The sequence below is a fragment of the Schistocerca piceifrons genome, chromosome 1 (assembly GCF_021461385.2).
Source record: "Schistocerca piceifrons isolate TAMUIC-IGC-003096 chromosome 1, iqSchPice1.1, whole genome shotgun sequence".
Classification (NCBI taxonomy): domain Eukaryota; kingdom Metazoa; phylum Arthropoda; class Insecta; order Orthoptera; family Acrididae; genus Schistocerca; species Schistocerca piceifrons.
The window spans coordinates 808,065,339-808,209,517 of NC_060138.1; positions in this window are offsets into that span (position 1 = coordinate 808,065,339).

The following is a 144,179-nucleotide window of genomic DNA, read 5'->3' on the forward strand; positions in this document are numbered from 1 at the left end:
ATGTGAATTGATATCTGGTATTAGTGCAAACGTCTATACCTCACGTCTCTTTATGCCTAGTGATCGAGTCTCAATAAGGCACGAACAAAGCATAGCTTAGTTAGCAATGGCTACAGTTGCTGTGTTTGAATCCAGGTCCAGAACGACGACGTTGGTCATGTCATTTAAAGTTCAAACTTGTGTAGACGTAGCTATTGACGTGTTACGAGAACAATGATATTACTCGTGATTCGCTATTAATGTTGAGATTTCCGTAGAATGCTTGTTGCGATTAATCGCGTTTTTTTACTGGTTTGTCCAATATCCAGTTTCCATAGCCACTCGCCGTTGAGCGACGTTTAGCACGTGGTTCAAATGGTTCAAATGGCTCTGAGCACTATGGGACTTAACATCTGAGGTCATCAGTCCCCTAGAACTTAGAACTACATAAACCTAACGAACCTAAGGACATCACACACATCCATGCTCGAGGCAGGATTCGAACCTGCGACCGTAGCGGCCGCGCGGTTCCAGACTGAAGCGCCTAAACCTCTCGGCCACTCCGGCGGCTTTTAGGACGTGGATAGATAACCTTTTCGAGAGCGAAAAACTTTTTCCCAATTGCCGTACAGCTTTGTAGCTCCATATATTGTCTCAAGTATTTAATTTTGACTAAGGATTAGTGTACGATATGTGAAAAATTAACCTTTTTCTCAGAACATTTGGAACGTCACTTGCTGTAATTAAGGTTAGTTTATGAGTGTTATGAGGTGTCTCATCGCTAAGAACGTGTTTTCTCACATGTTTTGTATGACGATATCAATTGACGCTTACACTGACTGCGATAAAGACTTTTGCTCTCTAGTATTCTCTTGCGGTACCCATTGTGTGTAGTCAAACGACTGTAGCCCACGAGGTTTTGGTGCTTGGAGGACCTGCAACACAGCTACGTTAAGTTGGTTGTATTCGGCAGTGACCGACTTTTTTGCTGTCAAGTGTACATGCCTTGGAACACTTTACCGGCCGCATGTCCATACGACATTTATTGTTACTTATTCTCACAGGGATTACATCCTGCAGTTTTTAAGGATTCAGTAAAATCACCCTACGCGTTACAAAGCGCCTGTACTGGTGTATCGGTATCCTCATTGGAATACAGTTACAGCGATAGCCTGCGCAAGACACAAAGTTAATTACTTAACAACAAGCTAATACTTACCCATCATCCCATAAGTAAACAGCTAACAACTCAATCAGCCTCTGAAAGACTGTTGGCTGTGATCTGAATCACCCTGCGAAGTAGGTCGTAGAGAATGTTTCATTTGGCTAATTTCCAATTAAGCATTAAGGCGTGTAAAACCACGACCCGTGAATCGTACAGGAGATCTGTGGTGGCCTCTCTGTGCTCATCAGAGGAAAGCGTTTCCTGCTGATCCCTCTGCTCTCTCATAAACCCACAAGAGACACACAGCCGATGCCAAAGTCCACCAGCCGCTGCACCACTCACATTAATTGGAAACGGGATCAGACAACCCGCAGCACCGATGAACCGTTATGAGGTGCTGGAGCATACAAAAAATGTCATATACTTTAACAAAGTGCATCTTCTCAACAATTTCACGTGTAAAGTTGCAAGTGTTGTTTATAGATCGCACAAAGTATCCACTAGGTCTATTGCAGTTGGACCTACGAAGTTAAAAACAAAATTTAGGGGCACGAAATGTAAACTAACGCCAAAATTTCTACCTGTATTCATTAGGGAAGCCAAAGGATCACCATTAGTAAAAATAAAGGTAGCTGAGGTAGATAATCTACTTTCACAGTACATGTTTTATACTAAAGGAAATCAACCAGTGTATTTTCAAACATCTATCCCGGCACTAAGCAATGATTTATGGAAAGCATGGAAACCTTAAAAGTCGATTACTGGACAAGAAGTTTTTAAGTTAACACCGCCACAATATGATTCGGTATTTTTTCCATTCGCTGTGAAATATAAAGGACGATAACTATTCCCAATGTCTCTATAATGCGACTGATATTTCAAACATCTCAGAAAATTGAAAACTGTGTGTCGAACCAGGACTCTAAGCTACAACCTCGCCCTATGCGGCCAATACTCTTAAGCACAGCGCCATCACTAGACACTTATCTGCACACTGTCTAATAGGCTACACAAATGATCGTGATGGCGTGAGCTTAGTTGTGCCAGAAAATTGAGCCAACCGCCTCCAAAGTATTAACTGATTAACTGAGAAAGTGTACAAAAACTTGCTTTCACAAGTAACTTATTCCACTTTCTTCCAATGTCTTTGGTCGTTATAAAGTAGTGCAAAGCATACACAGTAAGGGCAACGAAAAGTAGCTCGAAAATTTTGGTAACCCATAGCAGAATAGTGAAATACACTCCTGGAAATTGAAATAAGAACACCGTGAATTCATTGTCCCAGGAAGGGGAAACTTTATTGACACATTCCTGGGGTCAGATACATCACATGATCACACTGACAGAACCACAGGCACATAGACACAGGCAACAGAGCATGCACAATGTCGACACTAGTACAGCGTATATCCACCTTTCGCAGCAATGCAGGCTGCTATTCTCCCATGGAGACGATCGTAGAGATGCTGGATGTAGTCCTGTGGAACGGCTTGCCATGCCATTTCCACCTGGCACCTCAGTTGGACCAGCGTTCGTGCTGGACGTGTAGACCGCGTGAGACGACGCTTCATCCAGTCCCAAACATGCTCAATGGGGGACAGATCCGGAGATCTTGCTGGCCAGGGTAGTTGACTTACACCTTCTAGAGCACGTTGGGTGGCACGGGATACATGCGGACGTGCATTGTCCTGTTGGAACAGCAAGTTCCCTTGCCGGTCTAGGAATGGTAGAACGATGGGTTCGATGACGGTTTGGATGTACCGTGCACTATTCAGTGTCCCCTCGACGATCACCAGTGGTGTACGGCCAGTGTAGGAGATCGCTCCCCACACCATGATGCCGGGTGTTGGCCCTGTGTGCCTCGGTCGTATGCAGTCCTGATTGTGGCGCTCACCTGCACGGCGCCAAACACGCATACGACCATCATTGGCACCAAGGCAGAAGCGACTCTCATCGCTGAAGACGACACGTCTCCATTCGTCCCTCCATTCACGCCTGTCGCGACACCACTGGAGGCGGGCTGCACGATGTTGGGGCGTGAGCGGAAGACGGCCTAACGGTGTGCGGCACCGTAGCCCAGCTTCATGGAGACGGTTGCGAATGGTCCTCGCTGATACCCCAGGAGCAACAGTGTCCCTAATTTTCTGGGAAGTGGCGGTGCGGTCCCCTACGACACTGCGTAGGATCCTACGGTCTTGGCGTGCATCCGTGCGTCGCTGCGGTCCTGTCCCAGGTCGACGGGCATGTGCACCTTCCGCCGACCACTGGCGACAACATCGATGTACTGTGGAGACCTCACGCCCCACGTGTTGAGCAATTCGGCGGTACGTCCACCCGGCCTCCCGCATGCCCACTATACGCCCTCGCTCAAAGTCCGTCAACTGCACATACGGTTCACGTCCACGCTGTCGCGGCGTGCTACCAGTGTTAAAGACTGCGATGGAGCTCCGTATGCCACGGCAAACTGGCTGACACTGACGGCGGCGGTGCACAAATGCTGCGCAGCTAGCGCCATTCGACGGCCAACACCGCGGTTCCTGGTGTGTCCGCTGTGCCGTGCGTGTGATCATTGCTTGTACAGCCCTCTCGCAGTGTCCGGAGCAAGTATGGTGGGTCTGACACACCGGTGTCAATGTGTTCTTTTTTCCATTTCCAGGAGTGTAATTCTTAATTCGGTCGCTGTCCAAACGGCCAAATTATGTTCATTAATCATTTGGTCTTCAGAACAGTGACTTGAAAATCAGATGCCTAATGTAAAAAAGACGTATACCTGGTTGTAATGAGGTGTTTCAGTACCTTCCGAAAATAAACGTGAGATATAAAAAATTTTCCCACGTGGGACTCATCACACAAATAGCGTGAATAGGAACACACTTAACAAACTTGTAAGATTTGAATTGCTTTTGCACCACCAACTGCTCCTATAAAACATGTGCGCGCTTGGCACTCATCGCCTTATATTTTTAAAAATGCTGCTCGGCCACTACACGAAGATAAAGGAATCTAGTCACAATGAACAGTAAAACAAACGTCCTAGAAATGCCGCTGGCTGTATTTATAATTTAAGAAAGCAGTAGCACATTAGTGATTTCTAAAAGTAAGTAAGAGCTTTTATTTAATCTAATCAAACGAAGAATTGAGAACGAACAATACAGATCAAACTTCTGAAAACTGTAGTAAACTAAAATCGAATCACTGTATTCTCCGTGGGACTCGTGTTTAATTAGAAGACTACAGGAAGCAAAAATTAATAACACTTCCACATCTCGCAAAACAAAATATATAGAGGAATATTTGACACAGATTATTTAGCATTCAAGATGCACAACCAGGTGAGTTAAATGCGAGCTCTCAGAAGATGGATTACGTAACTGCCTGAGCGGAGCTTTTATTTTTAAAGTATAACAAGAGGACGTCAATCAGCAGCAGACGAGAGTCGGGAAGTAAATTCTCTCCAGTCCAGGTACTCTCCTCAACTATCTCAATTTCTAAGCTGCACTTGGATGACAGATTGAATTCGCCTGTCAACCTGACGAACGAATATGTTCCCTTTTCTACTTAAAAACAGGGAAAGCAGCACAAATTTTCACATCAATCCTTACAGAAACCGTCATTATGATGGTTCCGAACAGTCTCTCTCCATTGGTCAGCACCATCTGTATCACGTCTGATGGCAAAAGCATTACTTTGGATTTGGTACTTTGGATTTGGGGAGTGGAGGGGGGGCGGGGAGGAGGGGGAGTGCCTGTAGGCGGTGTAGGCGGCGCCTCTTCGATGTGGACAGAAAGGCAAATTACAACCTCAAGCACCCTCTGCGGAAAGCGCTGGCGGCCAGCGATATTGAACCTGTGTCAAGCGGATTAGCGTCACGCCCTGTCCACAACAAGCAAGCATTCTACCGTTTACAAAGGAAAATGTCATGGAACAGGAATGGATATACTCAATAAATAATAAAGCGATAGAAAGCCTACATAAAAGTGCAAAAATAAGAATAAAGGCAGACCATGCTGTATCAGAAGATACACTGTTAAACCAAGGGGTTCGACAAGGGTGTAGCATATGGCCCACACTTTCTAATATATACATTCACGAAATGATTGAAATACGGTAACAACAAATTGATCCGGGCTTGAGATTATCACACAACGTCTTTTATAACACGATGCTTTTCGCAGCCGTCATTGAAGTTGTACGGGATAGAGTAACATCGTTACAAAGATCCATCTGTAGACCGAGCCATATTTCTAAAGAATATAACGTGAAAATTTCCATTCCAAAAACAAAAGTGATGGCTTCGGAGGGAGAAAACCGCTGAGAACTAGAAACAAATCCTTTGAATAAATTAGTCACTTCATTTCAGTTACCTTCGAAATATTATAAGCTACCAGAGTGAACTCGACATTGACAACAAACTGCAGAAATATGAAATTGTATGCGGGGCTCTCAATAGACAATTGAGAAATGAAGTGAGAAAAGACACAAATATCATCTTCTATAACGTAATTGCAACATCCAAATTGCTATTTAGAAGCGAAAGCTGGACGACAATTAAAAAGCAGGAAACTAGAATCCAAGAGGCTGAAATGAAATTTATAAGAGGTGTTAAGGGCTGTGCAAGCTTATACAAGATAAGAAACGAAGGTATGAGAGCAAAGCTTCGAATACATGCTATAAATGAGAAGGCGAAACCTAATCGACAAAACTGGCTAGACCATCAACAAAGAATACCGGATACAAGATTACCAAAGCAAGCTGTAAATTTTAAAACTTTAGATCCATAGAAAAAGATAGCTCGATACTTGGAAGACGGAACAGGCCTATGGATTAGACCACGATTGAAAGAAGAAAAGGGAAGACCAGTTTCCGAATTAACTGGCTGTCAACCAAGGGGCTGTCGTTCGCTGCTATTGAGACACGGTGAAAAGTTTTTTTGCCGATCTTGCAGCACGCCGAGCTTTCCAGACGCACCGCTTTTGGCGAGAAATCGAAGGCTTTCCACTTGCAGTGAGTGCACCAAGCGCACACAGGCATTTGCCACGTAATAGTAACAGCACTCAAGCAAAGTCGCTAAGCGATTTGTCAGAATCGCCTAACAAAATCAATTGAACAAACGTGTACTAACTCAATAGCTCGTCATTAAGAGAACATAACTAAATAGGAGAGGTATAATAACATTGATTTAAATTGTTAAAGGAAATCAAACGTTGTAATTTTGAAAAAGAATCAAATAATCGTTCTGGAAATACCGAAATGGTGCGCTCCCTCTGTTATGAAGCTATACTGCAAACTAATAATCTTCACAAATAAGGTTCATTGGATTGTACTATACTAAATAATTTTGTAAAATAATTTGTAACTATATGCATCCCATAAAAAAAGTAATCGTTACTCGAAGCACTTGCAAAGCCAAAGTACGAAACACCAAGCAAACAACAAAAAGTTTCACAAAACCAATCACAAAACAAAAAGCTTGAAAAAATATACCTTTAGACACGCCTGACATCGTCAGGGAGGAGACGACGAGCCTGGGTCATGATGAAGTTTTTAATTCCGTACTGCCAAAGTCTTGCTGGTCCGCAATACAAACACATTTCATTACACGACTACAGTTATTGTCGACGATTTTCAGTGCATGTTCACCGCTTTTTTACGATTGGAACTATCTGAAGATAGTAGTGGGAAACAACCGAAATCAGTCATCGTGCTACAATTGTATACTGAGAATTGCGGTCTATGCACAAAAAGATTTGTACAAACTTTTTTTATTTAATAAATATAGCTTTAGTGTGCCGTCATTGCCACATTTAAATTACTGTAACAGCACTTTTGTTCGAATTATAATGATTTAAACTGTTTTCGATTGTCGTATTGAACCAAAGGACTCTGCTGGTTGAAGATCTAAATGTCTGTGGAGAAGTGGCAGCCCATTCTTCCTCAAGACACCGAAACCCGTGAAGATAGTTATGTACACGGCGGTCTGGAGCGAAGTCGACGTTCTAACTCATCTCAAGAATATTCTATTGGGTTCAGATCGGGTCTACGGGCATGCCAATCCATTTCGCGGGTGTTATTGTCCATAAATATTGCCTCAAAGACAGTGGTTTATGACAGCTTTAGTGTGCCGTCATTGCCACATTTAAATTACTGTAACAGCACTTTTGTTGGAATTATAATGATTTAAACTGTTTTCGATTGTCGTATTGAACCAAAGGACTGAATGACTGACTGACTGAAATATTATTACGGAATAATTTAGACAGTTTTCCATCAAAACAAAACCAGCATATGATTTAAAATATTTCATTAACTGACAGACTAAGTATTCTATTGCAATAGGGGAGGTGTGCGATCCTACTCTACGTAACAGTAGCTAACCTCGAGGAATCAGAATCTTGCATGATTAGCTTTATAAGTCAGTTCTCAATTAAATTCCCTGCGTACACCTTACAGAACTTTTAAGCTAATATGAAGTGAACAGACTTAGACATTGAGGTGCTTTTTCAGATGACTCTCGCACCCACTCGATATCAAAGCTAGTACTAAAGTGCCGAGAGCGCTCATTCTGACCTAACAAAACAACCAAAGGTGCTGTCACAGACATCTCTCTGACAAATACAAAATCACCTAATATTCTGTAACATTTCCATACTACGGTCTACATTTAAGTATAAGCGCTGTTACGAATCGGGTTACGAAATAAAAAAAATATCAAAGACGAGAAACTTATTTTGTTTTATTAACAGGTGAAATTTCGAATCATATCCACTTTATAGTGTTGCAACACGAGTCATGTCTCATCCTTACAGAGCACTGCTCTTGAACATGTGGGTTCAGCTCACCTTATGGCAGTTTAACACTGGTCTTCTGTAATATCCGCAAATTACTGCAGGCTTACCCTACCTGGTCAAAACTATCTGAACACCTACACGTGACCATTAACATGGGGAGTGTCCACTCTTCGTTTTTACGACATTTAGAACTCTGCTGGTTGAAGATCTAAATGTCTGTGGAGAAGTGGCAGCCCATTCTTCCTCAAGACACCGAAACCCGTGAAGATAGTTATGTACACGGCGGTCTAGAGCGAAGTCGACGTTCTAACTCATCTCAAGAATATTCTATTGGGTTCAGATCGGGTCTACGGGCATGCCAATCCATTTCGCGGGTGTTATTGTCCATAAATATTGCCTCACAGACAGTGGTTTATGACAGCATGCGCTGTCACGATGATACAGTCATCATCTCCAAGCCTTTCCTATTGGCATCACACAAATCTGTAAAATTTAAATGTGTTCATATCTTTCCACATTTAGCGTTTCATGAAACACAATGACCACGGAAAACACAGACACACACACACACACACACGCACACACACACACACACACACACACACACACACACACCTTGGCACTACACGCGATGGCTAGTAACATTCTCCAGGCATTTGCCAAACCCAGAACTTTCCATCTGATTGCCACAGCGCAGTTAAACTGTCGTTAGTCTGGTAAGTTTTACTTTGAGGGCGGTCGCTGTTAGGAGAAATAACGGAAGAATGATTAGAGTTAATATCCTATCAACGACCAGACCGTTAAGTACGGTGATTAAATTTGGGTTAAGAAAAGCGGATAGAGCCACGATTAAATTACAGGAACGACCCCCTTGCGTAAACGAATGCATTGTGCGAAGTACTTAGGTACATTTCTCTGAATATTTTTAGGTAAAATAAATAATAAAAAATAACAATCTGTGTTTGATCCACAGCATAATGGTGATTCTATTGAGCGGCGCAATCCCTGTCCGTCACTAAACGAACACATTTGTTCAGTTTCATTCCCTCAACAATAAGCTAATTGCTGTTTAGAAAGACCGTGTTTCCTAAGCGTGTAAGTCTTGACTTAATACTATACTTCACCAACTTCTGGATGGATTAAATGGCAACCCTATGTTCCACAACCTCCCACTGGTTAGACGGCTGCATGAAGAGTCACGAATTCACTATATTAGAAATAAGATTTATCACGTCACAGTAAGCTACTCTTAAAAAATATTTATTACGGTACCCGCCAGAAACCCAGAAACCATCATCTGGCACTTGCAGATTATAATACATTCAGGGAACTACAGTGAATACAGTGTTATGCTTAAAACCAAAGTGTGCGAGCTGTGCCACGTCAGAAAGGATGCGACAACAAGCCCAACACAGTTTATGAAACCACCTGAAATATCTTAGAATAACAAAATGAAATTAACGGCAATCACGTATCCAGTAAAAAAAAGGTATTGTTGATGTTGCAACACAGCGTGACTTTATGAGAAAAACGCTTTGGAGACATGGGCTTAAGAACGAATTGCGATGGATCCCGCGATCCGAAATAGTAAGGGTGCTGTACCTGAGATAGAGAAAGTATCAAATCAAGAAGTCAGAATAGTTGGTTGGTTAGAGTACACTACTGGTCATTACAAATGCTACACCACGAAGATGATGTACTACGGACGCGAAATTTAACCGACAGGAAGAAGATGCTGTGAAATGCAAATAGTTAGCTTTCCAGAGCATTCACACAAAGTTGGCGCCGGTGGCGACACCTACAACGTGCTGACATGAGGGAAGTTTCCAACCGAATTCTCATACACAAACAGCAGTTGACCGGCGTTGCCTGGTGAAACGTTGTTGTGATGCCTCGTGTAAGGAGGAGAAATGCGTACCGTCACGTTTCCCACTTTGATAAAGGGCGGATGGTAGCCTATCGCGATTGTGGTTTATCGCACCGCGACATTGCTGCTCCCGTTGGTCGAGATCCAATGACTGTTAGCAGAATACTGAAACGGTGGGTTCAGGAGGGTAATACGGAACGCCGTGCTGGATCCCAACGGCCTCGTATCACTAGCAGTCGAGATGACAGGCATCTTATCCGCATGGCTGTAACGGGTCGTGCAGCCACGTCTCGATCCGTGAGTCAGCAGATGGGGACGTTTGCAAGACAACAACCATCTGCACGAACAGTTGGATGACGTTTTCAGCAGCATGGACTATCAGGTAGGAGATCATGGCTGCGGTTACCCTTGACGCTCCATCACAGACAAGAGCGCCTGCGATGGTGTACTCAATGACGAACCTGGGTGCACAAATGAATCCAGGTTCTGTTTGCAGCATCATGATCGTCGCATCCGTGTTTGGCGACATCGCGGTGAACTCACATTGGAAGCGTGTATTCGTCATCGCCATACTGGCGTATCACCCGGCGTGATGGTATGAGGTGCCATTGGTTACACGTCTCGGTCACCTCTTGTTCGCACTGACGGCACTTTGAACAGTGGACGCTACATTTCAGATGTGTTACGACCCGTGGCTCTACCCTTGATTCGATCCCTGCGAAACCGTACATTTCAGCAGTATAATGCACGACCGCATGTTGTAGGTCCTGTACGGGCCTTTCTGGATACAGAAAATGTTCGACTGCTGCCCTGGCCAGCACATTCTCCAGATCTCTCACCAATTGAAAACATCTGGTCAATGGTGGCCGAGCAACTAGCTCGTCACAATACGCCACTCATTACTCTTGATGAAATATATTATTGTGTTGAAGCTGCATGGGCAGCTGTACCTGTACATGCCATCCAAGCTCTGTTTGACTCAATTCCCAGGCGCATCAAGGCCATTATTACAGCCAGAGATCGTTGTTCTGGGTACAGATTTCTCAGAATACATGCACCGAAATTGCGTGAAAATTTAATCACATGTCAGTTCTAGTATGATATATGTGTCCAATCAATACCCGTTTACCATCTGCATTTCTTCTTGGTGTAGCAGTTTTAATGGTCAGTAGTGTACTTAGCGTCTTGGCTACAGTGAACGAAGTCAATGAAAAATCCGAAGTAAAACGAGTGTCATGAAGTCTTTCACTGCGCCAAGGGACTGTCGGATTACATGAGGCACAAAAAAGTGGCGGCAAAGGGGACGCCTGCAGAGGAAATACAACTACAACGACGTATGTGGCGTAGACATGTTGGTTAATTAACCGTGGCCTAAGAAGATTTTCAGTCAATTAACCGAGGTCTAAGGAGATTTTGATGCGCTATCTATCTTCTGTAGGGAATCCATCTACTGTATGTCAGATAACATACATGGGAGGAAATGGAAAAATGAGTATTAGAAAGAAGAAAGGAAGGAAGTAAGATTCGAGTTTAACGTCCCATCGACACCGAAATTATAAGAGACGGAATGATTAGAGTAAAGATGGGAATGCAGGTGTCTATAAATGTAGGCAGACAGGTTAATAAACTGACAGGAAAGTATGTGTTAGTCTCGCAAAGTAACAAAGAAGATAAAACTGACTTCCTGCCACTGCGCTAAGAACAATTAGGGCGAAAACGGGTAAAAAATGTCCTTCGGAAACCAGAAGTGTCCAGTGTAATCCAGGAGTCGCCTTTGTTGGCTACTTTAGGCCACTTGTATTTAATGCAGAAGGCGAGATAACTCTGTGAGGACGGTGTGGTGTGAGCTCTGGAATGTAAAGCCGGCTGCGCCGTGGCTTTGTCCGTGAAATGCGAGCCCCGCTATCTACGGGGTGGCTTTATCGCAAGTAGCTCAGTCCGTATAATTAACAGCGCTTTACAAGTCTTGTGCCCGAAACACTGCCAAGTGCAGTGGTTACTGCGTCTGAAACCGAGAGTGTCGTACTAACTCTAACACTGGTACTGAATTTATCAGATGCTCCACGAGACAGAGAAGCACTGGATGGCTCATAGGTACAAATGTGAACATATTTGGATGCGTTCATCCAAATTAAAATAACGAAAGAATTTTTGTTTTGCTTTGGATCTCCTTATAACGGTTTATCTATACTGTCGCATCCATTGAATATTCAAACCAGCCTCGTTTTCTCCAGATAATCAACTTGAATGCTGAGATAGTTTCTTTAACAGGGCACCGTTGTCTGATCATCTCATGCTCACATGATCAATCTGATTCACAGGTCAATTTGAACACTCCCTTAGTGATAAGAAGTATGCGTTAAATATTATTAGCAAGTTTGGAAAACTCGGTAACGAATCACACGGTACTCAACAATGACTGCTTTAACAGCTATGTTTCCTGCTCCACCCCAATGTTACCAACTATACGGTTTGGACCGTACTTTAGCGGTGTAAGGTTCTCGACTAGAATCTTCCAGATCACTATTTTGTCGTAATGCATAAACTATTTTTTTTCTGATTGTCCTTTTTTTAACATATGTAACATTACCTAATGAGACTCAACAGTTTTACATGGCTTAGAAACTGGCCTAAGGCTGACAACACAGATATGCTTTGGGCACAACAGATATTGAACTGCAGTACTTGCGTATGCAATATTGGAAGCAGATCGCAATGCATGCAGTCACAGTTAGCTTGTGTTTTCCGTTACTATATCATGTGTTTATATGAAGTATTAATGTAACTTAACAATTATGATACTGAAGCATGACCTTCATCTAAGAAAACAGTAGAAAGATGATGCAGAAATTACCTGGAGGAAAAAACAATATGCATAGACGTACACAAGTATTGTAGACTGAAGGACTCGCTGCACCCAAATACAGAAAATATGATAGTTGAATATTTTATGGCACAAAAGGTGTAACTTTTTTTTACATAACACGTTTCATTTTAGAAGAAAACCTATATCATTTCCATATTGAGAAACAATCGCGATCTCTATTTTTATTTTAATACTAGTACATTAAAAACTTTGGTGCGATAAATTAATGAATTTGGCTTTAGTTTCAGTTTCTATAACTAAAAAATCATAATCAAGTAACATTAAAGTATGTTTCGCATATTTTCAATAATTCTGTGATAACACATGAAGTAAATTATATATCATATAAAACACGCAAAAAAGTCTTTGCCGTAAGACAAGAAGATTATGTGTGAGGGTTGAATATAAAAAGAATAATATTATACAGTGTCAAAGATCATCTCAACACCGGGCAAAACCTTTACGTGAGTGAAATAGTGAATTTCAACATTTTTTGTTCAAAACCAGCTAGTCTCACATCACTGAAATAAAAGTGTTTTGAAGGAGTTGCACGAGAATATTTGAAAAAAAGATACCCACCCCATTGACAACATGCCTATCAGCTCAACTTTGTCGCTTATGGCATATGTCAGATATCTGTCCTCATTGAGCCACGCTGAACCCTAGACCGTACACTTGGCCTTGTTTTCTAAAATGAAATCAGTGATGAAATTATGGAATTTTGTGATTGATACCGATACTAATTTGTCATGGTCACTGAAGAACATTCAAAAATTTTCCAGGATGACATGACAAACTCCAAGCATCCCTGGCTGATAAGTGAGAGTAGATGATGTTAGTAATTTTCTAAAAATACTAGTTGAGTAAACGTAGAGAAACAAAATAAACTGTTGTTTTACTCGTTCACTAAGAAAGCCGAACACATTGTTGAACTATGTTCTCGCTCCACTGCAATGGTCATACTTTCGCCGTGACAGTTAAGCTATAACGATCCAATAATTCCATTAATATTTGAAAAGATGTAAACAGACATAAAAAGCAGGAAAAATACACACCAAGTGTGGAAATGGGTGAAACACCCCAGCTATTTGAAATGAATACTGTATTACACAGCTGAGATTTCACCTTACCTATTTAATTGTGTTTTAGAAAAAAAGAACATAAGTATCTGGTATTTGGAACCAGAAAATTACGAAATTGAGACAATAATCGTAAAGAAGTAATTACTTACATGTTTACAAACAATAGTAAACAGAACTTATCTCAAAATTTCAGTGGGAAATAACCTAATTTTAAGCAAGCACATAAATATACCAAAATGTGAAGAGACATCAATAGATAAAGTAGAATGGGTCAGCTAATTTAAGTCACTTGGTAAAACCTTGCAAAAAATAGATTAGAAAATTTTGCAATATACCTAAAAATCAATCAAATGGAAAGAGCATGCTGTTTAGACATAAACATTTGTAACACGAAGTGAATCTCGAGACATTCAAAATTAATAAATCTGTACCACAGTGGTCAAACAAGCAGTTTTATATGCATGTGTGTGCCTAACACAGACAAGCAGGTCAGCTCTAGAGTAATTCGGAACACGGGTAGAAGAAAGGAGATGGCAACGAAGGTACAATAAGTAGGAGGAATAAGAGAATGAAGAAAAACTGAAGTCCCTATTTGACCCCAGTTGGTGAATAAGAAGCTAAACAATGTCGCTAGTATAAGTTTTGTTTCCTGAAAATGGTTCTTTAGCTGAGAGCTGAAATTCACATTAATCGTTGACTCTCTACTTATGGAATATTTTGTTGTACCGGAGATACACTTTGCACCAATATTGATTTATCTATGGAGAGCGTGTTTGGGATGACTTCTACAATCTCTTACAAGGTTTGTGTGGTAGACGAACATATATAAATTGGTCCAGTAAGTAGAAGTATCTCGGGAGTGAGAACGTGCTTATCAACATAAAGCTGGAATTGTTAAGTAATTTCGGGAGGAAGCTGGCTGTTTAAGGTCAATTCACATGGGCTGTCACGTCATGTGTCACATCATGTCAAGGTTTTTCTGGATGAAAGTTTTGACGGTATCGTCGTCAAGTAACATCGTAACTTTATCTGTTTTTCACCGTACTCACCGATGTATAGAGGATTTCGTGCCTTTGTTTCTTCTTAATTTTTACTATATTATTATTCTTCGTTATCGTGTCAAATTGCAAGTGTCCCATGACGACTTGGATATTTTCCCATTGATTGTTCGAAGACAAACGAGGTCAAATATCTGAAGGCGAAAAATTATTTAGGTTTTACAAGAACACAACAGAGCTGACATCCACAATGTATATAAATAATAATATAAGCTGACGAAGCAATATTCATTAAATAACATATTAAGTGCAAAGGAATTAAGGAAGAAAATAAAATTGGTTATGAAGTTATAAGTTACGTAAAAAAATAATGGATAAATAAAAAAGTATTCATTTATTCCTTTATAGCTATTGTTTGATGTGTTTTTGTAAGTATGAATTTTCCCTCGAAAATGGTTGTCGTTGCTTTGAAATGTTGTTTCACTTCTCAGCACCTTGTCAACCATACGTTATCAAGAACATACGTTATGAAGTTTGCTTTGTCCATTAATAAATTTCGTCGTGGTTTGTTCCTGTACTCTGACTGCTTGTATCATTCGAGGTGTCTCATAACCCAACTTTCACTGTGAGACATTGGGATAGGCTTAACTCACAGGACATGACGTGATGGTACCGTGACGTTATGGACCAGGAGTGGCCAAGATTTCGACTTGCGAACAATGCCGGGCCCGAGTGCCAAAGCTCTCAAAATCGCTTCACATTTTCCCCACCGCCACGCCGCACTGTCCTAGCATGAGGAGGGGGAGGCGGGAACACTGCGAACATGACGCTGTTAAACTGCAGTACTGTCGTTTGCATACGGCTTGGTTTTATACTTCACATTTCTGAGCAACATAGATCACAAACATAACAAGTTTTCAGGATTAATTAATTATTTTTGCCACGCTGAATACATAATACAATGTTTATCTGGTACAAACTGATCTACGGACCGACGCAGACAGTTTTACAAAGCTTTGCATTCAAGTTGCCAATCGCTACTTATTTAGTTTGATAACCAAAATAAATTTTTCACAAAAATACATCGATTAAAATACTGTAGTACCTCAGCAATCACATTATGGAGACTTGGATAATCTACCTGAGAAAAGCAATGTAAACATTCTGGATAGTTTTAACACAAAAATATTTGCAATTAAAGCTGGAATTACGTTTCGGGTCAATCAGTTACATTCACAGAAGCACTTTCAACTGGAACGGCCTTCGGTGTCGAAAACAAATGTGAGATTGACAATGTCATCAAAACGTTTATACAACTATCGTTGTAATTCTTGCAAGGCCACACTGGAATCTTCAGATCAAAAACTGGTTCAAATGGCTCTGAGCACTATGGGACTTAACTTCTAAGGTCATCTGTCCCCTAGAGCTTAGAACTAATTAAACCTAATTAACCTAAGGACATCACACACATCCATGCCCGAAGCAGGATTCGAACCTGCGATCGTAGCTGTCGCGCGGTTGTAGACTGTAGCGCCTAGAACTGCTCAGCCAACCCGGCCGGCAATCTTCAGATCACCCGCTGCCTTCAGAACACCAGTTAGCTTAGGGAACTGGATTGTCTTTGCCGGGATGTATCCCTTTGACAACGCCATTTTCTTTTTAAATGTATCTCCATCAAATCAAAAAGAAGTTACCCCACAATATTTTATCGTGGGAAGTGCACAGTCAAGTCCACGTTAAATGTGAAGTCTACAGGACATTCCGGATGTTCTAATTTTCGTTTCTCCGCTCCATTATCCTTCATAAATTCAACAATAGCGAGATTTAAATCGAAAAATCGTCCCAGGCACGCCCCTTGACTTAACCAACGTGCTTAGCAGTAATATATGAAGTCTCCGTATTCTTCGTTCACTTCCACTGAAAATTGTTCCAACTGAAATTGGTATAAAGGGATGGACTTCAGAAATTGTACTATTCCTACCAACAACTTCTTCAAGTGCTCTATACCTGCAAATTTAGCACAAAGTGCTTCTTGATGTACAAAACAATTAAACCCGCTTGTCGATCGTTGTAATTTTTTGTTATTTCACTGTCAACTAAAACTTCAAATTCTTTCTGCATAGTATTGTAATGTAGTTAAGTATCAAATAAACAGTACTTGTCGCTTATGCGAACGGAGAATACTCATCCCTCTCTTCCGTCATTCCCAATCGTTTTAAAGGACTAGATGATAGATCGCTAGTCTGCTTGGTTTTATGTAAACAGCCACTGGATCAGTGAACATCCTTCATAACACGTACGAATAGCGAAGGGTAAACGACAATGTCACCGCGATTCTGCCGAAGTCAGAGAGTTTCGCCGACCGCAAAATGCCGCACCGCAATGCTAAGTTAAATGTAACACTGTTCCGAGTACTTCCGAGAAGGACCGAGCAAAGCCGAATGACAGGCCGGAGCTAGGCCATCACACGGGCCGCACACGCTGCACGCGTGAAAAGTCTGGTACACCGTGGCCGGTCCTATGATTGACGATGTGAATACATGCTGACGTGACAGTGACGTGATATGATGGAAAATGTGAATTGGCCTTCATGATTTCTGTAGAGCTTGAAAGCTTCTAACTGCAGTAGTGAATTGCTATAGGCGCAAAGAGATATACACTAGAGGAGAAGAACAATGCGCTGTATGAATACTTTGAAGTACTGTGCTGTTTTCGTTGCTTTTTGGATAAATGTTTTAAATCTCTCGTTATGAGTACAAAATGTGCCATCTACTGCAGTCATTTCTTATATCGAATTCCAACTTAAGTGTTCATACACGTGAGAGGCAGTTGAAATCCAGAACGTGAATAATGTTCTGCGTCGGAGATACATTTCTGATAGTTCACACCTGCATGATGTGTAGCAAGTCTGTTTGTTTGAAAGCGGAATACTTCACACCGGATGGGGTTCTGTAGCACAAAGAAACAGTTTTGTGTTTTATGCAAAAGCGAATGTTTCACTGCTGTCTGAAAGGACGTTTTGCACAACGTGAAAGGATATTAGTATATCTCCTTAAGCCGGCCGCGGTGGTCTAGTGGTTCTAGGCGCGCAGTCCGGAACCGCGGGGCTGCTACGGTCGCAGGTTCGAATCCTGCCTCGGGCATGGATATGTGTGATGTCCTTAGGTTAGTTAGGTTTAAGTAGTTCTAAGTTCTAGGGGACTGATGACCACAGAAGTTAAGTCCCATAGTGCTCAGAGCCATTTGAACCATTTTATATCTCCATAAGCGTTTTATTTACGGTACAGAGAAGTGCATAAAGGTACATACGTTCGAATTGCTTTGTCAAATGAGATCTGGGAAGTAAATGAAAGCTACGAATATGAACTGATACCATAATGTACCCTTAAATACGGGTACTGATCACTTCATTTCTTTGCTTTCATTATAACATTGGTATCCACAGTCCTAAGTCGCACATTCTTTTTGACAGGTAAGTCAGTAGGAAGTCAATAGATCAAATGTGTGTCATAATAATAGGAAACAGAAAGGAGACAAACAACACACAAACACGCAGTATCGACGTCTTAGTTCGCATTCCGCTGTTTTGTTGGGTTTTGCCTTCTGCTTATTGTGCACAGGATGGTTGATTAACAAGCATAAAATAATAGCATATAACATGACATCCACGTTCTTCAGCTTTATCATATTGTCAGTTTATCTTCATGCTGTTACAATGGTGTACTCAAACAATGGTGCTGAAAGGCTAGGATAAATTTTACAAGGATCAGCTGAATCACAGGTTCATGTAAACTACTTTCTCTCTCTCTCTCTCTCTCTCTCTCTGTGTGTGTGTGTGTGTGTGTGTGTGTGTGTGTGTGTGTGTGTGTGGGCGGGTGGGCGGGTGGGTGGGTGGGTGCGTCTGTGTGTGTAAGCGCGCATCTGTGTAAGTCCGCTGGAGATTGAAATATGTCATATATATTTTTAATATTCAAAGTACATACATCCGGCTGTTTGATTTTCATATTTGTCACTCATTCTATCAATTAGGGGGAGCTTGTACATAGACTGCGCTAAATATTTACGTCAAGCAGTAGGAAAAATTATGTGCCAGCATGTGTAAGAGACAAAAATACACAAAAAATTTAGGAGCAGCAGGAATGAAAAAGCAGGATATATTGTCTCCAATGTGCGGCAAATTCGGTGTTTTTCGAGACACTTTCAAAGATACTGACTTCCTTTTAAGCTTTTTTGCAATGCCATCACAGAAAAAGTATTCGTACAGACTCGTGAATACGATAAAGTGCCGTGTAAAACCCAAAACTAGCTTTACCTGCGCCAGAAATAAAAAGTTACGGACATCTGAGGTGTAACACGTCGATAAAAATCCAAATGCCTGTCCCTTTATTCTTAAAGCTAAGAGTTTGTTCCAGGTATCAAATGCAAATTTTTACGGAATCTACAGAACACCTACACTAAAAGACGAGAATCTGTCTGTACTGGCAATATAATAACATTCAAAATTTACAGGACGCATTATGGACAAACATATGTCCTCTCGAGATTACCTGACAACGGTAGGAATGTTTGTGATAACACAAAATTCTGTGCAGAGATATTTCTAATATATGGTCTGCCCATGTGCTTCTCTTTGTTGATATATTGCTGTTGTATAAATCTGGAACTTCCTAGCAATCTATTTTTTTGATGCGTTAACGTATAACACTGATGCAGATGCAAGTAATTATAACTGGGTGCATATGGTGTAAGCAGAAATTAATTCTTCTACTTCACAAGATGGGAGTCCATTCTTCAAAGTACAAGTTATTAACTAAACTCATATCCAAGCACGTAGAATGACATTCGATTTTGACGAGGCAAAACAATAAGCTTGTATTATGGAAGCAGGTACAACGAAATGAGCCAATCTTAAGTCATGGGCGATATTAAAGAACGACACGGTGAGTATGAACTACAACGTAGATCGGGATTCATAGATATCGAGTAAGCATTCGATTCAATACGGTAAATATCCCCTCTACTGACAGCCCTTCAGAATCTAGCAACTGATTTTGTTATAGTGAAGAAAATATACTTCGGCGCTATAGCTTTTATTAGAGTTCATGTGATTCACGGGTAAATTTAGAATGGAAAGAGGAGTCAGGCAAGAATATTCCATGAGCCAAAGTTATCCTAACAGAAGTCGAGGATCTTTTTAAATCATTAATATTGTTCACAGAGCACATCTAAAGCCGTTCGTTTTTGCTTGAGATATTGTTAGTCAAAGCTGAAAAGCGGCCTCTACTGTCAGAACCATTTATTTACGCGGGCATCTTTCGACTGGTCTCACGCAGTCCTCCTTTTTTATCTCGTGCTGGTCTCTTCTTTTCGTAACTAACACGAACAATTATGAAATAAACACACAGCTGACATGCTCAACATCTATTTTGTATATTGCAGTATTTGCTTGCTCCCACAGTTTCCATCCTGTTGCTCCTTCTAGAGCGGCGTTAATCATTCACGGATGCCCCAGTAAGTGAAAGTCAAACCTTCCAGTCTTCTGATACTGGACGACTATAGGTTTGCTTTTCCTCACCTGTTCTTAGTTATTTGTCGTTTCATACTTAATTTACCAACTTAACATTTAATACAGCTCGATGGCACCATATTTCAGATCCTTCCAATTTTTCTCCCCTCGGTCTAAATTTCACCTCCAAACATTGCTGTGCTCCGCACGTCTGCGTTTAGAAACTTCTTCCTTATTCTAATTTCAGTATCTCATACTACTAGAGCTCTTATCATGAGGAAAGCTCTTGTCGCTACTGCCAATCTGATTCTAATGTCGTCCAAGCATGTTATTGAAGTCATTATTCTTTTCTACTACTCTTCATCGCCTCTGCCTGAGCTGCGCTTCCCGTAAGCCGTGTTCTGTCCTAAAAATGCAGTTCATTCCTTCGAACAGGTCTTGAGTCTCTTCGCCACAGCAAGCTAAAAGGGCGAGCGGCCTGCGATTGTTATTTTCCCCTGCATTATTCTTACTGCTCCGGAGTTTTCTTTCACTTCCTTCGTTGCTTCTTCGACGCACAAGCTTAAGCAACAGTTGTGAGACCTTCTGGAGAAGGAAGAAAATAGAAACAAAGAGTTCTAATCAAGACAATTGCAAAGAAAAAAGATAAAATAAGTTTTTCTATCGAATTTAGTAATTGGAATATTTTTAAAAAATGATAATTTATGGACGTTATGAATCTATAGTAAGAAGAGCCAGAAATAAGAGCAACCCATAAAATATACGATTAATAAGTTCAACAAGACGTATTATGGCAACTAGATGAGATACCCTGACGGTGAGATGACTGATGATTTCCCTAAAACTCTTCGTGGGGAATTTTAATGTTTTATAGGCCAAGAATTTCTCTGTCTCCTTCATTCCCTTTTCATTGTTTGTGCAGGGTCGCATTGTGATATGTGTTTTGGCGGTGTTAGTGACACTTGCTGAGGATACCCATCATTGCCAACACTTCCTCCCCCCTCCCCATCCTCATGCCAGCCACCTCCACTTGCAATGGAATCTGTGTACCCCAATTGTCCGTATTAGGGTAAATCCCATGTCCAAGAGTTAAAACATTTTTTGAATGTTTGTTGAAAAGTGTATTTGAGGGAGGGACTGCGTGCCAGTCCGGTATTCACCTACGGGGCTGTGAAAAACCGCATAAAACCGACACCAGGCTGGCTGGCTCACCAGCCCTGATCGTTAATCGGCGAGGCAGATTCGATCGGGGCCGGGCTCGTCTCCCATAACCCCGGAAGCGGCGCGTCAACACCTTTCTGGGTGCTTATAGGCTAAGAATTTCAGTGTTACGGAACTTCTAAATATTCTGTAAAGCGAAGTAATAAAACAAACTTGATATGAGAAGCCGGGCTCGTCGAGCACCAATAGCAGGTGCGATAAAATCAACGTGGAACAAAAAGTACATAAGCAGTTGACATATGAAAGAGTACATACTGCACTATCTCCAGAACATAGTTTTTAGGAATTTTATGGAGCACGAAAGATTATCCCTATCAGAAAGATTGTAAATATCATTAACACTGTGTTTATAACTGGAGGACGGAGAAGAGCTAAAGTACTGAAAATATTAGGTCAAGTACAATATTAAAAGAAGCCCTGATGTTTTACTGTGTTCACATTGTCACGATTTCCAAACATACTAATGGGAGTCTATTTTTCCAACACGGATGTATCCATTCTGTCCCTTCTGAAATACTTGACAATATCAATTAAATATTTTTCCTAGCCATTAGTGTTCCGTTCCTCTCCGACGCGAGAGCTCTCGCCGTGATGTATTTCCCTCGTCGTGCCAGTGGGACACATGTCGCCGCTGACGACGGCTGAGCGACTGTCACCTATACAAGGGCCTCGTTAACTTGCTGACAAGTAACAAACGGCAAACAAGTTTGCATTGGCGTCATCCACGACGCGGAATGACGCCGGCCCACTGTCGATGTGTGGCGCGCACCGGAGTTAAATCCCGGCCAGACGGGCCGGGCGCTGCTCGTTCATCAGAGTTGGTGCAGCGCCATTAGTCACCTGAAAGGGCCAGTCGTCCCCCGTAATTGGACCCGCACACTCGCCAATACTCGGAACTACTGCACAGGCCGCCAACTTCAAAAACGCGACTTCGACGAACACGAGCACCAACTTCTGCTATGCTGTGAGGCATTCAGAATGCTCCCTTTCTTAGATGGAATGTAAGTTTTTTCACACAACGTTGCTATCACGTTCGCCCACGCCCTTGTCGCAGAGTACATCTACATCCACATCTACATGATTACTCTGCAACTTATATTTAAGTGCTTGGCAGAGGGTTCATCGAACCACAATCATACTAGCTCTCTACCATTCCACTACCGAACAGAGCGCGGGAATAACGAACACCTAAACCTTTCTGTTCGAGCTCTGATTTCTCTTATTTTATTTTGATGATCATTCCTACCTATGTATGTTGGGCTCAACAAAATATTTCCGCATTCGGAAGAGAAAGTTGGTGACTGAAATTTCGTAAATAAATCTCGCCGCGACGAAAAACGTCTTTGCTTTAATGACCTACATCCCATCTCGCGTATCGTATCTCCCACACTCTCTCCCCTATTACATGATAATACAAAACGAGCTGCCCTTTTTTGCACCCTTTCGATGTCCTCCGTCAATCCCACTTGGTAAGGATAACAACCGCGTAGCAATATTCTAACAGAGGACGATCGAGTGTAGTGTAAGCTGTCTCTTTAGTGGACTTGTTGCATCTTCTAAGTGTCCTGCCAATGAAACGCAACCTTTCGCTCGCCTTCCCCACAATATTATCTATGTGGTCTTTCCAACTGAAGTTGTGCGTAATTTTTACACCCAGGTACTTAGTTGAATTGACAGCCTTGAGAATTTTACAATTTATCGAGTAATCGAATTCCAACGGATTTCGTTTGGAACTGATGTGGATCACCTCACACTTTTCGCTATTTAGCGTCAACTGCCACCTGCCACACAATACAGCAATCTTTTCTAAATCGCTTTGCAACTGATACTGGTCTTCGGATGACCTTACTAGACGGTAAATTACAGCATCATCTGCGAACAACCTAAGAGAACTGCTAAGATTGTCAGCCAGGTCATTTATATAGATCAGGAACAGCAGAGGTCCCAGGACGCTTCCATAGGGAACACCTGATATCACTTCAGATTTACTCGATGATTTGCCGTCTAGTATTACGAACCTTCCTGGCAGGAGTATCAGCACCAAGAAACAGTAAATGTAGAGTAATGAGATTTCGGGAATACATTTGTCTAGGGACTCCTAAGATACGACTCGGCAAACGAATGGTAACGAGATGGGGAGCTATTAATATCAATGGGGGCTATTCTGGGAAGAAGGTAGAGGTGGCAACGGCTGCAGGTAAGATGGGGTTGGACTTTTTAGCTATTAGTGACATTCGGGTGAGGGGTGAGAAAGAAGAGGAAGTGGTAGAATGCAAGGTATACCTGTCAGGAGTCAAAGCAGGAATAGCACAATGGGGTGTAGGGCTTCACATCATGAAAGAAATGGAACCCAGCGTAGTTGCAATAAGGTATCTAAACGAACGACTGATGTGGAGAGATTTGACAGCGTCTAGCAAGAAAATTAGAATTGTGTCAATATATTCGCGTTGTGAAGGGGCAGATCAAATTAAGATGGATAGTTTTTATGACGCACTCAATGATGTAATTGTTAGAGTAAAGGACAAGGACAGTGTTCTGTTCATGGGTGATTTTAATGCCAGATTGGAAATCGAACAGAGGAGTATGAAAAGGTTACGGGTAAATTTGGAGAGGATATGGAGGCCTACAGAAACGGGAAACCACTCTTGGATTTCTGTGCCAGTATGGCCTTCGTAATCACAAATTCCTTTCTTAAACATAAAAACATTCACCAGTATACACTACTGCCCATTAAAATTGCTACAGCACGAAGATGACGTGCTACAGACGCGAAATTTAACCGACAGGAAGAAGATGCTCTAATATGCAAATGATTAGCTTTTCAGAGCATTCACACAAGCTTGGCGCCGGTGGCGACACTTACAACGTGCTGACATGAAGAAAGTCTCCAACCGATTTCTCATACATAAACAGCAGTTGACCGACGTTGCCTGGTGAAACGCTGTTGTGATGCCTCGTTTAAGGAGGAGAAAAGCGCACCATCACGTTTCCGCCTTTGATAAAGGTCGCATTGTAGCCTATAACGATGGCGGTTTATCGTATTGCGACAGTGCTGCTCGCGTTGATCGAGATCCAATGACTGTTAGCAGAATATGGAATCGGTGGGTTCAGGAGGGTAACACGGACCGCCGTGCTGGATCCCAACGGACTCGTATCACTAGCAGTCGAGATGACAGGCATCTTATCCGCATGGCTGTAACGGATCGTGCAGCCACGTCTCGATCCCTGAGTCAACAGATGGGGACGTTTTCAAGACAACAACCTTCTGCACGAACAGTTCGACGACGTTTGCAGTAGCATGGACTATCAGCTCGGAGACCATGGCTGCGGTTACCCTTGACGCTGCATCACAGACAGGGGCGCCTGCGATGGTGTACTCAACGGCGAACCTGGGTGCACGAATGGCAAAACGTCATTTTTTCGGATGAATCCAGGTTCTTTTTACAACATCGTAATGGTCGCATCCGTGTTTGGCGACATCGCGCTGAACGCACAATGGAAGCGTGTATTCTTCATCGCCATATTGGCTTATCACCCGGCGTGATGGTATGGGGGGGTGGGGGCATTGGTTACATGTTTCGGTCACCTCTTGTTCACATTGACCCCACTATGGATAATGGACGTTACATTTGAGATGTGTTACGACCCGTGGTTCTACGCGTCATTCGATCCCTGCGAATCCCTACATTTCAGCAGAATAATGCACGACTGCATGTTGCAGATCCTCTACGGGCCTTTTTGGATACGGAAAATGTTCGGCTGCTGCCCTGGCCAGCACATTCTGCAGATCTCTCACCAATTGAAAACGTCCGGTCAATGGTGGCCAAGCAACTGGCTCGTCACAATACGCCAGTCACTACTCTTGATGAACTGTGGTATCGTGTTGAAGTTGCATCGGCAGCTGTACCTGTACACGCCATCCAAGCTCTGTTTGACTCAATGCGAATGCGTATCAAGGCCGTTATTACGGCCAGAAGTGGTTGTCCTGGGTACTGATTTCTCAGGATCTATGTACCCAAATTGCGTAAAAATGTTATCACTTGTCATTTCTAGTATAATATATTTGTCCAATGAATACCCGTTTATTATCTGCATTTCTTCTTGGTGTAGCAATTGTAATGGCCAGTAGTGTACTTGGGAAGGCAGGGGAACCAGATCTGTCATTGACTATATAATAACAGATCAGGAATTCAGGAAGGCTGTTAGGGACACACGTGTATTCAGGGGATTCTTTGATGACACTGATCACTATTTAATCTGCAGTGAAACCGGTATTGTGAGGTTGAAAGTGCAGGAGGTCAGGTCCATATTTAGAAGGATATGAGTGAGAAACTTCAGGATAAGGAAATCAGGCACAAGTACATAACAGTGATCTCACAAAGGTACCAGTTAGTTGAATGTAGTCAATTACAGTCATTGGAACAGGAATGGACAAGGTACAGGGACACAGTACTAGAAGTGTCTAAAGCATGTCTTGGAACAGTAGTGTGTAAAGGTAGGGTGAAGCAAACAGCTTGGTGGAATGACACAGTCAAGGCAGGCTGTAAAAGGAAAATGAAGGCGTATCAAAAATGGCTACTACTAGAACTCAGGTAGACAGAGAAATTTATGTTGAAGAAAGAAACAAAGCTAAACAGATAACTGCAGGATCCAAGATGAAATCTTGGGAAGACTTTGGAAGCAGGTTGGAGACTTTGGGTCAAGCTGCTGGAAAACCATTCTGGAGTGTAATTAGCAGTCTTCTAAAGGGAGGTAAGAAGGAAATGACAAGTATTTTGGACAGGTCAGGAAAACTGCTGGTGAATCCTGTTGATGCCTTGGGCAGATGGAGGGCATATTTTTAAGAGTTGCTCAATGTAGGTGAAAATACGATCAGTAATGATTCAGATTTCGATGTACAATGGGATAGGAATGATGATGGAAATAGGATCTCATTTGAGGAAGAGGAGAAAATGGTCAATAGATTGCAGTGCAATAAAGCGGCTGGGGTGGATGAATTTAAGTCGGAATTCATCAAATACAATGGAATGTCAGGTCTTAAATGGCTACACAGGATAATGGAAATGGCATGGGAGTCGGGACAGGTTCCATCAGACTGGGCGAAAGCAGTAGTCACACCAATCTTTAAACATGGAAACAGAAAAGAACAGCGTTGTGGGTAAAATCTTCTCAGGTATTGTTGAAAGGAAAGTGCGAGTATTAGTTGAGGACAAACTGGATGAAAGTCAGTGTGGGTTTAGGTCTCTTAGAGGTTGTCAGGACCAGATCTTTAGCTTATGGCAAATAATGGAGAAGTGTTACGAGTGGAACGGGGAATTGTCTCTCTGCTTTATAGATCTAGAAAAGGCATATGACCGGGTTCCTAGGAGGAAATTGTTGTCTGTTCTACGAGATTATGAAAGAGGAGGCAAACTTTTGCAAGCAATTAAAGGTCTTTACATAGGTAGTCAGGCAGCAGTTAGAGTTGACGGTAAATTGAGTTCATGGTTCAGAGTAGTTTCAGGGGTAAGACAAGGCTGCAACCTGTCTCCACTGTTGTTCATATTATTTATGGATCATATGTTCAAAACAATAGACTAGTTGGGTGAGATTAAGATATGTGAACACAAAATAAGCAGTATCGCATATGCGGATGACTTAGTTGTGATGACAGATTCGATTGAAAGTTTGCAAAGTAATATTTCAGAGCCAGATCAGAAATGTAAGGACTATGGTACGAAGAATAGCATCTCCAAACCGAAAGTATTGTCAGTGGGTAAGAGATATAAACGGATTGAGTGTCAAATAGGAGGAACAAAGTTAGAACAGGTGGACGGTTTCAAGTACTTAGGATGCATATTCTCACAGGATGGCAACATAGTGAAAGAACTGGAAGCGAGGTGTAGCAAAGTTAATGCAGTGGGCACTCAGATACGATCTATACTCTTCTGCATGAAGGAAGTCAGTGCCAAGACAAAGTTATCTGTGCACTGTTCAATCTTTCGACCAACTTTGTTGGATGGGAGCGAAAGCTGGGTCGATTCAGGTTATCAGTAAGGTTGAGGTTACGGATATGAAAGTAGCTAGGATGATTGCAGGTACTAGTAGATGGGAACAATGACAGGAGTGTGCCCACAATGAGGAAATCAAAGAAAAACTGTGAATGAACTCTATAGATGTAGCAGTCATGGCGAACAGGCTTAGATGGTGGGGTCATGTTACACGCATGGGAGAGCAAGGTTACCCAAGAGACTCATGGGCTCAGCAGTAGAGGGTAGGAGGAGTCGGGGTAGACCAAGGAGATGATACCTGGATTCGGTTAAGAATGATTTTGAACTAATAGGCTTAACATCAGAAGAGGCACCATTGTTAGCACTGAATAGGGGATCATGGAGGAATTTTATAAGGGGGGCTACGCTCCAGACTGAACGCTGAAAGTCATGATCAGTTTTAAATGATGATATTAATGGTGATGATTTGTCTAGGTATTTAAGTGATTAATATTGCTAGAGCACAGGTTAATGTAAGTGTGAGATAAGGCATCGCAAATGTGAAATGCTTGTAAATTAATAAGCGGTGTAGGCGTCAGAACGGCAGCACAACGGGTCGGACACCAGATTGACGTAGAAACTGGCAGTCATGGTGCCTGGGACGAGAGTACTCCTGCTCTCATATGAAACCGCAACCCAGATCAAAACTGCAGGTATAGGTATAATGTGTCTAACACTGCAGAGAGGTTGGTCACAGGTCCTCAACAGGTCTCTTTGTAACCAACACATGGCCATCACTGGCACCGAGGCAGAACCCGCTTTCATCAGAAAACACAACAGATTTCCAACCTGCCCTATTACGGACCTCGTTCAAACGTACTGATGTGTTGATAATAGCGTCGCCTTGAAGACATTTTTGCATAACATCGACTCATCACATCCAATCTCAAAAGTAACTAATGCTCTCGACCGTTGCAACATGTATTTAAAGCGAAACAGATTTGCATCTTCGTAGTGACATTTTAACGGACATCAATTTTGAAATGTAGAAACACACCTGTTGCCTTACGTTAATGTCGTATAAATTCTTGGTATTCTGATTATTTTTCCGCCCTCCTGTCAGGAAGGTCGCAGTTCGTAGTAATAGGCGGCAAATCATCGAGTAAAACTGAAATGATATCAGGTGTTCCCCAGGGAAGCGTCCTGGGACCTGTTGTTCCTGATCTATATAAATGTCCTGGGTGACAATCTGAGCAGTTCTCTTAGGTTGTTCGCAGATGATGCTGTAATTCACCGTCTAGTAAGGTCATCCGAAGACCAGTATCAGTTGCAAAGCGATTTAGAAAAGATTGCTGTATGGTGTAGCAGGTGGCAGAATACGCTAAATAACGAAAAGTATGAGGTGATCCACATGAGTTCCAAAAGAAATCCGTTGGAATTCGATTACTCGATAAATTGTAAAATTCTCAAGGCTGTCAATTCAACTAAGTACCAGGGTGTTAAAATTACGAACAACTTCAGTTGGAAAGACCACATAGATAATATTGTGGGGAAGGCGAGCGAAAGGTTGCGTTTCATTGGCAGGACACTTAGAAGATGCAACAAGTCCACTAAAGAGACAGCTTACACTACACTCGATCGTCCTCTGTTAGAATATTGCTACGCGGTTGTTATCCTTACCAAGTGGGATTGACGGAGGACATCGAAAGGGTTCAAAAAAGGGCAGCTCGTTTTATATTATCACGTAATAGGGGAGAGAGTGTGGCAGATATGATACACGAGTTGGGATGGAAGTCATTAAAGCAAAGACGTATTTCGTCGGGGTGAGATCTATTTACGAAATTTCAGTCACCAACATTCTCTTCCGAATGCGAAAATATTTTGTTGAGCCCAACCTACATAGGTAGGAATGGTCATCAAAATAAATTAAGAGACATCAGAGCTCGAACAGAAAAGTTTGGGTGTTCGTTTTTCCCGCGCGCTGTTCGGGAGTGGAATGGTAGAGAGCTAGTATGATTGTGATTCGATGAACCCTCTGCCAAGCACTTAAATGTGAATTGCAGAGTAGTGATGTAGATGTAGATATATATTGAGCTTACGAGGGCATACTAAAGAGTAATGCATCCGAATTTTTTATGCTGTTCTCAGTATCAACAGACCCACTACATGTCATGTATATTACTCAGTCGACTTTGTCGTTTCGCTGACGCAAGCTGCAGCCCTCTGCTGTTAGAGGGCTCCGAACTGTAGTGTGTAACGTGGCGTTGTGTAACGCAACTACGTCGGTGCGTCAGGAAGCTGTAAGCACGAATTCGAAGAGTTCATCACCACATGGAGGACCTTCTCCTTCGTTATGACAGTGCTGTGCCGTGCGCCAGCTGTATCGATGTCTTTGGAGGTTAGTTACCGATATAGCGTCAGGGTGGCATATCTGTGGCGGATGACCTGCCGCAAGAGGTCAAGACAGTTTGGCGAAAAAAGGAGATTTTAAGTTTGGCTGTTCGGACCGAGTGAGGGCAGATTTCTCTATTTTTTTCATTTATTATTTCAGTCTGCACACTTTCGCTTCGTGAGCATGCAGCCATCTCGAAAAAGGGCAGACGATACGACACCGTATTTGAGGCGTCTTTCGAGACAGTAATGACGACTCGAATGTAATGACAACACGACAACGAGTCCCCCAGCGGAAAAAAATCGGCGACCCGGCCGGGAATAGCGAGTGAGGGCAGCTGATGTTCGATGGGAGGTAGACTGTGAGTGTACTCAGCTGAGACGGCGCGTGACAGCGGGTGCAAGACCTTGCCAGCTGATATTTGTGTGCGGCTGAGCATTGCTGTTACGGCAGCTGAGACCGGTAACAGTGCGATCTGTTGTGGATCGCAGGTTTGAATTAGGGACCGTTGCTCCACAAACTCACATGACCTAAAATTATACAAGTCTGTTGTTGTTCTGAGGTTTTAATTAAGGACCATTGCTTCATAAATTCAAATGCACTAAAATTACTACAAGTACAGCACTGTGTTGTGCTTAAATCAATACAATATAGTACTGTATTTGTATCAGGAAAAATAATTTTAGTTCATCTGAGATTACGGAGTAGTTGTATGAACGTGCGATTGGAGCTGATTTTAAGATATGTATTTGTAATTCATCATTGTACAGCCTTTCCTCCTGTGGAGATTGTTATTTAACGAAACTGGTTGCGTATAAAGAGGTATTTGTACACTTGATGGCTCAGAGATGCGTTTCTACAGTCATATAATAACTGCTTTCAAGATTTCGATATTGATACAGGCACTTGTTTTAAATTTTCCATCTCAGTTAACCCTGCATATTTTTGCGTCAAGTGTACTTTATATAATGTGTTAATAAATGGTGTTTAGTTAGGTTTTTTTTTTTGGATTGTATGTCTTCAGCACCTTACTTCTCACTTCACCCGCTCCCTACCAGACCACACACGAGCGCTGCGACATCTGCAATGACCCGACGCCTTGCTTTCGCTGTCATTGACCATCCTCCGTACAATCCATACTTGACCCCATCCAATTTTCATATGTTTCCAGAACTTAGAGAACAGCTTCGAGGATAGTGATGAAGCTCAGACGAGATAGTGCCTCCATTAAGAAACTCAAACGATATCACCAGGCCGGTCTGTCATTGGGAGAAATGTTTTCGTTCGAGGGAGACTATGATGAGAAATAAATATGTAGAAATGTAGGACAAAAATGTGGAACGTTAATAACATTTGGTTCATATTTAAAGCTTTACGAGTACTTACATAAAAAAATCGGAAGTATTACTTTTCAGCACAATCTCGTATTTATTCGATTAGTTACCCTGAGCAATTTCTGGCCTTCTTGCTGCCTCTGACATCGATTCCCAGAAATTACAGTTCTGTATGTCGTATCGCATACTTTTGCATAATATTTAATGGCGAAACGTATAGCAGAGTACTTAGTCATTTGCGGAAATTCTGAACCAGTTTTTGTTTTCGAAAGATCATTAGAAGTGGAATCCATTCACTCTTCACAAACTTTCATTCGTGGTTATAACAGTTGAAAATTATCATTTAGTTCTATTTTCGGTAGCGATTAAATTTCCATCAGTTGTTTCAAAGCTGGCACGACATCGTAATACGAGGGGCACACATTAGTCTCAAATAAGCACAAGGAGGACCAGACAACTCACGTTATCGTACAATACCAACTGCTATTTTGATAGTGTTATTTACTTTTTGCTGTATTTCCCTTTACACTCCATGTTGCTGTGGCTAACGTGGATAATTAACAGTGAAAGCTGACATGGCGAAAATATATTATAGCAGAATCAAAGACGTTGTAGTACAAATGGGTTAGCAAAAAGCCGTTTGCGAGGTAACTAAAGAAGTATGTTTACAAGAGGCCACTTCATTCAGTTTGAAATTATGTCCTACTTAGCACAATTGTACTTTAAATGTAAGCATTTCAATTAAGATCCCATCTAATTGGGCTAAAATTTGATGTGAACTCTCATGTCATTCAAGATCGGCGCATCAGCAGCCTTTCCTATTGAAAGTGTGTTGAGCGCTACTAGGTCTCACTAGATTACATCGTCCTCCACGGAAACTTGTTGGGAGAGGATAACTTCAGTTTCTTCAGCGTAATCTCCCAGGAATGCTTTAAGATGTTCCACGGGAGGGTGAGATGGGCAGACCAAGAAGGACCTGTATCCTAGCCTTAATGATAACCTCACTTCATTCGTCTGGGCTTTTCTTCTTCGGAACATCTTAAAAGTGAAGCCTACTCCCACTGATGCGTTTGAAGAACTGCAACAGCTAACTGTATGGTCTTGTCAAGCTTTATGAGGTCATCTTGAGGTGTCTGAAACAATTCGCAAATGACTTCAGGGACGAGAGCAGCATTGTGTGCAAATGTGATACCAACAAGTGCACATGTCTTTTAACAGTTACGAGTGAACAGTAAAGTGTAATATGTAACACGCCGAAGCAGTATTGTAAATATTGTCAGGGTAAGCCACAGTTGAAATTTAAGCTCAATTAGACGCAGGCTATATTTCAATCACTTTAGTAGTGACTATGACAATACTTCGTACTGAAATTGGTGGGAGCACGTAATCAATGAGTTCCAATTAACCGTCAGTCATCTCGTTAGAGGATCCACGTTACCGGAGCAAGTTTGCTTCAATTATCCTGTGCGTTCATCCATGTCAGTGTTCGCTGCTGTTTATGATACATCTTACGTAATATAAAACTGAGAAAACTGAGATTGTAAGCTATTAATTCCTTATGTAACAAGTACAAAAGTTTTCCCTCTATATATACATTAGAGCTACTATATATTTAAGAAGAAATCTTGTGCCTTATTGTAGAGTATCAGGATGAATCTCAGTAAGTGTTAAGATGCTGAGAAGAAAATAAGGTAGGACAGGTAGCAGAAAAAGTATAATTCATTCCCTGCCCCAGCCGCCGGTAGGTGTCAATATCGGAAAAGAGATCGAGTTTTGCCCCTGTTTAAACCAAGAGTTAATCACAGCTCATAATATACTGGAATCGAGATTATCGTAGTATGCCTGTGTCTGAAGATCATCCATTCTAGTACTAATTTTGGTAGATACGCTCATTTTATTTTGATGTAGATTAATGCACAGCAAGCTGGTTTGCTAAACTAGTACATACGTGAGACCTGGACCGAATATACCAGGCAGATTAATGACCAATATCTGATACTCTAGCCAATCTACGTGTGGCGTTCACATGGTTCTTGCAAGTTTTTTAGACAATTATTGCACTGATTCCCAGTCTCAGACTCTGAAAACACGATAATTCCGTCCGAACAGGTCTTGAAAGGCCCAACGGTACCGACCGGTAGTCGTGTCATTCTCAGCCCACAGGCGTCACTGGATGTATGAGGGCAGTTCAATAAGTAATGCAACACATTTTTTTCTGAAACAGGGGTTGTTTTATTCAGCATTGAAATACACCAGGTTATTCCCCAATCTTTTAGCTACACAACACTATTTTTCAACGTAGTCTCCATTCAATGCTACGGCCTTACGCCACCCTGAAATGAGGGCCCGTATGCCTGCACGGTACCATTCCACTGGTCGATGTCGGAGCCAACATCGTACTGCATCAATAACTTCTTCATCATCCGCGTAGTGCCACCCACGGATTGCGTCCTTCATTGGGCCAAACATATGGAAATCCGACGGTGCGAGATCGGGGCTGTAGGGTGCATGAGGAAGAACAGTCCACTGAAGTTTTGTGAGCTCCTCTCGGGTGCGAAGACTTGTGTGAGGTCTTGCGTTGTCATGAAGAAGGAGAAGTTCGTTCAGATTTTTGTGCCTACGAACACGCTGAAGTCGTTTCTTCAATTTCTGAAGAGTAGCACAATACACTTCAGAGTTGATCGTTTGACCACGGGGAAAGACATCGAACAGAATAACCCCTTCAGCGTCCCAGAAGACTGTAACCATGACTTTACCAGCTGAGGGTATGGCTTTAAACTTTTTCTTGGTAGGGGAGTGGGTATGGCGCCACTCCATTGATTGCCGTTTTGTTTCAGGTTCGAAATGATGAACCCATGTTTCATCGCCTGTAACAATCTTTGACAAGAAATTGTCACCCTCAGCCACATGACGAGCAAGCAATTCCGCACAGATGGTTCTCCTTTGCTCTTTATGGTGTTCGGTTAGACAACGAGGGACCCAGCGGGAACAAACCTTTGAATATCCCAACTGGTGAACAATTGTGACAGCACTACCAACAGAGATGTCAAGTTGAGCACTGAGTTGTTTGATGGTGATCCGTCGATCATCTCGAACGAGTGTGTTCGCACGCTCCGCCAGCTGTGCAAGGCCGGCCCGCACGCGGGAGATCAGACAGTCTTGCTTGACCTTGCGGCGATGATGACACACGCTTTGCCCAACGACTCACCGTGCTTTTGTCCACTGCCAGATCACCGTAGACATTCTGCAAGCGCCTATGAATATCTGAGATGCCCTGGTTTTCCGCCAAAAGAAACTCGATCACTGCCCGTTGTTTGCAACGCACATCCGTTACAGACGCCATTTTAACAGCTCCGTACAGCGCTGCCACCTGTCGGAAGTCAATGAAACTATACGAGACGAAGCGGGAATGTTTGAAAATATTCCACAAGAAATTCCCCTTTTTTCAACCAAAACTGGCCGAGAAAAAAAATGTGTTGCATTACTTATTGAACTGCCCTCGTACATATGGAGGAGTATGTGGTCAGCTCACAGCTCTCTCGGCGCATGTGATTTTACAAGACCGGAGCCGCTACTTCACAGTGAAGTAGCTCCTCAGTTTGCCTCACAAGGGCTGAGTGCACCCAGCTTGCCAACAGCGGTCGGCAGACCGGATCGTCACGCATCCAAGTGCTTGCACAGCCCGACAGCTTGTAACTTCGGTGATCTGACAGGAACCCGTGTTACCACTGCGGCAAGGCCGTTGGCTAAAACACGATACCTAAACAGTTAAAATATCATAACACTCATAAGCAAGTTCACATATTCGCAGACAGATGCCACACTCCACTCTCTTGAGTTATCTGACGATTGTGGTGACAGGAAGGGAAAGCGACCTCGAAGTTAAATAAACAAAATTTTTCCAGATTGTGGAAACGGCGCACCCAGTTAGTCCACGAACCCACGCGAATTGTAAATGGTTGCGAAAACACACTTGATCTCTTAGCCACAAACAACCCAGAGCTAATAGAGAGCATCATGACTGATACAGGGATTAGTGATCACAAGGTCGTTGTAGCTAGGTTCAATACCGTTTCTTCCAAATCCACCAGAAACAAACGCAAAATAAGCCTTGGCTTCTTCAACAATCCTCCTCCACACTTCTCGGTTATTTGCTGCTCTTTTCCACCCCCGGACTCCCATATTGCTGATACCCATTATTAGCTCATCGATCCATCTTCTTCTAGGTCTCCCTTCTCGCCTAACTGAATGGATCATACCATTCATCATTTTTTTTGGAATTCTGTCATTCTCTCCAGGTGTCCTAGCCATCGTATTCGCCGTGATTTCACAAATTTTATTATGTTCCTGCCTTGTATTAACTCTTGTAATTCGGCATTGTAGCGTATTCTCCAGCCTTCTTCCTCCCTTATTGGCTCATAGGTTTTGCGTAGTATTTTCCGCTCAATGCTTCTTAAAGGCAAAATGAAGAATAGATTCCAACCAAAAACAATGGCCTGTTCCAGTAAAGATGGGAAAATGATAAAGGAGGAAGAACAGATAATGGGAAGATAGGCAGAGTATATCAAAGATACACTAAGCACCAGGCTAGAAGATGAAGATACAGCTGCACAGGAGGGAAGAGTGGAGCTGGGACAATGAAACCAATGAGACAAGAAAGCCAACACTACAAGAGATCTCCCAGGCTGTGCACAAGTTAAAAAACAATCGAGCGCCTGGGGAAGACAGCATAATTGCTGAATTAATAAAAACTGGTGGTGACGCTGTGATAAAGGAACTGCACACATTAATATGAGATATATGGGAAACAGAAACTATGACAAATAATTGGAAAATGGGAATAATAGTCCCCTTTTATAAGAAAGGGGACAGAACAGCATGTGAAAACTATAGAGGTGTAACACTCCTAAGTACAGCTTATAAGATCTTCACAAGTATATTAAACGAAAGGATACGGAAGTCTGCAGAAGGCATACTATGGGAATATCAGTGTGACTTTCGACCAGGCAGAGGAACAACTGATCAAATATTTGTGATAAGGCAATTGATGGAAAAGTTATATGAATATGATATAGATTTGCATTTCTTATTCATCGAATTCAAACAAGCCTTTGACAGCATAAATCGGCAAGAACTATACAGAGTACTGAAAGAAGTTGGTATATGTGCTAAATTAATAAGACTAATCAGAATGACAATGACAGAGACAAGAGCAAAAGTAAAGGTTCTTAGCAGAACAAGTGAAAGCCTTGACTTTAATAAAGGTGTGAAGCAAGGGGATAGTCTCTCCACTGTCCTATTCAACATAGCCCTGCATAGTCCAGTAAATAAAATCAACAGAAGAGGCACCATATTTATGAAAACTAGCCAGATATGTGCATACGCTGATGACATTGCTATAGTAGGAAGAAACACCAATACACTCCTAGAAACATACCGGGCAATGGAAACAGAAGCCTTAAAAATTGGCCTCATAGTAAATGAAAACAAATCAAAATATATGGTAATGTCACAATCTGAGGCCAGAAGATCCCCTAAAAACCTAAACACCAATGAGAAATGCTTCAATGGAGTGTCCTCTTTTAACTACTTGGGAGCCCTAATAACAAATGATAAAAGTATTGGAAAGGCTATAAGGGAAAGAATACAAACAGGAAGCAGAGCTTACTTTGCAAATATGCAGCTTTTCAAACATAGCCTTGTTACAAGAAAAACTAAACTGCTAATATATAATTCCCTAGTCCGTCCAGTTATCACATACGGCTCAGAGGTATGGACGTTGACAGAACACGATCAAAATTGAGAGATTCATACCTCATAAATTGGTAAGAGATGGAACTGATTCCCCGTGGTACGCAAAACAGGTCCGAACGCTGTTGCAGAGGCAACGGAAAAAGCACGCGAAGTTTAGAAGAGCGCGAAATCCCGAAGATTGGCTAAAATTTACAAACGCGCGAAATTTGGCACGTAGTTCAATGCGAGATGCCTTTAATGGGTTCCACAACGAAACATTGTCTCGAAATTTGGTAGAAAATCCGAAGAAATTCTGATCGAATGTAAGGTACACAAGCGGCAATACGCAGTCAATACCTTCGCTGCGCAGTGCCGATGGTACTGTTACCGACGACTGTGCCGCTAAAGCGGAGTTATTGAACGCAGTTTTCCGAAATTCCTTCACCAGGGAAGACGAATGGAATATTCCAGAATTTTAAACACGAACAGCTGCTAGCATGAGTTTCTTAGAAGTAGATACCTTAGGGGTTGCGAAGAAACTCAAATCGCTTGATACGGGCAAGTCTTCAGGTCCAGATTGTATATCGATTAGGTTCCTTTCAGATTACGCTGATACAATAGCTCCGTACTTAGCAATCATATAAAACCGCTCGCTCATCGATAGATCTGTACCTACAGATTGGAAAATTGCGCAGGTCGCACCAGTGTTTAAGAAGGGTTGTAGGAGTAATCCATCGAACTACACGCTAATATCATTGACGTCGGTTTGCAGTAGGGTTTTGGAGTATATACTGTATTCAAACATTATGGATCACCTCGAAGGGAACGATCTATTGATACGTCATCAGCATGGTTTCAGAAAACATCGTTCTTGTGCAACGCAGCTAGCTCTTTAATCGCACGAAGTAATGGCCGTTATCGACAGGGGATCTCAGGTTGATTCCGTGTTTCTGGATTTCCGGAAAGCTTTTGACACCGTTCTTCACAAGCGACTTCTAATCAAGCTGCGGGCCTATGGGGTATCGTCTCAGTTGTGCGACTGGATTCGTGATTTCCTGTCAGGAAGGTCGCAGTTCGTAGTAATAAATGGCAGATCATCGAGTAAAACTGAAGTGATATTAGGTGTTCCCCAGGGAAGCGTCCTGGGACCTCTGCTGTTCCTGATCTATATAAATGACCTGGGTGACAATCTGAGCAGTTCTCTTAGGTTGTTCGCAGATGATGCTGTAATTTTTCCGTCTAGTAAGTTCATCCGAAGACCAGTATCAGTTGCAAAGCGATTTAGAAAAGATTGCTGTATGGTGTGGCAGGTGGCAGTTGACGCTAAATAACGAAAAGTATGAGGTGATCCACATGAGTTCCAAAAGAAATCCATTGGAATTCGATTACTCGATAAATAGTACAATTCTCAAGGCCGTCAGTTCAACTAAGTAAGACCACATAGATAACATTGTGGGTAAGGAGAGCGAAAGGTTGCGTTTCATTGGCAGGACACTTAGAAGATGCAACAAGTCCACTAAAGAGACAGCTTACGCTACACTCGATCGTCCTCTGTTAGAATATTGCTGCGCGGTGTGGGATTCTTACCAGGTGGCATTGATGGAGGACATCGAAAGGGTGCAAAAAAGGGCAGCTCGTTTTGTATTATCACGTAATAGGGGAGAGAGGGTGGCAGATATGACACGCGAGTTGGGGTGGAAGTCATTAAAGCAAAGACGTTTTTCGTCGCGGCGAGATCTATTTACGAAATTTCAGTCACCAACTTTCTCTTCCGAATGCGAAAATATTTTGTTGAGCCCAACCTACATAGGTAGGAATGATCATCAAAATAAAATAAGAGAAATCAGAGCTCGAACAGAAAGGTTTAGGTGTTCGTTTTTCCCGCGCGCTGTTCGGGAGTGGAATGGTAGAGAGCTAGTATGATTGTGATTCGATGAACCCTCTGCCAAGCACTTAAATGTGAATTGCAGAGTAATCGTGTAGATGTGTATCTAGATATGATGCGAAAGGAGGGAAGGCAGAAATGTCTACTGTGTTACGCTGCTGCTAATCCAACATGGGTGTGCCTCAGTGAAACAGCAGTCAACTCAGAAAGTAGCCAATAATCATGTTTCTGGTACGTCTTACCCGAGATGTAAAGCTGGCTTTGCTGACTGCCACTGAGCCCGCACTGAGTTCAGTTGACGGCTAAATTGGTGAATCCATCGATCTGGGATGTGGGTTTACTCATGTCAGTGTAGACGTTGGACTTCGTTGTATTAATCTGTTAAATTGTATGAAGTAATATTGTAATACCAGTGTGTAAGAAACCCTCACTGAGAGTTCTGTAAAATATATGTGAAGCTGATGTAATCAGTCAGGCTACGAGGAGGTCAGTGAGAATCTCCCGACGTTGGGACATGCAGTGGTTGCACTTGGTGACACGCAGGAGCGTGGTGAGGCGATCAGCTGTGTGGGCTTTGTGTGAGCGGTCAGCGATGACCCATTCTCCAGTGTGATTATGTCAGATGGTGACATTTCCACGTGCGGCCATCCAGGACTGCTAGGCGCTATGTCACATGCCAGCTAGCTGTCACAGCGTTAGTTGATCCTATGCAGGTGACCGACTGCGGCTGTTCAGAACCAGCTAACCGCTATATCACTCATTGGCAGCTTTCCAGAGCCAGATGATCCCACATCGTAACCTACTGTGGTCGTCGAGAGCCAGTGCCTCTACGTCACTTGTCATACACAAGCTAGGTGATTCAGTGCTGGTGGCAGGCAACAGTTCACCCAGCCAATATTCGTCAGGTGAATTTGGTGCAGCATGGTCAATAGTATATGCGCACACAGACGTCTCAACAGTAATATTCTGCTTCTACCGTTTGCTCAGTGGCATGACTGAGGACATTGCTCAACTCACCTTTCGCCTCAGTGTAAGAAACCATAACCATCCTCTGCCAAGGCATCTTGGTGCGAACGAAGGCTATTCTTAATTTTTCTTCGAAGGAACACCACACCAGGTGTCTCCTCTCCCAAATATCACTCTGCTTCCGGAAAAAAGCACCACGTTGCGACCCTGTGCTGTTCTAAACCCCTTTACCATGATATTCCTTGGCTACCTGGTCTATATCAGTTGTCAGACCCAACAGTTCTGTGACCCGTTGGTGGAGTAAAATATGAAATACCTCATAAATGGAGGTGGGTGTAATGGAAGAGAAGCTTCCATTCTTGTTCCTGAGGTAACCTGTGACTTGACAAACTACATGAAAAGTAGGAGGGCCGCATCTGAGAGGATCTCGTGGTGGTTGATGGATATGACGATGCTTGCTTTGAGAGGCAGCGGATGCAGTCATTGACAGAAGAGGCCCTGCGTCCTTCCACCAAACGAATTGTCCAGTCTGTGCAACCCGCCAACTGCCTATGTTGAGTACAGTGCCGTTTGAACATAGCGACGCCATATGACCTTCATGTAATTCCATTCTCATAGATTTCCGGTACGTTATATGGTGTCAATTTTGTATTCGTTATGTAACGTGTTGTTGTTATCTGTAATCTAATTAAGCTTAGTATTCGACTTTACCTGTCATGAAAAATCGTTATTTTCTCAACCTATGGTCCCTTAGCAAGTGTTACAAGGTTCATTTCGTTTAAATCATGTTGACGTTATTTCTCTATGGACTGGTATATTCCATAGGGGTGAGTGCCGATTTTAGATGATTTTCTTTAATTTTCTTTAATTCTAAAATGCATGTTGAATCCATTCGTCTGGTAGTTAGCTGCGAGTGAAAGGTTGCCCTCAGCGGGAGAAGTGAGGGTCCAGCCGCACGCGATGGTGGGTGGGCCATGGGTGGTGGAGATGGGGGAGGGGGGGGGGGCGAATGGGAGGGGTAAACAGCAGCCGCCCGAATTCCTGGGAGCAGCTGCTTCTGTCTCATTCACTGCGGCAGAGGGCGGCGTGCACCTTTGACAGGATTAGCAACGCTCGGGGATGAAGCGCTTGTATCGTAAGTTCAGTGAACTACTCCAGCCTCGTCGCAGTGGTGAATATGAATATGGAGTGTTATCAGAAGGAACCAGGTAATTCGTGCAAAATCTATGTTCTGTAAGATAATATCTGACCGTTGCGTACAAGCCATAGGGTGCCTCAACGTGGTGAGTCTTTTGTCTCGTCCCACCGGGCCGCCGGACCTCGCGCGTAAACATTAAGAGTATAAAGTTACAGAAAATTGATGGGATGACTTTTGATACGTCGGTGCTCACAATCTTTGCGTGCAGTTATTTTCCATAGGGCGGTACCCGCAAATCTTGGAAACGAGGAATTGTGACGGGTCCGCGCTCACAGTCTTCCGAAAGTGAGGCCAAACCTTCCCAAATTAAAGTGTCAGTAGTCCTCAGATCTGAGACATAAAGTGCTTCATCTGGCATTGGCCAAAAACGACAGTTTTGGAAAGTTCACATGGTGGAGGAGCAGGAGAACAAAGAATCAGGCACTTCTTCGCCCCTGGTGGTAAAGAGACGGACGCTTCAGCATTAGGAGCTGGTGGGAGGTAGTCAACGCCCAGGCCCGATGCAGATTCGCAGGCTGGACTTTGCGAGAAGTACAGTAGTAGGTTTGCTAGCAGACGGCCCACGCGAAGCCAGCGTTCCTCTCTGCCTGTGACCTCATCACACCTAGCCTCCTGCCGGCCGGGGTGGCCGAGCGGCTCTAGGCGCTACAGTCTGGAAACGCGCGACCGCTACGGTCGCAGGTTCGAACCCTGCCTCGGGCATGGATGAGTGCGATGTCCATAGGTTAGTTAGGTTTAAGTAGTTCTAAGTTCTAGGGGACTGATGACCTCAGAAGTTAAGTCCCATAGTGCTCAGAGCTATTTGAGCACCTAGTCTCCAGCAAGAGATGTAAGTCTCGCAACAGCTTTATGTCCGTCAGTAGCTCGTCTCCTACGTTCTCGAATATTATGATTGTTGTTTATACCGTCTTCCGTATGTTGCTGTCGAGATGGCCTGCTGCGCGTATCACTGAAAATTATCGCACTTTGCATTCCTCTGCTCAAATATTACAGACTGCCAGATTGCAACTACTTGGAAGTGTCTAACACGTAAGGACTGAGGTGCAGTTCGTTCGTAAACATTACAAGTGCTTCAGCGGCTTTATATGCCGCTGTCGGTGTAGTCAAGGTACTGTCTAATTTCTTTGCTTGACTCGCTATCATCAAAGGGATATGTCGTACTCCGTCGCTTTAAAGCCCATATATTTAGTACAGAATTAATCCTTAACTGTTTTAATTTAAAGACAAGTCAATGAATAAGGTACATATATAAATATAACGGTCGGATGTATATTATAGGATTAATGATGTTGAAGATATCAGGTGCTATATTGTAAACCAAACAAATGTTAATGTTTCTTTTTTAAATAATGTTCACACATATCTGACAGGTGGCATCACATTAATGGCAGGAAAACAATTAAACTATAGTTAATGTATGTATTACAGAGAGAGCATCGAATAAGAAACACATGTGAACAAAGTTCATTTAACTGCACAGTAATTCACGAAAATCAAAAACAAAATACTGAAAAACCGAAAGACCAGGTTCTCACTATCAATCTCATCGTAAACCATCGTTCGGTGTCCCGAATAAAACCTAACATAACGAGCTTCAACCGAGGAATACCAAGCTATTTTCCATAACACGCATGACCGAGGGCTTTGGATAATACGACTTTATGTCCACCATAGAAAAAATTCATTAACTGTTATTGAATTGTATTCACAACATACGTTTTAAACTGGTGTATAAGTAGGGTCCAGAACTAGAAAGTACCTTTTAGTACGCTCTTAGCTGTATCAACGAACTTTCAGTAGCGTAAACTACCCACATTATGACCACAGCAAAAAAAATAATGGTTGAAAAATGGAAATTTAGTTAGTGATGTTAGCTTTTGCTCTCAACGTACTTAATAAAGAGATACTGATGTGTAAGAAAAGCAAGGTACTTGGAAACACTGAACACGACATTCACTGGCAAAAGTGATGTCTACTATTAAGACTTATATTTTTGGTTAAGTTTAACTGCAAAATTTAAAACATATATAGACTAAGGTGGAATAATTCATTGAAAACAATATTTTTTTCAGAATTTTAAAATATAAAGTAAGTGATAGATTACAATACTTCGAAGAGGTGGGCATAAAGTACCACCTCACCCCCTTTGTATTGTGAGGGTAAAAATTGTGATAAGTTCCTATACATACCCGAGGGAGGACTCGAACCTCCGACGGAGGAAGCTGCGCGAACTGTGGCAAGGCGCCTTAGGCCACTCCGCACGACCTGTGAAGGACAATACCATATACGAATATATATATATCAACTGCAACCAATGCTTAGAGTTCACAACTGCCTGAAATGTTGAAAAGAAAGTGAAAGTTTGCGTAGTTAGGTAGAATCACTCAACAAAACACACAGTCACATAATACAACTCCCACGGAAACGAAATATTTAACTCGTTCACACAAAATTAAAACAAAAAGTTGATTAACTGGCGTTCACAATATTGTTCTAAGTCAGACGAAAAGTTAGTCAATAACGCACGTGACTGCTCGTCTGCTGTTCACATACACGCACCACACACGAAAGAACAGCCCACAACGACCTACCAGAGCACAGACACTCCATCTGAAGATCACACACGCCCTGCAGCTCCCTATTAACTATTTACTTTGATGTCGCACACTAGTGAATCCAAGTTAGACACTTCAATATGGTCACCATTCTAATTTAAAGCTAATAGCACATCTATACAATACAATAGAAAACTATGAAAATCATTGTGGTCATTTTATAACCTGTTATTAAAAACGTAACACACTATTAACTAAACTATTAACGAAGCTCATAAAGCATGCCTATATCAGGTTTATTTATTTAAGCGTATGGCTAGGGTCTCCCGTCGGGCTAGGCCGTTCGCTGGGTGCCGGTCTTTCAATTTAACGCCACTTCGGCGACCTGCAGTCGATGAGGATAACAGGATGATGATGAGGACAGCACGACACCCAGTCTCTGGGCGCAGAAATAATGAAACTTGCTTAAAATTCCAAATACGTATAAAACAGTAACTTGTATGTCCTCATAGACTACCGAGATCAGGTAATGATCTGTGAAAGACATATTGCTTTGATACTATGTGTAACTGTAGAGGTATTACTTTATTGGCTCATTTACATATCAACTTAATAAAGTAGACTTTAATTTTTGTGTAGTATTGTGTGGGTGGCGTTTTACAACTTTAATGAAGCAGGTTAGTGTATTTTATCAAAGAAGATGGATTTCGGCCTAGAATTAGATCATCATCCGACTTTAAAACCTTCTCAGCTACGCATTTACACAATTAGAACAACAATTACCAGCTGTAGACTCTTCCATCTTTAACATAACCTACGTGTGCGTAACATACATTTCACAATGTAGTTCTTATTCTTCATCCGTAATTTCTTATACACTTTCCTCATTTGAAAAGTAGCTTTTTGTGATGTGTTCTGGCATTACTAGCGTTCATTTTATACCTCATATGATCATATTGATCCAGTCGTTCAGTTCCATAATATATTGTAATTAAAAAATTTTAACTTTCTTAATATTTATGCCAGAATCATACTTGACTCTGTGATGAGCTCTTGTTTGTAGAATCAGTAACGCAGTTTCTTTGAATATATTATATTCATCTTTTATTTCAACCATTGTAACTGCCATTGTGTGGTCTCCACTCTTCAGCCAAGTGCACCTTCTCCAGCCTCGGGACAAGCACCGCATGCAGTGGTCAGCCGTCAGCTTACCTGCGTGCCTCGCTCAGTCGGCCAGCCTCTGGAAGATGCCAACATACTCACCATTGTCTCTCGCTCCGCGAGTGCCCATCTCATTCTGTCACAACTAGAGCCATGCAAATTGACTCTTATTCTCCACTACAAGATTTTTGGTTTCTGGACAGTAGGCCGACGCAATGGCCTGTGGGTGACTTCTCCAATCCACAAGACACTTTGTAGCCCCTGACGAAGACTAGTGCAAACGCATTGTAGTTTCCCAGTACTGCGCCAACACTGTGGACGAAGCTGTATGGTCTGTCAGGGATTTCCGTTGGTATAGTCACACCGTATCGTCGAGTGCCTGCTAGGCGCTGCATACAACTGTAATTGATTCACAGTTTTTACACACGCATCACTGTTAGAGCAGGAAGACGTGTACAGTTAAATTAATAGTGTGGCAAACACATTTCCATGAGAGAAATTGTATTTCTCAGTCTGAAAGCATTCTTATAGTGACGTTGCGTCCTTTGATTTCACATGCACTTCATTCTCTGTGTCTAAAGGGACACTACCTCTGCGAATGCTTAATAACTTATTTCTTGTGCACTGTTCTACAAGTCCTCCAAGTCTGAATGTATATTGACTATTTTCTCCCTGTTGGAGTACCAGAGAAAAATTTTCACAGCTCTTATGAACTGTTGATGTTCAGTGTCGCTCTTTGCGTCATATCTGTGCTGTGTGTGTATTTCTGTGCTTGCGTGTGTGCGCCCGTAGTGTAGTGTGGTGTGTGTGTGTGTGTGTGTGTGTGTGTGTGTGTGTGTGTGTGTGAGAGAGAGAGAGAGAGAGAGAGAGAGAGAGATAGAGAGAGAGAAAGCGTGTGTGTGTGTGTCACGAAAAGCGTTCCATTACATCATCTGAGCGAAGATGACAACAAATGAGTAATTTTTCTACAGTTTAACGGCGTCATATAAATAACAATGCTGTAAGTTTTGACGTTAATATTCCAAGAGTGAATTTCCACCAGGAGCCAAGAAGCGAAATTTCCTCCATATGCAAGTCGGCTAATGATTACAGCAACAAAATTTGAACTATCTACCCTTAAATGGACGCGTCCTTACATACTCTTAGAATGGGAAGGGTGAGGGATTTGGAATGAAACCGATAAAGTCCCTGACTGCCAAATGCTTGCGAAAAATAAATTACATGAAATGCTGCTTACCTTGAGTTTAGCCCGTGGGGAAAATACAACCAGAAACATACAAACGGTTCACAATGAATCTAAAGGGAAATATCTTACTATGTAGAGGAACTACTCATTTTCAGTCGTGTAAAACGACACGCGAACCGGATCTTAAATGAGCAGAGAGAATTGAAACATTTATTTATTTGATTACAGGCCGAATGAGAACCATTGCAAGGTGACTATTACTTTCTCTTTTCCTTCATATTACTCCAAAACTCTTTCGTTTTCTAGAATGAACTGTTTTCCTCTTATCTGACCATTCGAGACCTGTTAGTTTTCTCTTTGTTTTAGAGCCCTGAAAATCTTTGAATTTTTTGACGCCTAGTTGAAATTAGTCTCTGTTGAGTATGGTCACCTGTTAAGTTAGCATTTCTTCTAAGTCATTTCTTGTCTTGCCTTTCCCACTATTGCTTGGCCTGTTTTTCTCTAGATGTCCATAGAACCTTTTCCCGACCTCATCTGTTATTTTGTGACAGAATGAGTATGTTTCCTTATATGATCTTGAAACATAATTGACAGCTCTGTTGGCTGGCCGCTGTGGCCGAGCGGTTCGAGGTGCTTGAGTCCTGCACCGCGCTGCTGCTACGGTTGCAGGTTCGAATCCTGCCTCGGGCATTGATGTATGTGATGTCCTTACGTTGGTTAGGTTTAAGTAGTTCTAAGTTCTAGGGGACTGATGACCTCAGATGTTAAGTCCCATAGTGCTCAGAGCCATTTGAACCATTAGACAGCTCTGTTCTTAGTTCTATTATTTTTCGTATGATTCTTGTTTCTACCTTTACGGGGATCAGTTCACCACTCCCTAAATGGATTGCAACAAAGTTTTATGATTCTTGAGTGTTTGTCTTATCACGGAAGAAGAAGTTTGGAGTATTGTAATCTGGAATAGAAATTTAAGAGGAAGTGTAAAATTGCTTATATTTTACATACATTTCTGCAAGAATTGGTTTCCTGATGATATGTTGCGCCCAGTGTATTCGCTGAATAAACTGTTGCAGCTCCTCGTAAGAAGTTGGTTGTTATTGTTACGTAGTTTCCACGCCGCTGAAGACCTGACGGCGCATTTCCAGCTCGCCCGCACGTTCCGCGCCATGTACCGGTATGTCGTTTCTCTTATGACTCCACGTTATAATCATATAACACTCGAAAATGGCCTAAGGCCGAAATTGTACAATCGTATATGAAATAAAAAGAATGGCAGCTGAAGGCGTCATGAAATCGTCCAAGAAATTATATTTTAATTGATGCGTGATTCCTTTCTCTGTTACCACTTTAAATTTTAATTTTATGAGTTCACTAATTACTGTAACGAAATAGTATATTCGTTTTGTTTTCTTAGCCGACTGTTCCGGAACTCGGGACCTTTGTCTTCCGCACGCAGTTTTCACCTGCCAGTAAGTTTCATATCAGCGTACACTCTACTGCAGACTGCCGGCCGGGGTGACCTAGCGGTTCTAGGCGCTACAGTCTGGAACCGCGCGATGACAACGGTCACAAGTTCGAATCCTGCCTCGGGTTCTAGGGGACTGATAACCTCAGAAGTTACGTCCCATACTGCTCAGAGCCATTTGAACCATCCACTGCAGGCTGAAAATGTCATTCTGAAAACATCCTCCAGGCTCTTACTAAGCCATGTTTTCGCAGTATCCTTTCTTACAGGAGTCCTAGACCCGCAATTTCGTAGCAGAACTTCCTTGAAATTTGAAAGGTCGGGGACGAGGTACTAGCTGAAGTAAAGCTGTGACAAGGGGCCGTCAGTCGTGCTAGGGTAACTCCGTTGGCAGAGCACTTGCCTGTGAAAGGCGAAGGTCCCGAGTTCGAATTTCAGCCAACCACAAAGTTTCAATTTGCCAGGAACTTTCATAATAGCGTACACTCCCCGCACAGCGGAAATTTCATTCTGGCTCCTAATCGTAATTGACCATATCTTGCTGCGCTGGGTACCGCGCGGTATGAGGCGTATTTTCACGGTCCGCGCGGCTCACCCCGTCGGAGGTTCGAGTCCTCCCTCGGGCAAGGTTGTGTGTGTTGTCTACAGCGTAAGTTAGTTTAAGTTACATTAAGTAGTGTGCAAGCTGAGCGACCGATGACCTAAGCAGTTTGGTTCCATAAGATCTTACCACAAATTTACAAAATGGCTCTGAACACTATGGGACTTAACATCTGAGGTCATCAGTCCCCTAGAACTTAGAACTACTTAAACCTAACTAACCTAAGGACATCACACACATCCATGCCCGAGGCAGCATTCGAAACTGCAATCGTAGCGGTCGCGCGGTTCCAGACTGTAGCGCCTAGAACCGCTCGGCCACTCCGGCCGGCACAAATTTACAATTTTACAATTGACCATATCTTACAAACATGAAAAATAACACAGCTGCTACATGAAGTCTGCTTATGATCTTTACTAATACAGCAAGTACCCTTTGTATCTGCGTAAAACATCATTTTCCATGATATCTGATGATGGCAATGTTTGAAACGCGTAATTTTATAATAATAAAGTGAGTTTGCATCTAGTCAATTACTTTTTCCTCAGAGAGCTAGTCAGCATTTTGCAGACTGCAAATATGAAAAATAAAGATTGTTATAGTTCTCCCGACGTGAGTATCTCTTTTACATTATATGTCTCATACATGTAACCCGTCAAGGTACATATCTGTTCCATTTTTAAGGTACGACCTGTAACTAGGAGTGATTGGTGATTTTAAGTGGCCGGCTAGGGTGGTCAAGCGGTGTTAGGCGCTACAGTCTGGAAGATTCGAATCCGGCCTCGGGCATGGATGTGTGTGATGTCCTTAGGTTAGTTAGGTTTAAGTAGTTCTAAGTTCTACGGGACTGAAGTCCTCAGAAGTTACGTCCCATAGTGCTCAGAGCCATTTGAGCCACTTTTTTTTCTATTTTAAATGACCGCAATGTCTTTGTGATCACGCCTTGGATTGTTACTTCCGTAACGAGACAACTGTTTTATTTTCATTTTTCTTAGACTTGTAGTTTTTTATATTTGTATAACTATGTATTTAGCAGTAACAGTGCATCTTTGTCTTTTCTAGATTTTCAGGTTTTAACACGTCTGCGAAATGCGCCAAAGATGTCTCAATAAAAGACAGCTTGAAGAAGTCAATTTGAGCGAGCAAGCTAATAATTTAAAAAATGAAAATACAAGATAATGAATGAAGCAATCAGGACAATCAGACATTGGAAAGAGACTAACGATATGTAGCGTAAGTGACTTTTAATTGAAATAATAATAGGACAATCTGTGCTTCCATTTAAATAAACATCTTTGTAACGTGAGAAGTAAACTTCGATCTAAATGGTCCATTGATCTCTAACGTGAGTGTATGAGTCTAGCTGTAGTAACACAGAAGGCAGGCCCGAAGTCGATGTTCTCTCTTCAGCTGAACATTCACTTGAAGTGACCGACCGTCGTTTCATTTGTATCTTATTGTTAACAGAAATCAATTATTCTTGCACAATATGAAGTTCTCAGGCTTAATAGGAATTTTGGCTAGAAATGTTATCAACGCTAAGGCTTGTGTGAAGTCCGTAGCAGTTATTATAGAGGTGGTACCCTTGCCTTTCTGCTTCTTGAGAAGAGGCTCGTCCAGCTAGTTATGAGTGCCATGGGTATGCTCACATTGAAGCCCTTTAAATGATGAACTCTGATTAGACATGGTCATGATTGCTTAGTTTAACTGTTGGTGAGTTTTCCCCGCATTGAGAATGGGGATGCATTATTTTTACTTATACAAGTGATTATAGTACAGATTTAAAGTGACATTCATCACTATTCTATACTTGCCGAAAGGTTTGCTTCAAGAACTGCGAAGTCTCTAGCTCATTCATGCTACTTCAGACACACGTCCGTGGACGAGTTTAAATATTCCAAGAGTCCCTTGTGCCGCAGTAGCTCAAACTTGCTGCAGGCGCCGACCGTATTTTAGACTATTTGCGATAGCTGCTGGCTCGTCTTGCTGCGGAGATCCTGACATCGTGACGCCGGGCACGTCCGGCTTGTGACCAGTAAACCCGCAGACTTGCTGCCTTTTGTTTCCCCTTCAGGGACGTGACGGACAAGCGCGCTGTTGCCGAACACAGCTCGCGTCAGCCGTGGCGGAATCTCGAGTAGAGGCCCTACACTTCCACCGCAACTCTTCCTGACCGCAGGCGGTGGCCCCATTTATCTCTGTGAGGAAGGTCTGCGATAAATGCAATCTGGGCCCTGCGTAATTCGCAGGAGTCGGTTTTTGGCCTGTGAATAAAATACTTGTGCGCAAAAGTTACACTGACTTGAAATCGTTCCATCTGAAAAATGAACAACTTTCGGTACGTAGCTCGGAGGGAAGGTTTCGCGCTACTGTTAGCAATTATTTTCCTCTCTTAGCTCTGCTGGGTGATCTGTTACATGGAACATTCTAGGGTCAAGACATTATCTATGAGTGACAAATTCACAAAAGAAATTTCTGATTCTTTTTTGATTAATGTAAATAATACGGAAGTTACAAGTTTTCGCGACTGCCAATTTAACAAGGCCAAAAATCGTGTCCAACAATTTAAAAGTTTTCTCTAAAATCTGAGGCTTCACATTCGATGATGAATATAAACCCTTACGTTTATTTCTGATTAAATAGTAACGAAACACGGAAGTGCTTCAGTAGGAAGAGGCTAAGCATAAATATGTTTTGTACCCATAATTTGCTAGAAGCAAATGTGAGTAGCGTAATTTAAAAAAAGCATAGTTTCGCTGTATAATACTTGAGGTAAAGACAAGGTATTCTTTGGAAGTATTTCTCGCCTGAATCAGTAATTGCACAATACTCATGAAAGTTTTCTTAACATTTTCATGTTTTCTGAAAGTGCTTCTAAATTGCAACTGTTCCCCACCTACGATAACGCCCGACATTTTACCCAGTCATACATAGGACATTTACTTTCTATTTTCATGTTTTTATAATTCTGGTACGATATATATGACACAAGTATAAAAAAGTGAACTGTGACTGTAGATGGAACTGATTCTCTTTACTCAGATACGGGCAGTAATTATTAATCACACTTTAGACTGTGACTTGGTTCGTCCTGTAATAGCAAAATATGCTAACGATAAGCAATTATTTATCCGAATTTTTATAATTGTTTCGAGTTCTTCAACTGATTGTCACTGCAGTCACAAATTATCCTCATGGAAGATAGGTCTGCACTTCATTTGCCTGTCAACACTTTACATTATTTTTCTTTGTGTGTTAGTGTTTTAACTGTTTGTTTATCATGTTTCTGAGGTCGAGGTGGTTGTGATGTAACGGGCGAGTTGTGGCGCCCGGGAAATATTATATGTTCGGAGTTGGGGTGGGCCTGGCTGCTGTGGCCGAGTGGTTATAGGCGCTCAGTCCGGAACCGCGCGACTGCTACGGTCGCAGGTTCGAATCCTGCCTGGGGCATGGATGTGTGTGATGTCCTTAGGTTAGTTAGGTGTAAGTAGTTCGAAGTTCTAGGGGACTGATGACCATAGATGTTAAGTCCCATAGTGCTCAGAGCCATTTGAACCATTTGAGTTGGAGCGGGAGCACAGGACGCTCGTCAAAGCCGCGGCCCGGCACCGACCACGTGGTCCCGAACGTTAGCTTAGCAACCGCGTGATCCTGCAGAACGGCCGGTCCAGTCGCGTGGCTGAGAATTCCATATTGATGCTGTGTTGATGGACACACGCCGGGAGTGCCAAAGATGGCGGACTTTGTGAAACCTTAATGGCAGACATATCACAGTTCGTACAGAAATTAATAGTAGCCAGATGAATCATGTTACCTCAAAAAGAAACATGTACATTTCTATTATTTGCACGACGATTCTGATGATGTAATCAGATTTTCAAATATTTATTAGTTTAAAGTTTATTAGTTTATATTAGTAACTAATATACTTATTAGTTTATACAAGTAACACCCAGCAACGAATTTCCAAACTCTAAAGGTTCATCCGATTTCGTTGATCTGCATGTCTGTAGAAAGCTATTAGTATAAACTTAAATTGGTATGAATTACAAGCATGTAACTTGAATAGTACATGAGTTATTGGAGGTCAAAATGGCCGGTTACTATCGATCGCGTCAGGCCATAAGTACTCTACAGCTACACGAAAAAAAAGGCAGCAGCATGCTTAGAAATAGATTTATTCATCTGTGTCTTTCTTTATATCCGATATGTACTGTTCATGAAGAAAATGTTCAAATATTTACTGTGTTTTAGAAAGCACAGAGACATTAGGCTACTGGCCTACTTTTGCTGGCTGTTCCTTTGATATACGTTTATTTAATTTGTTTATGTATTTAATAACGTATGTTAGAGCACGTTTATGGTCCAGTCATAGGAATCTTTATTTAATTTCAAGTTATTTAGATGTAAATCCAGTATTTCGAATATGTTTCATTATGTTTTTGAGTGTGCATTGGCTAGGAGTGCTCTAGTCAATCACAGCGCTCGTGAATGGGGAGACTGGATTGAAGCGAGTTCGAGAGCTTGGGAGAGTGCGGCGCAGAGGAGTTCTAGACAGCACGGGACAGAACACACGGGAGTGAGTGCTGGACGTGGATAGTACGGCACGACGGACGCACGGGCGGCGGAAAGACTTGGACAGTGGAGCAGTTTGCGAGTGGTCGCGGAGGGTAGAAATATTTCGGAGTGCCGACCTGTGCTCATGCGTGATTTCCGTGGCTTCTGCAGTGGCGACGTAATGTGCGTTTAAAAGTGAATGTCTCGCGAGCTATGTCGTGGTTCATAACTAATTACGTGCAGTAGGAATCTATTGTTTCCCTGTTATTCAACTTATATATTACTTAATTGCTGGACCATCGACACCAATAAGTGTTTTTCAGAATACCGCAAAGTACTTCTACTATCGTACTCATCGTTTAAAGTCGAAGATAATACCTACAGATTTTATTTAATTGCAATTTTTCACTTATAAATTTATGTGTTACATTCATAATTCGCAACTGCCGAGAGATAGAAACCTTCGACCATTCGATTCATGTGTGTATTCTTATCGTATACTGTAGACTCAAACGTATTTGGCCTATAATGCAGCAACTACGTATCCCAGCCCATAGACAACGAAACCATACAAAACTTTTAATATTTCAACGTTGAGTCGGAGAGTACGTAGTTGAGGGCCACCAACATCATTTCATTTCATTTATATGTTTTGGAAGCCCACATGGTGCAGCAGCTCGAAATTCGTCTAGACAAGTATGAAAAACCATATTAATACCAATGACACAGTGGACGAGTATTCACTTGAGCATATTCGATCCGGCTTTAACGTACCTCCCTACCTAGCAAGTTTGTGCTCTGCGCGTTATTTCATACGAGGAGATTTTATACCGTGCAATGAATATGACTTATAATGAGACTTCTTCGAAAATAAATATATGTGCACTGATAGTGTCACGTTTTGTTATCAGAAAACCCGTCATTCTATCACGCATGAATCCTTTCTTAAAACTAAAGTCCGTCTGTTTAGCAACTTTTTTCGATTGGCTCCGTTCCTCTCGCACAGTCGGTATACATACGGGACTATCTGTAAACAAAGGTCACAGACATAAACCTTAAAATCGTGTAATTTGCACTTAAGTTTGCCAACATCTTATTCTTCAGTTGGAAAGTCGCATTGATTATATTGATATAATATATATATATATATATATATATATATATATATATATATATATATATATATATATATATATATATATTTGCTTACATGAATCTATAAACAGCTAAATACACAGTCCAAAACATGTTTACCGAACATTTATCTATTTCGTTCTTTCACAGTCGCTAACGAAAATTTTGGTTATCTGGAGAGATCAGTGTGAAAATTTCTCGGCTTAAAAGAGACATTATGTGCTTGACGTCAAAATCCGCTGGTTATCCGACGTATTCCTCTTTCAGTAGAGTGCGCTTCGCCCACAGCCTTTTCAGAGGAAGCAGTCTGTCCGTGAAGTGCAGCTCTGTAAGAAGTAAAATACACACATGGGACTCGAATCACTTTCTGTTGACGAATTTCTTATGCGTGGAAGTTATAAGATACAGTATTGGGGCGAATAGGTTCTGCATTCCTAAAAATCATATTTAAGATTATTGTGTTTTCTCGTTGGAAAATCACTTTTCATTCTTCTATTTTAAGAAGATTTCTTCTTTTGCCGTTTCAGTCTTCGCTAACATTTTCTGAGCAAGTTTTTCCAGAAAATTTTTCGAGATTTCGCTGTTATTGTTTAACTTTCGCAAGGTAATCGATAAGAATAATGCGTTGTATATTCCAGGAAACATTGTGAAAACCCTTTGCTCACATTACATCGACTTTTTCTTTCGTGGTGAAGGCCCTGATTTTACCTGTTCCGGCGGCCGGGATGGCCGAGCGGTTCTAGGCGCTACAGTCTGGAACCGCGCGACTGCTACGGTCGTAAGTTCGAATCCTGCGTCGGGCATAGATGTGTGTGATGTCCTTAGGTTAGTTAGGTTTAAGTAGTTCTAGGTTCTAGGGGACTGATGACCTCGGAAGTTAAGTCCCATACTGCTCAGAGTCATTTTTCCCTGTTCCATCCTGATGTGGTGTGAGAACCACGTCTTATCCAGGGCGACGAATAAATCTAACAGATCATTGAAAACAGTCACATAATTTCCTGACAATCGTCGTTTGGAAGTTTATTTTGATCTGCATTCAACAAACTTAGCATCCATGTGATACAAGATTTCCTCACATTTTATTTCTCATCAAGATGAATCACATGTTTTCTTTTGACATGCTTGTGGAATCGGCCATTTCATCTGTGGCAGCATATCAGCGACGTCTTCCTCGTGGACAGCCTTGTACTAGAGATAGGAGTAAAGTACTATACGTAAAATTGTAGTAACTCGCAATTAATTCCGCTTAGTGACAAACAGTTTAAACGTAAAATTTAATTGGTGGATCTATTTTGAGTATGTTCATTTTAACAAATTACTCGGAATGCTATTTACGAATACGTAGAAACGAAACTGTATCTCAGGCGGAGCTGCCACTTGGCTTACGTTGCTGAGCAATCTTCTTTGAGTCATCAGACTGGCTTGGCGCGGACCGCCACAAATTTTTCTCCTGTATCAGCCTTTCCACCTCAGAGTTGCATTTGCAGCCCACGTCCTCAAATATTTGCTGGATGTATTCCAATCTCTGTCGTCCTCTACAGCTTTTATTGTCTACAACTCCCTCTACTATCATGAAACTTATTCCCTGATGTCTTAATAGATACTCTGTCATACTATCTTCTTCTCAGTGTTTTCCTTTTATTCTTTTCCTCGCCGATTCTGTGAAGAACCTCCTCATTCCTTATTTTGTCAGTCTTTGACATTCTTCTGTAGCATCAACTCTCAAATCCTTTCAATTTTCTTCTTTTCCGGTTTTCCCACGGTCTGTTTCACTTCCATACAATGCGACTCCAAATGTATATTCCCAGGAATTTCATTCTCAAATGAAGACTTATATTTGTTTCTATCAATCTTGGCCAAGAATACCATTTTTGCCGGAGCTAGTCGGTTTTTTACGGTTTCCTTGCCAAGTCCATCAAGGGTTATTTTGCTACCTAGGTAAGGGAATTCCCTAAATTCGTGTAGTTCGTGATCCACAATTCTGATGTTAAGTTTCTCGCTGTTCACACTATTCCTACTTCTCATTACTTCCGTCTTTCTTCTATTTACTCTCAGTCGATGTCTTGTACTCATTAGAGTGTCGATTACAGTCAATACATTCTGTAATTCTTCATTTTCCATGAGGTTAGCAATATCATTAGCGAATCCTATTATTGACGTCCTTTCACATTGAATTTTAATCCCACTCTTGAATCTTCCTTTCATCTCAGTCATCGCATCTTCGATGTATAGAACAGTAGGGGCGAAAGACTACATCACTGTCTCGAGCAGTATACACCAACAAAAAATGTTTAAGTTTGAGCTATCTCATTGGCAGTACGTTAAATTCTTTAATTCCTTTATAACTGGTTTGTTTCTGTAGAGCAACTGGAATGTTTTAAGATTTATACAGCATTATGTGTTCTTACTAATGTTATTAAATTTTGTGTTAATTTATGATAAAACAATGTTTTCAATATTATTCTCGCTTTCCAGAGAGCATCGTTTTCATGACAAATGGAACAATTTTCTCAAAACAACGTTGTGCTTCGTTATCTGTTGACAAAATGAATCTCAATTTTCTTCAAAAGTAAAATATTTCATTGGAAACATAACTACTGTGTGATGTAGGTGACAAGTTTTCACGATTTCGCTAGCTGTTAGAGCGTTTCATGACGAAACAGCTACCCCTTGTAAGGGACAGATGGATCAGCATTATCTTAGGAAGCAAAATGTAACAAACGTTATTCCATTCCCGTACGTAATCAATATCTTCAGTTATGAAATATCATTCCATTGTGGTCAGTGATTTAGGAACTGAAATTAAATGGGTAATGTGAAAAGGTGAACTGTCAGCTTTCTGATACCCACTCAAATGACATTTTTTGTGGAGTTTTATAATTCACAGACATTATTTTGCCTAATCGTGGCACTTGCCCCGAAAATAAGCTGAATTAGCACACACATGAACCACAAGTTCGACATGTGTGTCACCAATTTGTCATTTTTGGTTTACTTTCTTTAAGCAAGTGTTGTGTACTGCACGAATAAACTGAACTACACCAACGTTCATCATCACATACAAACACTGTTTAGTTTTACAACTGATTTATTTAGCTTTTCATTCGCTTTCAGTTTACTCCGCTTAGAACATTCGTTACGTTTCTCATGACCTGGGTGCTGTTAATCTGCATATTTATTTTTATAACTTAATATTTGATTAGCTTTCAGCGTTTACAATGTTACGTAGCGACTCTACTTCAATGAACTGATCAGAATTCATAAACAATGTTATTGTAAATAGATTGTTTTTTCAGTTTTATTTAGTGTCACAGAAATCAGTGAAAAAAAAATCAGTCGCAGTTCTAATCAATAGCGATTCTATTTATAGAAAATGATAACTGTACAGTTATTACCTTAAGAGTTGAAGTTTTGTCACAGTTCTGATTCTGTCCAACTTGAAGAAATAAGCAACGTTAAACTGTTCCCCGTAGAACCCTAAACTCTCATCAATTGATTTTATAGCAAAATGCTAATACTATGTTAATCATAAATCTTAACGTTAGTCAGAGATCCATTGATGGTGGAATATTAGTGATAACTCACTTAGGCGAACACATGATCCCTGCTAAATTCATTGACTCCTATGAAACTGTGCTCATAGCCCGCATTAACCCCACACTTTCTGACCCTACAATAACTTGACAAATGATAACTAATCAGTTGCCTGTAAAAGTAGCCTTCACTATGAGTATTACCTAAGCACAAAGTCAGACGCTTCACAGGGCAGGATTGTATCTACCAGAACCTGTTCTTTCACGTGGACAGTTACACATGGCTTTTTCTCGAGTTTACACATTCATTGATTTGTTTCTACTAAAGACAAACATAACCAAAAAGTAAACGCTCATCACATTATAACTGCTAAGATTGTTTTCAAATAAGTTTTGTAAAATAAAGAAGGTTTAAATTTTTTGATATATTTTATAGTGAACGATGTTGTATATAATGATACCGACCTTTACAGTGACACTAATACTTCTTACTAATATTCAAAATATAATATACTTATTGCTCAATTACTATTTCACCTGTCGGTGAATAATCAGGAGAGATTGTGAATTAGTCTCACTGGTTAACAAGTCTAAGGTACATTACTTAGTACTACGCTAAGTATAATATTTAGTAGTATGCCATGTAGCTGGTTACGAGTGTACGAAGAATTAAAAAGTACTTCCATTCACGTAGCACACATGGGATAACGAAATTCGGTATTTTGCATCTCTATTCCCGTATTAACGAAACGGTACTTTTCCGGATGTGAGTTCCTATTCATTGTGATATTTAGCCCTCAGTACAACGCTCAAACTGAGTTTCGGAAATTCAAAAATACCGTGTATTCACGTCATTATAATATCCCACTTTGTTAGATACACCTGCTTCTAACTGACTGAAATATCTTCATTTTAGTACCATTGATCTCTTACGATCTAGACCGCAGACGTATTTATTTCTGTCCAGATGTTAGTGGATATGGTAGCTGTCGTACAGTCGGATTCGTTTCGGATTCTAACCTTCATATTATTCAAAAATTTTTGCATCGTGTTTGGTGCAGCTTCACACTTACCAATATTCCAGTGTCCAGCGTTCAAAGACCACAATATGCCTGTGCCGACCGTCTGGTGCATCTCTGAGAAGCATCGTAGGCCTATTTTGTTAGGGTATTTTCAGCTGCCGTATCTAGAGTCGTGACAGCCGGTAACGTTCTTTGGAATATATTATCTGATAAACAACACAGTGCTATAAAAAGAATTATCACTGATAGCAGGCTACAACAGATTGTTCTTACCTGTAATAGGACGTGATGAATATGACTGTTGAGAAAAGAAGTGAAACCTCCTGGAAAGTTTGCCGTTGCCAAACCTCTCGTACATTACGCGAACATACAAAAGAGGAAACGAGACGTTCAAAAGACCTAAGACTTAACTATAATCGATTTCTTTGTTAAGTCTTTGAATGCTGCTGTTTTAATCGAACGGTTCTGCTTAATTTGGTAACACATAGCTGAAATTTGCTTATTTGTAGGCTGCGTAACGGAATGCATTTCTGAGAAGTGTGGGCAACTTTTAGCATGCATTAATGTTCGGTCTGCATCTACATGGCTACCCTGCAGATCACAGATAACTGACTGGCAGGGTCCATCGAACTACATTCACAGCAATTTTCTATATTCCACTATCTAACAGCACGCGAAAGGAACGAACACAGTATCATTTCTTGCGAGCTTTAATTTTCCTCATTTTTCTTTGATCAACGTTTCCCCGTATGTACATAGGCATCAACAAAATATTTTCGCATTCTGAGTAGAAATTTTGAGAATGAAATTTCGTGAGAAGATCCTGCCGCAATGTAAAACGCCTTGGTTTTAATGATTTCCACCATAAATCCTGTATATTTCCATGAAACTTTCCCTCCTACTTATCGATAATACCAAACGTGCTGCTCTTCTCTGAACCTTCTGGATGTACTCCTATAATCCTATCTGGTAAGGATCCCACACCCCGCAACAGCACTCCAGAAGAGGACGGACAAGCGTAGTGTAGGCAGTCTCTTTAGAAGATCTGTTGCATCTTGTAAGTGTTCTGCCAAGAAAACATAGTCTTTGGTTCGTCTTTCCCACAACATTTTCTGTGTCTTCTTTCCTATTCAAGTTGTTTGGAATTGTGATTCCTAAGTATTTAGTTGAATTTACGGTCATTAGATTTTAAAGGTTTATTATGGAACCGAAGGTTAAAGGATTCCTTTTACCAATCATGTGGATGATCTCACGCTTTCCTTTATTTAAGAATTTGGAGTCAATTGCCAATTTTTGCACCGTAGAGACATTGTATCTAAATTGATCTGCAATTGGTTTTGATTTTCTAATGATTTTATTAGACGATAAATGGCAGCATCATCTGCAAACAACCTAGGACAGCTGCTCAGATTATCTTCTAAATCGCTTATATAGATAAGGAACAGCTGAGGCCCTATACCTTGGGGAACGCCAGAAATCGCTGCTGTTTAGCTCGATGACTTTCCATCAATTACTACAAACTGTGACCTCTGTGACAGGAAGCCACGAATCTAGTCGCAGAACTTAAACGATATTTCATAACCACACAAACTGATTACAAGCCACTTGTGATGTTCGTTGTCAAAAGCCTTCTGGACTCTTGAAATACGGAATCAATTTGGAATCTCTTGTCGATAGCATTCTACAAACGTACACCTGAATGTCGTGAACTTTAAAGCCAGATTTTCAAAGACCTCCAGCTAAAGGAACTGACTGCCTACCTCAGAACTTATTTATTGATTCTCTTTAAATGGTTTCTCATATTTATTTTGGTAATAGAAAATAGAATTCAAGTGATATAAGTAATGATACTAGATCGTCACTGTTATCATCCCAGTGCTCTAAGAACTGTGTACCTGAAAAGACACAGGAAATGATTCGACGTGGATTGTGTCACTCATCTGATAACTAATAGGGTATTCGAGTAGTCCTTTGTTACGCACACATCCAAATAGGATCACTAAAACTTAAGAACGGATTCTTCCGAAGGTTTGAACCTGCTGCTTAAGCAGTCTGACAGGCTCTAGCATAAATTGTGATTTGATGCTGATTGTGCCGCTTTATAGAGGCAAAGCATGCGTTACCCAGTTAAAAACATTATTTTTGCTTCCAGCTTTCAATTAAAGAACTGCTTTTACGTCATTAATAGTTGAGTGATACCTTGAATGAAAATGCTGGAGAAAGCGTTATTGGTGGCCTTTTGTAAGATGCAGTTAGTTTAGGACAAAATAACTGATCTAAGCCTACACAAGCCCCCTTACGTCGTCTAGGTGAAAATTCAGATGCTTACACGTCCAAATTAAGACACCATCTCTGAAGATTTTGTTACTAAACAATTTTTGAGTGTGTTAACATAATACGGGCGATTGTATTTTAGTGAGTCTGTGCAATTCTTTGAAGTATATGATTTTCCATAAATACGTACAAGGGACTCTGCGACGAAAAACAGTTTCACTGGGTGTGTGATAATGACACCCCAAGAAAGACAGTGCAGCGGGAGAGAACTGAATTTTGTTTTCACACAGAGCTATTACTATAGCAGTTATTATGACATCACAAATGTGAATTTGAAAGCTGACCGTACAATAGTACAGAATAAGCCGTTTCTCACCAGAAAGCTAGTTTCACTATCAAATGAGTAGTTGAAATCAGTTGTAGATGTTATTGAGAATTAGTGTTCTAGTAATTTTTCTCAATAGTATTGTTATCCCTACACAAAGCTAATAGAGAGGTCTGCTTTTGCACCACAATTTAAAGAAATTTTCTTTTATCATTTAATTTGAAAGTATTTATTTACATATGGCACCAGAGACGTCTGCTGCCCCAAGCTCTATAATGAATTAAGAATCTGTTTACTCTTTAGTATTGTAATATTGTAACGTCATAGATATTAATGTATTTATACTGGCAGATTAGTTGGTTGTTAGTTTTCCCAAATAAATTTTTGGGGTTTGCTCCTCGTTCTGTTCTAGGGATTCTTCTGGTACAAAATTCCCTGTTAGTAGTTAACAAATAAAACTCTACGAAACACACCCTGAGCCTCCCAACGCGATGTAACTGACTGCAGAATCAAGTTTGTTTGTAAGGAGGAGGCGAAACTATTTTATGACTTAATGAAACGTGCTTTTAGAATCTACATCTTAGGTAACATTTTTTGTGACTAAAACAAAAGAAGTAACAGAAAATTTTCTATGCGTTCATTCGCTTTGCATAACCGATATCTCGACCATTGAACTAAGAAACTGCATTAATTCCATCTAATAAGGTACCCCCTTTTCTCGGAATGTTAGTCAGTGGCAAGTCCGTGATTTTTCGCAGAATTTGGCGTCCTATGATACGAAATACTTCTTACTGCAGAAATAAGTTTGTGGTTGGAAAGAATAAAACAAAGACTGTGAATGAGGAAAAAATAATTAGTTCAAAAGACTCTTATGTTCTATCTGTAGTTCTGTTTAGCTACCGAATTTAGCGTGTTGTAATGAGATAATTGCTGTAGCCGTCCACATTGGACATCGTAGCGCCTACTGCATCCGCATCCCACTTTACATTCTACCATCACGGGATGGCTGCAAGACAGGGTGTATATTCACCAGGAAAACCTACGTCGTCTGTGATGTCAAAACACGTACCGGCGCCACAACACAACTCAACACTAGGTCTCCACAAACGGCCGCCAGGAACCGATACCCGTTCGCGGAGCCCGCAGAACAGCTCCACCAGAGGTCGCAGCTAGCCTACGAACTACTTTGCTACGCCAGGCACGTGATCGCAAATAGTCCCGGCAGATACATCCGCTTTACAAGGCGGCGCACTGCCGACAAAAGGTAGTTTGACGCATCTTCCCGGCAGCCACTGTCAGATGCTTCTTCTAGCTGGCCGATATCGTGGTATAGTCGACAAACCTCTTTGTAGAATTTTTGTAGAACTGTTTGTGTTTACTCCCCATGATGAGTCGGATCTTTACTATTTTATTATTATTATTATTATTGTTATTATTTGTTACTTTGTATTTGTGTCGATCCGCAGTTAGGATCGAGTCGATTGTTCTTTTGCAGATTTTATTATTGTTTCGTTTTGCTCAATCCAATAAATAGTTTTCGGGCTTGTGTTGTCCGCTTTTCTATTCTGCTGGCGCAGATACTTCAGTTATAACTTCCGTTTTGGAGGTGTAGGGAAAAAAGGTGATGATAAAATTTGACACCTTAGTATGGGCATGGTTAAATAACATAAAACAATGGAAGCTAACTTTTCTTTCTTACACTCTGTCTGAGAAGTTGTATTCAGTGGATGCGTATAAGTAGCTTAGACCTTAAGCAGAAATCTATGAGTTTCCACGTCCTTCAGGACATAATACGAAGAATTTCAGGATTTACACTTCGAAATGTGTCATTACCACTTACGTATAATTCTTAATTAGCCTTGTACCGACTTTGATCCACATTCAACTTCATTATTCTTCTAATTTATCTGTTACGGTAATGGCCGAACTTCGTAGTTGTCATTACAATGGAGCTGAAGACGTTGCCGGATGACGCCCGATCCAGCTCCCTCAAAACTTGCTCGTCTAAGAACTCGCGCACTAGAATATCATAGTGTGCTGGAGCTCTGTTACGCTGTAATCACCCACGATACACGTTGCCTTTGCCTTCTATCTGAGCTATTGGGATGACGCATGAATTCTTAGCATTTTCCGAAATTCCATAAACACAGCAGATACACAAAACAGGCACCTTAGTCATCAATGACATATTCTTCGTTACTATTTACAATAGTTTACCAACTCTGGGGTAACTTTTCAAATCTGCGACTGTAGAAATCATGTGGGTTTTGAGGCAAAGAACTCGTCGAGCAATGTTCGGAGCCCATTTTCATCCGAAAATAAAGTTCCTTGAAGGTTTTTGCCATAGAGAGCGGAAAAGGTAAAAATGTAATGACGCAACAGCAGGTGAATATGTTGGATGTGGAATTACTTACGAACCCAACTCCTGTATAGTATTTGTGAGTTTAGCAGAGTGCGGGCGGGCGTTATCATGGAGAACCATCACTTCACGTAGTCTTCCTGGTCGTAGTTCTTGGGCTGCATCTTGCGAGGAGCCTCAGTTGTCGAAAATAAATGTCAGCAGTGATGGTTTCCCCTCGGGGAAGCGGTTCGTCGTACACCACTCCGTCGTTTTTCCACCAGAAGCTTTACATTGTCTTTTGTGGATGCGCAGCTCTCCGTGCGGGCAGTGCTGCTTTGTTTGCACTCAGCCATTCCTTTCTTTTCCCTATGTTAACATAAATACGTAATTTTTTGCCACTAGTAGCGTTACAGAATTAGAATAGTGGGTGCTGTTCACGAACCAATTGGTGACGAGCAGGCGGAGATGCTTATGCGAGTGGCTAGGAGGATACGGTTCCCATACAGTCGATTACCGAACCTTCCCCAGTACATTCAAAAGTCACATGATCGCACGTCATCTCATCTGCCAGTTGTCGAGTAAACTGGCGTGGATCATTGCGGATTATCGCCTTTAGATGATCATCTAACCCCGGAGGTCTTCCAAAACATGGAGAGTCACTAACGGCAAAACGATCGTCCTTAAAACATGAAAGCCATTTCATTTCTTTGCTCCATCCAATTGTACTATCCCCATACACCGGCAGAAATTTTTGTGGCTGCCTCCGCTGCTGTCACCCCGCTATTGAACTCAAGCAGAAGAATATGTAGGAAGTGTTCCAATTCCTCCTCTTGGTACTCCAGTCTCTAGCGCCCACAGCTGCACTCACTGTCTCGAAATGACAAAACGTAAACTCAAATAGCAACAGTGAACTACAAACAAAAAATTACAATCGTTAAATAAGCCCCCAGCAGTTGGAATACCGACAGGCAAAACAAAACTGCTTCGAACCTATGTACCAACCTAATCTGAAACACGTTTCCAGTTTTGTCAGCTTACATTGACTTTCGCCTCAAAAGGATATGGTTTAATGAGGTATCGTGATAACGTCCACGTTCCTTGTCAGTTCTTACACTTAATGAGGATTTTCTTTAAACCAGAAAATGACATTACTCCTTTGTGATCTGCAGTCTGTCACAAATTCCCCAGAAAGTAACGTTTTTGATCGGCACAAATTGTGTCACTGAAGCACATGTTCCAACGAATTTCCCATATCGTGTCATATAATGACTCATAAATATCAATTCCAAGGTCTATTTTAGTGTGGTCAGGCACTTTCGACCGCGTTACTTGAAGTTCAAACGATCTTTTGCAACTGGATTCTGTAGCAGACTGCTCAGATGATCGAGAGGCGACGCTACACGTCTCCTTTCTAGTTTTCTTACGTCTGTTACACTGCCTGAAACAAAAGGACTTTTCTTACAATCAGACAGGTTTGTTTTACAGGGTTTGGCATCGCCAAATCAAAGTGTGAACGCACTTAGTGTTTGCTGTGTTTCTGGAGGTTCGTGGTACGCGCACGCACACACACACACACACACACACACACACACACACACACACACACACACATCGCATCGCAACGGCGTAACAGTGCCCGTACATATTAACCTTTCACTCACAACTGAAAGGCTGGAATTGTAATCCTGAGACAAACGATATAATACCAAAAACAATGATGTTCGTCAACTTCAGAGCGAATATATCTAAAAAGCAATATTTATTTCCTCAATTTTACAAAGGAAAGGTGGTGGTGGGGGGTTTGTATGGTGACTTATATGTAATCTCCTTTTGTCCCTGTAGACACACGACTAAGTTTTCTCTAAATTATGTGTTTCTCTAACTATGTATGATTGGAAGGAGTTAATTTCTGCGATGCTTCAAACGTTGTGAAGTGACATCAGTGTTACCTCTGGATTTACAAAGCAGAAGCATTAAATGTCGTTCGTACTACGTCAGACGCAACAACTACGACCTCCAGCAATAGCAGCTGTATGTTTAACTGCTTGGGAAGCTTAGCGTTATTTTTATGGCTCATGTTGATCATCTGGTCTTCCTATATTTTATTTTTCATTTTACGTGTTAGACATGGAGCACTGAGTTGTTTATCTCATGTCTTTCTTCAATTTTCATTGAAAATTGAAACAGACTAGACATATAGTCCGAAATCGTAGTAATACTACTACTACTACTAGTAGTAGTAGTTGCTGAAGATGATGTCACTTTGACGTTTGGAAGAGACTGATAGTTACAAACAGCTAACACGTCCACAGCGACGCTAAGTTGTTAGCAGCTGATGATTGCTGTCAGGTCAAAACTGGTTATCTGTTACAATAATTTAACATGTGACAAACCTCCAGAATCTACGCTTTAAGTAGTAATAGTAGTTTGAGCTAGGATTTATAACTGACAGATATGAAGATACTACCTGAAAGTATATATCAGTGACTTACATCAACTTTAGTCGGCAGTGATTTTGAATGGCTTAAAATTGACCCAGTTATAATTTATGACATTGCCAGAGAGAGAAAAAAAACAGTAACAGCGAACAAGGGAGAAACCAAAACAAGAGGAATAAAGGAGTATATACTTTTAAATGAAGCAAATAAAAATGATAGAAAAATAAGAGCAACATTGACAGTAGAACTGAGATAACGCTATTTAATGGGAAATACACTACTGGCCATTACAATTGCTACACCACAAAGATGACGTGCTACAGACGCGAAATTTAACCGACAAGAAGAAGATGCTATGATATGCAAATTATTAGCTTTTCAGAGCATTCAAACAAGGTTGGCGCCGGTGGTGACACCTACAACGTGCTGACATGAGAAAAGATTCCAACCGATTTCTCATACACAAACAGCAGTTGACCGGCGTTGCCTGGTGAAACGTTGTTGTGATGCCTCGTGTAAGGAGGAGAAATGCGTACCATCACGTGTCCGACTTTGATAAAGGTCGGACTGTAGCCTATCGCGATTGCGGTTTATCGTATCGTGACTGCTGCTCGCGTTGGTCGAGATCCAATGACTGTTAGCAGAATATGAAATCGGTGGGTTCATGAGGGTAGTACAGACCGCCGTGCTGGATCCCAACGGCTTCGTATCACTAGCAGTCGAGATGACAGGCATCTAATCCGCATGGCTGTAACGGATCGTGCAGCCACGTCTCGATCCCTAACAGATGGGGACGTTTGCAAGACAACAACCATCTGCACGTACAGTTCGACGACGTTTGCAGCAGCATGGACTATCAGCTCGGAGACCATGGCTGCGGTTACCCTTGACGCTGCATCACAGACAGGAGAGCCTGCGATGGTGTACTCAACGACGAACCTGGGTGCACGAATGGCTAAATGTCATTTTTTCAGATGAACCCAGGTTCTGTTTACAGCATCATGATGGTTGCATCCGTGTTTGGCGACATCGCGGTGAACGCACATTGGAAGCGTGTATTCGTCATCGCCATACTGGCGTATCATCCGGCGTGATGGTATGGGGTGCCATTGGTTACACGTCTCGGTCACCTCTTGCTCACATTGCCGGTTCTTTGAACAGTGGACGTTACATTTCAGATTTGTTGCGACGCGTGGCTCTACCCTTGATTCGATCCCTGCGAAACCCTACATTTCAGCAGGATAATGCACGACCGCATGTTACAGGTCCTGTACGGGCCTTTCTGGATACAGAAAATGTTCGACTGCTTCCCTGGTCAGCACATTTTCCAGATCTCTCACCAACTGGAAACGTCTGGTCAATGGTGGCCGAGGAACTGGCTCGTCACAATACGCCAGTCACTACACTTAATGAACTTTGGTTTCGTGTTGAAGCTGCATGGGCAGCTGTACCTGTACACGCCATCCTAGGTCTGTTTGACTCAATGCCGAGGCGTATCAAGGCCGTTATTACGGCCAGAGGTGGTTGTTCTGGGTACTGATTTCTCAGGATCTATGCACCCAAATTGCGTGAAAATGTAAAGTCAGTTCTATTATAATATATTTGTCCAATGAATACCCGTTTATCATCTGCATTTCTTCTTGTTGTAGCTATTTTAATGGCCAGTAGTGTATAATAGGGAAAATAGGCCCATGGTGACACGAAATGTCTTATATATCACTTGGAATCATTCCAACATAGCATAACACTAACATGTAAATTGTTATAAAGGTGTTCCACTAAACTGAAAAAATATCTGCATGTCCTGTCAGAGAGGTCTCAGTTTTTAGTAATTGACGGAAAGTCATCGAGTAAAACGGAAGTGATCTCTGACGTTCCCCAAGGCAGTGCTGTAGGCCCTTCGCTGTTCCTTATCTATATAAACGATTTGGGAGACAATCTGAGCAACCGTCGTAGGTTGTTTGCAGATGACGCTGTCGTTGATCGACTAATAAAGTCATCAGAAGATGAAATTTGCAAAACGATATAGAAAAGATATCTGAATGGTGTAAAAATTGGCAGTTGACCCTAAATAACGAAAAGTGTGAGGTCATCCCCACGAGTGGTACAGGGAATTCATTAAACTTCGCTTGCACGATTGATCAGTCTAATCTAAAAGCCGTAAATTCAACTAAATACCTAGGTATTATGATTACGAACAACTTAAATTGGAAGGAACACATAGAAATTGTTGTGGGGGAATGCTATCTAAAGACTCCGTTTTATTGGCATGACACCTGCAAAATGTAGCAGATCTACCAAGGACACTGCCTACAACACGCTTGTCCGTCCTCTTTTATAGTACTGCTGCACAGTGTGGGATACTTACCAGACAGGACTGTCAGAGTACATCAAAAAATTTCAAAGAAGGGCAGCACGTTTTGTATTATCACGAAATATGGGAGTGATACAGGATATGGGCTGGACATCATTAAAAGAAAGGCGTTTTTCGCTGTGACGGAATCTTCACGCGAAATTCCAATCACCAGTTTTCTCCTTCGAATGCGAAAATATTTTGTTGACACCGACCTACATAGGGAGAAACGATCATCACGATAAAGTAAGGGAAATCAGAGCTCGTACGGAAAGATATGGGTGCTCTTTCTTTCCGCGTGCTATGCGAGATTGGAATAATAGATAATTGTGAAGGTGGTGCGATGAACCCTGTGCCAGGCACTTAAATGTGATTTGCAGAGTATCCATGTAGATGCAGATGTGGATGTAGATCCGTAATATACCTCAGATATTCACAAAAAATACGTACTAGTCAAAATGCAGTGCTTCGTGCTTCGTCTGCTGTGCACGCTGCATGAAAGTAATAAAATGGAGAATAAAACACAAGGACGTGGCATTTCAGTGAATTTCTGCTGTTACGTAAGGCTCTACGCTGATGATCCGACAGCTTTCGTACTAGCAGAATCAGAGCCTTATTGGACGTTAACGTCTTTCCCGAGGCTTAGAAATTGTCTGCCGTTTCCGCTTGATGGAAGATCTTGTTCCACTCGTTAGATTCCGCACAGTCGTCTCCCTCGGCCCTAGATTGCTCGTGGCCCAGAAGTAACAAATCTGACGACGGTACTGTCTCCTTGCCGGCACCCAACGAGCTCCAGCACCGTGCGGAAATCTATTTCCCTTGGGTACCGACGAAAGAGAATTCCCGGTTTACAGTTCCAGTATCTCCTTTCCGTTCTCACTGAGGAATCGGAGGAAATGTTTGTAAAGGCATCTCTGTTATTCTCGGCGTCTGCCCTCGGCAGAGAGTGGAAAATCAGGTGCAAGGTAATGAGATGAGCAGTTCATTTTCGCTCCACTCTTGTTATTTAGTATCTGCAGAAGCGATGTGTACTTCACGGTCTCTGTTCCGGAACGAATTTTATTGTCTCCGAAAGGTACTAATTCTCTTCATAGTAGTCGTTCACTGTTTATCTATCCAATGACGAAATACAGTAATGGAATTTTGTGCGATTGTAAGTTCGTATTTTGCAAGGACTGGAATAAAACTGGTTGTGTACATTTCAAGGCAGTCATTTCGAAATTCATTTAAAGCTTTTAAAAAAACCTAGAAAATCTAAATGTGTCGGAATGGGGATTAATCGTTGTCTTCCCGAATTCGAATTTCGCGTCTCCGTGTCTCAACTGCTGCGTCAATCAGCTCAAGAACGGAGGTACAGTTCAACCACAGTCCCTAAAATTGTGCGTCACTGTGTGCGTCACTATGCGACTTACTGATGAATTTAGGCTGAATGCACGTATACGACTGGAGGAGATGAATCTCGACCCTGATAGCGATAACGTAACAATTTCATACTTTCAACCTCGCTTCACCACTCACCTGACAGTCCCAATGTGCCAATTTCTCCACAGAAACTTTGCTAGGAGGATCCAAAATATCTTATTTCCCCCTCACCATCTTCCCCTCAGGGACGAGTGAACCATTCACCTGGAAAACACTCATATTCATTACGAAAATCAGTTTCCGCCATACTGTTTTTACATCAGTTGACTTATCAAGATATACAGGAGAACGTATGAAGAATCTGGAAAGTAGCAGAAAGGTACTCATAGTTCTCTGCTGAGGTATTGATTCATATCATTGCGCTCTGAGAAATAGAAATGATAGTTAACTCTATTGCTATCATTAAGATTATTCATGTTGATATAGCAAACGATCCTCGTCATAACTTACTTGAGATATCCGCAAAATGCCATGCTGGTTTCAGGAAAGGAACGACGCACTATACTAGTCGAATTTCATAGATTGTCATAACAGAAAATAAAGTAGGGAAATGGCTAACTATTTATCACACTTCACGAAGCAAAACTATGACATTTCATTCACATAGTCTAGTGCTGTTTTATAATCTGTATTACATAGACTATTTACAGCACGCATGCGAAATGAAAATTAGCAAAAGCTGTTATCATAAAAAAAGTCGAGGATAAGAACCTGGTTAATCCTGAAAGCAAAAGTCACAGATCGCTCCTCTGCGACAGGCTACACTCACACACAGAGCTTCACTGTCTTAACGCCAGTTTGGTTTCAGAAAAGGGAAATGTTGTTGTTGTTGTTGTTGTTGTTGTGGTCATCAGTCCTGAGACTGGTTTGATGCAGCTCTCCATGCTACTCCATCCTGTGCAAGCTGCTTCATCTCCCAGTACGTACTGCAGCCTCCATCCTTCTGAATCTGCTTAGTGTATTCATCTTTTGTCTCCCTTTACGATTTCTACCCTCAACGCCTGGCCTCCAATATTAAATTGGCGATCCCTTGATGCCTCAGAACATGTCCTACCAACCGATCCCTGCTTCTAGTCAAGTTGTGCCACAAACTCCTCTTCTCCGCAATTCTATTCAATACCTCCTCAACAGTTATGTGATCTACAGCATTACGTGATCTTCAGCATTCTTCTGTAGCGCCACATTTCGAAAGCTTCTATTCTCTTGTTGTCCGAACTATTTATCGTCCATGTTTCACTTCCATACATGACTACACTCCATGCAAATACTTTCAGGAACGACATCCTGACGCTTAAATCTAATCTCGATGTTAACAAATTTCACTTCTTCAGAAACGCTATCCTTGCCATTGCCGGTCTACATTTTATATCCTCTCTACTTCGATCATCATCAGTTATTTTGCTCCCCAAATATCAAAACTCCTTTACTACTGTAAGTGTCCCATTCCCTAATCTAATTCCCTCAGCATCACCCAAGTTAACTCGACTACATTCCATTACCCTCGTTTTGCTTTTATTGATGTTCATCTTATATCCTCCATTCAATACACTGTCCATTCCGTTCAACAGATCTTCCAAGTCCTTTGTTATCTGGCAGAGTTACATTGTCATCGGCGAACCTTAAAGTTTTTATTTCTTCTCCATGGATTTTAATACTTACTCCGAATTTTTCTTTCGTTTCCTTTATTGCTTGCTCAATATACAGATTGAATAACATCGGGGAGAGGCTACAACCCTGTCTCACTCCCTACCCAACCACTGCTCCCCTTTCATGTCCCTTGACTCTTATAACTGCCTACTAGTTTCTGTACAAATTGTAAATAGCCTTTCGCTCCCTGTACTTTACCCCTGCCACCTTCAGAATTTGAAACAGAGTACTCCAGTCAACATTGTCAAAAGCTTTCTCTAAGTCTACAAATGCTAGAAAAGTAGGTTTCCCTTTTCTTAATCTAGCTTCTACGATAATTCGTAGGGTCAGTTTCGCCTCACGTCTTCCAATATTTCTACGTAATCCAAACTGATCCTCCCCGAGGTTGGCTTCTACCAGTTTTTCCATTCGTCAGTAAAAAATTCGTTTAGTATTTTGCAGCCGTGAGTTATTAAACTGATAGTTCGGTAATTTTCACATCTGTCAACACCTGCTTTCTTTGGGATTAGGTTTATTATATTCTTCTTGAAGTCTGAGGGTATTTCGCCTGTCTCATACATTTTGCTCACGAGATGGTAGGTTTTTATCTGGGCTGGCTCACCCACGCTGTCAGTATTTCTAATGGATTGTTGTCTACTCCCGGCTCTCCCAAGGCTTTCAGTATTTCTAATGGAATGTTGTCTACTCCCGGTCCTTGTTTCAACTTAGGTCCTTCAGTGCTCTGTCACACTCTTCACGCAGTATCATATCTCCCATTTCATCTTCATCCTCTTCCATTTCCATAATATTGCCCCCAAGTACCTCACCCTTGTATAGACCCTCTATATACTCCTTCCACCTTTCTGCTTTCTCTTCTTTGCTTAGAACTGGGTTTCAATCTGAGCTCTTGATATTCGTACAAGTGGTCCTCCTTTCTCCAAAGGTCACTTCAATTCCCCTGTAGGCAGTATCTACTTTAACTCTAGTGATATCTGCCTCTACATCCTTAAATTTGTCCTCTAGCCATGCCTGCTTAGCCATTTTGCACTTCCTGTCGATCTCATTTTTGAGAAGTTTGTATTCCTTTGTGCCTGCTTCATTTATTGCATTTTTATGTTTCCTCCTTTCATCAATTAAATTCAATATTTCTTCTGTCATCTAAGGATTTCTACTAGCCCTCCTCACTTTACCTACTTGATCCTCTGCTGCCTTCACTACTTCATCCCCCAACCCATTCTTCTTCTACAGTATTTCTGTCCCCCATTCTTGTTCCCTTATGCTCTCCCTGAAACTCCAGGTCCCATCTCCTTAAATTCCCACCTTTTTGCAGTTTCTTCAGATCAACAGTTCATAACCAATGGATTGTGGTCAGAGTCCACATCTGCCCCTGGAAATGCCTTACAATTTAAAACCTGGTTCCTAAATCTCTGTCTTACCATTGTACAATCTGTCTGAAACCTGCCAGTATCTCCAGGCTTCTTCCATGTATACAATCTTCTTTTATGATTCTTCAACCAATTGTTAGCTATGATTAAGTGGTGCTCTGTGCAAAATTCTACCAGGAGGCTTCCTCTTTCATTTCTTATCCGCAATCCATATTTACCTATTACGTTTCCTTCTCTTCCTTTTCCTACTATCGAATTCCAGTCACCCATGACAATTAAATTTTCGTCTCCCTTCACTATCTGAATAATTTCTTTTATCTCTTCATACATTCCTTCAATTTCTTCGTCATCTGCAGAGCTAGTTGGCATATAAACTTGTACTACTGTAGTAGGCGTGGGCTTCGTGTGTATCGTGGCCACAACAATGCGATCACTATGCTGTTTGTAGTAGTTTACCCGCACTCCAATTTTTTAATTCATTGTTAAACCTACTCCTGCATTACACGTATTTCAAAATGGTTCAAATGGCTCTGAGCACTATGGGACTCAACTGCTAAGGTCATTAGTCCCCTAGAACTTAGAACTAGTTAAACCTAACTAACCTAAGGACATCACACACATCCATGCCCGAGTCAGGATTCGAACCTGCGACCGTAGCGGTCTCGCGGTTCCAGACTGCAGCGCCAGAACCGCGCGGCCACTTCGGCCGGCTACACGTATTTGATTTTGTATTTATAAACCTGTATTCACCTGACCAAAAGTCTTGTTCCTCCTGCCACCGAACTTCACTAATTCCCACTATATCTAACTTCAACCTATCCATTTCCCTTTTTAAATTTTCTAACCTACCTTCCCGATTAAGGGATCTGACATTCAACGCTCCGATCCGTTCTCTTTCTCCTGATAACGACGTCCTCTTGAGTAGTCCCCGCCCTTAATGGGGGACTATTTTACCTCCGTAATATTTTACCCTAGAGGACGCCATCATCATTTAACCATACAGTAAAGCTAGATGCCCTCGGGAAAAATTGCGGCTGTAGTTTACCCTTGCTTTCAGCCGTTCGCAGTACCAGCACAGCAACGCCGTTTTGGGTAGTGTTACAAGGCCAGGTCAGTCAATCATCCAGAATGTTGCCCCTGCAACTACTGAAAGGGCTGCTGCCCCTCCTCAGGAACCACACGTTTGTCGGCTTCTCAACAGATACCCCTCCGTTGTGGTTGCACCTACGGTACGGCTATCTGTATCGCTGAGGCACGCAAGCCTTCCCACCAACGGCAAGGTCTATGGTTCATGAGGGGGAAGGGAAATGTATATAAGATAAATATAAGAATGTGATCAGAAGATTTGACATAAATAAATAAAGAAATAGGCATAAGCAATACTAACTGGCATCAAGGGGACATCTGATAATTTATGGCGGCTAGCTTTGTTTGCCCGTATTCGTGACCCACAGGCTCCCCCGTGTCTCTATTACAGTTTCATAGATTACTGTAGGGGTATAATTGCGGATTGGTCAGCCAATATACTAAAAATTACTACCAAAGGGTGCCCACAGGGGTAGATTTGTGGGCCAGTATTGTGATACTTGTCAGCTGAATCACTCTACCACCAATTGGAAGAAGATGACGAAGACGATGGGGCGGTGGTGTCTGCGGATGACGTATTCGCTGCAGTGTCGGCAAACTCAACAGTTGAGAACATTGTGACGGTACGTCACATAAATATTGTAAACCGTAGTTAAAGTATTTAATGAATATAATTACTGTAAAATATATAGTTAATGGTCTTGAAACAACTGATATGCAGAGATAATTTAAGAGTAGCGTCTTTATTTAATGTCTATGAAAATAAAAAAAGGATCGAATGAGACGCGATTGTACGGCCGAGGAGGAAGGACGTATTTTATGGAAGACAGACTGTTTCGTTTCGCTATACGGAAGACAGCCATTGAGCGGCTACAAATATTTTATGTAAGATATTCTGTATTATTCTATAATAAACTTATTATTGTTATCAAAAAATGAATTTCCTTGTAATGATTGTCATCTCTAATGCTCGCAGTGGCTAATTATTTTTAATAAGCATTTTTTCAGTAATTTGCGCTGCGAGAAGCTCATCTTCCGATGCAGCCTCTGGTCGGCCATTACGCGCCGAAGTATTAATTTATTTTTCAGCGTTAACAGTAACTCTAAATACGAGAGATTTCGCTGTAAGAACATTTTTAAATTGCAACAGATAATTAATTTACGTTAATGTTCATTTTTTTAAAATTATACAGATTCCATGATTTCAGTAAGTTTTATCTTGGCCGCTCCACTGTAACAACTGAAATTCTCTGGAGCCTTGCTTTGCAATCAATAAATAGAAATAAACAAAATTACATTCAATTCAGTTAACGGCAGCTATATTCTAGTCATCACGTTCAAAATCTAAAGTTGGTACATGAATAACAGCGGCCCTTCAAGAACCCGTTTCGTATTTACTTGTGCACGTAAGTAACAGTGATAAGAAAAGACAATATCCCTGACAGAAAGAACCATGCACTACCAAAAGAAAAATTGATGCTGATAAACTAAAAACAAAAATATGTAAAATATATATGTAATTTTTTTGTGTGTAACGTAACAATTGGCACCGACGTCACAACATGACGAAAGGGGTCCTCTCCTGCATGCACCAATGGTGTGTAAACAACAATCTTACAACAGATCCACAGGAAACCACACACATACTCCTTAAGGTTAACTTACATTACGTAGAAATCGTAGGCCCTTTGCTGTTCCTTATCTATATAAACGATTTAGGAGACAATCTGAGCAGCCCTCTTAGGTTGTCTGCATATGGCGCTGTCGTTTGTCGACTAGTAAAGTTATCACAAGATAAAGAAATTGCAAAACCATTTAGAAAAATATATGTATAGTGCGGAAATTGGCAATTGACCCTAAATAACGAAAAGTGTGAGGTCATTCACATGACTACTGAAAGGAATCCGTTAAACTTCCGTTACACGATAAATCAGTAAATCTAAAGGCCATAAATTCAACTAAATGTCTAGGCATTACAATTACGAATAACTTTAATTGAAGGGAACACTCAGAAAATGTTGTGGGGGAAGGCTAACCAAAGCCCGCGTTTTATTGGCAGCAGACTTAAGAAATGTAACAGATCTATTAAGGAGACCGCCTACACTACGCGTGTCCGTCCTCTTTTAGAATATTGCTGCGCGGTGTGGGATCCTTACCAGATAGAATTGATGGAGTACACCGGGAAATATCAAATAAGAGGAGCACATTTTGCATTATCACGAAATAGCAGAAAGAGTGTAACGGAAATGATAAAAGATTCGGGGTGGACATCATTAAAAGAAAGGCGTTTTTCGTTGCAGCTGAATCTTCACATGAAATTCCAATCACCAACTTTCTCCTTAAAATGTGAAAATATTTTGTTGATACTAACCTACATAGGGAGAAACGATCACCACGATGAAATAAGGGAAATCAGAGCTGACACGGAAAGATATAGGTGTTCGTTCTTTCCGCGCGCTATACGAAATTGGAATAATACATAGTTCTGAAGGTGGGTCTATGAATCCTCTGCCAGGCACTTAAATGTGATTTGCAGAGTATCCATGTAGATGTAGAAAACACATCTGTCATCAGACGAACAGTCACACGATATCTTGAAGTCCAATCGGACGAAAGGCATAACTTCACCTTCAGACAAACGCAAACAAAGCAAACAAATGTATGCAGATAATTGCCTGTACCTCAACAGCAAACCACAAACTAATGCTACACACAATGAGAAAGTATCATGATGTCATTTTTAGATCTATCAAAGGCTATGCAGCAAGTGTTTGGAAGCACAGACTACAAAGCTCGTGGAACTGTCAAATCCTGCGACGTACACAGATGAGCGTGATCCTTTGATTCTCAGGGGCCTTTAAAATGATCCGAACTGATGCTTTACTGGTAATCGTTGGAATCTACGCAACAGAGTAAGGTAAAATGTCGTGCAGCCTCCTACTGTTACAAAAAGGGAACTTGATGAAGGTCCGAGAAATCTTAGACTAAAGGGTAACGACAAAGACCCAGTTCCTGAACTGGAGAGAGACCATATGGCAGAACGACTGGGACAACAGTGAATCACCTCGAAGAATCTACCAATTCCTGTGCATTCGAGTACTCCTAGCACTTGACCATGTAAACCCCCGTCAGGTTTATGGTATATTACCTAATGGGGCACTGCCCTTATCCAGTTTACCTGTAGAGATTTAACTGACGTCGATCAGTGTGTTCATACTGGAACGCACGACTGCGTTATCTTTAACTGTGACGCGTGTAATTGAATGAGGCCCTGTACTAACGTACAAGGAATGGTGGACAATAATAGACAATACTGCATGCAGCATATCAAGGCATGAAAGACCTGAATGAGATTTTCACTCTGCAGCGGAGTGTGCACTGACATGAAACTTCCTGACAGATTAAAACTGTGTGCCAGGCCGAGATTCGAACTCGAGACCCGGATCCCGAGTTCGAGTCTCGGCCTGGCACACAGTTTTAATCTGTCAGGAAGTTTCATGAAAGACCTATTTGCCAATGTATGCCAATTACAAAGTCCCTCCCATCCAGCACAGCATCACCATAGGAGCGACAGTGTGAATACCGAAGTGCTAACGAGTACATCTAGGGTTATGGAAGACTTGACTGTGGGTGTCGCGACACAGAATGTGCGTGTGCAACTAAGATCACAGCGACGTATGAAGCAGAAGCTACAGCACCACATTATAACTCTACCGATTACTAGTTAATTAGCAATACATTGATAATGATACACCTATAGACGATTTTTATTTTGTGACCGTGAACATGACTGTGTGCAATGGAAAGACATTGGATTGTTTTTCGTCTCTGCAAAGAATCCCTTTGAGAGGAAACGATAGTAAAAACAAACATGAATTGAACCAAGGTTATATCAATAACCAAGAAAACTGTAATTACGTGAAAGGGAATGGTCGCCAGCCTGATTAGGCAAAGGTTGGCTATTTACTTTGTAGTGAAATTCTGGTATGCTGTTAAGACGCAAGGTGGTAGCGGAATTTAGCAAATAATGAACCGCAGGTTTGATATGAACTACACAGGAAGAGTATTAATATACTTAAGGAACAACCAGCTCTCAATAACACTTATTATCTGTACATTACGGTAAGAAGTTAATGAATGATCATTATGTCAATTACTAATGATGGAGCACTACTAACTTGGCCAAAGAGTTCTTTTGTAAGTTTAATTTTTGGAAATTACTACCACTTAAATAGTTTTCTAGAAATTATATCACTTGTACCAGTTATTACTTGTATTCTCAAGAAACATTCGCTTCCATATACGATTTAGCCCAGATGAAATATGTGATATCGGAATCTAGTACAGTTTGAATAATTGTTATTTGCTTATTATAGTAAAAACAAGTTATAAGAGTGAAAGTTATACTGGCTCTTGCCACAAAGGAAACTGCCACCTTGTCTATTGGTTCAAATGGCTCTGAGCACTATGGGACTCAACTGCTGAGGTCATTAGTCCCCTAGAACTTAGAACTAGTTAAACCTAACTAACCTAAGGACATCACAAACATCCATGTCCGAGGCAGGATTCGAACCTGCGACCGTAGCGGTCTTGCGGTTCCAGACTGCAGCGCCTGTAACCGCACTGCCCTTGTCTATTCCCGCCATGTTTTAGATGATCACAAACCTACCTTACTTATGCATGAACTAGTATTACAAGGAAAGTCTTGACATTTTCACACTTTTTCCGTATATTGCTGTCGAAATAACATCCTTAGATAATTAAAATTATCGTAAATAATGAATAAAACATTTACATAGGTGTTACATTAGAGAGTATAGTTATGTAGTAGTCACATTAATTAAAAACAAAGAGGTTAGAGAAGACAATTATAGGTAATATTGATTACAGCGTTACACATACCCCTTATTTCAGTGATGTTTCTTGTAGGGACAAATCAATGAAACATCTGCAACATCTCAAAAAGTGGACTTAACATCTGAGGTCATCAGTCCCCTAGAACTTAGAACTACTTAAACCTAACTAACCTAAGGACATCACACACATCCATGCCTGAGGCAGGATTTGAACCTGCGACCGTAGCGGTCGCTCGGTTCCAGACTGAAGCGCCTAGAACCGCTCGGCCACAACGGCCGGCATTTTACAATCCTGCACTACCGTATCCTCATGCTTTGATCCTGCATCAAGTGATTATACTGATTCTTTCTCTGTTTGCGCAAGTGATTCTATAGGTTCTTTCTCTGTTTGCGAAGTACTGAACATATAAACCGATTCATTTACATAATCATTATTTTCCCTGTTAGCTTCCTCATTCACTCCGTCCTTTGATTTCAGTTTTATTTGTGATGGCCTCATCATCTGATTTTGATCATTTAAGTACGTGTGGTATTTCATGTAAGCCATCTGCCGTTGTGTGGCCCCACCTGTGTATTCCTTTCAGTAACTGCCATTGGTCGCCATGATGTTTCTCGGTAGGCCCTGTACTGTCTCTTTCTGTTCGCTTTGAATATGAATTAGAGTTTACCTTCTAAAGTCTCTTATTATTTGCTATTATCTGTTTCATTAAATTTACAGCAAGTCATAGAAGACACATCAAGTATAAACAGGCGAAGAAGTTGGTTGAGACAGTTATAGGTAATACTACTAATGGTGTTACAACATCAACCACACGTCGGCGCGCCGGCCGCGGTGGTCTAGCGGTTCTGGCGCTGCAGTCCGGAACCGCGGGACTGCTACGGTCGCAGGTTCGAATCCTGCCTCGGGCATGGGTGTGTGTGATGTCCTTACGTTAGTTAGGTTTAAGTAGTTCTAAGTTCTAGGGGACTTATGACCTAAGATGTTGAGTCCCATAGTGCTCAGAGCCACACGTCGGCGCAGCTTCCAGTTCCACCTCGGTGACGGAGACGAGGGCAAGTGCAGCGGAAGACGTGCATAACAAATAAAGTGTAACAGTCCCGAGATTCTTCTGAGTTTATTTTCGGACACACATGCAAAATAATAATATTACTACTACTAATAATAATAATAATGGAATTCAAAAGGAGTTCAGAAACTCAAACAGAAGACAACCGACATTTTAGAAAGAGACATCTTGAGACCCAAAGTAGACAAATGGCAAGTTACGTCAGAGCAACCGAAAAAAAGTGTGCAGAACAAGTTAGTCGGAAGAAAATAAACAAGCTATCTCAGAAAGAATATGAGGCTATTGGAGTAACAATAAGAACTTTAACAAATGTTGATTGAGTTATTTTCTTAACGTCTTCGCTTTAAACGGAGAATTTCCTATCGTTATTATTATTGTAAGACTTAAAACGTTATAACTGCGACAAACGTGGAATGTTAACGTGCTCTGATGCTGATCCAATTGTACAGGATGGCAGCCATTCAAGGAATATTTTAGAGGAATTGATTAAAAAATTTATTTCAAAGGCCCAGTGAAATCATTATAAGTTTTTTCCCAAAGTAGCTTACGCTGTGCCTACGTGACACAAGTTACCTGTCTTTAAAAAGCGAGGCAGTTATGTCCAGTTAAAGCTGCTGACAAGAGATGTCCTGAGACCTCTGCTGAAACTACTAGCGAATTAACGCTATTGGTTTTAGCCAATAGCATGAGTGGGATACAGGCCACGTGTGTGGACGCTGGAGTGTTATGTGGTGCGGGACACTCTTGCCTCTCTCTCTTGTAATCCACACCTTGAGCAGAACAGACATCTTCTTGACAGGCGGAGCCTTTGGCTCTGCTTTTCACGACCGGCCACCAACGTTAAGTTAACATGAACCACCTCCCCTTCCATTTCAGTTAATTGTTCGACCTCCTAGACGGGCCTAAACCTGGTAACTACCGACCCTAGGCGCTCCCCTTGTACACCGTACATTGAAATATATCCTTTTCATTGTACCTAACTTCCTGACGGCAGCCCTGGATGCCCACTCTCAAATCCTGACTGTTGTCAAGAGTTATATGTAACAACCTTCTCCCCCATTCCCTGCCCTTATACATTAACACGGTATCCAGAAGTGGGATCATATGCGTTAACACAGTGCATATTTCCATTTATACATAAATGCAACAATACTGATAACACATTCATGGATATATTTCCTTTTTATCCATTAGATACTGATTACTATTGTCACTACTATCAATATTTTATTTTTTATTTTATTATTATTATTATTATTATTATTATTATTATCACTATTATTATAAATAAGATTATTATTACCATTATTATTCACAATTTTATCCTGAGACAATACTGTGTAATCAATCAAAACATAATATCTTTATAAAAGTCAAAACGCGACCTATTATATGTATGTAGAGAGGCACAGCGAGAGAGAGAGAGAGAGATAGTAGGTCTGAAGGATGCAATAATTAAGTAAATAAAGATAAATTATGTACAGTATATCCATTTGAATTTACTGCAAAGGCTTGATAGGAGCCATTATGACGCTCCAAATAATGAAGCACGTAGTACTGCTAGGCCCTCGCCCCTGTCAGATAGGCAGCACATTCGACTGTAGCGCTGAGCCCGGCGCGTCAAAGCAGGCGCCCCGCCTAGGTGCGATTCTGCTTACGCTTCGCTTGCGTTCCAAGACGTGTCTCGCCAAGCGTACAATGCACATGTGCCTCCACAAAGGGACCGGCACACAAAGGGCAACTCGCTAGTGCCGATTCCAAACTCTAGGACAATGCATTGTTAAAAACTAGGGTAGCTGTTGAAGTATACCTTTTACTCGTTCTTGTCAATAAAATCACAGTTTTTCATAGCCTCTAGTACGCTAGTACCTTCTATGAACGTTACTATAATACGTGTACAAATCAAAGTAAATTGTTTAATAGGATAAATTACTGCCATACCTTGGCTCGTTATGAGATGGATTATGAGGCACTGAACCTAATAATTATGTTGCACTTTGAGAAAGCACTATATAGTCAACATTAACTTAAAATACCCAAAAATTAGGACCATTTTGCAATAGCAGCCGAAAATATGGCCACGGCGTGATACAAGACAGAAGAAGTAATGCATTTATACAACAAATGCTGGGTCTCTGACGTTCATTCTATAATTGCCTATGTTCCGTATGCTAAGAACTGTTTACTTGACTGACATGCAGAGGGCGCTCTGGAGATTCTGGTGTTTATAAGATACATTATAAACCTGAGAGAACGTTCAGACTGTAGTGAGAGCAAATTGATACCAATACTTATACCGCACGGAAACTATAACACTTGTTAGAAGTTTTTTAGGGTTTACTATTAACAACTTCCTCTTATATCTTTTCTCTTTTGTGGAAGGTGAGTAAGAATGGCCGTTCCGTGATACCAATATGCTTCTGTTTATAAAGTCGGTTACCTTAGTATCTTGCAAAACTGTAATTATAACTTCAAACGTTTTGCAATGAAAACTAGTGCCACTAAATTATCGGCCAGGAGAGCATACACTGTTGTGTAGAATGAGACGACACTCGAGTCCTTTTTCCGTAGTGTAATTGTTTGGGACATCGAGTGGCAATCTGAAAATAAAGAGTTCAAATCTCCCTGCTCTCCTTTGTTTCTTGCTTTAGATTCACGAACTAATTCACCGAAAGGAAACCGAAGGGGAAATTTCGAGGAAAATTTCCCCAAATTAGGCATCGAGTGTGAGGGTTATGAAACAGCTGGGCATTTTGCTTATTGGCTGTGCTATAATTAAAATACACCACTTGACTAAAATAAAGAAAAAAGTACGTGAAGCACCCAGGAGACGCAGTAAAAGCTCAATGTAATTTCGTATACGTACGCGTCATCATGAGTGGGCCTGTAGATGATTGCTGCTGCAATTCTCTGGGAGGTAGAACGGCCAACAGGGTGTATTAGTGCTGTTCCTATTTACTTATCTGTCAGTACCTGACAGAAAGGGACCTCAGTGACGGTATCAATTTGGTCAGCTGGTCCATCTGTGCGATATCCAGATTTATTGGGCGTTCTCACGCAACAGTGGCCTCATGTTGGAATCCATGAGAACATGACGGTGTGGATATTCGTCGAGGACTCGGTCCACAGTGCCTTACCACCACAAAATACAAGAGAGGATCACCATATTGTGCACCAAGGGCAATGCAACCCCATCACAATTGCTTCTGAAGATCAAAAAGTTTTAGAAAAGATATCTGTATGGTACGAAATTTGGCAGTTGACCCTAAATAATGAAAAGTGTGGGATCATCCACCTGAGTGCTGAAGGCAATTCGTTTAGCTTCGTTTACACGATAAATCAAATCCACAGGCCGTAAATTTAACTAAAGACTTAGAAATTAAAATTACTAACAACTGAACTTGGATAGAACACACAGAAAATATTGCGGGGAAGGGAACCAAAGACTGCGATTTATTGGCAGAACACTTAGAAGATGCAACAGATCTACCAGATCTAGACTGCCTACACTACGCTTGCCTGTCCTCTTTTGGAGTACTGTTGCGCGGTGTGAGATTTCTACTACATTGAGTTAACGGAGTACTTCCAGAAAGTTCAGAGAAGAGCAGCACGGTTTGTTTTACCGACAAACAGGAAAGAGAGGGTCACGGACTTGGTAAAGGATTTGGGGTGGACGTCATTAAAACAAAGATGTTTCTCGATAAGGCGGGACCTTCTGATGAAATTTCAGTCACGAACTTTCTCCTCCGAATCCGAAAATATTTTTCTGACGCCGACCTACATAGGAAGAAATGACCATTGCAATTAAATAAGGGAAATTAAAGCTCGCACGGAACGATACAGGTGTTCATTCTTTCCACGCTGTGTTCTAGAGTGGAATGTCATAGAATTATTGCCAAGGTGGTTTGATGAACCCTCTGCCAGCATCCATGTAGACGTAGAAATATACAAGTAATGGTTTCACTGCAAAATTCTGTAACACCCTGTACCGTTGGCCGACGATTAGCAGCAGGCGAACTCGGGAGCAGATGCCATCCCTCGCGTTTGAAGCTGTTAACATCGCGTCACAATTTACTCCATTGGAGAGGTGCCGTGGCCGGGAAGCATGAACTGCATCCTGATCTGCGATTTACCAGTTCTGCAGTACCACCATGGCCACAGTCGGAGAGTATGTCAGCGACCTGGGGAGAGGTACTGTTCTTCCAACTTTTTAGAGAGGCACAGCCCTGTTACTCCTGTAGCAATGGTGTACGGAACCACTGAATATGACTTTAGGTCACGACTGATAGCGATTGGTTGACCTCTGACAGCAAAATGGTATGTAACGGAAATCTAGAGGCCTCATGTGTTACCTCTCGATCGACGTATCATGATGTCATGTTTCATCAAGACACTGTTCGTCCACACGTAGCACGATTCTCTATGAACTGTCTGCGTGATTTATTAATAAATGAAATAAATTCCCTAAATGAGTCCGCAGTCATTGCGAACAATTTGCAACAAAACCGCCTAGATCGCTGCAAAATTTTCTTTATTTATTACATCGATTCGAATGCAGTCACCATGAGATACCAAATAACTTTGAACTTACGAAACTAGGTTCACTGTCAGTATTAAATACTATCTCCTAGATTTAATATTAACAGTGAACCTCGTTTAACAAATTAAAAGTTTTCTTTTATGATGGAACTAGCCATAAAGGAATAATAAATAAATTACTTTAGTGCTGTAGGCTGTTTCTTTACAAAACGTGTGCGTAACGTTGGGATATTTTCCTAGCCAGCAATTTCCCCAGATCTCTCCCGCATAAGTATAGAGCCAACTCGAACGTCAACTCTATCCTAGTGCAAGTAACAAGGATATCAGTTATCATTAAATGAATCCGCCTTTGCGAAGACGAACAACCATCAGCTATACAAGTGTGAGACGATAATGAAAATTTGTGCCAGACGGGGGCTCGAACCCGAATTCCCCGCTTTACGCGAGCGGTCACCTTAACAGCTTTTGCTATCCATGCACGACTCATGGGAAGATCCAACCTCCATATGTCATAGTTACTGCCTCACAAACCCTACTTATACGCACATTACGTAATTCCCATACGCGGAGGACATTTTAATTCGAAGTCGCTGCCTGATATCGGAGGCTTAATACGATATTGTAGTGCCCGTGATGTTACCAAGAATGATGCAATGGTGCTTCGGATATCCACGCGCGTCTGATGGAACACTACATCAATCTTCTTAATAACACAGGTACTGCAACATCGTATCAGTTATCATTTAGATCAGTTGCAGACCAGCTTACCTACGGAGGCCTTAGACATCCTTCCCAACCGAATCAGTGCATACATCCAGACCAGAGGGAACGCAACGTCATACTGATAAGTGGCTCCATACTCTCTCGACCCATGAGGTTTCTTTCTGCATCCTACTATCCTTCTGGGTGCTCCACCTTTTCATCACGCAATGTATTTTTCTTCTTGAGAAAGTGACGACATCATGGTGTTAGACGTCAGAGAAAGTATCTAATCACAAAAGAAATTTTCGAATAGTCATACATAAAAAATGCACTGAATGTGAAAATCATTACCATTCCAGTACAAAAACTGTTATCAATTCATAGAGCTACAACTAATACTTACCATACGTAAGCGTTTAAAAGCAGTGATTACATTTTCAAAAAAATTACCGTCCGGGAAGCAGAAGCAGAAAATTTTGGTAGGAACAAGTGCGTAATTCGGGAATTTCAAAAGTTTTTCATCTTCAAAACCACCAAGCATCGAATCAAGCCTTGAGATAGTATGTAGATGTTTTTTTTAATATTCCCTTTCCGATTTTATATCTGGCTGCTTGTAGTTCGGCTACAGGAAAGGAAAAGGCTGACGCAGTCTACTAGTTCTCTAACCATATTGGAAACAACAGCTAGTGCAATTTTTGCTTCAGACGGCAGTCATATTACCACTGACCCAGCAAGTCATTATTGTATTATTTGCTCTTTCATTGTCATAGTGATGACTAATTTAGATAACTCACGACATAGAAGAAGAGATTCATTGTACCTTCTACATAGAACGATCTCCCTGGACTCACCGACCGAGGTGGTGCAGTGGTTAGCACACTGGACTCGCATTCGGGAGGATGACGGTTCAAACCCTCTCCAGCAATCCTCATTTAGGTTTTCAGTGATTCTTCTAAATTGTTTCAGGAAAATGCTGGGATGGTTCCTTTGGAAGGGCAGGGCCCATTTCCTTCTGAATCCTTCCCTAATCCGAATTTGTGCTCCTGACCTCGTTGTCTTCTCCTCCTGCCTGGACTCAAAACGAAATTTCGATAACTCCGTGCCACACCTTTACTGAGAATTATCCAGAACGCTAGATCGATATACAAAGAAACATCTCGTGAATTAGCAGGATAATTGTAATAACAGCCATCCCCAGGACACTTGGCGCTAATACCGGGTAAGACTACCAGTAGCTTTAAATGCAAACATTTTAAGTTATTCTATACTATGACTTATTGATGTCGACTAAAACACCTTGAGGATTTGTATTTGTTAGTACGACATGCGTGGATTCTATTACGACTATGGGGTAACCTGTGTCACTGTCTAGTGGAGAAACAAAAGCACCATTTCAGAACATGGTTTCTTGGGAGGTTTTTGACTAGAAACTGAAGGTATACCTAAATGTGAAAATAAAATAAAAATAAAACAATTACCTACAGCGGACACAGACCCCATTACGACAGAGAAAGGAGCCTGTAACCACTGGAGGTCTTCCGTTTTAGTTGCTTTACTTTCACGTTTAGATATACGTTTAGTTTTTAATCAAAACCTCCGCCAAACCCATGTTCTGAAGCACTGCTATCATTTCTCCACTAGACAGTGCCGCAGTTTATCCCAAAGTCGTAACACAACAGACACACAAGTCCCACTAACAAGTATAAATCTATCTGATGATGGAGGTTTAAAAACAGACACACAAGTCCCACTAACAAGTATAAATCTATCTGATGATGGAGGTTTAAACCTTCTAAAAGCGTTGTGGAGATAACTAAACAGTAACTAGAAATAGTAAACTTGTTGTTTCATTCGACTACCAATAGCGCTGAATCAGACCAATTTCAGGGAGGAAGAGAGTCCGCGGATCTACAGAACTTCGATGATGTTTACATGTACGTTTCACCGAGTGTTGCAAAGTCCCATATTATATCGGACCAAGATCGGATGACAGATAGCGGCTGTACTCCCGAGTGTTCGCCAAACCAGGAAGTGTGGCTGCACAGTTCTTCGAACACTGCTGTTGTCACGTTTTAAAAATGGCATTTCCAGTATTTCCAGTCATGAAAATGTTGACAAATGAGCAATGCTTGGTGACCGACAAATACGATCTCCTAAAAAACTGGACCGATTTCAACCAACTTGGAACACATATCTCTTACTGTCAGGCAACTATCGCTGAGGGGGTAAGAAACATCAACCTGTCATAGTTCAGGACATATTACGTCATAAGCCCTGAGATGTATGAAAACTGCCGCCTCGTGTATGGCGTTTAAACTTATTACTTCTTTGCTACTAAATCTAATCGCTAAATATCTCGCTGACAGTATCGACACATGGACTGAATGTACATAAACAAATATACCATTCTACGAGACATAGTTCAAGATATATGACGTCATATATACATGAAAAAATGCCGTATCAAGCATGAAGTATAAATATATTTATTCTATAGTCGGGTTAACGTAAGGAAATTCCTGCCATCTGGCAGCGCTTTTGATAAATTTCAACTGTGAAGCGCAAACCTCTGTAAGCGAAAACTACAGCGTCTATAAAGCTATAAAGAGGCGTTTCCATAGAGACGCCTAAAAAATCGAGTTGTAGATACGCGAAGCAGCTTCGCAACGCGTATAGACACTATGGGGACCACGTTTCATAAACTGAATACTGTAGTTACACATTTGTACATTACGCGTCTTTTTTTTTATGCAACTGTTTCATAATTTCAAAGGGGTTTTCACGAATACATTGAAACGAATTTTTTCTGTACTTCATTACAAACACAGTTCATTTTGTTTCCGCTTCTAATAGGAAATTGGCAAGATGAATACCCGAGAAAAGCCGCGTTTGTCTGCTAGTATTACGATAAACATCTATAAATCTTAAAAGAAACACATTTGGTTCAAACCACATCGTCCTCAGACTGTGTTAAACGGCTCATTGGTCCATCCGTGCACTATATGGCTTGTAAAATTTAAAAAGCTGCAGCGTAGCGACTGGTCGTAATACATCGCACGCGTCCGGTCAGCTATTGTCCATTTCTAGTGTTGTTTGGCGTAATGAAGACCCGTGACTTAATGTACTGCAATGAGCAATGGTCTGTTTCGATATACCCGACAACAAATAGCCACCACATGCCATTCCCTTCGTAATGTTCGCTCGGAAACTGGTTCAGATGGATCTACGTTCACTGTCAGCAACAACTCTTGTCCTTTATGAAACCGAATGGCACTGTTACCGGTAACTGTGTGTTGGGATCTTTGTAGGACCACATCTTTTACACCATGTTACATAGTTGCGAGTGGTACACCAATCGCTGTAAACACGTTGCACAGTTCGCATTGGTACCCCAACATATCAGGGAACTGCATTCACGGTTTCGTCGTTGGGAAATCAGAAGTCCATAGCTCTTTTTTGCCATTATGTTACGTCTTTACATCGGCTGATCTTTCTGCACTGTTTGTGTACAGCTGATTGGAACGTAGGCACTGAAATCAATAATGCAGGGTGGAATGAGCATCTATGACGGTTCCTCAGCGGCTATAGCGCTCTGAAACGCCCAGTGTCCTTACTTAAGAACAGTGATACATATTTGTTTTAGTGAGCTTCATTGCAATATATGAATTATTTAGCGTTACGTTATCAGCGGCCCCTTCGGTATTACTAATGATTTACATTTAACGTACACTTAGAGTGGAATTGTTAGAAATTATAAGTAAATAGGGAAGAGGATCAATACTACTCACTTCCAACGTCAGCCTTACTTTCAACAATTTCTGACTAAAAGATGGTAAAGTGCTTGAGGATTTTGTGGCCACTTGTTAACACGTTGCCTGTTGGCTTCTGTCTCAAGTTCTTCGGCAATGGTTTTTTTGATGATTTTCCTTGTGTTGTCGATGCTTCGTCCTCTATTGTCGTGGGTGGACTGGAATCGAGCTACCGGCCGCAGGTTAGATGTAACTGGAGCGCCAACGTCCAAGGGCCTTCCGTGGTTATTACCGCTGCGGTTCTCCCCCTGCTACCTGCAACGATCGTTCTCCGCAGGATGGGAATCCAGGATCCATTCACACTGGGGCTTTCCTCTTTCTTGTTGAACTTATTTTCATGTGTAAGTATGTCCATAGTTTCTCTGAACAAGTCTGTGTGATAGCTCTTTTCTACAGCTGGAACTTCCGCGTCGCTGAATTTCACTACGTGGTCGATGTCACATAGCGCGTGTCCCTCACGGACGATTTGTCCATCTGCCGGAACCTGCAATGCCAGTTATTATCGGTGATCCTGGTGTTGATTGGTCGTTCACTCATTGCAACACAGAATTCTCCACATGTGCTTTGTATATTGTCGACATGTCCGTTTTTTCCTTTGCCAATCTGATATCCTTTTTGTCTTCTTTTTCGGTTTATAAACAGTCATTACGCCATGTTTGCACAGCATAAGGCCCAATCTGTTCGTCACCATCGGAGTGTATGGCAGAAAGGTCGTACCAGACATTCCTTTTTCCCGACGAATCGCTTCTCCGAATGTTTGATTCTGTGACATTCCTCACGTAGCTGTTGGAGTAGCCGTTGCTCCTCAGAACGCTTTCTAGGTGTTGCATCTCGAATCTGAGTTGCTTTGGCTTACATATTCGTCTTTCACGGGTTATTAGAGCGTTAATCATGCTTGTTTTCTGGCTATGGCGGTGATTTTACAATTTGTGTTGGTATCGGTCGGTTTGCGTCGGTTTTAGATATAGGCCTACGTTGTGTCCCAGGTTTGACTATTCTTCGTGACCAGCACTTCTAGAAAGGGTAGCTATTGGCCATTTTCTACCTCCATAGTAAATTGTACATTGTCCTAGAGACTCTTCAGGTGTTCTAGGAATTTACCGAGCTGTTCCTCGCCATTCCTCTACACAACTAAGATACCATCGATGCTTCTGTACCATACCTGAGGTTTACAATGTGCTAAGCCCAGCGCCTGTGTTTCGAAATATTCCACAAAGAAGTTGGCCACCAGTGATCTTAGAGGGAGGATAAGAAATCTCCTTTCCTGACGAAACATTGCAAACCACGTAAGTTAGCAGCAGGGATCCTAACGAGGCGGCTGTCACATCGACCAGATATCCTGCCAGCATGAATGTGCATTTTGCATGGTTGTAGCTAAACTTATTATTTTCTACCACGACCTAGGGGTAGCGTCATTCACTAGTTATCAAAACATCTTCGTTATCGGTTCGAACCTCGCCACTGCTTAAACTTTGAATACAGATAATCAGCAATGGTGGCCGAAGTCTTCCGGCACACGAAGTCACACCCATTCTGCCAACGGCCTTGTCAAAGATGGCGGAAGAGCGGACAAGTTGAGGACAATCTGTTGCCCTTGCGGTGGGAAATTGACCTTAAAATGTGGAAGAATCCGTAATCACCAACGGAATGAGGATTCAGATGCCAATGGGAACCGCTGCATTGAAGACACGTAATGTGTATCCTTAACTTCACGTGCCCTGTAATTCAAAAAGTGTTGTGATGATCCCTCCATTGGCAAAAGATTCTGGAAGAGCCCCATTCGGTTCTCCGGGAGGGCACTGCGTGGGGGGGAGGGGGGGGGCCATGAGAAAGTGATCGAATAACCAACGAAAAGAAAACTTCCTGTGAGTCGGTGGGTGAAAAGTTCGAAATTTAAAGTGGTCGGGAAGCTAGAAAATCTGAAAAGGAAAATTCAAAGCCTTAATCTAGATGTAGTTGGGGTCAGTGAAGTGAAATGTGTAGAAGACAAGGGTTTCTGGACAGATGAGTTTAGGGTAGTATCAAGAAGAGCAGAAAATAGTATAACTGGGGTAGGATTTGTAACGAACAGGAAGGTACGGCAATGAGTGAGTGAGTGTGAACCGTTCAGAGATAGGGTTTTTCTCATCAGAAGCTGGATAGAAATCTAATAGTGATAGAGGATTGTAATGTGGTTGCAGGGTAAGGAGTTGAATAAAGAGTTGTGGGAGAATATGGGCTTGGTAGTAGGAATAACAGAGGAGAAAGACTAATTGAGTCCTGCAGTCAGCTAGTAACAGCGAATACTCGTTTAAGAATCACAAGAGGAGGAGGAATACATGGAAAAGGCCGGGAGATATGGGAAGAGTTCAGTTACACTACATCAATGGGAGGCAAAGATTCTGAAATCATATATTGGTTTATGAGACGTATGTAGGAGCAGATATAGACTCAGATCACATTTTAGTCACAATGAAGATTAGGGTAACGTTTGAGTGACTAGTCAGGAAGACTCTTTATGAAATGGGATACGGAAAGAGTAACGGAGAGACACGCTTGAAGTTCTTTGAGCCTATAGGTTTGGCGATAATGATTAGCTCAGTACGTAGTTCAGTTGAAGAGGAATGAACATCTCTAAAAGGGACAGTCACAGAAGTTGGGAAGGAAACAGTAGTTATAAGAGCGAAGAATCCATGGGTAACAGAAGAAATATTTCACCTGATCGACGAAAGAGGGAAGTACGAAAATGTTCAGGGAAACACAGGAATACCGAAATACGAGTAACTTGGGAGTGAAATAAACAGAAAGTTCAGGGAAGCTAAGGCAAAATGGATGCATCAAAAATGTGCAGAAATCGAAAAAGAAATGACTGTAGGGATGACTTACTCAGCATATAGGAAATTCGAAATAACCTACGGTGCAACTAAAAGAGAGGGCGGTAACATTAAAGTGCAATGGTAATTCCACTATTAAATGCAGGGGAGAGAGCGGATAGGCGGAAAGAGTAGACAATGCCTCTGTGAGGGGGCGAGCGTGTCTGATGACGTTATAGAAGAAGAAATAGGAGACGACAGTGGTAAATGGAGGATACAGCGTTAGAGTCAGAATTTAAGAGAGCTATGGAGGACTTAAGATCAAATAAGGCAGAAGGGATAGAAAAAAATTCATTTTAAATTCTAAAATCACTGAGGGAGGTGACAACAAAATGACTATTCAGGCTGGTGTGTAGATTGTATGAAACTGCCAATATACTATCAGACCTTTGGAAAAACATCATCCACACAACTCCCAAGATCGCAAGAGCAGACAAGTGAGAGAATTATCGCACTATCAGGTTGACCGTAATGCAGTCAAGTGGCTGGCAGGAATTATATGGAGAAGAATGGAAAAGAAAATTGAGGATCTGTTACATGAGGACCAGTTTGGCGTTATGAATAGTAAATACACTAGGGAGGTAGTTATGATGTTGGAAAAAAGTCAGGAGATGTTCGTAAGGTTTGTTGCCATGGGAGAAGCGTTCGACAATATAAAATGGTGCAAGATATTTGAAATTCTGAGAAAAGTAGGGGTAAGCTGTTGGGAAAGAAGTGAAAGATATAATATGTACAAAAACCAACAGGGAGAAATGAAAGTGGGAGACCAAGAACAAAGTGCTCGGATTAAGAATGGTGCAAGACAGTGTAACACGGCCGGAAGTACGAATGGGGGTGGAGGTACCTTTAAACTGACTTCTCGTTTCGTGACGGTTTCTTGACCGTGCGCCCTGTCCACACCATGTACCTGGTAATGCCGCGGCGGTCGTACTGTTCTGCCCCACACTGCTGCTGGCTTGCCTCAAATTATCTATCGAAATATGCAAGCGGGTTTAGGGGAGCCACTCAACGTTAAACACAACACTGTTTATGTCTGGTAAGAACATCGATATTCTGAGACGATATGGAAACCACAGGTTGCACTGTTTACACTCTAAATCGTAAATGTTTATCCCAATTGACAATCTTGATGATTAACGGTCGAAAATATCATTCGGACGAGCGTACGCGTAACCGACACGACGCGGGTGATTGTTGATGATGCGGAAGCCAAATGATCGCACGAAATTTCTTACGCTCGTCACGCCTGCACAGACATTTTGGTACTAGTCCTCCTTCACACTAGTAATGATATTTTAACACTGTTAAATTTTCAATTCACAGCTGTCAGTTCTACGAGCGTGCGCGTAACCGTCGCGGCGGGGGTGATTGTTGATAATGCGGAAACGCGATGATCGAACGCACGTCCTCACGCTCGCTACAGGACACTGGCACTTGTTTGTACTCTTTTGTTGTAACTAATTTTTGCTGATTCACGTTAGTTCATTCTGAGAGACCGAACACTGCGCGGATGACAGACGCGGCTGCCCGCAAAGATACTCCACAACAAAGCCTGCGATATGACAATACGCTTACAACAGGGATGTAGTCCTTCGCCCCTACTATTCAATCTGTACATTGAAGGAGCTATGACACAAATAGAAGAAAGATTCTAGTGCGGAATAAAAATCCAGGGTGGCAGGATATCAATGATAAGATTCGCCGATGACATTGCTGTCCTCAGTGAGTGTGAAGAAGAATTACAGGACCTGTTGAATAAAATGAACAGTCAAATAGGTACAGAATGTGGACTGATAATAAATCTAAGAAAGAGTAAAGTAATGAGAAGCAACAGAAATGCGAACAGCGGGAAATTTAGTTCAGGTTTTGGGATCACGAAGTAAGCGAAGTCAAGGAATTCTGATATCTAGGCAGCAAAGTAATCTATGACAGACGGAGCAAGGAGGAAATTTGGTGCTCTTAACAGACGTTTAAAATTAGGTGGACTCTTTAGGTAAAAAATGAGGAGGCTCTCCGCAGAACTGGCGACCACAGGCTATGCAGAAAACACCGAGAAGAGGAAGGGACACCACGACAAGACACCTATTAAGACATGAGGGAATGACTTCCATGGTACTAGAGGGAGTTGTAAACGGTATAATCTTAAGAGGAAGACAGAAACGGGAATACACCCAACAAATGACTGTCGACACGGGAAAGGAATTCGTGGCGGGCAGTGTCCCTGTCAGAAGACCGACGACTCTAAAACCTAAACTTATCCATATTTATGATCGAGAATTGTAACGAAAGGGCAAAGTGAAATCAAATCTCTCTCCATTTGTCCTGACTAATTACTAAAACACCTGTATCAAAGAAGAAATACCCGAAATAAACAAAAGCATAATTTCTGAATTTTTGTGCAGGTAATTGTATTATCCAAACATACTATATTTCGTTGGGTAGCCTTCGTTTAACGGCTTCTGTCTTCGATCCTTTTACGCCACCGCAGTCTAAAAGCGGTGTAATGGGAGCCCCCGCGTTAAGCCACTACGGCCGCACTGCGGCTAACACGGCTAACTGGATCGCTGAGAGTTAACCGAGCGCCTCTCGCGCTCGGACACCTCGTCGATTTAATTAAACTCGTTAGCAACTTCACTGCACTGCTGGAGACACCCACGGAGCGAGTCTTTAATTACTGATGTCGATGCGCTTTCCTGGTTCTGGAACTGGAGCGCGATCCGCCTTAAGTGCGCTTACGCAAATGGTGGGTGTTTAGTCCGCCACCATGCTTTCGGTAATTAGTTTCGGGAGAAACTGCCCCGACCCGCGTCACATGCTATGAAGTCATTCTCTTGGCGTATACGACTACTGAAGCATCATCATATAGAAACAGCATACTATTTTTCGCGAAGTTTAAAAGTTAGAGGGTTGTTGGTCTATATTTTCAATATTCTTACTGTATTAACACGTAAGACACTAAAGACCATTATGGATTCCTTTCAGGAAGCTGATTATTTGGATTTTCCAAGTAGTTGGTCTGATATAAGTTCGTATCTATGACTGCCTGAAGTTTGGACTCTGACGAATCTTCCAAACGCAAAGATCGCCATCAGAGCATTAATTATATTTAGATGGTCGGCTGTGGCAAGAGTATTTTGTCATCTTCGGATCTGCAATAATATGTAACCGAAATTCGCTTGTAATTGTGTATTATATCCTGCTAGTTAACGGTTTATCCTGTCAGTTTCGGGTCTGTCGTACTGTAGGTGCGATTATGACAACATAGCCTTACCAAAAAGGCTTATTGAAAAAGAACGATATTTAGACAATTTCTTTCTTACATCATATCACCGGATGACTAAGTGGTTTAAAGTACAAACCATACGTCGATTGGAAAGGACAGCAAACTTAATTCCCATCATATACACAAATTAAATTAATCATGACAAATTAAATTAATCATCTTTGATATAATAAAGTTTTTTAAGTTTTAGGCCAGTTATCATTTGATACGCATAGAGAACCTAAATCAAATGTCTTCTACTTTCTGACTGTGTTATTTTTAAAAATATATAGTTTTTTTGTGTTGCTGTATAAAAGTGTTTTCTAAAGAAAATCTCAAAAGTGTTATTTTCTCACACTTGGTGTGCACATATTGTAAATGACAATTGGATTTTAATTAAAATAAAACAATTATATGGTATAATATATCCGTGCGTTTGTCCAGTAGAACACCACCACATTGGCATGTGGTGGGCTTATGTAGTAGACTGTTTACGCTGAATCTCAGTCAATTGTCAGCTGTTTATGAGTGTCAGCATTAGTATCATGTTTATACATATTATTTCTTTTATCTTTGGCATGCCGATTTCTAGTGGATTTCACGACGCTGGCCTGTATCTATGTGGGGTAACACTATTTAGAGTAGTGATGAAAGAGATTACGTAGTGTTACAAAGTATAAGGTGCGTTGTTGTTCCCCATACTTTTGTAAATGGAAATATTTGTATATAGTGTTATAGCTTGCTAGTTAATAATTTGTCCTGTCAATTTTGCTTCTGTCCTGATGAAGATCCGAAGACGACGACGTAGGGCTGCCATAACTAACTGTTTATCTAAATCTAATGAACGCTATACTAGCGATCGAGGCGTTTGAGAGTTTCTTCAGAATCCGCGCTATTGTAGATTACCCCCACGCAGATAACTTTCGAGGAATATACAGTCTGAAGTTTCAGATCGATTAAAAAACTTCACATCTACTGCGAATGAAACAATCCAGCGACTGGCCAACCTGCTTTTACGAGGGTTGGAACTTTAATAGTGGCAACTATTTATTTACAGCTCGTACAATACAGATACGTGTTCCAAAGTTTTACTAACCTTCAAAGTAGTCACCAGCATTGTGTATAAGCCGTTGTCAGCGATGTGGAAGTCGTAGGATACTTTTAACAGTGCCAGTTGTGTTGACAGTTCGAGCGGCGCGGTCTATTGCCCCATGAATTTGTAGCAGTTGTGAAGCGAATGCCGTGAAGTGTTTCCTTCAGCTTAGAAATCGAGTTGAACTCACGAGGGCTTAAATCAGGGGAGTGCACTAGGTAGTACAGCACTTAGCAGCCCCATGTCAAACAAATCAGTAACAGCTTGCACTGTAGGTGCTTGAGCATTTTCCTGCAAAATGATGTTCAGGTCCTACAGAAAGTGTCATCACTTCCGTCTCTATGCTGTTCATTTTTGGAACAAAACCTACGACCAGCTTAAGACAGAAGTGATGACACTTTCTGCAGGACTTGACCATCATTTTGCAGGACAAAGCTCAGCTTAGACACAGAAGTGATGACACTTTCTGCAGGACTTGACCATCATTTTGCAGAACAAAGCTCAATCACCTACAGTGCAAGCTGTTGCTGATTAGTTTGACTGATGGGACTGCTAAGTGCTATACCACCGACTGCACTGCCTTGACTTAAACCCTCGTTAGTTCTACTCCATTTCTAAACAGAAGGAAACACTTCACGACATTCGCTTCAGAACTGCTACAAATTCGTCGGGCAATAGACCGCGCCACTTGAAGTGTCAACACAACTGGCACTGCTAAGAGTATCCTGCGAATTCCACATCGCTGGGAACGGGTTATACACTATGCTGGTAACTACTTTGGATGTCAGTAAAACCTTTAAACACGTATCTATTTTGTACGAGCTGTAAATAAGTAGTTGCCACTATTAAAGTTCCAACTCACGTATGTATTCATCATGCAAACTACTAGTTCCTCTTAAAAGGTGTCCACACTGTTGCTTTTGAAGCTTATCGCGAAAGAAGTCGTTTCTGGTTTAGCTTTGTTCTTCATGTTCAGCTTTAAGCGGCAATACTGTGGTCTGCCTCACGCATATATCTCCTGTGACTGGAAGAACAAGTTTCCGGAAACCTTGCAAAACAGCGTCCAAAATCTAAAGGAAGAACAGCGCATAGTTTTTGAACGCATTTGTCAGGTGTTTCGTCTATAATACCGAAAAAGTCCTGTTTCTGGTAGCACCTGATGGGACGGGAAAAACATTCCTCACTAAAACTGTGTCGGCAAAATTACGAACGCAAAGAAAAGTAGCTGTTGCTGTGGCTTCAATGGGAATAGAAACCAGTTTATTACCTGGTGTTAAAACTGTTCATACAATGTTTAAAATACCAACAGAATTGGATATCAGTGAACACATAACATGTGACATCTCCAGAAACTGTGGCAAGTTCAGTGTTCTACGTCATTGCTGCTTAGTAATATGAGAGGATTGCACGGTGGCTAATCGAAAAGCAATTGTGGCGATTGATAGGACCTTTGGATATTAGACAAAATGATCAATCAATGGGTGGTTTTACAACGCTTTTTTGAGACGATCGTAGGCAGGCATTATCAGTTGTACCACATGGAATAAGGTCTGATGAGATACGACCATTCTTGAAGAGCTCAAGTACGTAGCGAAACATCACGCGGATGAACTTAAAAGGGAAACGGTAGCTGCGAACAGGAAGTAACACAAATGCACAGGAGTTTACTGATATATTATTAAAAGTTATCGATGGCACATATCCGGAACAAGATAGTCGAATGGTTTATGCTGGTAATTTTTACAGTGTCGTACGCATGCATTCACTTCAAGACCTCAATCCTCCAAATTACGGTGATCAGATGCTAGCTCTCGGCTTTGTGAAACTGCTGTATTGACACTTCGAAACGATCAGGCTGCAAGCATGTTGACGGAGAAAATGTATAGTATATCTTTATTAACAGATTCTAGGGGGCCATGTCACGGATTTGCGCGACCCCTCCCGCCGGAGGTTAGAGTCCTCCCTGGGGCATGGATATGTGTCTTGTTCTTAGCGTAAGTTAGTGTAAATAGTGTGCAAGTCTAGGGACCGATGATCTCATCAGTTTGGTCCCATAAAATGGAAATGAGCGTTTGGCGTCATTGGCCCGGAGGCCCCTTAGGGAGCAGGTCCGGCCGCCTTGGTGCAGGTCTTTTTACATTCGACGCCATACTAGGCAACCTGCGCGCCGGATGGGGATGAAATGATGACGACGACAACACAACACTCTGTCCCAGAGTGGAGGAAATCCTCTACCCAGCCGTGAATCGAACCCAGGCCCCTTACGACGGCAGTCCGTCACGCTCACCATTCAGCTATCGAGACGGACTTCGTCCCATAGGAATTCAAACACATTTAAGTGTTATGGGGCAACACGGCTCTAAGATTTATCCTGTAAAATTTTTAAATCCTTCTATCGTGCCTGGCCTCCCATCATTAATTTGAAAAACTGGGTCCTAATTATTCTGTTGCGAAATTTAAACCCAACTACACCGTATAATAGTCGAGGCTTGAAGTTATTTCTTTCAAACATAACATCGTAAAAGCGGAAATTTTGATGGTAAAGGGCGCAAATGACGGACTTTTTATTCCCTGAATTCCACATACTGCTAACAGTTCCTCATACGCGTACAATTCCCAGTGGTTACGTTATACCATGACCATAAACAAAACAGAAGGTCAGACCATCTATGGCGCGGACCTTAGAGTCTGTTGCTTTCCGCACGGCCAGCCCTATGCAGATCTCTCCGTTTTAGTGAAACGGATAAGCTCTTTGTTCATGTCCCAAATCATGCAACTCAAACGTTATATACGAAGAAGTTTTATCAGTCAAAAATAAATTCCAAACTTACGAAGTCTTGGACACAGCTATAAATAAATATCCGGGCAATACCGGTTTTCTGAGCTGTTTCAAAATATCGGTGATACCATCAGTGTTATATCCTATCTAGAGTCTACTGCCTGGACTGTTGGGCGCATACTATCCGGTCTCAGTGTGCTCCAATATGTGAATGCAACTAACAAGTAAAAAAAAACTTATTAATTAGAGGCGTAAATGTTGATAATATTGGGTAAGCGTGGTCAGTGAAGAGACGTGAGATGGAAACTAGAGTGCCCTTGTAACAAGGCGCCTGCAGAACATTGTTCGGCTGGCAGTGTAGATTATGTATTTGAAGCTGGAGTAAATCTCGTTGGCAGTTGCAAGTGATGATTACCACTCCCCTAGTGTGTAAGATCTGTACTTTCTTCCCGAAATTGTTTGTCACTTTCTCTTAATACTTGAAACACGTGGGTAAGCCCATTCAGCTGGAGAAATTTTGGAACGTACGCCGCACATTTAATGGTATGTTTCCTGCTAAGTTTTTCACTGTATGTGTTTCCTCGCACTTCAGTCACTGTTGTGAAATTTTCTTTCGTATCCTTCGATGGCTTTCCTACAGTAAGCCCTACTAAATATATAAACTGTTGAGTAATTTTTTTTCATTTTCTGAGTCACGAAGACTTTTTCCTTGTTACGTTTTTGCTTCGGTTTTGTCATATTTTCCAACTCTCCAACTTGATTCTACAGGAATATTTATCTTTTCACATGTTGCTTGTTTTGGGAAGTGTTAAGTCAAAGGCTTCATTTGTTTACATTAATTACCATAGTATGGTAAACAAAAAATATCTTTCTAGTAGTGAAAATGCATTCATTAGTAGAAGCTTACACTATAAATCTTATTGGACTAGTTATTAGTGTGTAGTGAATTTTCTTCCCCCCCCCCCCCCCCCCCTCAGCCCCACCCCCTCACCAGGAATCGAATCGGATACTTCCGAGAGGGCCCCCACCGTACAAGCGTGCGTCAGTGATCTCAGCTGAAAAGCTACACTATGTGATCAAAAGTATCGGAACACCCCCAAAAAACATACTTTTTTCATATTAGGTGCATTGTGCTGCCACCTAATGCCAGGTGCTCCATATCAGTGACCTCAGTAGTCATTAGACATCAGAGCAGAATGGGGCGCTCCGCGGAACTCAAGGACATCGAACACGGTCAGGTGATTTGGTGTCACTTTTTTCATACGTCTGGACGCGAGATTTCCGCACTCGTAAACCTCCATAGGTCTACCGTTTCCAATGTGATAGCGAAGTGGAAACACGAAGGTCCACGTACAGCGCAAAAGCGCACAGGCCGACCTCGTCTGTTGACTGACAGAGACCGCCGACACTTGAAGAGGGTCGTAATGTGTAATAGGCAGACATCTATCCAGACCATCACCCAAGAATTCCAAAATGCATCAGGATGCACTGCAAGTACTATGACTGTTAGGCGGGAGGTGAGAAAACTTTTATTTTATGCTCGAGCGGGTGCTCATAAGCCAAACACAACGCCGGTAAATGCCAAATGACGTCTCGCTTGGTGTAAGGAGCGTAACCATTGGAAGATTGAACAGTGGAAAAACGTTGTGTGAAGTGACGAATCGCGGTACGCAACGTGGCGATCCAATGGCAGGGTGTGAGTATGGCGAATGCCCGGTGAACATCATCTGCCGGAGTGTGTAGTGCCAATAGTAAAATTAGGAGACAGTCAAGTTATGGTGTGGTCTCGCTTTTCATGGAGGGGTCTTGCACCCCTTGCTTTTTGCGTGCCACTATCACAGCACAGGCCTACGTTGATATTTTAACGCCTGCCGGTGTGGCCGTGTAGTTCTAGGCGCTTCAGTCTGGAACCGCGTGACCGCTACTTTCGCAGGTTCGAATCCTGCCTCGGGCATGGATGTGTGCGATATCCTTAGGTTAGTTAGGTTTAAGTAGTTCTAAGTTCTAGGGGACTGATGACCACAGATGTTAAGTCCCATAGTGCTCAGAGCCATTTGAACCATTTGATGTTTTAAGCACCTTCTTCTTTCCAATTGTTGAAGAGCAATTCGGGGATGGCGATTGCATCTTTCAACACGATCGAGTACCTGTTCATAATGCACGGCCAGTGGCGGAGTGGTTACACGACAATAACATCCCTGTAATGGACTGGCCTGCACAGAGACTTGACCTGAATCCGACAGAACATCTTTAGCATGATTTGGAACGCCGACTTCGTGCCAGTCTTCACCGACCGACATCAATACCTTTCCTCAGTGCAGCACTCCGTGAATAATGGGCTGCCATTCCCCAGGAAACCTTCCAGCAACTGAGTGAACGTTAGCCTGCGAGAGCGGAAGCAGTCATCAAGGCTAAGGCTGGGCCAACACCACATTGAATTCCGGCATTGCCGATGGAAGGCGCCACGAAATCGTAAGTCATTTTCATCCAGGTGTCCGGATACTTTTGATCACATAGTGTACGTGTGTGTCTGACTTCCAGTCAAGGCTGTGACTCCTGCTCGGCGGTATAGCTACTGGACTAGACTAGTAATGTGCATTTCTAGCTGAAGTGTCTTCTGACCAGCGCATGATGGATACACATCTGATGTATGGACTTGCAAATTGTAATGTGTCTGCGGCCAGACATTTGTATGCTGAAAGGTTATCTAAAAGTCATTTACCAAACAGTAGGACTTTTCAAAGAATATGTGAACGTCTTGTCAGGACCAGCTTTTTGAGAAAAGGTCGTCTCATTGAGAAGACCAAATGGTGTAAGGGAACCTAATTTAGAAAATCGAGTACTTCATTACGACACTAACGACAACAGTACCAGAGAAATAACAGAAATTGTGAATGCCAGTCACGCAACAATGTATAAAACGTTCGACAGCGACTCCTTTATCCCTACCATTTTCAGAGTGCAAGGACTTATTGAAACAGATTTTCAATTCAGACATCCCTTTGCTGGGGATGTGTGCTCAGAACCAACACTCTCTATCATACTATTCCCTAAAGAGGCAAAGTTTGCTAGGAATGGAGTGCAGAATTTTCACAACACTCGCGTGTGGCTGGACGAGAAGCCTGTGGCTGTTTTGGAAGCAAGACATGAACAACAGTTTTGTATTAACGTACGGTCTGTCATAACTGGAGACAGTTAATAGTACAGTATCTTTCATCTTCCATGTAAAAGTAACTGAAGCATAATGCAGTTAATTTTTAATGGAACATTGAAATGTTTTGCTGGAAAACATTCCACAACAATCACACCAGAAAGGGAGGTTCATGCACGTTAGGATACCACCTCATATTGCACTGCAAGCAAGAACAGTTCTTAATCAGCATTTCCCTAATAAAGGGATAAATCGTGGTGGTGTAGCAACATTTTGGCGTGATCGATTTATTGATCTCAACTCATTGGCTTTTCATCTCTGGGGAATTTGTAGGACGTAATGTACACAAGACCTATTGAGATAATTGAAACTCTTTGCCAGCGTGCTCAAGAAGGATTTCAGTAGACAAAGCAGGTCAGACGATCATAAAACAGCGTTTACAAGCTTGCGTTAGAACATTCATTTATCCATCTGAACACGACACTCAAAAAGCAAAAAAATACCAGTAGAACAAAGCTGAAAAATGTGAAAACAAGACAGAAACGAAGCAAACATGTAACAACAAAGAAAAGCTGCAGCTACGAAGAGAAATTTGGAACATATGCACTGTGCAGGTGTGGGTTGAGGGAGGGTGTTGCATCCTGCTTCTGACAGCTGTTAAATGATATACCAGCAATTACGTAAAATAAAAATGTATTTTAGTGTACAGGGTTCACTGGGCGCCCCTAGGGTAGGAAGTTACTAGGTGCAGGCCAGTCTAGGAAATCGAACAAACTGAAAACAGAGGACAACGAGTGGGGAAGCGGATCATGTTAAGTCCTGTCCGTGGCTGTCACGGAGCGCAGAGCTCTGCCTCCTAAGAAAGACGTCTGCTCCACTGGAGGCCCGGATAGCACAAGAGAAGCAACTGAGTTCTTCTCTGCTGTGCAGAACCCTCCAGAGACTACACACGCGGCTAAACTGATGGCGTAGATTTGCTAGCAAAATTCAGCAGAGAGCTGAGAGCGTCTCTTGTCAGAATCTTTAAGCAGACAGAACTGCCTCAGTTCTGGAAGACAAGGCAAGTTGTGTCACGTGCCCACTGTTGAAGTTATGCGGGAGAAAACTTGCAAAATGTTGACGGGGACTTTGAAATCAAGTTTTTTAAACCAATGCCCTAAGATACTCCTTGACTGGCTGCCACTTCGTTTGGTATATGTGAACATGTTTTGCTTCTTTTTTAACTGATCTGTCCATTCCCCAGAGGTTTCCCACATATTAGTTAGCAATCTGTAGATCTGGCTTACATACACTATTGGCCATTAAAATGTGCTGGTCAGGGCAGCAGTCGAACATTTTCTGTATCCAGAAAGGCACGTACAGGACCAGCAACATGCGGTCGTGCATTATCCTGCTGAAATGTAGGGTTTCGCAGGGATCGAATGTAGGGTAGAGCCACGGGTAGTAACACATCTGAAATGTAACGTCCACTATTCAAAGTGCCGTCAATGCGAACAAGAGGTGACCGAGACGTGTAACCAATGGCACCCCACACCATCACGCCGAGTGATACGCCAGTATGGCGGTGACGGATACACGCTTCCAATGTGCGTTCACCGCGATGTCGCCAAACACGGATGTGACCATCACGATGCTCTAAACAGAACCTGGATTCATCCGAAAAAATGACGTGTTGCTATTCGTGGACCCAGGTTCGTCGTTGAGTACACCATCGCAGGCGCTCCTGTCTGTGATGCAGCGTTAAGGGTAACCGCAGCCATGGTCTCCGAGCTGATAGTCCATGCTGCTTCAAACGTCGTCGAACTGTTTGTGCAGATATTTGTTGTCTTGCAAACGTCCCCATCTGTTGACACAGGGATCGAGACGTGGCTGCAAGATCCGTTACAGCCATGCGGATAAGATGCCTATCATCTCGACTGCTAGTGATACGAGGCCGTTTGGATCCAGCATGGCGATCCGTATTACCCTCCTGAACCCACCGATTCCACATTCTGCTAACAGTCATTTGATCTCGACCAACGCGAGCAGCAATGTCGTGATACGATAACCCGCAATCGCAATAGGCTACAATCCGACCTTTATCAAAGTCGGAAACGTGATGGTACTCATTTCTCCTTCTTACACGAGGCATCACAACAACGTTTCACCAGGCAACGCCGGTCAACTGCTGTTTGTGTATGAGAAATCGGTTGGAAACTTTCCTAATGCAGCACGTTGTAGGTGTCGCCACCGGCGCCAACCTTGTGTGAATGCTCTGAAAAGCTAATCATATGCGTATCACAGTATCATCTTCCTGTAGGTTAAATTTCGCGTCTGTAGCCCGTCATCTTCGCGGTGTAGCAATTTTAATGGTCAGTAGTGCATGTCTTCACACGGACTTGAGCTTTGTCATATAACTTGCAGCCAGCAGTAATATGGGTCACATTCCACAGATTGCTAGTCCATTTGATGCTCAAGACAAGAGAAGCAGATGAAACTTGAGATAACGAAAATTATATTGGAAGACTGCAGCGTAATTAAATTCCTCTTCAAAGCTGAGTGTCTTTTGAATTCCCTTTGCAGAAACGTTGGCGGGGTGACACAGTAGTCATTAAACAGTGGAAGCGTTACTCTATGAGTAGCACGCTACGAATTGTTAGTCACCTTTATTGAAACGAAACTGTGAGAGAGGAATTCCACGCATATTCCTCATATTTGTGTTTAGCGAACCAGTAAAAAGCAAGAGAGGCGTATTCATCAGCATGTCCTCTCGTGACGTCGCTTGCCCGGATCTCATTAAGGAGTTCCGCTGGCCGTAGGCGAGCTTTTAATTAATCCGCGCTCGCGTCTCTGCCGTGTGGCAGACCCGGGCAGTTTAATCCGCAGACACCTGGGGAAGCCGTGCGACCTGCCGTCAACGCCCCGGGTTCTCCGTCACGCGCTCAGTGCCGCGGGGCGACGGGATACGCTATTACTTTAACACCAGGTAATACCGCTAAGCAGGGAGGGCAGGCGAGTTCTGCTACGTTTCATAAGGCCGTACCTTCTCCTAAAGGAATTACGATTATTTTACAACTTCTTGATCTTAATAACACCACTTAGGTCCAGTTCTTTCTAATATTATCCATCATAATCAGAGATAGTGATTCTTAAGTGAATCGTTAATTTATTGAGCGCATTACACTCGTTTACCACACAACTACGTTAAAGCAACGAAAGCGTACGATGTTCTCCTCTTTTTTATTTTTTATTTATTTTTTACGCAGAATGCACGTGTGATTTCCGTCTAAGGCTGTTGTTTTAAGCCCCTTTTTACGAACTTTAACTACCTGTGATCTCTATAATTTCTAACTTATACCAATAACTGAAACTAAACTTCAAGGGAAAACAAAATCGGCGCCTCACGAAGGAGTTAGCCTATGCAAACTGGTCGCAAACTGATATTCATAGCCGGCCGGAGTGGCCGTGCGTTTCTAGGCGCTACAGTCTGGAGCCGAGGAACCGCTACGGTCGTAGGTTCGAATCCTGCCTCGGGCATGGATGTGTGTGATGTCCTTAGGTTAGTTAGGTTTAAGTAGTTCCAAGTTCTAGGGGACTGATGACCTCAGAAGTTAAGTCGCATAGTGCTCAGAGCCATTTTGATATTCATACAGGAAGTTTTGGCGGCCGATGCATGCAACGGATCTGGAAAGGATAGTAAACACGTAACATGTTGATACCAAGGCATAAAGTCTTTGCGAATTTCATTTCGTCTTGTCCATTATAATTATCCGGGCTGTTATGCCGTGGTCGGTTGACGAATTCTGTGTCGATTCCCAACGTTTCGTCTCCGACTGCGGGAGACATCTTCAAGAGGGTCCGTAGCTCAATGGTAGGTCCAACACACCCACGTCTCTCTACTGACTGCCGCTAAATTCCGTGTCCGCGCGCTCCCACGCCGCGGCGTGACGTCACGTGTTTTGAAGACGTCAGTGCAATTGGCCGCTGTCCGTCGCCGACGATCTCCGTTGCCATCAGACAGTAGTGGGCGAGTGGTAAACATCTTCTTTAACACCGGCATCCATATGCCGTTTAATTTCACACCCTCCTCCTTACGGTTGAAATTATTAGGGTGTTTAGCGATTTCGATTGCCTCCCTGTAGACCCTTTCGTAATATCCGCTTGTGGCCGCTAGTACTTGCGTTTCCTCGAAACGAATATTGTGGTTCCCTGGCTGGAAAGCATGCTCCGCAACAGCTGATTGTTCCGTTTCTCCTCTTCTGCAATTTCCCTTATGCTCTTCCAAACGTTTAGAAACAGTTCTTTTGGTGGTACCCACATAAACATCACCACAGCTGCATGGGATCCTATCCACTCCAGCTTTTTCCAGTGGTTTGCGAGCGTCCTTGGCAGGCTTAAGGTATTCCTGTATCTTCCTGGTGGGCTTGTATATTACGGTAATATTCCGCTTCGTCAAGATCCTCCCTATTCTTTCCGTTACATTTTTAACAAACGGCAGGAAAACCTTAGATTTTGCAGTAGCCTGTACGTCAGTATGATTTCTGCGTGGGTGCCTCAACGCACGTTTTATTCCAGCGGACGAATATCCGTTCTTCATTAGTGCATTGTGGAGATGTTCCATCTCAGCGTCGAGCAACGCAGGTTCACAAATATTTCTAGCTCTGTCCGCTAACGTCTTGATAACACCCCGCTTCTGTTGTGGAAGGTGGTTCGAATCCCGGTGCAAATGACGGTCCGTGTGCGTGGGTTTGCGGTATACTGAGTGGCCCAAAGTACCATTTTCGTTTCTAAAAACAAGCACATCGAGGAAATGTAACTTGCCGTCTACCTCCTCCTCCATTGTAAACTGAATTCTCGAGTTTATACTGTTCAGATGGTCGTGGAACCGGCTTAGTTCCTCCCTACCATGTCTCCACAGCACAAACGTGTCATCCACGTATCGGAACCATACATTTGGTTTTTTGCTGGCAGTATCTAAGGCCTGTTCTTCGAATTTCTCCATAATGAAGTTTGCAATTACGGGACTTAGGGGGCTTCCCATAGCCACGCCATCCGTTTGCTCACAAAACTGTTCATTCCACTTGAAGTATGTGGTCGTCAAACAACACTTAAACAGTTCTGAAATATTTGCAGGAAACATTCGATCCAGCTGTTCCAATACATCACTAAGTGGAACCATGGTAAACAGCGATACCACATCGAAGCTGACTAATATGTCCTCCGGCTGGACCAGTATGCCATTCAATCTGCTGATGAAATGTGTCGAATTCTTTATATAAGAGTCCGAACGGCCCACATGTGGTTTTAGCAGCGTAATCAAAAGCTTGGGTAACGAGTAGGTGGGCGAACCAATGGCACTTAGTATCGGTCTTAACGGCACATTTTCTTTATGAATTTTGGGCAATCCATAAAGCCTCGGTGGTAGCGCAACCGAATTGCAGAGACCTTTCTGTACACTCTCTTCAATGGAGGACTTTTTTATTAACCGCGACACAGTTCTGAGAACGCTGTTAGTGGGGTCCTTATTCATCTTCCTATATGCTTGCGGATCCAGCAGATCAGTAATTTTAATCCGATAGTCGGCCACATCCATAACCACCGTTGCGCTTCCTTTGTCAGCTGGGAGAACCAAAATACTATCGTCGTCATTCAGGAGTTTTAAAGCTCTTCTCTCACCCACAGTTATATTACTTTTCGGCGGTTTTGCATTGGCTAATATTCTTACTGTTTCTATACGGATTTCTTCAGATGTTACAGAATCCACACTGCGAATGCCTGCTTCTACACTGGCTATAATTTCTTCCGTGGGCACAAAACGCGGACTAACAGCAAAATTTCCTCCCTTGGCAAGCACAGATGTCTCATCGTCAGATAACGAACGTTTGGACAAATTGATAACGGTCCGTGATACGTCTAAATGCCGAACAGTCTGATTAGGTAGCAAATTATCAAACTTCTTCTTCTGTCTGCTAGACGTTGTCAACATACGCTTCCCCATGGTATCATGCACTAGTCTATCAATTTTAGCCCAGTCACCGCTGTACAGTTTATTACTGATCGTAATATGGAGAGACATTAACTTACAGTTCCTGCTTGCCAAGTCCCGTCGGGTCTGCTGAATGCGCTCTCGTAGTAAGGCCCGGATAATTATAAAGGACATGATATTTCCGGCCGTGAAAGTCTACATTTTAGTTTCATTTCGTCTGTTCAGTTGGACTGTTACTACAGTATGCCTAGCAGACAGAAGAATGAGCAATATACAGGGTGAAAAGCATTTAAACCGACAAACTCTGGAGGGTTGTAGGGGACATCAAAACAAATATTTTTCCCTAATGTCATTTTTTCCTATGAGGAGTATTTAAATCGGTAGAGGAACATTTCTCTGGCGGCAAATTAATTAAACCAACAAACACTTTTCAATTTTTTTATGACCAACAGATAACAACTAGGTAGCAAAAAATGGCTCTGAGCACTATGCGACTTAACTTCTGAGGTCATCAGTCGCGTAGAACTTAGAACCAATTAAACCTAACCAACCTAAGGACATCACACACATCCATGCCCGAGGCAGGATTCGAACCTGCGGCCGTAGCGGTCGCCCGGCACGAGACTGCAGCGCCCAGAACCGCACGGCCACTCCGGCCGGCTACTAGGTAGCAGATACGGCCCAATTAAACAGTCTCCAACAACACCCACCCACACATTAACGAAGAACCGCACTTGATGAGCGCTAGTAACTGTGGCATGTGGGTTATCCTCACTCCAAACATGCGAATTGTGCATATTGAAGACTCCATCACACCCGAACGTTGCTTCATCGGTAAACAACACAGGGGATGGAAATCTAGGATGCATTTCACACTGTTCCAGGTACCATTGCGAAAATTGTGCTCTGGGTGGATAATAAACTGGTTCCAGGTTGTGGAAACGCTGTAAGTGAAATGGACGTAACAATTGCTCTCGAAGGACTGGTCTTACAGTCGTCTGATCCGTCCCCATGTGACGTGTAATTGCACGAGTGCTGATTGAAGGATCCCGCTCCACATGCTGCAAGGCAGCTTCCTCAAATTGCAGCGTCTTACAGTGCGACGGTATCCCCGTCCAAGTAATCTTCAAAATGACCTTGTCTCAGGCTGACGTTGGTACACAGCATCAAATGTCGTATGATGCGGAGTACGGCGATTAGGATATTGTTGTTGATAAACCTGCTGTGCAGCTCGTCCGTTGTAGTGCGCTATACAGTACGCACCAACCATATCAGTGTACTCACTCCAGGTGTGTCGCTCCATTAGTAAACAGAGACAATACACTACTACACTGGTGGACAGCAGTTGCCTACAACTGAAGAACGTAACGCGCCCTCTAACTACTGAAGATCGTAATACGGCCTCTATCAACTGAAGAGCGTAGTACCGCCTCCAACGGTTTAAATAATCCTCGTATGAAAAAATGACAGTAGGGAAAAGTATTTGTTTTGATGTCCCCTACAACCTCCCAGAGTTTGTCGATTTAAATACTTTTCACCCTGTACACATACGTCAGCATTTGAGAGAGGAGGTGTAGTTGGGCTCAAAGAAGCCGATTGGAGTAATCGGCGAATCGCTCGACATTTGAGTAGGAGTGATGCCGCTATTCGACGACGATGGCAGGAATGGGTGATCCATGGCAGCAAACAGCGTTAAGAAGGAAACGGTCGACCTAGAGAGACGACACAACGACGGGACCGATCAATCGTCAGAGGGGCACTCAGAGCCGCGGATTCATTATTATCATGGGTCCAAGGTACAACTAGTGCTTCAATGACCATTAACAGGCAGCTCACAGGAAAGGGGCTGATCTCATGGTACCCCACTGCGTCCACTACCATTGACTTCTGTACACAAAGAAGCCCGTTTCCAGTGATGTATGGCACATTCAGCCTGGAATCTCATTGATTGGAGAATAACTATCAGCCACACTTCGAACTGAGGTCCACTGACCAGCGAAGAAGTGTCTGGAGACGCCTCAGACAGTGGTGGGATACCAATGCCACTGTCGCCCTCCATACGGCCCAAAAGCCAGGAGTGATGGGCACTTGTGCCATTTTGTTTCATGGCAGTACCTCCTTGGCTGCCTTACAGCACAGCGGTACGTCGGCGATACTCTACGCCCTGTTATGTGGCCCTTCTTGGCAAACCATCCTGTGCTTACATTTCAGCAAGATAATGTCTGCTGGATTACGGTGACAGTATCTACTGCTCAGTTTCGTGTTTGCCAAACCCTACCTTGGCCAACAAGTTCGCCAGATGTCTCCCAAATACATTTGGAGCATTATTGGCAAGGCCCACCAATCACCTCGCTGTTTTGAGGCTCTAACACGCTAACGGAACAGAATTTGGCACGATATCCCTCAGAAATGCATTTAACTACTCTATCAACCATGGCCAAGCCGAATCACTGCTTTCATAAAGGCCAGAAGAGGACCAATGCGTTATTGACTTACTAAATTTCTGAAGCTCTTTCTCTAGAATAAATCATCCCATTTTCCTGAAACAGTAGCAGTAAATCTACTGATATCCGCCCCATTCGGATAATTCCTTCGTGGTACGTCTTTTTCTTTTTATCTTAGATTTTTTAATAACTGAGATGAAAGCAGGACTCTTCAGACAGGCTATGCAAACCATGCTTCACGTCTGTCGGTCACGCGTGCCTCAAACGGTTTGGCCAGCTCCAGCTTGTGGAGATTAACTGGCGTCCGATGGAGCAATAGCAGTACACTCGTATTTGAAGTGCATTTAAACCCAAGAGCATTCCAAAATATTGGAACAGCTTCCTTTGGTTATCCGTTCACAATCTCTTTGCCCCCCCACCAAAGTGGTAAGATTTGGGTGAAAATAAAAGAAAGTTCTACTATATCTTGGCCTGCCCATTTTTATAGAAAAATTAAGCTTGTGTGTTATGCAGGGTGAACATTAATAAAACCGACAAGCTGCAGGGACAGATTCCTGACTGTAAATTGAGAAATAGACTGTGTGGTAGCAACGACAACAAATCGTCCCAGAATACAGTCAGAACTGCATCGCAGCCACATCACATGTTCAATGTAGCCTTCACGGGACTGTTGGTGATAGGGATAGTAGCGGTTGTCATGGAGGTGACACTTACGCCACGTTGGCAGATCACTTGCTTGAGGCTTGTACTAGGGTCCGTCTTAATGTCCTGTAGAATCTGGTATTCCAAATCTGGTGCAGGCACAGCCCGCCGCCTCCCTACATGTTCTTCTGTCTGAATGGTCCCGTCCTCACACAAAAACCCAAAAACGGCTTGAAATGTTGTGTGAGGTTGGTGTCTGTGAGGGTACTTATTGTAGTGTAGCCCTGCTGCCTCTCGACGGTTTCCCTCTGCTTGGCAGTACACAAACACCATCTTAGCTTCTTCCCAACTTAAATAACGAACCATACAGTTGATTACAGTACGGTGCGTCAATTATTCAGCCTGCAACACACAATGAACACATAGCACGTAGTCAGAGAAGCAGCCATTCGTCAACGCTGTCTACCGTGACAAAGATGCATTTCTGGACAAATGCTCACAGGTCCTTTTTTCCATTTCCGGTCAGTACCCGTCCCTGTAGTTCGTACATTTTATTAATGTCCACCCTGTATACTGATATCATACAGCTACAGCACCAAGCATAAGTCATCATCAGCTTCAGGTAAGTGGAAGGACACCCACTAGTCGATCACAGTTATTCTGCGAAGAGGAAAGCACCTGCGGCCTAACAAGTGACAAGGCGAACCTGTTGTGAGTTGGAATTTGCTGGTCGCTGCGGAGATTGAGAGAGTGGATGTATGACGTCTGGATAGTCATCAATAATAACCGCACCCGTAAAACAATTCCCGATTTTCGCCAAGGTAAGAAGCAACACACGGTAGTCAGCTGCACGGTTTTAAATATCTAAATGTGGAAAGTATAAGCTTATATTACGAGCTACTTTGTGAGATATACAGGTAGTTTGGTGACTGAATAGAATGCAAGTAGTTGATTAATCAAATCTTTAAAAAAGGAGTAACTTCTAAAGCTAAACACGTCTCTTGAAAACTTGGCGCCACCCACTAGAGTGGGTAAGAGCTACTTAGTGTTTCTGTTAATGCACTATGACTGAAACGAGAGCTTGATATCACTGTACATCCATTAATTAACTAATTCAAGTTCTTCAGTACAGAAAATAGTGAACGTTATGTTAGAGCTAAGGATTATACGATGCCTAATATATTTTTTGTCTTAACTACGCATTTTGTCATTAAAATCAGGTTATTTTTTGCATAATTACTTTATTAATTAACACATTCCTGCAAACCAAGAACCCAACGAAGAACCGAAACCCCACATAAAAAATACTGCAACATCACTTCAGTCCCATTCATAATATTTGTGATAGAAATTAGATTCTCCATAGAATGTCCACACGTTTTGTACAAAATTTATAACTTATAGTTTCGTTCCCATTTAATATCAGTGGCAAGGTACAAAACAAACAAGTTTTAAGGGCACATCAAATGGGCTAGAGACCGGGACTGTATGGAAGATTTGTAACTTTCTTGGCAACATGTGGGCAGGCCCATGCGATTTCCAGATCCTTGAAGCCCTGATAAAAGACATTCGCAGCCGTCGATTTGCTTCGGACGGAGACGTGGACACCTGGGTAGAACCATCTTCCGGTAGGCTACCACAAGTATTTCTCCGTGAAGGCTTTGATCACCGTGTCTCACACTGAGATACGTATGCTAACAGTTGTGGCGATTACTATTGAAATAATAATCAGTTTACTTACTTTTTACAACTGTCTCCTCTTCATTTGTGTGCGCCTTATAAATCCGCACGTAAATGAATTTGCGCGTTTATTACAGTTAATCTTCGCAAGTGCAAGGGAAAACAGTCTACGAGTATTATTTATCAGGAGCAAACGATTGATCATTAGAATAACGATTGATCATTAGAATGATATTATCGCATAAGGGAACACTAGCGAATTATGGAGGTCACAGACCAAGAACTTCTGATAAAATGGAGACCTTCTTGAAGGTAACTGACCCTGCCACGCAATTTGTATAATAAGTAACTACTCTAAACACAAACAGTTATCCATTAACTCAGCATATGGCATCAGCGAAACATAATACATCTAATAACTCGGTGCTCTTCCTTCAGCAAACGGGAAAACTCAGCATACTCGTCAGCGCCATCAGTGCGGTCATTGCAGTAACTTCCGGATATCTGACAAGGGGAGGCCGCCAATTGTGAAATTCAGATTCGATTCATACTGCGCATAATAAAAGCTCATGGCCAGAGGTGTAATGTGGCAAAGCACCAAGATGCACTTCTCAGCCGTTGTCGAGAAAATCGACAGTTAAAAGGAACCGTTGTGGTGAAATACTATCTACGGCTAACAATTGTCTCCAGCGTTGTGGCGCAGCAGTAAGCGCTCGGGTTCGTAATCCAAAGGTCGCCGGATCGAATCTCGCGCCATGCAATTTTCTTTGTAATTAGTTTTTTGTAATTCAAGCTCTCCCGTCCGCACTGATTTTCGACGATGTTATAAGTTGCGCTAGGGACCGCATCTACCTTCTTTCGAAGTTAGCAGGCAACTACGCTAGTTATGCGGCGGCTCGTTTCGGCCCATTCAACGTCTGTTCTTCAAGTGTAACGAGCGAGTAACGGAGTTCATATTTCATACCTGCCACAGCAAATTTGTGCTCGTGGGGGTCTCTATTCTAATTCGAACGTTTGACTTACGCTATACGTATTCCTTTCGGAATATCGTTTCTACGTCTTCCGTTAACTATACGTGGTTAACATTACAAGACAATTAATAACATTTGTGAAATACAACTTTGTTTATGGAAAACATAATGATGTTCGAAGTCGCCAGTTTTTCCACGACAAACGACTTTCAACAACAAACAACTTATTACGTGCATAATTGTTGCAACTGATTACCGGGAATTATATATATATATTTGAATTGCAAAAAACAAATACTAAAAAAAAAAGTTGCATCGCGCGAGATTCGATCCGGCGACCTTCGGATTACGAACCCGAGCGCTTACCGCTGCACCACGACGCTGTAGAAAGTTGTTAATCGTAGAGAGTATTTCACCGCAACGGTTTCTTTTAACTGTCGATTTTCTCGACAACGGCTGAGAAGTGCATCTTGGTGCTTTACCACATTACACATCCGGCCATGAGCTTTTATTATGCGCAGTATGAATCGAATCTGAATTTCACAATTGGCGGCCTCCACTTGTGAGTCAGAAATCAACACGGTGCTGTCCAGTAACTGACAACCACATACTAACTACAATAAATTACCAATATCTGCTAACTTTTGCCTACAACTGCCCCACTAGACTCAGTACAGGTACAGGAAAAACCTAACTTTGTAACCACGTCTCTCTAGAGGGCGCCAGTAATCCACACATCTCCACAGTTCGAAGGGAAATGCACATCTCTGTTTTGAGTATACAATCGTAATGACAACACATAAGAGCTTCTGTGGTCAACCATTTCACAGCAATTCGGTAGCAAAACATTCCTTCCTCGGTCCTGAGCAATGCGGATAACCCATCATGATTCATATACAATAATTGTATTATTTTAATCAATCATTGACACACCCAACTCCATCTTCTGGTCACTCTTTCTCTCTAATATTTCAATACCATGATAGAGTGATGGCAGTGGAGCTACATTTACGTTTAAGCATAATAGAAGCAGAGTACCATAGAGTGGAAAAAATTAATTAGCTTCGGCAAAGCTGGAACTTACGAGGGAAGATTCCGAAGTGTCAATAAACGACCTTGATAAAACTTGGGGGATGTCTGTAATACGTATTTTTTTGTTCCTGTCCAGTTTCATGTTTAATATAATTTGACATTTTAGGTTTAGAGGGAATATCTTCGAAACGACGATATATAAAAAATGTGTTTCATATAAAAGTTGATGCGTAATTAATGTTCTTGGAAACTGTGTAATCAACATTTGTTATAATTTGAAATTTTGTGAAGTACCCCACCACCTTTAATCAATTTTGAAAAATGAAATGTTTTGTTACAACATAAATAAGCTTTCTAGTTAACACATTCTTGTGTAATAAAGTTGGTTTGTCAAATGCCGTTTTTGTATAATAAGCTGTACAAAATATGCTGTTGGAGTATATCCAACATACCTAATTAAAATATCTAAAAATCCATTAATATTCTAATTCTTTCTTTCACGTACATTTGTTTTATGTTTTAATTACTATTTTACGTTCAATTTGATGTTTTTTGCTTTACCGTTTCACGTACGTGTATTTTGTTAATTGAAAATAGTAAGTTAAATGACCTTTCAGTGGTGGGGGCAGGATTTCATGAAAGGTCCAAGTCGCAGGTTCAACGCTTGTGGTTGAGAACATCTAAATTTATTTCGTGAAAACATATAAAATTTTCCTTTACAATGGAATGAAGCGAAAAGCCAGTTAACGACCAATAAATACAGAGTGCCTGAAGGGCCTAAAAATTAGCTTTGAAATTTCCTTAAAAAATACAAGATCAACATCAGTAATGACAGAGAGCCAGAAAGCTTAGAATAATTTGCTTTAAAATTCTCTCCTAAAATAATTTACAATAAGCTCAAAATGAATAATCACCAAGCGCCACAACGATTAGAATATTGCTTGATATTTTTACATATAACAACAAGCTCAAGATCAATACAAAGCTTCAGAAGGCTCAGGAATATTCCCTTTAAAAAAATTAAAGAAAACCTTAACAGAAATACATCAGAACATTTTACAATCCTTCCAAAACAATTTAAGAGAGCAAATGTCTGCTTCCAAACAACTAGGCCACGGAGGTGACTACCAGGACGGTATCGACAAGCGGGCCTGTAGGAGCTTCCGGGAGGTGAAGGCAGCAATGTGCAAATTTAATGACAAAAGGGAAAATTAAGAATATCCCCGGAGACTGAGCGTCGCAATAAGCACACGAACGTAAGTGACCGACGATCCGAAAGCCCATTATATATATATATGATCTTATTTAAATGTTTGTCGGTGTTTTTTCCACCATGTACAAACTTTAGGGATTGATCGATGAGAGGATACGGAACAAAGAAGGTGTAACGGACTTATGTTCAGAAATGCATGGTTTCCGTGCTAGAGACCATTTATCAGTCATACTTAGTTACAGAGACTACGTTTATCCGCCCTCTTCTGGAGTATTGCTGTGCGATGTATGGTCCGTATTTGATGGTACTGGAGGGGAACATGGAAAAAGTTCAAAGAAGAAGGGAAGCTCGTTTTGTATTATCGCGAAGTAGGGGAGAGAGTGCCACGCATATGATACGGTCTAATACGCACTGTACAACACAGCCACAGTGACCGTATGTGCTGAAAATAGTTTCCATGTGTCTGTGTGTGTGTGTGTGTGTGTGTGTGTGTGTGTGTGTGTGTGTGTCTGAAATCTTATGGGACTTAACTGCTAAGATCATCATTCCCTAAGCTTACACACTACTTAACCTAAATTATCCTAAGGATAAACACACACACCCATGCACGAGGGAGGACTCGAACCTCCGCCGGGATCAGCTTCACAGTCCATGACTGCAACGCCTCAGACCGCGCGGCTAATCCCGCGCGGCCCCACGTGTCTCATCGCACGCCTCTGCGTGCCGTATCGTGTTCTATCTCATACGTTCACATCGGCGCGGCTGCATCCAAATAATGTTAACGGCTGCTCCAGTGTCTCCAAATCTGGAATGGGCTCTTCACACACGATGCTTTTGAGATGGCCCCATAACCAGAAATCGCACGGGTTGAGATACGGTGAACGTTTAGGCCATGCGACTGGACCACATCGTACGATCAGTCGACCAGGGAAGACATGACTGAGATGCGTCCAGACGTCAACAGCAAAGCAGGCTGCAGTACCATCACGTAGAAGCCATATAACCCTTCGAATCGTCAATGGCACTTCTTCCAGCAGGGGCCGCTAAGTTACGCGCAAGAAACGCCGATAGTTCCGGTCTGTTAGGGGACATGGAAAGAAGACTGGTCCGAAAGTAGAGCCGGAAATTATTCCGGCCCACACATTTCGGCTGCAACGATGCTGATGATTGGCTGCACACTTTCCCACAGATGACTGATATGAAATTTGAAGACACCAATTCGCGTAAAGTTTACTTCGTCTGTAAATAAGATGGATGACACAAATCCCGGAATCGTGGTTGTCTGGTGAAGAAACTAGTGACAAAACTGCTCCCGATGGGGAACGTCTGTTGTTAGGAAGCCCTGCACACGCTGTAAGAGATAAGGGTAATAATAATTGTCATGGAGAATCTTCCACTCGGTCGTCTGACACCCTGTTCTGGCGGGCGACCTGCGTGGTACTGACACGGCGGTCGCCTTCCACAGTGTTAGACACATTTTCCTCCAAGTCTGATGTCCAAACATTTCGGATACGTCCTTCACGATTTACTGCTTCCTGAAACGACCGTGTCTCACACAATTGGCGAAACACTGTTGCAAACAACGAATGCTGTGGTTGTTGTCGGCGGGGATGGGTCTCCTGATACAACATTGCTGCATTTCCGTAAGCAAACATCATGTCAGCAAGTTCTCGATCCGAACACGGAAACAATGTATGCAACGCTGTATCACATCCATTACAAGGTGAGTCAGCAAGAAAAATGAATGGGATCCATCATTACCAATTACTATGGCAGGAGATAACGCTAGGGCATGAAGTACAAGAAACAGTACCACCCTCTAAGAGGCCACAATGCATATTGTAACTGTAGTTCAGCGCGTGATAAACCGCAGTCCCTGTAAAAGTGTACGATTGAATAAGTGGTCGTTAGCATGGAAGCCATGTATTTCCGGACATATATTCATTAGACTTTTTTGTTCCATATCGTCTCATTGATCAATCCCTAGAGTTTGTACACGGTGGAAAAAATCACCCTATACACACACTATAAAGTTGGGTGATGCTGAGGGAATTAGATTAGGAAATGAGGCACTTAAAGTAGTAAAGGAGTTTTGCTATTTGGGGAGCAAAATAACTGATGATGGTCGAAGTAGAGAGGATATAAAATGTAGGCTGGCAATGGCAAAGAAAGCGTTTCTGAAGAAGAGAAATTTGTTAACATCCAGTATTGATTTAAGTGTCAGGAAGTCATTTCTGAAAGTATTCGTATGGAGTGTAGCCATGTATGGAAGTGAAACATGGACGATAAATAGTTTGGACAAGAAGAGAATAGAAGCTTTCGAAATGTGGTGCTACAGAAGAATGCTGAAGATTAGATGGGTAGATCACATAACTAATGAGGAAGTATTGAATAGGATTGGGGAGAAGAGAAGTTTGTGGCACAACTTGACCAGAAGAAGGGATCGGTTGGTAGGACATGTTCTGAGGCATCAAGGGATCACCAGTTTAGTATTGGAGGGCAGCGTGGAGGGTAAAAATCGTAGAGGGAGACCAAGAGATGAATACACTAAGCAGATTCAGAAGGATGTAGGTTGCAGTAGGTACTGGGAGATGAAAAAGCTTGCACAGGATAGAGTAGCATGGAGAGCTGCATCAAACCAGTCTCAGGACTGAAGACCACAACAACATATATATATATATATATATATATATATATATATATATATATATATATATATATATATATATATATATAAGCATTCAAACAAGAGGGAAATATTTAAACACAAGATTAATCCACAGTAATTACAACAAGTTGCCTCGACAAATGCCGTACTCGTAGCGTTAAGATTGAGTGCTCATTCGAAAATTTCACTAGATACAAATACTGTACCTTAAGAATATAGCGTATTTATTAACAGCCACCTTGCCTGCCACTTGACCCTGTAGGGCTAGGGCTAGCGGTCAGTCCATTGGATGGCCAATGTAATTCTATAACACAATTAAAAGAAGTGTTTAACAATTCGGTGCAATATTTGTCCTGTCTATCCCATTAGAACTCCTATTAGTTGGACCCGTTCACAGATCCAACAAACAACAATACCACAAGCAACTCAAACGCTTCTAAAACCAGTCATTGTGCGGCAACAGGGACGAACTGCAAGTAATCAGGAGCACACAGATCCAAGAAGCGGCCAAAAACTCAATATACTTTCTCCGCTGAGGCGATCGACCGACGTACCAACGGTCGTTCCCCACGAAGTCACAGGCAGGCGAAAGGGTGCAAGTGAATCGCAAACTGACAGCTTGTTACCAAGAGATCATCTCGACGAGTGGCAACACAATGGGATACGACGGCAACATACTTTCGATGGAAAATCAATAGCCAACAACCTCTCGAGGAACTTGGTCACTACCCGCACAACCGGCCAACCGTAGTCCCGGCTGCTTCAGCTCGGAGCCTTGACTCCCTCCAAGCGCTGTCCAAACGAGACTCGCTCGCCGCGAAAATAAGGCCCACCTGTCGCGGCATGGCCGCAGCTCCACCTGACGACCAGACGCGGAAACCAACCACCGGAAGTCACCCAGAAGAGAAATCGATACGAGCCGACGCGGGTCAATAAGTAACTCTTAACAAATTGAGTTACAAGAGTTCTGTAGTAAAAAAAAAAAAAATTTGTTTCCTTTCTTTAATGAACTGTACAGACAATTGAGAGACTTTTCATTTTTTTTTTTTTGGACAGTAATCCTTATCCACATATTCTTCAACTGTCATGATATATATACGTTCCTCTGAGTGTTCATTTTGTCTTATGTTGATGTACTTTCTTCGTTATTCAGTAACTACAATGTGAGCGTTCAGAAAGCAAAGCAACACATGTTTTGCTGAAAGAAGGTTTATTTTTTTCAGGATAAAAGTACACCATATTATTCTCCATTCTTATGGGTTGTTTTAGGTCTTCAGCCAAGAGCCCGGTTTGATGCAGATCTCCATGCCACCCTATACTGTACAAGCTTCTTCATCTTCCAGTACGTACTACAACCTACATCCTTCTGAATCTGCTTATACATCTCTTGGTCTCCCTCTACGATTTTTACACTCCACGCTGCCCTCCAGTACTAAATTGGTGATTCCTTAATTCCTCAGAACATGTCCTACCAACCGATTCCTTCATCTAGTCAAGTTGTGCCACAAATTCCTCTTCTCCAGAATTCTATTCAGTTACGTATTCTACTCACCAAATCTTCTACATTCTTCTGTACCACCACAATCCGAAAGCCACTATTCTCTTCTTGTCTGAACTATTTATGATCTATGTTTCACTTCCATACATGGCTACACTCCATACAAATACTTCCAGAAAAGACTTTGTGACACCTAAGCCTATACTCCATGCTAATAAATTTCTCTTCTTCAGAAACGATTTCCTTGCTGTTGCCAGTGTACATTTAATATCCTCTCTACTTCGACCATCATCAGTTATTTTGCTCTCCAAATAGCAAAACTCATCTACTACTTTAAGTGTCTCATTTCCTAATCTAATTACATAATCATCACCTGATTTAATTCGACTACACTCCGTTATCTTCGTTCTCCTTTTGGTGAGGTTCCTCTTATATCCTCCTTTCAAGACACTGTCGATTTTGTTCAACTGCTCTCCCAGGTCCTTTGGTGTCTCTGACAGAATTACAGTGTCATCGTCAAACCTCAAAGTTTTTATTTCCTCTCCATGGATTTTAATTCTTACTCCAAATTTTTCTTTTGTTTCCTTTACTGCTTGCTCAATACATAGATTGAATAACATCGGGAACAGCCTGCAACCCTGTCTCACTCCATTCACAACCATTGCTTCCGTTTCATGCACCTCGATTCTTATAACTGCCATCTGGTTTCTGTACAAATTGTAAATAGCCTTACGCTCCATGTATTTTACCTCTGCCACCTTCAGAATTTAAAGAAAGTATTCCAGTCAATATTGTTCTTTCTCTAAGTCTACAAATGCTAGTAACATAGGTTTGCCTTTCCTTTATCTACCTTCTAAGATAAGTCGAGGGTAAGAAGTGCATCACGTGTTCCTACACCTACGGAATCCAAACCGATCTTCCCCAAGGTCGGCTTCTACCAGTTTTTCCATTAGTCTGTAAAGAATTCGTGCCAGTGTTTTGCAGCTGTGACTTATGAAATTGATAGTTCGATAACGTTCACACCTGTAAACACCTGCTTTCTTTCGAATTGTAATTCTTCTTGAAGTATGGAGGTATAAGGCCTGTCTCATGCACCTTGAACACTAGATGGTAGAGATTTGAATGTATGTGGAAAGTGAATGTCTTAGTAGTAAGAAGAAAGCTACCTCCTTAACGCTTCAACCACTAACCCCACTTCTTCTGCGTAAGGGGTCGTGGATAGTAACAGTGCACAGGCAGAATCCCAGCCTACTGATCTTTTTCCCTGTGAGTTAATTTTAGATTGGGAAATCAGCGCCAGCCTCTCCCGAGGCTATTAGCAGTTCTAATGCAATGTTGTCTATTCCCAGGGCATTATTTCGACTCAGGTCTGTCAGTGCTTTGTCAAACTCTTCACGCAGTATCGTATCTCCCATTTCATCTTCATCTACATCCTCTTCCACCTCCATAATATTACCCTCCAGTATATCGGCCTTGTATAGACCCTCTATATACTCCTTTCACGTTTCTGCTTTCCTTTCTTTGCTTGTGATTGGTTTTCCATCAGAGCTCTTGATATTCATACAAGAGGCTCTCTTTCCTCTCTAATTTTCCTGTAGGCAGTATCTGTCTTACCCCTGGTGATATATGCCTATACATCCTTACATTTGTCCTCTAGCCATACCTGCTTAGCCATTTTGCACTTCCTGTCGATTTCATTTTTGAGAAGTTTGTATTCCTTTTTGCTTGCTTCACTTACTGCATTTTTATATTTTCTCCTTTCATCAATTAAATTCAGTAACTCTTCTTTTACCCAAGGATTTTTACCAGCCCTCGTTTTTTTGCCTACTTGATCCTCTGCAGCCTTCGCTATTTCATCTCTCAAAGCTACCCACTCTTATTCTACTATATTCCTTTGCCCCGTTCTTGTCAATCGTTCCCTAATGCTCTATCTGAAACTCTCTACAACCTCTAGTTCTTTCAGTTTATCCAGGTCTTCTCTCCTTAAATTCCTACCTTTTTTGCAGTTTCTTCAGTTTTAGTGTATAGTTCATAACCAATAAATTGTGGTCAGAGTCCACATCAGCCCCTGGAAATGTCTAACAATTTAAAACCTGGTTCCTAAATCTCTTACCATTATACAATCTATCTGAATTTTTCCAGTGTCTCCAGGCCTCTTCCACACGTACAACCTTCTTTCATAATTCCTAAACCACGTGTTAGCTATGATTAAGTTATACTTTGTGCAAAATTCTATCAGGCAGCTTTCTCTTTCATTCCTCGCCCCCCAATCCATTTTTCACCTACTACTCTTCCTTTTCCTACTATTGAATTCCAGTCCCCCACGACTATTAAATATTCGTATCCCCTCACTATCTGAATGATTTCTTTTATCGCATCATACATTCCTTCAACTTCTTCACCATCTGCAGAGCTAGTTGGCGTATAAACTTGTACTCTTGTGGTAGGCGTGGGCTTTGTGTCTCTTGGCTGCAATAATGCGTTCACTGTGCTGCTCCTAGTACTTTACTTGCGCTTCTATATTTTATTCATTATCAAGACTACTCCTGCATTACCCCTATTTGATTTTGCATTTATAACCCTGTTTTCACCTGACCAGAATTCGTGTTCCTCCTGCCATTGAACTTCACTAATTCCCACTATATCTAACTTTAAAATTTTCTGACCTACCTGCCCAATTTAGGGATATGACATCGATCCGTAGAACGCCAGTTTCGTTTTCTCCTTACAACGACGTCCTTTTGAGTAGTCACCACCCGGAGATCGGAATAGGGGATTATTTTACCTCCGGAATATTTTACCCAAGACGACGCTATCCTCATTTAGCCACACGGCAAAGCTGCGTGCCCTCGGGACAAATAACGGCTTTAGTTTCCCCTTGCTTTCAGACGTTCGCCGTACCAGCACAGCAAGGGCGTTTTGGGTAATATTACAAGGCCAGATCAGTCAATCGTCCAGACCGTTGCCCCTGCAACTACTGAAAAGGCTGCTGCCCCTCTTCAGGAACCACACGTTTGTCTAGCCTCTCAACAGATACGCCTCCGTTGTTGCACATACAGAACGGTTACTTGTATCGCTGAGGCACAGAAGCCTTACCACCAGCGGCAAGGTCCTTGGTTCATGGTGGTGGTGGTTGGGGGGGGGGGGGGCTACAAAATCCTATTTCTGAACATGGTTTCCTTTCAAAGCGACGGCCTTGAGCCACCTTCCTGGTAAGGCCTCTAGGCCTGCTTGGTACCACTCTACTGTTCGACGTCGAAACTAAAACCTTGTTCCATCAATAACTTCCCCATCATCCATTTACTACTTCCCGCAGAGTGCACCCTTCATTGGTCCTGCAGTGTCATCGCGGTGACGAACACATTACTGGGTTCACAGCTGTGTGCAGCCGAGGCATGCGGGAGATCGTACAGGTTTGCGCGACCTTGTTGGGATGATGACAAACGCGTATCCCGAGGACTCACCGTGCTTTGATTCACTGCCAGGGCTCCATAGATATTCTGCAAGGGCCTATTCATATCTACGAAGTTCTGGTTTTCTGCTAAAAGAAACACAATGACAGCTCTGCTAGGAACATATTCCCGTTACAGACGCCATTTTGAAGCCTATGTGAAGTGTCACCAACAATCGGAACTTCATGAAGCTGTAGGTACTGAGGTGGGAATATTCCATGATGTCCCACAGAAAATCTCGCATTTTTTGAATCGAAATTGGCCGAGAAATGAAAATGTGTTGCATTACCTATTCAATTGCCCCCGTAACTGTAAGAATGCTCTTAAGCTACTTTACTTTTGCAGACAAACACACACACACATGATTTTTTCATATTTTGTTTGCGAGGCATTTTTTACATCCTTTTTCATACGTTTCTATCTTAATATGAGTTATAACTGTTTTTTGTAGTGATGTTCTTATTTCCATGATGTGTATGTTTAATTTCTTCCTTCATTGCTGAGCTGAGGGCACTGAATTAGCAATATATGGTGGAGCCTCTAACAATATGTAGAACCAAAAACATTTAGCAAAATTTTTTTAAGAGAGAGGAGAAATGATGGAAGGAATCAATTTTTTGCCCCATTTCATTAATACATTAATGTGACGCTACCCTGTCAAATCTAAAGAAGGCCGCATGATGCACATGTATCGAAACTGCACCGTCTTGCGTTGATCTTTCGGTTAACAGGTGGCCAAATGTGTGACAAGTCTCTCAGGAGACTGTTTGGTTGTAGCTGTCAAGCAGACTCTTCGTCGCGAGAATTTGTTTACTTCAATTACACGTCGTTTTGTAACGTTTTATCTGTGACTTCTGTCGACATTCTGGTCGATTATGCAGTCGTCGTTTGCTGGCCGCTGTGCAATTTTCGCTATACGTTGCTGCAATTGTCGGTGAGATCACAACACGTTTCTGGCTTATGCAGCACATTGGAGTTGTTTAGGAGGAACCTATATTCTCATTTTACACAGGTTATATCGTAATGTCGCATACGTATACAGTCGAAAGTACATGATACTACAAGAAAAAGTCTCCGTAAACATAGGTACGCTAATGCACCGTTTGCGAGATGGTTGTGACTTTGTGGTTACTGTGGTGTCACCGCCAGACACCACACTTGCTAGGTGGTAGCTTAAATCGGCCGCGGTCCATTTAGTACATGTCGGACCCGCGTGTCGCCACTGTGTAATCGCAGACCTAGCGCCACCACCAAGGCAGGTCTCGTGATACGAGAGAGCACTCACCCCAGTTGTACGAGAACCTAGCTACCGCCCAGTTGTACGAAGCCTTTCTCTCTCATTAGCCGAGAGACAGAATAGCCATCAGCTAAGTTAATGGCTACGAACTAGCAAGGCGCATTAGCCATACAGTGATTGAACTTAAAGTCTCCTGTGTATCGTCAAGATCGATGTACCACAAGGAATGAGTAAAGTTAAGTATTAAACCTGCTCCGTACTTTTCTTCCTAACATTAATTACGTATCCTGTTCCAGTACTTCACGCCCGTCTGCGTTAGTCTAGAGTGCCTTTTCAGCCATCTCAACTTCACGGTGTCGGCCCAGCTACCGACACAACATTGGCGACGAGTCTACAAAGGATCTTGTGTTTTGCTTTGCCCTAATTTATTTGTGTCATGGCTTCGCCAGATGTACTGTCCGAATTTTATCGCTTGCAGAATCAGCAGACGCAGGCGTTATTGGATGCCCTTGGACAGCTCGTCCAGGGTCAACGTGCGCTGCACACCGATGCGGCCGCCGCCGCTTCTTCGCTACCGCTGCCACTAAACGCTGTTGCACCTCCCTTTCGACCATACGTGGCAGCCGATGAGACCTGGCACGAGTGGTCTCGCCAGTTCAACTTTCATCTAGCAGCCTACAGAATTCAAGGTAAAGAGCGGCAGCCGTTTTTGCTTTCGTGTGTCGGTGTGTCCACATACCATGTGATAGTGAAATTGTTTCCCCGACGAGACGTAGCAACTCTGTCCTACGAGGAAATTTTGTCTGCATTAGATGCCTATTTCAAAGAAACAGTTAATGTGGTTGCAAAACGGTATACGTTCTTTCGTACAAAACGTACGGCCGGTCAAACTAATAGGGAGTGGGTGGCAACATTGCAAGGACTTACTAGGGACTGTGCCTTTGAATGTGACTGTGGTCTTTCTTATTCAGATACAATGGTGCGTGATGCAATTGCACAGAACGTTTCTGATGTTCGCATACGGGAGCAAATTTTGAAACTAGTTAATCCCTCCCTTCAACAAGTGATAGACATATTGGATAGACAGGACACACTTGACTGTGCTCAGGAATCTTTTGAAACTTCGCCAGCTGTGTGTAACATTAACCGGCCCGCCGGGCGCGCTCGCGCTCAGCGGCCCGGTCAACTGCCCTCGCATACGTCCGCACAGCTGCCGCCGCGCGCTAAGCCAGGTGTGCCGCGCCAGCACACAAATGCAGTGAAATCGTGCCCACGGTGTGCTACTAGACATTCGCGTGAACATTGCCCGTCACGCCAAGCTATTTGCTTTTTCTGCAATAAGAAAGGACATGTTCAAAGTGTTTGCCAGAAAAAGCTCGGATCAGACAATCACTATCATTCCAGGCCCTTTGCTTCGCGCCGGAATCGAACCAAGGACACTCAGGCTCGTGGACCTTCGCCTATGGACATTCATGTCGTTAATTCCACTTCGTCCAGTGACACTTTCTCTAACAGTGACTGTGATCGTCCCACAAAAACTGTGCGTCGACGTCGCCGGAAATCACGTCAATTAGCAAGTGATGCTGTACCAGTGTCTATTCAAATTGCACGAAACAGTCGCTTTTGTCGTCAGCAGGACAATAAACTTTTTGTGGACTTAGACTTTGAAGGCAAAGTGATACCATTCCAGCTCGATACCGGAGCTGCAGTTTCATTGCTCAATCATGACACGTACAACCAACTGGGCAAACCTCCGTTGCGTTCCGCAAATGTTAAGCTAACTACATATTCCGGACAGACAATTCCTGTGTTAGGACAGTGCAGCCTTCTTGCAACATACAAGGGACAAACAAAACTTGTGTCATTTTACGTTCTTCGTTCTTCTTCTGCAGTGAACTTGTTTGGTCTAGATTTATTTCAGTTGTTTAACATGTCTATTGTAAATCAGGTCCTATCAGTGAATCAGACTGTGCCTACAGACAGTGTTTCTCGGCTGTGTGACGAATTTGCAGACATTTTTGCACCGGGCTTAGGTTGCGCTAAAAACTATGAAGCACATTTAGAACTGACGGTAAACGCGCAACCGAAATTTTTCAGGGCGCGCAATGTTCCACACGCATTGCGTGATGAGGTCGCAAGAACGTTACACGATCTCGAATCACAGGGTGTAATTGAACGTGTGCAAGCTTCTCTCTGGGCCTCACCCTTAGTAATTTTGCCAAAACCTTCCGGAAAATTGAGACTTTGCGTGGACTTCAAGGCCACAGTGAATCCACAGCTAGTGACTGCTACTTTTCCTTTGCCCCGCCCGGAAGATCTTTTTGCTAAACTGTGCCCGGGAAAATATTTTTCAAAGTTTGACCTAGCCGATGCGTACTTGCAAATACCGGTGGACGACGCATCCCAGCGCGTATTGGTGGTTAACACGCATCTTGGATTGTACCGCTTCAAAAGACTGCCATTCGGGTGTGCATCCGCCCCTGCCTTGTTTCAGCAATATTTACAAACTATTTGTGCGTCGGTCCCTACTGCAGCAAACTATCTGGACGATATAGTGATCTCCGGACAGACAGAAGAAGATCATCTTGCGAATTTACGAACATTATTTCAGGTCTTGCGGCAAAATGGTCTTCGCTTGAGGAAGGACAAATGTGTGTTTTTTGCTCGTGACTTACCATACCTGGGACATGTCATTAATGCCCAAGGCATACATCCGAGTCCAGAGCACCTCCGTGCCATACAAGAATTGCCTTCCCCTCAAAATGTGAAACAGCTACAGAGTGTGTTGGGTAAAATTAATTATTACAACAAATTTGTGCGCAATGCCTCTTCCATTTCAGCTCCGCTTCATCGCTTACGCCGTAAAGGTGTTCCGTTCGTCTGGACGACGGAATGCGAACGCGCCTTTCGCCAGTTGAAATCGGCGTTGCTTTCTAATACTTGCCTTACGCCATTCGATCCTCAGAAACCCCTTTTGTTGATGGTAGATGCATCGGATTTCGGGATCGGTGCTGTGCTTGCGCACAAAGTTGGCTCCCATGATCGCCCTATTGCCTTTGCGTCCAAATTGCTCTCGTCTGCGCAAAGAAATTATTCACAGATAGAGAAAGAAGCTTTGGCTCTCGTGTTTGGTGTTACTAAGTTCCATGATTTCTTGTATGGTCGTCACTTTAACATCATCACAGACCACAAACCTTTGACATCGCTTTTTCATCCGACCAAGCCTGTACCTCCACGTACAGCGCAGAAATTCATTCGCTGGTCTATTTTCCTCTCGCAGTACCGCTACGATATCTTGTATCGGTCCACTGCTAAGCACGGAAACGCCGATGCATTGTCCCGTTTGCCTGTTGCTGAGGATAAAGCATTCGATTCTTCCGAACTTGCTTGCATGTTCATTGATTCGGAAACCGATGAAGTGGTCGAATCGTTTCCGATTGATTTTCGTCGTGTCGCTACAGCCACAGCTGCTGACCCTGTCCTTGCTACTGTTTTACGTTTTGTTGCTACGCAATGGCCTTTGTCAAAGTCTCGGATCGAGGATCCGTTGGTTCGCCGATTTTTTGCTCACGAGGAGAGACTTTTTGTTCGACGTGGTGTTTTGTTGTTGCGTTCTGATAATGATCAGTCCAGAGTCGTGGTCCCACGTTCGTTACAGTCCTGTTTTACGGCTTCTTCACCAAGGACATTGGGGTATAGTGCGAACGAAACAACTTGCTCGTCAGCACTGTACTTGGTTCGGAATCGATGCTGCGATTACGAATATGTGTTCTTCGTGCCCGGCGTGTGCCGAACAACAATCCGCACCGCCGCGGAAAGTCTTTGCATGGCCAAAAGCCACTTCCCCTTGGCAACGCTTGCACATTGATTTTGCTGGTCCATTCTGGAATGCTCGATGGTTGGTTCTGGTCGACGCCTTCAGTAATTTTCCTTTTGTTGTCCGGATGTCTTCCACGACGTCCTCCGCCGCCATCCAAGCGTTGTCTGCTATCTTTTGCATTGAAGGTCTTCCGCAGACTATTGTTTCCGACAATGGCCCACAATTCATGTCCGCCGAATTTCAGTCAATCTGCCAGGCCAATGGTATTCAACATCTGACATCCGCGCCGTTTTCGCCTCAGTCCAACGGTGCCGCTGAACGATTGGTCCGGACTTTCAAGTCACAGATGTTGAAATTGAAAGAGTCGCATTCTCGGGAGGACGCATTGTTGCTCTTTTTGTCTTCGTATCGCTCTCAGCCCCGAGATGGTCGCTCGCCGGCTGAGTTGCTCCACGGTCGTCCTCATCGCACCTTGATGTCTTTGCTGCATCCGCCGCATCAGGTTCCTGTGCAGCGGCAGACTCCTGCTTTTGCTCCAGGCGACGTTGTATTTTATCGCAACTATCGAGGTTCACGGCGTTGGCTCGCAGGGCGCATTCTTCGCTGCCTCGGCCGCGCGATGTATTTGGTTTTGGGGGCCTCTGGTGAGGTGCGTCGGCATCTCAATCAGCTGCGCCTCTGTCGTCGCTCGGGTTCTGCCGCTCCCCGTCTGCTTTCAGCGACGGTGCCGTCCGGTCAGCGCCCTGGGGACCCATCTACTGGCTCGCCTCATCCCCAGGTGTTACCGACGATGCCTTCCATTTTGCCCCATGGCGACGCGCCGCCGCAGCAGCAGCAGCCGCCGCCGCCGCCGCCGCCTGTTCTCCCGCCGGCGTCGCCCGCATTAGACGCTTCGCTGCAGCCGCCAAGCGCCTCCCAGGGTCACGCGCCGCCGATCGCTTCCCGTGACCAGCTGTCCTCCGCCATGGAACTCCCGCCCGCTCCGGACCACATGACGTCATCGCGCGTCGGCTACCCCGACGCAATGGAGGTCGACCCTTCGGTACCTCCTGTCTCTTTACGGGCGCATACACCGCATGTTGACGTGCACCCTGGACTAGTTTTTCAGGCGTTTCCTAGCTCCCCTCGGACCGGATGGCCGGGTGCGGGTGGCACAGCCTCGCCTGTTAGGCTCCCCACCTCATCGCATACGTCAACATGTGGTCCTCCCCACGGCGGGCGGAAGCCTTATCACACGACCGTTCGCCGATTTGCGGGGGAGGAATGTGGTGTCACCGCCAGACACCACACTTGCTAGGTGGTAGCTTAAATCGGCCGCGGTCCATTTAGTACATGTCGGACCCGCGTGTCGCCACTGTGTAATCGCAGACCTAGCGCCACCACCAAGGCAGGTCTCGTGATACGAGAGAGCACTCACCCCAGTTGTACGAGAACCTAGCTACCGCCCAGTTGTACGAGAACCTAGCTACCGCCCAGTTGTACGAGAACCTAGCTACCGCCCAGTTGTACGAAGCCTTTCTCTCTCATTAGCCGAGAGACAGAATAGCCATCAGCTAAGTTAATGGCTACGAACTAGCAAGGCGCATTAGCCATACAGTGATTGAACTTAAAGTCTCCTGTGTATCGTCAAGATCGATGTACCACAAGGAATGAGTAAAGTTAAGTATTAAACCTGCTCCGTACTTTTCTTCCTAACATTAATTACGTATCCTGTTCCAGTACTTCACGCCCGTCTGCGTTAGTCTAGAGTGCCTTTTCAGCCATCTCAACTTCACGGTGTCGGCCCAGCTACCGACACAACAGTTACCATCCACCAGTGACTTAAATCTGTGGAAACGTCATCCCAGTTACGAAAAGGTAAAAATATTGAACAACATTTAAAAAAGTTATTAGAGGTACTACGGTAGAAGTGCAGCAGCTTTGAATGATGATAACAGTTACACAATTCTACCCACGGTTAAAGGAGATGTTCAAAATGTCATCCTTGTACCAGGATGTAACAGGTCTGTAACCATTGCGCAGTATGTTTCGAATCCTTTTAAGCACGCATGAGTCATTTCGAAATACTTGATAAGCATTGACAACTGTCTGCTCCAGGTCTTCAAAAACGTTAACCTGAGTGGCGTGGATTGCTCCTTTAAGTTAGTGCCAAACACGGAACACGTGAAGTTCAGACCAGGCGATCATGGAGGCCACGTACAGGTCCTCTTTGTCCAATCCATCTTTGATCGTAGCAGAGCATTATATGTCGTCTCACCATAGCAGCAAAATGTGCCAGTGGTTCATCATGCATGTACCACGTACTCTGACGTTGTTCTTAGGGAACATCCTGAAGTACTCCTGAAAGATGACATGCAGGAACTGAAGGTAATTCAGTCTACTGAGGGTATTTTTCTGTTTGTTTGGTATGCATGTATGGCCCAATAAGTGTATCACCTAGTACTCCTAACGACACATTCAGTGAGATACGTACCTTATGTGGAGACTCATGCACAGCTTGTGGGCTGGAGCCCACATGACTCCGAATGTGGGAACAGTGACAGTTAAACACACTATAACGAGTAAACTCTGCTTCATCTAAAGATAAAATGTTATTGTCAAACGTAGAGTAGCCTTCAGCGTGTTGTGACATCCAAGAACAGAACATTAGGTTAGGACCAAAGTCCACCTCACTAAGAGACTGAACTCCTTGGAGTTGGTATAAATACAAGTACTTTGTGATTTAACTTCTTGCGCCTTCATGTTTACTTATTGAGATTACATCTGAATCATGTCGTCAGCTTCCTTTCTGTTAGAATGAATTTATGCAGCTTCCATAAAACCTCCAGTTCATGTGACTTCAATTAAGTTTCTTGTATCAATGTAGTTCGTAGAATTATAGCAGTTCATTTTCGTATCTTAAAATATAAAGCATTGAGCGTAAGCAAAACATGCAATAGCAAGTAAATATACCAGTAGAGAAAAGAATGTCAACAAGCCGATGCAGCACAATCCCTACAACGAGGCTCTGCCAAGCGAACACCATAGTGTATCTTAATAAGTAAACATGAAGGCGCAAGCAGATAAATCGCAAAGTATAACTTACATACATAACCATATCAGCACAACTAATCAGGAGACAATTATAATTTAAATAAATAGGCACAGCAGATACATAACAAAAAAATATGACGTAAGTGAAAAAGCAGAGCAGCCAAGCGACGCATAATAAACATAAGTAACAACCCTGTTCATTAATCAATCATTGTCAAAATCAGTTAACACAAAGCATAAATCACGTAATCGCTAGCAGCAAATTACGTATAAAGTACATACCTAAGTAGAAATATGTCACCTGAAAAATAAACTCAATTAATAGTTACCTTTTTAGTTTATTACTTTCTTCTTCGAAATTACATTCTTCCTGAAATTTTCTCGATAGCATGTCCTCTTAACGTCGGACACACACAGAATTTACCTGAAGTTCTTAAGTATTTTATACAACTTATCCTGGAAAAAACTGAACGTTAATAACATAACTTATCAAGTCACTATAGCTTTCTACTGAATGTAATCGGAGAAATTATACTGTGTATTTGTTTACGGCTGTCTGTGCATTCGCACTGAGCGCTCGATCAGCTGTACGTACGCGTGACGTAGGAAGTAATTGTTTGTGGTCAACAACTGCCTTGTCCAGCGCGCAGACTGACTGTCGCTTTGTGTATGTGCCGCTGCCAAAACACGGCGCGGTGTCCTTGTATTCTCTGCGTGTCCACGCGCAACTGTTAATCTCTCAAAAGGATGTCATTCCACAAAAATTTTAACGTTCGATATATGATGTATTCCCTTAGAGCGCCGTGATTTAAGAGTTTCTACTTCGACAGTGTTATCATGAATAATTTTGCGAACTCTATATGAACCGTTATAAAGCAGAAAAAATTTGCGACACAAGCCTTTTCCTTTGTGAGACAAACGATGAGACCAACTGACAAAGTTTTTAAACGACCAGGACGTTTAGCTGATTTCTCTCTTCTAGCTGCCGCAGATGTAATATCTTGCAGAGCCAGGTTCACAACTTCAGAATGCCGCAGTTTCCGTGTAGACGGAAAAGGAACTATTTCAGAAAAGCGATTTGTCGGTGCTTTATTTTTTAATATCAATATGGGCGGTAAAGAAGTTGAATCATTAGGGAGTTCATTCAGTATGTTTTGAAAAATATGAAGATACTGATCCCACGTTCTGTGATTATGATGACAATAAAGACGACACAATTTATTGATTTCATTCATCCATCTCTCTGAAGCGTTAGATTGAGGGTGAAAAAGTGAAATAAAAATTGGTTTAATCTTATGACGCCGTAGAGTACGAAGCCAAATTTTAGAGTGAAACTGCGATCCATTATCTGATATAACTTTATCAACATTGCCCACTTCTTTAAGAAAATGTTTGATGAAAGCATTAGATATGAACGAGCTGTTGCTTTACGTAAAGGTGTAAAACACACATATTTTGATGTCAATTTCACTACTACCGAAATGTACGCCAACGTAGTAGAACGAGCCACTGGACCGAACAAATCGACTGCAGCCATCTCCTTTAATTTTGCTGGAATGATAGGAAACAACGGTGCTCTGTGACAAATAGTTGGCGGCTTAGCCTTTTGACATACTTTGCATTTGGCAAGAACAAATCGAATATATTTTCCCATGTTACTGAAGTAGCAATTTTCTCGTAATTTATGAAAGCATTTTCTGGGACCAAAGTCTGCATAACTGAAATGTGTATACCAAATCAATTTATTAACCCACTCATCAGGAATAAAAACTAACCAAACAAAATCGTCAACCGATTTTCGTTTAAAAAGAATATCATTGCGAATTAATAATACTGTCTAATCGCTACGCTTTCCTTTCTCCTCCACTTCTCCTTAATTTCCTTCCAGATTGGATCCTTGTTTTGCCCTTAGCGATGTCCTGGAGCGAAGACGAAATGTATTTTTTTTGTAGTTTTAGAAACAGCTAACACAGGACAAGCAATAGTTCTTACACATATACGAAAAACTGATTCACTAATAACATTCAATGGGCCCCCAGAATCAAAACTGCAGTGAACTTATTCTCACTCACGCTTACTTTAATAACAGGATGTAAAAATGCGTCTACATTATTTTCCTTTTCGTCTGGCAAAATATCTCTCATGTCTTCCAAGCGTACGTAGTGTAAAGTCGTAGCGTCATTACTTTCTGAACCGTCTATATTGCTGCCAGAAGCCGAAGCTACAAGTCATTGTCGATTGTTTGCGTCACGTCTTTGATTATTCGCGTCATTTCGCGGATCAATTTCTACGATTTGCACTTGTCTCTCTGAATTTCTGTCACGTGGAGGATGCCAGTTAGGTCCCTCCTGCCTGTTGCATTTAAATTCTTGGTTGTGTCTGTTATTAAACTTTTTATTTTCCTGGCTATCTGCATGACTACTTCTTGTGGAATTTCGACTGGCACTACTGAAATTATTGTTATATCTACTACCCTGGTTATTTCTGTAGTAAGAATTTCTATTATTGTATGAATAATTTCTATCTTAATGATACCGATTACGATTTCCGTATGATAGATCATTCCGGTAGGAATTTCTGTTATAATAATTGTCAGTGTAATTTCTGTTAGAAAGTCTGTTATCGTCATAAGGCTGGTATCTATTGTCTGTCTGTTTCGTCTGTCATTTTCAAAATTACCGCTATATCGTCCGTTACGATCATTGTCCCTTTTCTCTGAAAATCTATTGTGATTACCGTTACTGAAAAGATTACAATAAGTTCCGTCGTCTTTGTCATACTCAAGTTCTTGTTGCAAAGTCTTAAAAGTTTCAATGTCGTCTTTACATCTTCCGGCTAAAGCAATGTGTCGATTGTGGCAGCTTAGTTAAACAAATGCGAATTAATTCAGTCGGACTATAAGGGTTGGAAAGGAATTGATTCTTTCGAATCATGTCTTCAAAGTATTCTGCCGACGTGCGGAACTCAGACTGTTTAAAATTACGCTGCATAATAAGACTATGTTTGACTCTGTCTTGCGTGTTTTCGGACCAATATGCCGATAGAAATGCATGATAAAATCATTTAAATTATTACAATCTCTAATAAGTGCTCGCATGCTCGTCGCCGGTTCATTTCTCATCAATATCCTGAAAACTGTCACTTTTGGGTTAAATAGTCATATCCGGGTATTCTTTCCTGACTCCTGTTCTAGATAGATTGATAATTGAAGAGTTGTTTTGATAGATACAAAGAATACTAAAAGAGTAGGCAGCAGTGCAGAAAACTAAAAGGGAAATAGCACGACATCAGCTCGGGGCTCTGTGCATGCTACGGCACATATTCACTTAGTGTAGCGAATCCCCTGAGGACCTAAATAGCCACACATAAAATCCTGTTTGTGACCTAGTGCCAATTTGGCGGAAGTGCGTACATAAATTGATCTAACCATGAACATGGGTGTATGTCGTTATTGGAGTTGAAAAAAATCTTAAATTTCCAAGCAGTTCAAAAGTTTTTATAGTCAAAGTTTTGCCTCGTGGCGACAAAGACCTACCGCGTCTGTCTCAGTCCGAATGTCGATTATTATCAAGTTCGCGCGCCTGGCGGTCTCTTGTTGCATGTCGTAAATGAAATAAATTCTTTCCTTCAAAACCCGCTGCTGTCGGTGATTCTAAATTTCTTCTACTGTCTTTTCCTACGATTTCGCTTTCGATTTGTTTAACTTGCTTTCGTAACGCCTCAAATTCCCATTTAACGCGTTCATTAAATTTTCTCTGATTTTCAACATGTTTATTTATATTCTGGTACTCTTCTGTTTCTGCAAATGGCACTGGAGCTGTATCATCTGAATCTCTGTCCCCATTTAAACTAAGACTTCTCAATTTATCTGAAATCTCTTCAACTTTTTCCGATAAGTCACCTACTTGTTCTTTCTGATTATTTACGTCTTCCATAAGTGTCGCGACTTGGGTTTCAGTATTGACACATTTAGTAGTTAACTGTTCATATTGTTGTGTTAGGTTATTCATTCTGTCATTTGGTACGGATTCCTTGATTCTTTCAAATATTTCTTCCTCATCTTGTGCACGTTGTAAATTTAACTCTGAAAATTTTTGGACTATCATGCGATCTCTTCCTTCCTGTTCTCTGTTCTGTTCCTTTGGTCTGATTTCTATTGAAATTAATATATTATTGTGAGCATTCAAAATCGGTTGTACTTCTTCTCTAATTTCTTTCTTTAATTCATCTTTCATGTTTTTAAAACACGTCCCTGTTCGTGAGTATAACCGTGTTTCCATTGTTCCCATATCAGTTTCTAACCGAGATCCCAAATTTAATATTGCACTCATCAACTGCTCCATATTAACTCCTTCGAAATTCTTTACGCCCCTAACATTTCCCGTAAAACTAACTTCCTTCGTCATAGCTGTAAAGCTATCTGTGTTCGATACTATTCCAGAATCTTCTGTCGTTAATCTCGTATTCTGTGAATTTTTTTATTCTGAAAAATTTTGAACTGGTTCCGGACTATTTTCCCGGCTTATTAAATTGTTTTCTACTCCATTATTCATCATACTGTTCTCCTTTGTTGGCGAGTTCGCCATGTTAACAATTTCGTCATTCTGACTATCCATCATTTTTGCCTTTTTCATCGATCGCGTAATCATTTACAGAACATACAAAACTCGTCTCTATACGAAAATTACGCACACTATAACGCTTTATCACCAACAATACCATCCACACGCAATGCTTCTCGACAAACACGATTAAGGAACAATTAAAAACTCCACAACTGCACAAAATTGTCAAACCCGTATACGACTCATCAAAAATTATATTCTACAGAAATACCATTAGAAGAATGACAAGACAACTACAAATGTTCAATTACCAAATCTACACATGCAATATAGCCTACAATTACTAAAATACAAATTACTACAACAATACTACTGTCTGCTATTTTTACTATCAAAAGAATTCCAAGGGACAGTCCGAAGCAGCGGTCGCCACGTGCATGGGGCCTTAATTAAAATGCAATAATTTTAGTAGCTGTGTGTCCGGTTACGAAGTCTCGTAACCGGTTGGACCTGAGTAGTACTAGTACGCAATCTGACTGCATAAAATAACAATAAAGAATGACAAGAAATTTCCGTTAACACAATTGATTAATTAAGTCCCCTTCAACTATAAAAGCTACGAAACAACAAAGCACAAGTGTAACTGTTCTGTGTGTGGTAGTGTGATTCAACGTACATGTATCTGGCACGGTTATTCCTCAATACGACAAGATATTTTAAACACCATTTACAATTAACTAATTGAAAAACCAGAAATACTATAATTGCACATAGAAACCAGAATTACAATTCTAATACATGAACACGAGCCAGATGCTTTGTTGACTGAACCTGTGACCAAGAGGCATTGTCATTAAACAAATGTGATTTATTTTACCTCAATATATATTGACGAAAAATACACTGTGATCATTGCAACATCTTCGATCTATACATTACACTAACCGAACAGCATCTACATTCTCACCCAACAGAACAACAACTGCACTCGACATCCTCTGAACTAGTACTGCTCTCGACATCCTCTCAACCAGTGCTGCCCACGGCAACCTCTGAACTACTACTGTACCAGTGGAGGCGGCGGAATAATTATCTTTGGCGCAATCTCTGGCGCTGTGACTCAGCGTAGCCACCTTTTACTGTGCACGTTAAAGTTCATCATTTCTGATTTGATTGCATAATTATTTTCAATATCAAAAATTTATTTCTGATTAACAACAATCTGTTTCCTGTTGCACATGCGAAGGTTGTCTGTCGTCACAAGATACATTTTTGTCACATGTCTGTTTATGAGTGCAAGGGACTTGCATACAGTACTAATCTAGTTTCTGTTAAAATACGAGACAACAGTGGTTTTAAAACTCTTACACAAACGTTCGAAAACATTCGTCCTGCTACAACCCTCTTCACATATTATATATGTAATTTCCATAATGTAAGTTCTCAGTTTTCTATAAATACTTACGGGTGAATGTGTGAAATAGCAATAATGGAAAAAATTACAACAAAAGAAGTAAACTTCGTTGTACAACAGCATGTCCCTACACTACACGCAAGACATACTGAAAAAAAAAATTTCCAAATCCACCCTATGCTGTGCCCCGTACCCAGACACTATGAGAATGTTGTGCAACGCATCCCAAAGACAAATGCTCAAGTAAAAGTGACTGACACATTGTACAGACTGCGAAATGCCAAAAGTGAAAAGCATAAAGTGGTGTACAGATAGCATAAACCAGCTACATCGAGATAGCTATCTGTATGTAATATATTTCATATCGATATCCGTGCTTTTCAATCATGATGAAAAAGCTCACATAGAGTATACATTTCTATTTTCTATGAAATAATAAAAATTTCGCGGAACAACTTTTGTGATTTAAAACTAAGAAGCAATCGTAGTATGAAAGCATTTCCATGTGATAAAACCCAATTAAACTGTAATTCCTGATTGATCGACTTTATGCAATGAATATATTAGGAGTAACAGTAGGAGAACAAGAAATTGTCAGAGTTAAACTATCTGCAGTACCTCATGATACATAGTTCGCTTTCGTTATCGTCTGTACGCTTAACAGACCTCATTGTGTTTCTTGGAGTATTTTCTATGATGGATGTGTGACGTGTTCACTAGTATATTTCCATAGGCTAGGTATTTTCCTAGACAATTAATTTCAAGCATGTTTTTCCTCTTCAGACTATTACGAAATAAAATGGGTGTATGGCATTTGAACTATTAATGTTTGTGAGTTCAAAAGACAGGCAGCTTCTCAAAATACTTCCTCTGTGACTCTAAATAAATGGTAAAATTACGGATCTTCAATAAAAAGTGATTGTCTTAGAAGCGGAAGTAAAACACTGACAATAATTGGCGAAAAGTAATAAGACAGTAAAATAGCGCCTCTAGAGTTTCGAACAAGCGCCCGGTCCGATGGAGAGTGGGGATAGTAATCCGCGACGCTTACACGATTATTGGCTAACAGCTCCAACGCGCTGGCGTGCTGCCATCGGAAGACGCCAAATGGGCTCCCCGGGGATTTTTCCGGACCATTTACGTTGTCGTTACTGGCGCCGTTGCACACGATAATATGACGTCACGCAATGAATCTCCGCGTGCAGTAGCTGAGGGCTACGCTTCACGATAGACTACGCAGTCTGCAATAGCCTAGCGGTACCGAATTTCTCGTGTTGCGAATATAATCCTAAGATAAGAACTCATACTCTTCTTTCTGATAACGTTTCGTGGCTGTGGGATTGGTAGATTAATTTGAAACGTCCCCTTTGAAAAATTATACCTGACTGTGCTTAAACTGACACACAATATTTTGTTAGCGCAACGCAATCTGACTTTCAATAATCCCTACAAAAGAATGGCCCTGACTAACATTAAACTATACCTTTCACAAATCACTTACCTCACAAAAATCTTCGCTACTCAAGCTACTGCAATACAGCGAGCGCCACTACTGCCAGCTAAATAAAAGATTCAAACTACTGAAGGCACTAACTGCTGATAGGCATAGTTAGCAAATGAAAGATTTTAATAGAGAACAAACAATGTATTTACCTTAATAGTCACAATATATATAGCAGTTCATGACAAATTACAAAACTCCGCCATCTCTCTCCCCACATCCACCACTGCTGGCGGCTCACCTCCAACTGCGCAACGCTATGCGCTGTTCACATCCAGCTGCCGTTGCCCAACACTACAATGGCAGACAACAATGCAAACTAGCCACAGACTGCACACAGCACAGCCAGTGATTTTCACACAGAGCGCTACGTAACGTTGCCAATAAGAAAACATAAACAGCCTACTTACAAATTTAAACACCAATTGTGTTTGGGTTTTAGTGATGAATACACTTTCTTTCGAGAGTTACGTATTTGAAATAACTGCAATACCGATAACTGCTTATGATCTTCCAAAGTAAGTGCAACCAATGTGACAATATGGATTAATTTGTTAAGATGCACTCAACCGATTTTCAGGTTGTAATAAAATAATGTGCATTCCAACTTTCTGTTTCTTCGTACAGTTGTGTCCAAATTCATAATGAAAGTTGGAATGTATCAGCAATGTCTGTACTCAATATGAACGCTGCGTGTGTTAGGTATCGTACAGTTCGATTAAGGCTGTATGGAAATGGGGATTAACAGAGCACAGAGCAGGGGAATTCATTGACTCTCGTTATGAAACTCTATGGAGAAGCCAGATATATATCCGTAACTGTAGATAAAGCTGACTTTAAAAATTCATCATTGTATAGTGTGGATAAGTGTATACGTCGTCCTAAGTACACGTACAAGCAGTGAGTTCAGATAGTGATTACACATAACAGCACAACTCGTGGTACCTGAGGAAACTGACAGAGTCCATCTTCGACATATTTTGGATTGGCTAAAAAACAATAACTCCACCGAATACCAGAGAGCCCACGATTAATTGCAACATTCCCGGATGACATCGGCGAGTACGATTTTTGTCATGTATGGTACACCTACTTTAGTTGAAGAATCCTTCCGAAGAATAATCCAACCTGTTGTCGAGAGTTGTCAGACGTCTATCAGTGTGAACGACTGTGACGAAAATAAGGAGTAGACTCTATCCATTCAATTCCCGTATGACAGTGGCGTAGATTTGAAGGCAGAACATAAAAATACGACAGTTATTTCACAAGTATTACCAAATTGGAGTGTTTTAAGGTTTTGATTAATGACTGTCACTGGGGATCGCACAGTCAAATACGTCTTTCTTTGTCCAACGACTACCAGGGTATGAGCACAATACATTGTTAAAATGAGAATAAATACAGTTGTGTGCTGAATGCATTTCCCAACACTAAAATCCGTTTCTCTGTATTTTAAATTGAAGCAACTTACAAAATCGTTTATGTTCTGTAAGAAACTTATTCTCGGTCCTCTACATTTCAAATCAGTTGCTAGATACATGATAGTTGTTTTAGTATAACTAAGATTAATTTATTTTTCCGTCAGAAACGCAATAGTATTCGTGGAGAGACGTACTGGAAAACGATCAAACGATGGTTTCTTCAAATCTTCATACAGTCATATTTCCGCCTTAGTGCTTGAATCAAAATGGTTCAAATGGCTCTGAGCACTATGAGACTTAACATCTGAGGTCATCAGTCCCCTAGAACTTAGAACTACTTAAACCTAACTAACCTAAGGGCATTACACACATCCACGCCCTAGGCAGGATTCCAACCTGCGACCGTAGCGGCTGCGCGGTTTCAGACAGAAGGGCCTAGAACCGCTCGGCCACAGCGGCTGCTAGTGCTTGAATCCATTCTGCCAACATTGGTGGTATAGTGCCTATGTAAATTATTTTCGTTGCTCCTGAACTAAGTTACCAGTGGAGCTTTGCTGATATAGATAAAGAGTGAGTAAGTTTCGTACGATTTTCGGTCAAGTACTGCATATGTTCATTAAACATAAATTTAGAATCAATAAGTATACCTAACTATTTCAATCGTTCAACTTGGTACGGAAAATTATTGTTTAGAACGATACTAACTACTGATTCGCCTCTAAGCTTTCTCCTTGTTATTAGCATTACTTTCGATTTTTGCTCATTAAAATGGATTTTGTCGTTTTGGTCCCTAGCTGTGATTTTTTTGTCTATTCCTCTATTGATGAACTCCTCAGCAATAATGACAGTACCCGCTTTGTTCAACACCATTAAGCCATCTGCAGATGCTACCGATTTTTTGTTTGCTACGTAATTCAAATTAAGCAGAGCATTGTAATGCATATTCCTAAAAATCTGGGTCACAGCAAGAGCCCTGTGGAAACCCTTTTGTCACCTTCTTTTCTAGTTTGACACTGTTAAACGCTAACACTGCTGTTCTATCACAGAAATAGTTTTTTGCTAGGTTATGTAAGTTCCTAGGATATTCAAATTCTAGTAGCGCTTTAAGGATGCTGCGTCAAAAACACCCTGAATGTCGAGACTGACCATTATTACGTATTGTCCTTGTGAAGCAAAGGGACCTTCACAGCAAACATATACGTAGCCAAAGCCATGCAAACAAACGAAAATTACGCGAAGCGAAATGTAGTATGAGGAGGGCTATGCGAGAGGCTGTAAGTAGACTGTGTAGGTTTTTATATTGGTAACACCACGTAGCGGTCCGTATGAAAATCACTGGCTGTCCTGTGTGCAGTCTGTGGCTGGTTTGCATTGTTGTTGGCTATTGTAGTGTTGGGCAGTTGGCTTTTAACAGCGCGTAGCGTTGCGGAGTTGAAAGTGAGCCGCCAGCACTGGTGGATGTGGGGAGAGAGCTGGCGGAGTTGTGAGAGCGGATGATCTGGACAGAGACAGTAAATTTGTATGACTGGATGTCATGTACTGCTATATATATTATGACTTTTGAACACTATTAAGGTAAATATATTGTTTGTTCTCTATCAAAATCTTTCATTTGCTAACTATGCCTATCAGTAGTTAGTGCCTTCAGTAGTTTGAATCTTTTATTTAGCTGGCAGTAGTGGCGCTCGCTGTATTGCAGTAGTTCGAGTAACGAAGATTTATGTGAGGTAAGTGATTCATGAAAGGTATAGGGTATTGTTAGTCAGGGCCATTCTTTTGTTGGGATTACTGAGAGTCAGATTGCGTTGCGCTAAAAAATATTGTGTGTCAGTTGAAGCACAGTCAAGTTTAATTTTTCTAAGGGGACGTGTCAAGGCGTTCAATGAATTTGAAAGTAAAGTTCTATGTACTGCCTATGCAGAAAATCCTAATAAATTTTGTCTGATGTCAAAGCGGTAGGTGGATCAAAACAAAATGTCCAGACACTCTGTGACCAGAATGGTACTGAAACAGAGGATGACAGACTAAAGGCCGAAATATTAAACGTCTTTTTCCAAAGCTGTTTCACAGAGGAAGACTGCACTGTAGTTCCTTCTCTAGATTGTCACACATATGACAAAATGGTAGATATCAAAATAGACGACAGAGGGATAGAGTAACAATTAAAATCGCTCAAAAGAGGAAAGGCCGCTGGACCTGATGGGATACCAGTTCGATTTTACACAGAGTACGCGAAGGAACTTGCCCCCCCCCCTCCCCCCCTTCTTGCAGCGGTGTACCGTAGGTCTCTAGAAGAGCGTAGCGTTCCAAAGGATTGGAAAAGGGCACAGGTCATCCCCTTTTTCAAGAAGGGACGTCGAACAGATGTGCAGACCTATAGACCTATATCTCTAACGTCGATCAGTTGTAGAATTTTGGAACACGTATTATGTTCGAGTATAATGACTTTTCTGGAGACTAGAAATCTACTCTGTAGGAATCAGCATGGGTATCGAAAAAGACGGTCGTGTGAAACCCAGCTCTAGCTATTCGTCCACGAGACTCAGAGGGCCATAGACACGGGTCCACGGGTAGATGCCGTATTTCTTGACTTCCGCAAGGCGTTCGATACAGTTCCCCACAGTCTTTCAATGAACAAAGTAAGAGCATATGGACTATCAGACCAATTGTGTGATTAGATTGAAGAGTTCCTAGATAACAGAACGCAGCATGTCATTCTCAATGGAGAGAAGTCTTCCAAAGTAAGAGTGATTTCAGGTGTGCCGCAGGGGAGCGTCATAGGACCGTTGCTATTCACAATATAGATAAACGACCTTGTGGATGACATAGGAAGTTCACTGAGGCTTTTTGCAGATGATTCTGGGGTGTATCGAGAGCTTGTAACAATGGAAAATTGTACTAAAATGCATGAGGATCTGCAGTGAATGTACGCATGGTGCAGGGAATGGCAGTTCAATCTCAATGTAGACAAGTGTAAAGTGCTGCGAATACATAGAAAGATAGATCCCTTGTCATTTAGCTTCAAAATAGCAGGTCAGCAACCGGAAGCAGTTAATTCCATAAATTATCTGGGAGTACGCATTAGGAGTGTTTTGAAATGGAATGATCATATAAAGTTGATCGTCGGTAAAGCAGATGCCAGACTGAGATTCATTGGTTGAATCCTAAGGAAATGCAATCCGAAAACGAAGGAAGTAGGTTACAGTACGTTTGTTCGCCCACTGCTTGAATACTGCTCAGCAGTGTGGGATCCGTACCAGATAGGGTTGATCGAAGAGATAGAGAAGGTCCAACGGAGAGCAGCGCGCTTCGTTACAGGATCATTTAGTAATCGCGAAAGCGTTACGGAGATGATAGATAAACTCCAGTGGAAGACTCTGCGGGAGAGATGCTCAGTAGCTCGGTACGGGCTTTTGTTAAAGTTTCGAGAACATACCTTCACCGAAGGGTCAAGCAGTAAATTGCTCTTTCCTACGTATATCTCGCGAAGAGACCATGCGGATAAAATCAGAGAGATTAGAGCCCACACAGAAGCATACCAACAATCCTTCTTTCCACGAACCGTACGAGACTGGAATAGAAGGGAGAACCGATAGGGGTACTCAGGGTACCCTCCGCCACACACCGTCAGATGGCTTGCGGAATATGGATGTAGATGTAGATGTAGATGGTTTCTTCTACGTAGTTCTTAACAGCAAACAATACTTCGACTGCCCCTTTCTGTGGATTAATTACGTATTGCTTAGAAGATTTTTAGAGAAATCATTGTGCATAATTCTGTTAATTTATAGCTTTTTCAATACTTTTCCTCCCTGTACAGAAAGCTGGTCGGAACGAAATTTGGACACTTCCATGCTGTCTTCTTTAGGAGGCTTGATAATGGGTACCATTTTCGCTCCTTCCCACAGTCTCAGAAAGCAAGCATTCTTCAGGCAACTGTTACGCAAGGCTGTGAGGTAGCTGGGAAAAACGTTACACAATCGACAAATGATCTTACTAGTAACACCATTTTCACGAGGACTCTTGCTTGCAGACAAGTTCGTTAAGTTCTTCGAACAAGTATCCGCCAGAGTCTTTCAGGCTTTCGACTCAAACAATAA